Below are 144,179 nucleotides of genomic sequence, written 5' to 3'. Positions count from 1 at the left end.
TGAATTAATAAATATGCACTTTCTTAGTAATACGAATGAAATGTACTTTTGAGATATCCTTACAGGTTGATGCTCTGCTTTTAACTGGCATGATGCCTGTTCTGCTTTACTCTACTCTGTAGGAAGTCAATCAAGACAAATCAACTATCCTTAGCTTTTCATGAAGGGAATGTGCAGTGTGTTCTTGAAGTAAATCTTATTTCAGTGGATCATTCATAGTCTAAACAGTCCAATAGTTAGATCCACCTTAAGAGCACCTGGGGCATTTGTTGTTTCCCCTGACATTTATGATGTCTGAGTGCATTTCTAAGCATCTTTGTTAAAATGCTTTTTACATTTTTATCCAGCTCTCAAATCCCAGCTGCTATTTTAACAGCTTGATTTGCAAGATGGGTCATCACTGAACAATACTTTGGCGTGCTATTATCCACACAGAGTAGCCGAATCATTTGCCTTCAGCAGTCGGATGGGTTTGTTTATTGTAAGAAGTGTAATGAAAGTTTTTGGCAAAGTCTTATGAAAGCAAAAGGCAAGGTGTCACCACAATTTGTGGAAAACAAAGCATTTCTTAATTGTATTGTACTGTAGCATTATTTTTAAGTAAATCAAAACATGCTTGTCCTTAAAGTAATTCACACAGAGATGCTGAATAACAAATCTTGCCTTTTCTATTATTGTAACTACAAACAGTCTCCTGTGTATGTATATGTACAAGATTAGAGGATACATATGAATATGGGTATGTGTCTTCACTCTAAACTATGTAGGAAACAGCACAATTATTCTAATATGGTCTTTATATTAAGTTATGTAAGTTTATAAAGTATTTTGCCCACCATTTGAAATGTAGTCTGCTTGCAGAAAAAAATGAATTTATTGTACTAATAAGTTGCATGATGGCTCAGCAATTAAAGCAAAATATGCTGAGCTTGTCAGCTGGAAAGCTGACAGACCAGGTTCGAGAGTGAGCATCACACAACAAGTGAGCTCCCAGCTCCTATTCAGCGAGCAATTTGAAAGCATGCAAAAGTGAAGAGATTAATAGATACCACTTCAGAAGGAAAGTAACAGCATTCCATTTGACTTTGCCATACGGCCATGCTGGCCACATGACCATGGAAAGTGTCTTCAGACAACATTGGCTACCTTGGACAAGAAACAGAGAGGAGCATCATGCCTTAAAGTCAACATAACTGGACAGTAAAACCTTTACTTTACTAATACATTTTGGCATTTTCTGTTCAGAGAGTTAATGTTATAAAGAGTCTACTAATAAGAGGAATGGAAAGTTTTTAAGAAGATTAGATTTCTTAAAATGTGATGGACAGGATTGTATTACAAATAGTAATCTATGTATGCTTTGCTTTGTGTCTCAAATAATGAATCATCTTTGTAGGATCACATTTCCCATCTCCTATCTAAATTAATACTCCATCCTACTTGTTCTCTTCACTTTTCAGAAATCCATATATGTATTTTTATCCTATTTTTCTAACCAGAAAAGGTTACAAATCAATGAAAAAACAAAACAGTTCAGTCCTATATCCATGTTTACAAGTCAAAAAGACATTACATAGAAGGAATGGGGAGGGGAAGGCAAAACTCAGAAATTGGTTCTGAATGTTCTACTGTTCTTAGAAGAACTATGTGATGCTAACACAAAGATGTAGTAAGTGTGCTCCATTCCAGGGAATGGAGCCAAGTCCAAAGGAAGATGAAACTACAATCATTCTTTTTGCAAAAGGATGTGGAGAGGCACTGCTTTCTAGACTCTTCAGACTGATGTAATAGCAACTGCATGACTTTTGGAGAAGCAAAGCTGGATGGAGATGGTCGTTTACCTAATAAATAAGAATCCTCAATTCATTTCAATTGCTTCAGGCCACTGAATTGGACAATAGAATGGTGCACACTTAAAAAAGATGTTTTGGAAGAACTATTTCAGATTTTGGACAATCTTAAGCACAAGTATAATAAAAAGACCCTTTAAAAGACTAATTAAAGACAATGTGACTCTTAAAGCAGGGGTAACTTTTGGGGGGGTTGCTTTTAATTTTATTTTTATGCTTGTATATGCAATGCAATGTACCAAATTTATTTTTGAAGTAGATAAATCCCAATCTAATACTAAAGTGAAAGCCTTGCATTTTGTGATTATTTATATGTGGATACTTCTTGATTGATTAATTGATTGGACAGGGATTAAAAAAAAGATAGGAGAAAGGAATTGGTGACAATGAAACTAACAGGTCGGGTTTTCCGGTTTGTCGGCCGCGAGCGGTAGGGGATTCGCGAAGCTGCGCGATCCCTGCCGCTAGCCGTTTTGGGGCTCCGATCCGGACGGGTGCGGAGCAAGGCTGCCCTGCAGGGGTAGCTGAAGGTAAGGGGATCCGGAGGAAGGGTTTGGGGGTGTTGCAGACCCCCTCCCTGGCCAGCAGAACCCCCTTTTACCAGGACGGTGCAGCGGCGGTCCGTAATGGCTGCCACAAAGAAGTCGGCAGCCGGGCAAGTATGCGCAGGAGGAAGAGGAGAAAGTTATTAAAAGTGAAAGTTCTTCTTGGTCGACCCAGGGCTTTGAGATTTATCTAATTTAATTCCTGGAAAAGATGGTTTTTTGATGATTCTTTCCACAAGAGAAAAAAAGCGGCAATTTTGAGGTGCTGAAAGGAAAGTTTACTCTCCCTCCCGACGGAATTAAGCCGGAAGGGAGAGGACAAAGAAAATATATAAATCTGGATCTTGTTGGAGGAGATGCCTTGAAGATTTTGAGGACAGAAACATAATTTTAATAAGGCTTTAAAATATAGATCTGGACTTTTTTTTTTTTTTTGATACCACGCCTGGAAGAGGAAGGGGGAATTTTGGCTTGCTTGGATTTATTGAGGATTGTGGAATTTGGGATTGTTTTACCTTTCTCTTGGAATATTTGGTTGGTGTAAGAAGAAAGAGGAATAAAGAAAAGAAAAGATTTATTTATAATGGCTTTTCCTTTTGAGGAACTGAGGAATGAATATGAGCAAACAAAAGCAGCCTGCAAAGATGGTATGGAAAAAGCTTTTCTATTTCTAGAAATGGCGCTGGTTAATTACCAACAGACAATGAAACAGATGGAAACAGAAGAACAACAACAAGAAAAAGACGAAGACGCCATCTTTATTGAATCCCAAAACTTATCTAAGAAAGAAGGAAGGAAGAGAGCAAGGAAAATGAAGGACTTAAGATCTAAAAAACATTTGAGAAGGAGAAAAATATGATGCAAAGTAAATATAATGATAGCAAACAAGAGAAAAAGGAACACAACAGAGAAGGGATCCCAGCAAGGCAGAGGTTAGAAGAAGAAGGTGGGGTAGGAAGATTTGGTGGGGGAAGAAAGAAAGGGGAAAGGCGGAGAAAAGCCTCAAAGTTTTAAAATTGGATGGGAGAAGAGGATTTTTTTTAGGGACAAAGGATGAAATATAAACTTCTGTAAGAAAGATTCTGCTAGGTACATAAGATGGTATTGTAACATTTATATTTGAAATAGTAAATTAGAATGGTTTAAGATTTAATAAGAAATTAAAATGTTGAAGTCTTTAATAATGATTGATTTTTAAAATGTAATAAAATATTGAAGGAAAGGAGGATACAATGTATTTAAACATTTTTGGTGGATAGAATGTACCGAGCAGAACCAAATTGGGTATTTGTTATGTTGAATGTTAATTTTACTAACTTAGGGGAGGATAGAAAGGCATCATACTCTGATTAGTGATTTCAGGAGAAATTCTTTTTATTATAAGAAGAGATAGAGGGATAATGAATGGGCAAAAGATATAAATATAATGATTTAATTAAGATGGATTAAATAAGATAGAATTGTGAAGAGTGAAATGCGCTGCCCATACAAAGAGAGGTAACTGGGGCCAAGGTACTTTACTAAAAGATTTTTATATGTTTGTTTGTGTTTGTTTGTGTTTTATGAGAATATTGGGGAAATTTCTGTAGAAAGACAGGAAAAGAGTTAAATATGTAATGATTTGTTTGTTGTTGAAATTAATAAAACTTGTTTAAAAAAAAAAGAAAGAAACTAACAGGGGTATATGAACTTATTGTCATATGGTTGTAAATCTAACTGTTTGATTATTCAAAAACAATTTCTATAATTGGAAAGATGGGCATATTTTCATATAATCTACTATTAAAACTAATATAATTTTGGAACTGAAATCCTGGTTTGAATTAAAACTGCCTTTGTTGTTAAAAATTTAACATGATAGAGTCATTTACATAGGGAAAGCTAACTTTTTTTCTTTTTTGCATTTATCTCAGTGGTAGCATAAAAGAATTTTAATCACCAGATGGATTTTGTTGACATTTTGATCATGATGGTGAATAGATGACTATCAGGAATCCCTTTAGCTTCATGATGAAAGGACTGGATAATTGTCACTTGTTGCACATGGAACTGGAAAGCAACCTTTCATCTGAGCTCAATATTGCAACTTGACTTGTTAACCAGTATCAGTGCTGATGAGTGAAGGACTTGGGCACTAAAAAATTCTGTAGCAACTATGCTTTGATCAAAAGATATTTCTCTTCTGTCTACCTGACATTTGCTATAATTGGCTTTACCCATTTTTTTCACACTTCAGCTGTGCAGAATATGTAGCACATCAGTAGCTGGCTGTCTTCTTTTGATAACAGGCCCTTGTTAATAAATCACTCATCTTTTCTATAATAAGTTTTTCTGTTGCATTTTCTTCCTTACATTCTCTTTATTTATTTCGTATCCTGTTATATAATCTAAAAAGAAATCCTTTGGGATTTGTCCTTGTCCTTGTCCTACTAGATGCTTATGTTCTCCCCAACTTACAAGTCTTGGAGAGCTCAACATCATGTGTGAAGCCATCCATGTGTCACATCTTAGCCACTAGAAACCAAGACAGAGCAAGGTATACAAGTTAATAACTAAAATGGGGAGTGAAAGTCAGAAGTGAGCAAGAAGATACTGAGACCAAAGAGGTATGTTTTGTCTCAGAGAAGAAGTTTTTGGGGAGACATAATTCAACTTGTATGCTAGGGAAGATACATATTGCTTAATTTGTTATTTGTTTTACTCTGGATTTCATTATGCTCACTTTCCTATTCACCCTGATTTCAGATTTTAAAAATAAAGGAAATAAATAACTTCATGAATAATGGACAAATACAATTACCTCTGAAACTGAACCTATTCATGATAGTTGCTTTTGCAGTTCATACAGAAGTGGTCTCTATTGCCTCTAGTGATATAGTTTACAAGAAATGGTTTATTGACTTGGAGGTCCTCACAGACTCACAGCTACTCCTTGAGAGATAGGTGAAGACCTCTGGCTAGCCCTTTTTTAGTTGGTGTGTCAAATGGTGTGGTACCCTACCTGGAGCAAGGAGACCATTGCACAGTACATTCCACAGTTGCTCTAAATTGACTCTGACCAAGTCTCTCTATGTGATGCAATATATATAGATTGAAATGAAGAATTACATACTAGTCTTTATCTCTTGATTGCCAATGTATTATTAAATAATTGATCATAAATTAACTTTTAAGAAATTCCAACCTTATAAACAAGAAAGATGATTATATTGGTAATCTGAATCTAACATAGAAATTACATTGTTGTTATTATATGTATAATGAATACAATACATATAATATAATAATGAAACATTTCATGATACCTTTTTATCCATTTCACATCACTCTGCTGAATACCTAATGATCACAGTTGTGTCTTATGTTTAACAATATTTACCCATGTAGTATGACTATATTATTATCCTCATCTTTTCTGCTACATTCTCCAATTAGTATTAGTATTAGTTTCTATTATATTATATTAATTTGTTGTTTATATGTACTATTATGCACCAGAGACAAATTCCTGGTGTGCCCAATCACACTTAGCCAATAAATCTATTCTATTCTATTCTATTCTGTTCTGTTCTGTTCTACTCTACTCTATTCTACTCTACTCTACTCTACTATACTCTATTTTCATATTTAGTTTAATTTAATTTGGGAGAAAAAAAGTAAGATTCTATTAATTTACTCTGATTTGGGAAAATAATTTTTTTGCCTGAACTTTACTCAGAGCAAATATCATGGGACAAAACTGAATGGTAGCAAGAAATAATAAGTCAATTTCCTTGTAAATACATATATAGTTTCATACATCAAATGAGTTGTTTTTAGCAAATCCTTTAGGCATTTGCTGTCACCATCCTTAAGTGCTCTACTGGTCATGTAAGTGCCTTAGGTAATCTTGTGACTAATGGAAAGCAAATGAGCTGTAATGTCCACAATATGCCACAAGACCTTGACAGAAAATGGTAGCCAGTTATAGTAGAATTGTATATGTACATGACTTCATATATAAATCTATCTTTTCCTCAAAGAAAGCATTTAGGAAGTTGTCCCTAACCCTAATCCTAACCCTACCAGGTTTAAACAATCTTTAAAAATAAATTTGGAACATTTTGGCAAAGGCATTTATGTATAGAAGATTGGGGGTAATAGTAACAAGTGAGAAAAGTACACTCAAGAGCACTTTCATGTCATTGCCACACCTCCTTCTAAAGGCTTTTAAGATTTAAAGTTCAATCTACAAAAAAAGCAAATTGATGAAACAAATTAAATATATGAGGGCCAGGTGGATAAAGATGAAAGATCACCAAGAGAGTACAAACCAATAGGCAAAATACACTGCTCAAAAAAATAAAGGGAACACAAAAATAAGACATCCTAGATCTGAATGAATGAAATATTCTTATTAAATACTTTGTTCATTACATGGTTGAATGTGCTGACAACAAAATCACACAAAAATTATCAATGGAAATCAAATTTAGCAACCCATGGAGGTCTGGATTTGGAGTTACACTCAAAATTAAAGTGGAAAAAAACACTACAGGCTGATCCAACTTTGATGTAATGTCCTTAAAACAAGTCAAAATGAGGCTCAGTAGTGTGTGTGGTCTCCACATGCCTGTATGACCTCCCTACAACACCGGGCATACTCCTGATGAGGTGACGGATGGTCTCCTGAGAGATCTCCTCCTACACCTGGACTAAAGCATCCCCCAACTCCTGGACAGTCTGTGGTGCAACGTGGCGTTGGTGGATGGAGTGAGACATGATGTCCCAGATGTGCTCAATTGGATTCAGGTCTGGGGAATGGGAAGGCCAGTCCATAGCATCAATGCCTTCGTCTTGCAGGAACTGCTGACACACTCCAGCCACATGAGGTCTACCATTGTCTTGCATTAGGAGGAACCCAGGGCAAACCGCACCAGCATATAGTCTCACAAGGGGTCTGAGGATCTCATCTCGTTACCTAATGGCAGTCAGGCTACCTCTGGTGAGCACATGGAGGGCTGTGCGGCCCCCTAAAGAAATGCTACCCCACACCATTACTGACCCAGTGCCAAACCGGTCATGCTGGAGGATGCTGCAGGCAGCAGAATATTCTCCACAGCATCCCCAGACCCTGTAACATCTGTCACATGTGCTCAGTGTGAACCTGCTTTCATCTGTGAAGAGCACAGGGCGCCAGTGTTGAATTTGCCAATCTTGATGTTCTCTGGCAAATGCCAAACGTCCTGCACGTTGTTGGGCTGTAAGCACAACTCCCACCTGTGGATGTCAGGCCCTCATACCACCCTCATGGAGTCTGTTTCTGACCATTTGAGCAGCCACATGCACATTTGTGGCCCACTGGAGGTCATTTTGCAGGACTCTGGCAGTGCTCCTCCTGTCCCTCCTTGCACAAAGGTGGAGGTAGCAGTCTTGATGCTGGGTTGTTGCCCTCCTACGGCCTCCTCCATGTCTCCTGATGTACTGGCCTGTCCCCTGGTAGTGCCTCCATGCTCTGGACACTACGCTGACAGACACAGCAAACCTTCTTGCCACAGCTCACATTGATGTGCCATCCTGGATGAGCTGCACTACCTGAGCCACTTGTGTGGGTTGTAGACTCCGTCTCATGCTACAACTAGAGTGAAAGCACCGCCAGCATTCAAAAGTAACCAAACCACCAGCCAGAAAGCATACAAACTGAGAAGTGGTCTGTGGTCACCACCTGCAGAACCACTCCTTTATTGGGGATATCTTGCTAACTACCTATGCTTTCCACCTGTTGTCTATTCCATTTGCACAACAGCATGTGAAATTGATTGTCAATCAGTGTTGCTACCTAAGTGATTGACTTGGAGTTACATTGTGTTATTTAAGTGTTCCCTTTATTTTTTTGAGCAGTGTACTACATGCACATACACACACATATGATTCTGAAAGTGTGGATGGCTGAAATGGTCGATTAGGGGAAAATGTCTGCCGTACCCTTTGGTATAAGCATTTTTAACAATATTCCACCAGCCTGTTTGTTAAGAAAATAATTTGCCTCTGGAACCATGTGCAAACAGTATTATTCCTGTATTTTTTCAGTTAGGAACATTACTCATTAATTGGAGAAGCAAATAAACTCCCTGCTTAGGAGTTTCCAAGAGTAACACTCTATTCCCCAACTCCAGAATTCATGCTCTGAATTCTCATAAGAATGTTGTGAACATCAAAAGGCTTCATCAGCATAATCTCTCTTTTATTGTGCTGTTCCATGCCATTTATGTGAAGTCTTTGGTGCTCCCTGAGCTTGTTTGCTTGCAGACAGTTTATTACTCTACAGGCAGTCCTCGATTTACAACCACAATTCAGCCCAAAATTTCTATTGCTAAGTAAGACAGTTGTTAAGTTAATTTTGCTCCATTTTATGATCTTTCTTTCTTTTTTTTTTTTTTGTTAAGTGAATTATACAAGTTGTTTAGGTAGTAATAAGGTTGTTAAGTGAACCTAGCTTCTTAATTGACTTTGCTTGTCAGAAGGTCATAAAAATAATCATATAACCCCAGGACACTGCAACCATCATAAATATGAGTGAGTTGCCAAGCATTTGAATTTTGATGATGTGACCATGGAGATGCTTCAACACTCATAAGTGTGAACAATGGTCATAAGTCATTTTTTCAGTGCCGTTGTAATTTCAAACAGTCACTAAATGAATGGTTGTAAGTTAAGGTCTACCTGTATTAGGTAATAGCATCAGAGTGAGTGAGTGTTGGATTTGCTCCCAAATTATATACACTAACTTGTTCTACGTTCACTTTGCGTGAGGGTGTGATTTTCTCCATGGTAAATCCTTCATTAGGATATTATTCTCAATTGTTTGTTTTGTGTTTCTTCCTGCTTATTTGATTGCTGGAGAGGATATGTTATGGTATGTTTTGTTTCCTTTTCAGCATTTCTTGTCTCTTTTGAATAATGTAAATATAGTTTATTTCTATGTGTGTATTGATGACTGATTTGTCTGAATTTCCAACTTCCAGGAATTCTGTAGCATTTTGGAATTGGCTTGTTCTAGGATGCTCACAATTTTCCTGATGAAACTGTGGTTGAATATGTCAATGTGTTGTGAGATTCATTGTATCTTTTGACTGCTAGTTAGTTTTCATGGGTACACTCTGCTAGTTTCTGCCTGCCTGTCTGACAGTGACAGTTACAATCCCTAACTGGATATTTTAGATAACTCCTGTTGTTTCTCTTTTGGGACACTGGGTCTTTTGGAGTAAGTGGTTCAGTGGACTAAAGGTGAAGACACTTGCCCCCCACTTGGAAGGGTAAGAATTCAATCCTAGGCAGCAGCAGATGTTTCTCTATCATGGTGCAAAGAGAAAATATCTGCTGTGAATGCTGTGTAGGTGTCAGGAAGGACATCCGGCCAATAAATTCTCAGCTCCATTCTGTTTCTCCAACTCTACCCCAAATAAAGGAATTAAAGGATCATTAAAAAAAAACTGGATCTTTTGGATTAATTAAATGTTTTGGAGAGACTTTATTTGGTTTGTGATACCATTGATTGCAATAGTCTTGGATAGTTTTTGAGAAGCTCTTGTTGGATGGTAGTGTTATCTTTTTCTTAGCTTGTGTTGTTTATGCTATAGTAGATTGAGAGATTAGACACTTTTTGATAAAGTTGCTTGCATATTCTTTTAATTGAAATGGTTGGTTTAGGAAGATTGTTGCCTCCCCTCCTCCTTCCTCCCTCCCTCCCTCCTTTCTTTCTTTCTTTCTTTCTTTCTTTCTTTCTTTCTTTCTTTCTTTCTTTCTTTCTTTCTTTCTTTCTTTCTTTCTTTCTTTCTTTCTTTCTTTCTTTCTTTCTTTCTTTCTTTCTTTCTTTCTTTTCTTCTTTCTGTGTTCCAGGTTGTTGCAATGCATTTGTGTTCATCTAAATAATACTCTTATACAGCAACTCTTCTGTGAGGTTGGGTTATTACTTTGAGAGTTTGATAATTTCATAGTTATTAATTAATAATTTGATAATCAAACATCTGCATGCAAAGGGCCAAGTTCAGAGTGCACCAAGTTCAACCGTGAGTTACATATATTCATTTCTGTGTTATTCCATGTCTTTTGTACAAGCTTGATTAAATCTCACTGGTCAAATAAATGTAATGAGTGATCTAACTCTGCTCTATATGAACACATATAGAGCAGAGTTCTATATCTCTTAAAACTTGGTTTCAACCCACTGCTCCTTTTTTTCTTTTTTCTTTGAATGTGGACAGAATCACATAAGTGATTTTCTTCTTTTAACTGTTCTAAATCTCCTTGATCTTCCAACTCACACTTAAGAAAACCACAAACGTTCAATAACATTTAAAAGATATTTTCTGCCTTTTGAGTGAGCAAGCACAATCATGGGAATACTTAAACATCCAACCTATAATTCAGGCTGATTGACACATTAAATTATAGCCTCCAACTGCACCATTGCTCTTTAAGATGTATGATAGTCTCGGATGTACCATAATTAATGGATGATAGAAAAAGGGATTGTAATATTTAGTTTTGTTGCAACAGCAGAAGTACAGTTGGATATATTTATTGGACTTCAACAAAGAAGGATATAAATAAATACTGCCACTTGCCTTTTGAGTTTTTTCATACTTAACTATCTACGCAGCATACTTTTGGTATTAGGATTAGAAATTCTGATGTAATATTAATCAGATGAATAAAAATGATGCAATTGATAGGCATCATTTTTTTAAAAAAAGTGTAAAAATCAACTGTGATTCCAAATGCATTATTATAAATGAGGTGTCATTAATCCATCAAACTATGTTATACTTTTTTTAAAATAGAGTAATCATTTTACCAACAGTTTCTTTCAATGTAGAAATTTCAAACCACAAATATATCTTTATTTCATTGAAATACACTTCACTTTACATTTCTTTCTGTGATGCTTGAGATTCTTGGAATGTAATATATGACTTGAAGCCATTTATTTCTCAAAAATGTATATAAAGACTAGGATGTAAAGACAAATAACATGATCTGATTTTACCTCTGGCAGACTGATATAATATAGTGCTTATAATTAATTTTATCAGCAACTGTTGATGACAATTTAACACTTGTTATAAAAATAAAAACCAAATGGTGTAACTGGCAGATATTCTACATCATTGCTGATCTTACCACTTTCTCCAGTTATGTGGTCATCCATTTCTGGTTATGGGACTATTCTCCATGACACTCCCAGTGATCTATAGAAAACATTCATAGATTCATAAATAAAATATGTACAAATGCACACATTAATTTCCAGGTAGAAAGGAACAACCAAAATTTGGAGGGAAAGGGAAAGAAGATACTAACTGATACTGGTGCAATATCCCCAAGACTCCCCATATAAAATGATTGAAAACTCAAAATTGGACAAATGATACATGCTGCATCTTCTTTTCTTGCAGTATCATGGATTTAACATAACAAAATTATGCTGTGTATGTCATAAAGATGCTTAGAGCAACATACATGCATATTTTAAAATCTGCAATTTTTAAGGCACTTTATCCCACCTTTCAGACAATTATTTTACCTCATAATAGCTCATGGGCAGTTAAAAAAATTAAGACAAACCCTCCATAAAACTATGGTTCACAATGTTAGAAGGCATTCAAGGAATAAGGATTTTTTAAAAAGACAAAAAGGGGAGATTAGTTCTTTGAATCCAGTAAAAAAAGTCACTGTGAGCATGTGCCAGCATTAAAATACAATTCACGCTGGGCTGACTTTTGCTTTTGCTTTCCTTTTCCTTCACCAGCAAAATAAAAAACCCCTTGTAGCAGCTGGTCTTCTGCCTGATTTGTTAGTCCAGAATATGCACTTCTCTAATTTCAAACAGGAGGTGCTGCATTGTCTATCAGGCAGGATGTGACGACAAACCACATTATCTGCATTCAGTCATTCACTCCTATGTAGACAGTAGTTGGATTTTGTTCTTGACACAATATTCCTCTTTGAAAGAAGGTGTCAGATGGTGCTCCCTTCAAAATCCAAGAAAGAAATACTTAGACTCCATTAATTAGAGAGAAGATATCTTTTACTGGAAGTCAAGTGGTAGCAACAAAAGAATTCTGAATCTGAGAAAATGAGCTCGTAAATCACATATACAAAGTGATGGCAACGTTCCCACCCCCAATAGTTCAATTGGCTCATCCAATTAAAAGTTGTGTATAGCATCATGTGGGCATCTCCAGGTGGTGATGAGGCCTCTGTCCATTGACCTTGACATATTTTGATAAAGAGTTGCGGCTGTGCATAGCTTAGGATAGAAGCCTAAGCAAGAATCTCCCCCCCCCCAACTTATACAGTTCTGTTTTGTAACACCTCCAGCTTGCTTCCCATAACCATGTCCCCCCTCCTCCCCCCATTACTTATGACAGCTGAAAGATGCAAAACAAAGGAAGAAAATCTTGAAGGTTGACAGAAGGAAACACAATCTCTCAGGACTCCTGGTTTCCCAACTAATGGATAAGGCCACGTATGCCAACTCTAAGTTATATTTGTCAGCTTTGTATCTTTCTTTAATGTTTATTTGTATTGTCTTGCTTGATGTTAAAGGAATTATGAGGCTTGATTAAAAGGAACATTTCACACAGTTATCAGTCATTAACAGTACTTTTAAACTGTCTTGGTAATTTATTTATTTAGAATAATTCTATCACATGAAAATAACAAAACCAGAATGCTTTGTTCATTGTCAGACATTTGTGTTTCAGCTCTATATAACTTTTTAAATGGTTACAAATTTTACCTATATAAAGGAAAAAAGAGGTAAGTGATACTCTTTTTTAATGTCACTATGTTCCACAATGACACCATAGAAACAGTGGAAATGTGAGAACCTCTCAACATTGTAAACATTCTCAAAGTAACAGCTGAGTGTAACACCTACATTATAGAATTTCAGACTACTCTACTGTGAAAATTACCTGTGTCTTTAATACGCTTTAGGCTTTACCAACTTTTAAAAACTTTCTTCCTGGTTGATCCCTTTGGCTTTAACTACTGTAATTACTATTTTCCTGAAACTACTATTCAGGGGAAAAGTGCTATCTTAAGATAAAATAAATCAATTTTATGCTTGTGTCAAGTCCAGTACAAACCAAATAAGTGAACCATTACTATACATAAGTGTGACATTTGCTTATTATCACCTCTGCAAGACAATTTGTTTCTAAAGATAATATTTCCATTAAAAAACATGGCCCTCCCATACAGACAAAAATGATGCTAATTCCAAAGATTTTATAAAGCTTCTCTATATAGCCCCTTTACATAGACCTTTTTATATATAGGTCATCTACAGCAATGGTCACCAACTGATGGGCCACAGCCCACTGGTGGGCTATGAGAAAATTTTGGTGGGCCGCAGAGAAATCTCACCCCCAGAGCATCCCCCCAAAGCAATTAATCCAGGCTGCACAGAAACACAAGGCTGTGCCACCCACATGGCCCTCAGGAACCCTTCCTGGCCACTCCTTACCTGGTAAGCTTGCCTGCTAAATTACTATTTTTCCTTTTTCCGACCATCATCTGTTCTGCTGTGCTGGGAGATTTAAAATAGCTAAGAAGCAGAAAATGGTTGGGTTTCTTGCTTTCTAGCTAGTCTTTAGATCTTTGGCTCTGCTTTTAAACACAGCCGAATTCCCTTCGGACTGAAGATTTGTTTGCAAGAAAATTCAGTCCAGACTCACGGCAAGCAAATTTGAGAGAATGAGCTAGCTGATGGCAAATAGATAGATCACTGAATGATTCCGTGAGCAATTCAATCTGCCTGCTTTGCCTGATTTTGGGTAAAAGTTGTTCTTTTTTATAAAAAATAATAATATTTACATACATTGCATGTTGTGAGTTAATTTTGTGAGTTTACTTGCAAGCAAATTTTATGTGACAGACTGAGCTAGCCAATGGCAGATAGATGAATTTCTGAATGATTCTGTGAGCAACTCAATCTACCTGCCTGCTTTGCCTGATTTTGGGTAAAAGTTGCTCTTTTTTATAAAAAAAAAAATATTTACATACATTGCGTGTTGTGAGTTAATTTTGTGAGTTTGCTTGCAAGCAAATTTTATGTGACAGACTGAGCTAGCCAATGGCAGATAGATGAATTTCTGAATGATTCTGTGAGCAACTCAATCTGCCTGCCTGCTTTGCCTGATTTTGGGTAAAAGTTGCTCTTTTTTATTTAAAAAAATCAATATTTAGATAAATATTTATAATATTCACATGATCACCAAGCCACACCCACAAATTAGGCCATGCCCACAGAACCGGTTAGTGGTCCCTGGGATCTAAAATTATGAGAGGTCCAAAAGGTTGGCGACCCCTGATCTACAGTACATTTCAAAGACGACTTTAAAGTTTTCTGGAACTTCAATTTTTTACAAATCAGTGAACATTATACCAAAAAGTCCTCCAATTTCTCTGATATTTTCCTGAAAGTGTTTCTGCCTCATTGACAGAATACAGCTAAATTTTTAAAGAAAATATTTTTAAAAAGTTTATTTTTTATGAAGTTTCTGAATTTTGATGAATGTTTTTAACATATAGTAAAATTATTTAGAAAACCTGAACTTCTTAAAATTCTGTGATGCATTTCATAGCTCAAATGTATAGATAAATTGTAAATTAGAGGAAATGTGTGCATTTAAAATATGCAACAAACTGGTGTGTAGAAATGTTGCTTGAATGGAAGCATGAAATAGCAGGCCAGAACATGTTGTTAGTAAGATAAGAAAAGTAATGAAATAAATTGACAAAATTGTCATGATCTTATTTCATGACAGTATGAAGCCTTTCCTACTGAAATATTTTCCACTGAATTTCCCTCCATGTAAAAATGACTTGATAAAATCTTCCTATGCCTGTTTTAATAACTCAAATAAATAAGTGATTTCAGGTGAAGTGCAATCCGGTCCCAAACAGTATGAACTCTGATCTCATTTCCTATTTATTAATAGCATTACAATCTTAAGTAGATTTAACTTCAGCTTGTCCTTTCATCATCCCACTATGGAATTTGAGCATAGGGTCTTCTTCTTTACTTCTTCTTTTACTGCTTCAGGTGTTGAGGATATGTTTAAGGTTTAAGGATACATGTCATGTCCCTGTTGGAATCTGAATCTGCAGAGGAAGTTGAACTGGAACAAGAAATGCTAGACATGGAGAAGGCAGTGTTGGCCTTGGAGGAAACTGGGGAAGGGCAGAATCAGTCCAGGCAAGGTTTTTTTGAAGTGGTAAGGCCTGAAGGCAAGGGGGAACAGAGGCAGAAGGAACATGAAGGACAGGGCTCAGGCAAAGAGCTAGGACTACTCCTTCCTGATCCAAGGGCTTGGAGAGTGGAAAGGAAGCATGATCAGCGCAGACTGAGCAATCTACGCACAAGGAGAGTGCCCCGCCCATCTTCACAAGGCACACTGAGGGGAATGAGACTTAAGGAGATGCTGTGTGGAGGGGCATTTGTCGGGAACAAATGCTGAGTTTCTGAAGTGTGCATGCAGATGTTTGAACTGGCCAAGAGTCCTTGCATTCCTATGGGCGTTCTGAACTAATTACCTGGATCTTTTGTTACTTGAACTTCTTGAATTGCCTTTGATTTGCCAAATACCTTTGGATTTATTGCTGAGCAGCCTTGGTGCAGACAGCACTGGGCTGGACTAATCGGAGCAGAAGCTGCTTGAGGTTTGTGTAGGGCTTTGTTATCATTCTGCTTGAGACTTGCCAGAAATGTGGGAGCACTTGGGAAACTTTAGAGCAATTAAAGGGGCGGTTTGAACTGCCAGCTGTTTGTGTGATTTTTTGTACCATGCCCTGGGTCATCACAATACTAATCAATAGTTTCAATTTTAACAATAAAAACAATGCATCTTGGTGTTATATATTCCTTACTTTTGAATAAACTTCTGGGAATTTCATGTAAATGTTGCTTACATCATATTGGGAAAATACATGGAACACTTATTATTTTTAATGGACAGAAATTTTGCCTTTTAGAAATATGTTCCTACAAATGAATAGTAAAACAGTAAAATGAATAGTGCTTAATCAAAGGAAGAAATTACTTTGAAAAACTGTGCATAGGTTCATCAAGAGGTAAGTACAAGACACTGTGATCCCATTATCACACTAGCTTCCTACTGTAGCATGATATTACTGGAAATAGTCATCTACTTTACTTACTTATTAAAATGAGGGGAGGGTTTTTATTAATTGCCAAGCACTCAGATGTCAAAAAACCTCCCAAGAGCAGACACAGGTTTGTCAGTTATCATTAAATGCAATGGAAATATCCTCAGTGAAAATTTGTGCAGATGTGTGTGTACATATGCTGATGAATATAATGTGTGAAGCAGCATGATTATTACAAGAAAGTGACAGAAATAATATGGCTGACAAGATGGAAATGCCACTGGAACTAACTAATTTAAACTGCTTCCATCAGCCAAAATCTTATCAACTTTCCTCTGTTATTCTGTGTGAGACAGAATGAGATCACATCTGCATCTCAGACATCAGAGAGTCTACTGGGAAAGGGCAATTCTGGGTAAGTATTAATTTGATCTTCCATGGCTGTGTACAATTCATGAAATGAGTGAGGGAAAAAGAAAGAGGGAGAAGCTTTTAGGAGAAAGAAATCATGACAAAAGAGTTTGTCAATTGGCAAATGGTTGTTAATAGTGTTTTGTCTTAAGTGATTTTAACCGACAATTTAATGCTTTCTCTCCGCAGTTGTCACTGCACAAACCTTGAGCTGCAGAAGAAGCATCTAGAGAAGCACAAACACATCTTACAACAGTGTTGTCTTTCCTACCATCTTATTTATTTATTAAATGTATATCTCCCACTTGTTTAACATTTGCCACTTTTTTACATTCATATGAAGTTGTATTCTCTCCCTATGATATCACCCCAGGGGGAAATAAAACACACCTTGCTAAATCTACTTGAATTTCAAAGAAGGCTTAAGCACTAATAGCACTAGACAAAATGGGCAGGAAATAAATAAATACATACATACATACATACATACATACATACATACACCAAGAATGAAAAAAATGTGGAAAAATATCTGACAAAGACATAGGCAACATCTTTCAACAATCATATGCTATGTATTCCTTTTTATTCCCACTTGAGTTTTATGGTAAACAAATTGCTGTTGTTTTGCTTCTTTGTTTAAAAAAAAGGAGGTGAAAACCATGGAATAATTATGCAAGGATACTTGGTGCCAAAAGGCCAGGTGTAAGTGGCCTTTCTTTCTGCTGCCATCCCATGTCCTCACTTTTCAACTCAGTCTTAAAGGAAAATGCGGAACTCTTTCCACAAGACTTTTTTTTCAAATCAAGAAGTCGAGGCAGCTATGATGATTACTGATGATCAGAAAGATGAGAGAGAATAGTGTTACTAGCACCATCTGTCATCTTGCCACAATCACAATGCAGTGAACCACACAACTAAGAGAAATGTAATACTTTACAGATGCGATAGAATAACAAAAGGCTTTTCTTTTAAAAAAGGAAAAGTTTTGGAAAATTGGAGGTCATTTTTAAGACACAGCATGGAATAGTTCTTACTATGTTACAGAGCCCCTGATTATGACATTGAACATGCAAACAAGCTAAATACACTACTAACATGGGCAACATCCTGCCCACATGCTTTTATCTTTCTTGGTGACTTCAATCTACCTCATATTAACTGGACCCTTAATGAATGTACAACTGAACCCACACATGTAACCTTCTACAATGCAGTAACAAATCTGGGACCAAAACAACTAGTAACCAACAACACTAGACTTAACAACTGCCTCGATCTCATCTTCTGCAATAGTTTGAATTCAATTTACAGAATACAAATTAAAGAACCCTTTTCCAACAGTGACCACAACATGATTGACTTTTGTCTCAACATACGTCCACACAAAAATCATCACAACGACGGAATCCCCAATTATAACTTCAAAAAAGGCAACTATGATCTTATAAACAACGATCTCTCATCCCTTGATTGGCAATTTATATTCACTGGATGCAATACTGTAGAAGACCATTACAACATATTTTTACTTGAAGTCAAAAGGGTAATCAAACTATATGTACCATTAACATTCCCAAAACCAGTATTTGTAAACAGCAATGGATCATGCCCAGTATTTCCTAGTCGAACCACAGACAACTACAATGATCTAATACATATCGATTTTACAGAAGACAATGTTGAAAAAGCACTACGCAATCGAAAACCATCTCTATCTATTGGACCGGACGGAATATGTGCCTACTTCTTAAAAATGTTATCCACTGCCATAGTCGAACCTCTAAGCATAATCTTTGAAAAATCTTTCAGGATCAGCTCCTTGCCTAACCTATGGTCACAAGCCACGGTCATCCCCATCTTCAAAAAGGGAGACCCCAGCCTAGTTGAAAATTACAGACCAATCTCTTTATGCTGCATCACCTGTAAAGTCATGGAATCAATTATTAACCAATTCATCATCATCCACTTAGAAACAAACAACCTACTCTCTAATAAACAATTTGGTTTTAGGAAAAAACTATCATGTAATCTGCAACTCTTACACTGCAAAAACATATGGATTACACAACTCAATCAGGGCAAAGCAATAGATGCAATCTACATAGACTATTGTGAAGCCTTTGATTCAGTGGTACATGACAAACTACTCCTAAAACTAAAATCTTACGGTATCTCTGGACACCTACATAACTGGATAGAAGCATTCCTGTCAAACAGACAACAAATGGTCCAAATTGGGAGCGTCCTATCAAATTCTGTACCTGTCAACAATGATGTCCCCTAAGGCAGTGTTCTAGGACCAACTCTCTTCATACTCTACATAAATGACCTCTGTGATCACATTAAGATGAACTGCGTTCTCTTTGCTGACGATGTAAAGCTATTCAATACTACAGACAATACTGCTACCCTTTAAAAAGACCTCGCTATGTATCAGAATGGTCAAACAAATGGCAACTTCAAATCTCAACAAATAAATGCTCTATCTTACTTATTGGCAAAAAAAAAAAAAAAATCAGAAAATAAAATACAGGCTGAACAGTCAAGACCTTGTTGATGATCCAAACTCTGTCAAGGATCTTGGAGTACTCATCTCTAATGATCTAAGTGCTAGAGCCCACTGTAACTACATAGCCAAAAAGGCGTTAAGAGTTGTTAACCTAATCTTACGTAGCTTATTCTCTGGTAATATTACACTAATAACTAGAGCATACAAAACATTTCCTAGACCAATACTCGAATACTGTCAGTCTGGAACCCACATTACGTATCTGATATTAACACAGTTGAGAAAATCCAGAAATATTTCACAAGAAGATTTCTCCACTTCTCTACTCATTGCAGAATACCTAATGCCACCAGACTTGAAATTCTAGACCTAGAACTTTGAATTATGCCGTCTTCGGTCTGATCTAAGTATAGTATATAAAATCAAGCATTGCAATGTTCTACCTGTTGAATGAATACTTCAACTTCAACCATAACAACACAACAGCAAACAATAGATACAAACTCAAGGTTAATCGCACCAAACTTGATTGCAGGAAATACGACTTCAGCAACAGAGTGGTCAATGTCTAGAATACTCTACCTGACTCTGTGGTTTCTTCCCCAAACCCCAAAAATTTTAACCTTAGACTGTCTACTATTGACTTCACTATTGACTTTCCTAAGAGGTCTGTAGGGGGCATGTATAAGCGCACCAATGTGCCTACCGTCCCTGTCCTATTGTTTCTTTTATTTTTTTATTTTTCTTATATGTATCCGTGTATTCATAACTATGTTTTTACTTATACCTATTATCTTGTAAGAAATTGACAAAAATAAATAAATAAAATAAAAATAAATTGAAATAAATAATAAATAGAACTGCGGCTAGTATTTCCCTGAATAAAAATAAATGTTTACATAAAGCTACAGGGCAATTATAAATGTATCAGGTTGGCTGTTCAAGCTTGTCTTTTCTCACATCTCTATTTACTATTACAAAGACTCCCTACACCAATTTTAATAATTAGCATTCTGTGATGTTCATTTCTCTTCCTTCAATAGATTTGCAATCTGTTTAACTTAATCTATTGATAGTCATATTTTTTATTTCCTTTGGATTACAATGGATCTTGCTTTATAAACAGACCATAAATCATCATGAAAAAAAACCCTTAGAATTCTCAAGCTCATCCAGATTTCCCCCCTTCACCTTGGTGTATTCTTGGTTTTTCCTTTTCTATTCTTGCATTTGTTTTGTTAAGGAAGCAGTAGCGGGATTCAATTTTTTTTTTTTTTTACTACCGGTTCTGTGGGTGTGGCTTGGTGGGCATGGCAAGGGAAGGATCCTGTAAAATCTCAAGTCAGAGGTAGTATTTGCCGGTTCTCCAAACTACTCAAAATTTCTGCTACTGGTTTTCCAGAACTGGTCAGAACCTGCTGAATAACACCTCTGTAAGGGAGATGTAATTTTCACACAAGGGGTCGTATCCTTCACTTGTGATCATACAGGATGGAAATTTGGTGTTCAACCACAAAACAATCTAGGATATGTGCCAAGTTTTTCCCCCTCTTTTTTATACATAAATATGTACATGGTCTTCATGATATTCAATAAGACATGATATTTAATAAGACTAATCATCTGACACTAGAATTTCTTCTTCTTCCTTTCCTATTAGTACTGATATACTCAGTTACAATTATTATTTTAAAAAACCAAAAAAGGTATTGAAATAAATTGGCATTATGTTAATTAACCCCATCTGCTATTAGTGCAGTCAAAGCTGTGGCAATCTGTTCACTAGATATTAAACTACTGATCAACAAGCTTTCTGTAGCAGAAGCACTTCAAACAATGTGGTCTTTTCATACCAGCTGTCTAATATTATTTAATCTTCCATGTATTAAAGTTGATGTAACTGTTATTTTAATCATTTAGAAATAAAGACATAACTCTCATTCCCACAGATCAGATCTTCTCGAATCTTCCCTGCTATTACTATGGCTGTTATTACCAATAGTAATAATAGTATAGGATTTACTTTGTCATAACATTGTCTTCATTCATATTTTAATCTTAGTCTTTGCAGTTCTTTCTAACTCTTTATTTGTGTATCTTTCACATATGGCTTAACAGAATGTATGATATTTATGCTTCTGGGATTTCTCTCATGATCAACCACATGTTGTGATATCTATACACGGAAGTGTGAATAACATTGTGAAGTCAGAGACTGCTTTTGATTTGGGGGGTAAAATTCTTGAAACGTCCTTTCAATGAGTATAAATAAAAATTCAGCAATTTCATAATTATTTACAAATTGTTAGATGGATGCCACCTAGTATTGGTTTCCCCCCAGTTTGTGGCTTTGACTCATAATTTTATATCTCATCTACTTATTAGAATTTTCCTGAGAGACAACTCAGCTATGGATATCTTAGGTCCTCGGGAGTAAACAATTCATCTCATTTCTCTGTTATTTCTTTGACATAAACTGGTTCAGCAGGTTCCCTGCTATATTTTCTATGGTGACTTGAATTGATTTGAATTGATTGCTTATATAACTTGTCAGGATTATTGTTCTTTTTTATTGTTCTGACTTCCATTTTTAAAGCATTCTTGGCTTTAATGATAACATTTATGATCCTGCTAATTATCCATCCTTGGATTTTGTGTACTTTTTCTGAAGTCATGTACACATGCTGTTATTATAGTCACAAGTAATCTAAAATATCTAAAAATATCCTCTTAAGTCTGCCTTTCAACTTTCTTTGCATGAATCCCCTTATTTGATGAAATTTGCTCTTTGAAATGAAATGTAAATATTTTGGATTTTAATCACCAAGTGTACACTTATATAGATATTGAAGGCTGTAGTGTTATGAGCATCACTGTTTCTAAACAATGTAATAACTTTTAGGTCTTTAATCTGATTCTGGTCATAGCTTAGAATAAACTATATTGTGGTTGCTGCTTTTGCTGGCTGTGACTACCTGTTCCAAGAAATAATCATTTATGTATATAGAAATTGATATCTTGCTCATGCCCAGAATTTTCTAGTGTGAGAGTGATTGAAATCTGCTGTTACTGTCACAGTTCTTTTACTGATTCAACTTTAATTGTAGTGACCATCTATAGTTAGATGGTGAGCTTTGGTGTGCTGAGAAGAAGCCAGCAAAAGAAAGTTCAAATTAAAGCAAAAGTCTGAATTGTTATTTGGAAACCTGGGCATTTGTTGTAATTGTTTTCTGTTTAACTTAATTAGGTGAAATTTGTAGACCTAGCATCTATGATATTGCAAATTTTTAATTAAATACGTACATTTTGCTACATGCATTTTCATTTTGTTTTATTTGGAAATACCTTTGACAATTTTGAAAAAGATGGACTTTTGTGGAAATATTATGGGTTTTTTAAAAATTCCTGATTAGATAGACCCAGATTGCATCAAAGTACCCAAAACAAGTGGTTTGTTTATATTTCTTTATAATGGTTGGAGAGATATTTTATATTAAAATAAAATAAACATAAAAACTTAAAAGTGCTATATGATTACTTCCTGTATTCTGCCATATTACTATCTCTGTGCCAGGGGTTTTCAAACTTGACAGCTTTAAGACTTGTGGACTTTAACTTCCAAAATTCTTCCTCCAGTCATGTTAGCTCAGGAATTATGGGAGTTGAAGTCCACAAGTCTTAAACTTGCCAAGTTTGAAGATCCTTGCTCTATGCTATCAATATAGCAATGATGATAACTACAATATTCCATACTATTACTATTCAATATGTTATACGCTATTTGTCAACTCTGAAGTGAACCTGGTTGAAGCCATCTTTTCTGCCTCATGGTTGCCACAAGCTCTGAAAAGAGAAGGGAGGGGAGAGTAGACAGAGCATCTAATGGACCAGTTAATGGAATGGAACGTTGACACTATTACTGTTATCTATTACTCTATTATAATTACTAGGCTACCTGTGTACAATTGGGTCATCATTTCAGAGATATTTCCTTATCTAAACACAAAAACACAATGACTATTGGGTTGGGTAAAAAAGCAATAAGAGAGACAATGACTTCTGACTTCTTCCCAGCTTCCCCATTGACTTTCCTGAAAGGAAACTAGCAGGGAATGTTGGAAATGATCAGATGACCCAGACTAAGCATGGAAAAACTGAAGTGGCACAACTGTGCCCAATTATAATCCTGTACAAATAATGTGTCTCAGGTTTTGGATACATTCTTAAGTTAGCTCATTTGAGCTGCATTCATTCAAAAATTGCTGTCCTTGGATGCCCTATTTCACCTAGTTAAAGGTTACAAGCAGATAAACAAGAGAGCTTTAGCCCTTGCAGCTTGTTTACTTTGTGCTTTGTTTTGTTGGCTCTTCAAACTTCTTTTCCTTTCTATTGGACCGTTCTTTCTTTCTGAAGGAAAAAAAATGCCTTCTATTGTTTACATTATGGACTCAATTTGCTGGTAGCTATAACCCCAAATCTCACACCTCATCTAATGTCTGTGTCCTTGCTTTATTGACAACTTTCTGTGCTGATATTGGAGGAAAGGTTTAAATGGGAAGAAAAGAGGGCAGCACAGGCACAGGAAGGGTTCTTCCACAGGGAGGGTACACTTATGAAATATAAAGACAATTCATTCAAACAATTGTGATATGGTTTATAATATACTACTTATCACAAAATTCTAGAACCTGCTGTATCTAAACTGCCCCAGTATAAATAAATTAAGCAGTTGATAAACAATAAAGGGGAAGTAAGATCTGCTCTTCCTAGTGGTGGCCCTGTATACTGCCCACCTGTCACTGTGGTGCTGAACACAGACCACACCAACATCAGGCCCATTTTGGTTAGGTTTTTTGTTGCAACCAATGGATCTACATCCATCTCCATCAGAATCCATACATGACCCAGGTGCTGTTTTTGATCAAGCAAGATGGCATTTATCAATCTGAAAAGTGGATCCTCTTCCTGTAGGAATAATACTATGAAGAAGGAGAGGGAGAGGGAGAGAGAGAGGGAGGGAGGGGGAGTAAGAGGAAGAGGAAGAGGAAGAAGAAGAGGAGGAGGAGGAAGAGGAAGAAGAAGAGGAGGAGGAGGAGGAGGAGGAAGAAGAAGAAAAGAAGAAGAAGAAAGAAAGAAAGAAAGAAAGAAAGAAAGAAAGAAAGAAAGAAAGAAAGAAAGAAAGAAAGAAAGAAAAAAAGAAAGAAAGAAAGAAAGAAAGAAAGAAAGAAAGAAAGAAAGAAAGAAAGAAAGAAAGAAAGAAAGAAAGAAAGAAATAGCAATAGGACTGATACTTCATAGTACTTTACAACCTTCTCGAAGTAGTTCTCTAAGTAATTTAATTTAACTGACCTTGGAAGGGTGGAAGGCAGAATTAATCTTAAACCAGTCAATATCAAACTCCTGGAAGTTGGCAGAATTAGCCTGAAATGCTGTATTCTAACCACTGCATCACCATAACTCTTTGAATGTTTGTAGTTCAGGGTTGAAATGAGGAGTGCTCTCTCAGTTTGGTTGTTTTCTTGCAGATGTTTCATTACCCAGTCTAGGTATCAAAACCATTAGCAGAGTGCAGCACTAATGATATTACCTTGTTTGGGTAATTAAACATCTGCAAGAAAACAACCAAATTCAAGGAGCACCAAGGATTCGACAGTTGATCATAGTAGATGTGAAATATGATACTGAACAACTACTTCCATTGTAATGGCACCAAGGATATTATAGGCTGAAGAATAACAATAGTTTATAAACCCTGGGGTTCAAACATGTCCAGAAAAAACATTTTATAATAATTTTCTTTGTTTATTCTTGTTCCAAGTAAGTATTTGTTTTTGTAGTGTGAATTGTGGTCTGGAAAGACTGCTAAAGTATTGTGTTTTTCATGTATGTCAATCTATGTCTGTATTCTGGTTCTTGCCTTAAATGAAAGATGCTAGTACCAGGCAGCTTTTTTCTGTAAATTGACCCAAAAATATTATCCTGATTTCTTAAACATATCATATTTAAATTGAGAGCTGAAGGAGCTTCTTGGATGAGAAGCGAAACATCTTCAAAGAAAAACAAGAAACTCCAAGTGCCTCTTGAAAAAGCATCTTTCAGACAACCATGACCTGGATGACTGAGATCTCCACAGACATATCATATTGAAATATTTTGAGAAATTAAAGTTAAGGGACTTCTTAGTCTTGTTTTACTTTGTTACATAATATTCTCATTGGAAGAATTTTATCCCTCATTATTTGAATTTGGCATCTAAACTTTAGAGTGAAAAATGTAACCTGAGAATTGAAAATATGATAAATGCATTGTTAAAAATGTAGGCAGACAGGTAATTTCACACATTATATACTAAGGAAAGAATCATTGGGGACAAAATGTATATACTGAAAATACCCTTTTTTCCCCTTTTATGTAATCAACAAAGTTTTGCTGATTTGATGCCAGAGTTCTCCTTTCTTCTATCATTAACAATATCCAAAAATGACAGATGTGCCCAGGAATAGAAGTGCCCTGAAACATAAAAAAAAACAAATTAGCTATTTATTAAATGTTTCTCTTTCATGAAAAAAGGGCATAACTGAAATCCGATTGGAGTTCATAAGTAACAAAATATGAGGACAAGAACTTGCTATCCTGAGAGTGAGCTCTATGCATCGTATTTACTGAGGTACAAAAGATCCAATCTTTATAGCTAGTGTAAGAGGTGATAATAGAGATAGAAACATAATAAAATATACCAAAACAAATGGGCTCTTGCTTAAATTGGACCCATTCTGTAGAAGCCCAGGAATTTTATATGAAATGTTCAACTTACATAAAAAGGAACTACAAAAAAGGGACGTGTCTTTTCTTCACAAATTATAAGGGTCAGTTATCTGCTGTAAAGTATGGAGAAGTTTGTTTTATAGATGTATATCTTTCTGCTATATTTGAGGTGTAAATTCAATTCTATGGTGGCTGAGCACTGTGAGGTTTTTGGTGTGAGATTTTCTAAGGCTAACAATGACTGTGTGTCTAATATAGAGCTGACATTCTATGGGGTCTGCTGTTGTAAAGTTTCAAATAATTACAGTAACCATTTCAACAGAAAATAAAGGTAGCTTTTATTGGTTTACTTTAAAGATTCCCTTTCTTCCTGTTGAAGTTTAGAAAACCACAGGAACAAATCAAGGTAATCTTTAAAGAAGAAAAAGCAAAAGGATTTTAAAAAATCTCTCCCCCCGCCCTATCTCTCTGTGGGGGTATATACAGACTGAGATACCATCTTCTATCAGTGTAACCTGCCCTACACAAATCCATCAATTTATTGTTTCTAAAAAAGTTATCCTCAGGAAAAATAAAATAAAAAATAAAAATTATAACCCTATATTAGCCAATTTTTAGGTGAAATTTAAACCTGTATGTAGTTAACCAGTTTCTCTTGTGTGTTTTATATTACATGAATCTTTAAATAAGTATATTCATTTAGTTTTATATTTTATGTTTATTTTACTCATATGAACATAGAAATCATTTTATATGCAGTGCATATTGATATAAATTTATATCCTGGTATATGTCTGCTAGCTTCACATGAAATCCTCATGTATATTAACAATAATATAATATAATTAATATAACGGTATATTCATAATATATGGTAATAAAATATAATTATAAAATTTAATTTATTTAGAGACCCCCAGAGAAATCCATTTTTTTGTATTTATTATTTTAAAAAACAAGTACTAAAGGAGAAAAGGCAATGTTGTAATCTGATGCCATAAGCCAGACCATAGGGTGATATTTTCTATTCTTTGGAAATCAGGGCAGTGGTGTTTCTATTGTTTATTATACATTTTGTATGGACTGAATCTTGGGAGGACATCTCAAAGACTTAGATTTTTCAGATTTTTATGATCAAGTCTGGGTTGATATGTTGATCTATCCCTCAATGTAAAAATATTTTTTAACATGTAGAATAGGCATTTTTCATATAGCAACAAATAAATAAATCACAGTGAATCAATGTTGTTCCAGCCTGCTGTTATTAGCCATTTTAAGAACCAATCATCTGAAAGGTGAGATTAAAAAAACAACAACATAAAAATATGAAGTTTATATTATTAAATAAATTCCTTCTGGTATGGAGATAATTAGTAGCAGTTGTGTCCATGAAACTTATTTGGTAGCAGAAATCTTGGAAGCTCTTACTATATAGCTTGGAAAGCCCGGATGATCTTGCTAAGAGTCAAACAGAGAGAGTTTCTCACCTTTCAAAGACTGGTTATTTCAAGTTCAGATTGAGGGAAATTGGAGGTCCTTGAGCTGCTTAAAGTGTTTGCTTTCTTTTAAACCCATTAATATAATTTGGTTTGAATCTCTGCACTATCACCACTAATTTGAAATATTGAAAGTCTGGGAATGATTTTTGTGGTTTGAAATTTGCTCATATTCACTCAGGGCTCTCATGGACTTGTGCCCAGAAAACAGTGCTGGATCAGTTACAAGGGCAAAATCATCCCTTAAAGTGTCTGCTTATGGAGCTGGGGTTTTCTTAGTGTCATGCCAGAATATTGAAGGCAGAGATCATGTTTTCCCACACTGAGGACTGCACAGTCTTTGACTATCCTGCTGTTTCTTACCAGAAGTTCTTCCATTTTATTTTTAAGAACTGTGGCAGACAATTTTTAATGTTCAGTTTGGTTTTTATCTCTCTGTCTCTGTGTATATATGTTTAAAAAATATATGTTGTAAAAGGTTGACAGTATAGAAGCCAATGATGTGGTCTTTCTTTCTTTTAAAAGGTAGAAGGTTGTGGGAAATGATAAAGCCATAGCTTTTTCTGTTCTGGTCCCCAGCACACAGAGGTGGTATTCACCAGGTTCTGACCAGTTCTGGAGAACTGGTAGCAGAAATTTTGAATAGTTCAGAGAATCGGCAAATACCACCTCTGAATGGAGATTTTACAGTATCCATCCCCTGCCTAGCCCAGCAAGCCACGCCTACAGAACCGGTAGTAAAAAAAATTTAATCCCACCATTGCCAGCACACCTTCGTTTGCCATCCTCTCCAGAATGAACTGGAGAGTTACAAGGGCCATCGTGGCACAGTGGTTAGAATGCAGTATTGCAGACTAATTCTGCTAACTGCCAATTGCCAAAAGTTTGCCAGTTCAATTCCACCAGGCTCAAGGTTGACTCACCCTTCCATCATTCTGAGGTCAGTAAAATGAGGACCCAGATTGTTTGGTTCAATATGTTGACTCTGTAAACCACTTAGAAAACACTGTGAAGCAGTATATAAGTCTAAGTATTATTGCTATTGCTATTTTTGTTATCCTGGAATTCACTTCAATGGAACAATCAGCAAGGGAAACTATATTAAAACTTTTAAGAGATAATATATTTGTTTTAACTGCACATCTGATATAGCGCTTGTCCAGTTTTTGTTCTTGACTGCCTCTAATCTAATCTAATCATCATAAAGAAGTCAGGATGTTTATCTCTATCATATGTGTCAAATACAAAGATTATACCAGTCAACCTTACCAAAAAATTCCTCTTTGTTCAAAATTTTAAAATAGATTGGAGGAAAAGAAGGGAATATTTAAATGAAAACCAATTTGGCAACAAGTGAATAGAGACAAAAATCCAGAAAGCCCAAGGTTTAGGAACTGGGCTTTAAGAGATTGGCAGCTGTATAAATTTAATAAATAAAATAAATATATACTATGATGGCTCTGAAAAGGATAAAATATTTTCTAAAATATAGAATTACATAAATATAGAATTACATCTGGAAATTTATTACTTTCTTAATTTAATTAATATAAAATAAAGCAAATTTAACCTAACAGCCAATTTGGTCTAGTGGTTGAAGCACTAGGCTAGAAACTAAAAAACTGTGAGTTCAACTCCTGACTTAGCCATAAAAACCTATGGCTATTATGGGGACCTTGTATCAATCACTCTCTTGCAGTCAAACTCATCTCACAAGGTTGTTGTAGGAAAAATTGGAGGAGGAAGGTATGCTAGTTCATTGCCTGGAATTATTTATAAAAATAACAAAGGCTGAATACAAATAAAACAAACAAGCAGATAAAATTATATGAGAGTTAAGTCAAAAGCTCTATTTTTTTTCAGGAAACAAATGCAAGTTCAGTGAACAACCAACTAAGTAGACAAGTGCAGGTCAAATAGCCAGTTAAACCATGGAAAGCATTAGAAAAAGAAGTGCTGGAATAGTAGCTTCATATCAAAAGGCAATTAACTGTTTCATCAGCTAAAACATACAGTTATATACAATAAATATTTTCACACATTGCTTTGTTACTACTAAGCAGAGTAGGAGCCTAGAGACTAACCAAGCCATGTTGAGTTAAATATCTGTGAAATTCTGTCAAGTTCACCTTTTGCTAGTGAGCCTGATAGCTACATTCACCTAAACCCAATGAAAAACCAGGAGGATCAACCCAATTTTACATGAATAGAGTTTTCCCACCTAGGGTTGGTTTGGTTTTGCTTATATGGATATATATGTTTCTATGTGTACAAATCATTCTGATTTCTGATATATTTTTTAAAAAATAATAATAATTCAATTGTTCAATACAATTGTTAGTGATCATAATTTAGTCATGACAAGTCACAAATGAAATAATAAGGGAGATTTGCTCCAGAGATAAAACACTGCACTCTACAATTGCATTGCTATTCACATATGCATACCTACACACAAAAAAGATCACTGTAATGATGAGCGAAGTAGAACTGATAACGGCAACATTAAGTTTTAAGCAAATAAACAATTCCATTTGTTTTTCAATCTTCTTTGACAATCATGGCTATATTGACCTAACTTACTACTCTAAAATCCCATGTAATTACAGCTTTGTCTCTGTTGAGCTTGCTTTCAAATTAATTGCAATCCATGAGGTGGCAAATTAATTGTGTGAAATCATTAGCAATAAATTGTAAGGTGCACAAACTCTTTAAAGCAGTACTCCTTTCCTCTTTCCATAACTTTGCTGATCTTCAGGCATCCAGTCATTTAATAGAAGTACCTAATGTCTTAATTAGACACTAATTATGTTAGTACTTGACCAGACAAATTATACCTTTCAGCATAGATCATTTATACAGTTGTATAATTTTACACTGAGAGTCTTCTTAAGTCTGTAGGTCTGGAAAAAGGCTGTTGCTGTGCTGGCTTTCAGAGGTTGTCAATTTGACATATTATTTCATGCTTTTCTTTTAAAAAGAGAAGTTGATTGAATGTGAGAAAAGTAGAACTTTGACAAGCTGTCAGAAGGCCTTGCAATACAAACTTACCTGCCAGCTACTTTGTTTCAGGTTCCTTTCAAAGAAGCTTCACAACAGACACATTTTTGCGACTCATCTATAGAGCTCAAAACCAGGGATCACTCATTTTGACAAAGATTAAATTCAATAATGTATAATTGTTATAAATCCTGAGAAGGGGAAAAGGCTGATAGAGAAAAGAGCAAGGGTTTCCATTTTGTTTTTAAAACCTGTCCTATAATTATCTTTCCAAATGTGCTTTAATACAAAATAGGTTAAAGTTTTGCTAAGAAACTTTGAGTTTGTTTTAAATTACTATCATTGATGGCTACCTTCCAATTTATAGAACAAAAGTTTGAAATGCATGAAGCACTCATGAGTCAGCAAATTGATGGAATGGCTTTTTTCAGCAAGTTAAAATATTTAATTTTTAACAATCCATCAAGGATGGTGCTGCTGATGGCAGTGAAATGCTCTTGTAATTTATAATTAATGATTGTAACTATTATATTGATATATTACTTGTTACTTGCTGTTTATATGTACACTGTGAGCTTATACGCCAGAGAGAAATTCCTTTGTATGTCCAATCACACATGGCCAATAAATTATTCTATTCTATTCTATTCTATTCTATTCTATTCTATTCTATTCTATTCTATTCTATTCGACTCGACTCTACTCAACTTTGTTAAATTTATTTTCCACCTATAGCACCAAGGGGCTACAACCATAAAAAGGAAAAAAAGGAAAAAATGTAAACAAAACAGAAATAAAATAATATAAAATAAAATAAACAATGATAATACATTAATATGATAACAAAAGTATAGATGGCTGAAAGCAGATAGCAAGTGGGGAAGTTGTAGTCTGCCATTAATCCAGCAAAATATACTTGCCTTAAAAAGCTATTTAAAGTTACACTTTAAAAACAAAAAAGCTTTTTTCCTCCTTCAATTTCAAAATAGCTTGATTTTTTTTCACACATCATCAGCGACTCCATCTGCCCCCCAGGGACCATGTGCACTTGTATTCTTTTCAATCCTAAACAAATTATTTAGAGCACTTTAGCATATTCAGTGACTCAATAAATCAGAAAGAGAATTCATTGAGAAGAAATATTTCAAAGCAGTAGGTTTAAATTTCCCCTGAACTAGGTTTATGGCAGGAGATTATAAGAATTTGGCACTTTGGATTGTAAGCTCTTTTTATTATTTTCTTTTATTTTACCCTTTGGGCATTAATTCCCCTCCACAGGATTGTCCTGGAGAGGCAGTACTAAATGATGAATGTGTTCTTGAAAGATTTGTCAGAAAATGAGTTATTTTAGAAACACTTGGATCTCACCATTGTAGTCCCTTTTTCAACAGAAATTATAAGAAAAGAATCCATAAGGCATTTAAATCCCTTGAAGGGGATGATAGAGGCATGCATATATTTGGTCACTACAGCTGATCTAAAGTAGGTATGCATCATTTAGGTAGGCTTGAGATTGGCATTTGCATGACTGGAAAGCATTGTATTCCAAAAGTGGGCAAGGCCAGCATTTGAATATGGATGTTCATGATTCTTAAGGACTGAAATGGCTTATTGAATCTACAAAATTTGAGGCATACATAAACCATTCACTCTGCAGAATATCAGACACACATACATTATTCTACAAATTCACAAAATGTTAGTGCACCACAAAAGACAGCATATCTTTCACAGACTGCACTTTTTGCAGCCTTGACCTAGAGCAAGATTTAAAATAATTATGGGAGATCACACTTTGAAAGCAAAACATAGGCCACTTGGATAAAAAATACTGTGATTTAATAATAATTTCACTGTGGAGAACAATATTGATCTAAGGGAATAGCAATAAACCAATGTATGAATGTATAGTGCAATCCATTATGGTGGAATATTAAAGAAATAATAATATCGCAATGTATTTGAGGTCTTTATGGTGAGTTAGTTATATTGATCCTTCTGGCCTGGCTGTGATTTTCATTGGATAGTAAGAAATTATTTAACCTTTCAGGCAAATTTCTAAGCTCAGAAATATGGGAATTAATCCTGGGATTTTTGAATGCAAAGCACATGTATTCCCATTGAATAATAGACCTTTTCTTTACTATTAAATGGACATAAAAATAAAACATTTATGATGGAAGCAAAATATTGTAGCAACCTAAATCATTTTGCTATGTGATGTATGTCTCAGAACACCTGCATTTCTCTGCCCTAGTGCCTTCTCTGTGGAACAGCCTCCCACCTGAGTTTAAATGTTTATATGAAGGCTTTAACACCTGCTTCTTCCCTCAAGCTTTAAAGCCAGGATATTATTGAATTCAATTCTTTGTCTGTTTTGCTCTCAGCTGATCAAGATTGGAACTCCAGTAACATGTGATCACATCCAGATATACTTAATGTAGCAATTTTTATTTTTAATCTTACTTTTATGTCTTATTTATCAACAAATAATACAGTGCATTCTTGACTGCTGTTTGGAAATTTGAATTCAGGCTAGGAATTTAAGAATTATCCATGTAAGTTATGCACGTTAGATTGGTTTCTGTAAATCCATAGCTGATATAGCCAAAATATTTAGTTATTGTAAAATAAATTAATCTGTTTGTTATTTGGCCTAAGGTATCAATAATTAGAGATATAAGTTTATCATCTACTCATTTTGATAATTATAACCCATATCCTTTGTAATCTTTTTCATTATTTTTTCCTTAATTCCTCTGTCTCTGAATATTGTAAAAAAACTACAAAGTACATCCTTTCTGTTCAGAGAATTGTTAAAATTGATAGCAATCAGTTTGTATCCAAAAACCCTTTAAAATTTAGCATAAACATTTTCAACAATATCTTCTATTTCGCTACTCTGTCTTGATGTTATTTATAGTTCATCTGAGCAATTTGTTCCAGCTCTAATTATGTGATCCATGGTTTTACCTTTTTTCTTAAAAAAAAAAAAAACAACCAGAAAATTTGAATTTGCTGCTTTTTCATGAAAGTTGGATCCTTAATTTTATCACATATATTTATAATGCTTGTTCCTGAGCTACAAAATCAAATCTTTTGTTTTGTTCTTGATTATGTCTACTGATGTATATTGGCCATTCATGATATTGATATTTTAATTTCAGTTTCTTTTTTTGTATTGGGATTAAAGATTTTCCATTTTTCTCAATGTTTTTTCCCAACAATTCCATTTTAGAGTCTTTTTTTTGCTTTTTCTACTTTCAGAATGCTTTATTTGCAAACTTTTATGAACATTTTCATCTTGCATACCTTGATGTTATCATTTAATCTATGTTTCACCTGCAGTAAAAGATGCCATCCAATTTTTCATGCTAAGCATAGCAAATCAACATCACATTATGCATGCAGTACATGATGCATTGCCATCACTCTTTGCACATTCTGACCTAAATAGTCCAATTCAAGATGATGATGGCAGCTATGATAGCTAGAAAATTCTGGCAGAGCAAAAGCTGGAACTGTCTCAGTTTTATGCCATTTAACCTTGTCTTCTACATTTGCTGCAGGGCTTTCGTTCCATTCTAATGAGCATTATACATGCTTTGAAATTGTTTCTGTAAATGCAAAAAAGGGCTTTCACAGTTTTTAATTATGGCTTAAAATTTATTCCAAATGTATATTGTCTTGCTCTGAATTTAAGATTTTCTTAAAAACTCATTTCTAGTTTTGCTCTCAGTTACAAATTTCCAAATTTTAGTGGCAGCCTGGTTATTCCTCAAGGTTTTTGATAAATATGTTTGATAATAATTTAATTCAAAATAATAATAATTGGAATTCAATTTGATATTAAGAAAGCAAAATGAAGACCGTGAAATATAGCTTGACAATGAAGATTTGATAAAGGCACTATCATCAGAAGAAGGAGACAAGTATTCAGGAGTTTTGGAAGCCTCCAATTTATTACAGAACCAAGTCTAAGAATATTCTTCTACCAAATATATCAATGAGTTTGGAATATTTTGAAATCAAAGTTAAATGGTGGAAAAACAATTAAAGCAATTAATGCCTAGGTAGCAGAGGTGGTATTTAGCAGATTCTGGTCAGTTCTGGAGAACCGGTAGTGGACATTTTGAGTAGTTCAGAGAACTGGCAGATACCACCTCTGACTGGAGATTTTACAGTATCCTTCCAAGCCACACCCACAGAACCGGTAGTAAAAAAAATTGAATCCCACCAATGCTAGGTAGCCCCTGTTACTTAAGACATGATAGGAATAGTTGCCTGGATGCAGGTAGAACAAGATAACTTGGATCAGAAGACAAGAAAACTAATGACAATACTTCATACTTTATACCCAAAAAACATAACATTGATCAGTTTTATTTGCCAAGAGATGAAAGGAGTAGAGCACTCCTACAGATGAAACAAATTATGCAGGAAGAAAAGCATGGCCTGAATGACTACATTAAGACAAGCCAAGTAGCCTTGATAAAGGAAGTCAATCAACGAAGACTCTTAAAAACAAAATAAAAAAAGGTGAAGGCTGAATATAGAAAAGAAACATTTGATAACCATTATATTGATTGGAAGAATAAGCCAATCGATGGTCATACTAAAAGGATATACAAAGAAAAACTTATAAAAATAAACCTTACATGGATTTGTTTAGATCAGGAGTACTAAAGAAAAATAATAAACTGAATGTTTGTTTTAGTGACTGAAGAACAAGGTTTGCCATGAAGGTGAAAATTCAACATGTAACAAACATATTGCCTTTGTACTGAAGAGGATGAAACAATTCACAATTTAATCAGTGGTTGCAGCAAAATTTCACAAACTGACTACAAGCAGTATCATGACTGAGTTGCATTTTTTTGTTATTGGAAAGTTTCCTAAACATTTGGCTTTGCATATTGTAAAAACTACTGGTACCAAGTTAAGAAGGTTTTGGAAAATGAGTGTGTTAAGATTTTATGGGACTTTAACATACAAACAAACATCCATCTTGTTCATTGCATACTTGATATAACTGCTTTTGAAAAGAAAAGTCTGGTTCATTGATGTTGCTATACTGGGTGATGTGATGATTGAGGAAATGAAATTCATTGTTATTACCATTGGTGTCTACAGCCCTCAGAACAATACCTAAAGAACTCCTTCAGTATTTAGAAAGATTGAACATATCAGACTTGACCACCCTAATTTTCCATCAATATCATTCTTTTCAGAACTGCCTATATTCTTAGACTACCTTAATATTTCTTAATGCCTTGATTTAGAGTTGAATTAAGTTTCTGCCAGACTTAGACTATGAATGTAATTGCAGGTTACCCAGTAGTAATAGTAGTAGTAGTAGTAGTAGTAGCAGTAGTAGTAGTAGCAATAATAATAATAATAATAATAATAATAATAATAATAATAATAATAATAATAATAATAATAATAATAATAATAATAATAATAATAATAATAATAATATATTAAATGTATATACCCCAAAACTCCTAGGGACTATACACAGTTTAAAATTGTTAAAAACATTGCTTTAAAAGGAACAAAAACATAAAAACAAGAAGATAAAAGAACAATACTGGCAAAGAAAAAAAAACAGGGAAAAATGAAAGAAAGTCATCAGTCATCCTCTCAAAAGCCCAGAGTGAACAGTTAGGTTTTACTTGCTTAAAATACCAATCGAGTAGCAACTGTTCAAATCATAGGAGAAACCTCATTCCAGAAGGCATGGGACTGAGGGGGGTGAGAGGGGGTGGAGGGAGAGGGAGAGTGAATATAATGTGGATCAGGAATAAGGGTATTATTAATTAATTTAAATGTATATGCTCCAACTCTGGATGGTTTACAAACTGATAAAAAACATTTAAAAACAAGAAATACAAAATACAAAAAAATACAAAAAGAAAAGAAGATCAGAGAAGATAGGGGAAATAACCTAGATATTAAATTCATATCTATATCACTGATTCCCAAACTATGAACAAATCTCTTTAAAATCAGGAAGATTCTGCTGTCTATTCTTTCATTGCAGAAAGACAAAAGGTACAAAAACTACAGTGGTTACCCATTAAGCTACAGAATGTACAGTAAATGGCAATACTATTTATCACTAAGCAGCTGTCTTTTCTAATTAAGCATGCATTATTTAATGGCATGACATTTACTTTAACAAATACATAGTGTTGCACTCTGGCCTAGACTTTGTGTTAAAATGTCTTTAATAATCTGTGTGCAAAGTTGTTACTAATTGAAACATATAACTAAATACAGATAAATAAGCAATTAGTTTTCTAGTCCAATGACCTTCTTATAAATCTGCCTATAATTGGTGGCTAGTACTGCTGATTTTTAGTTTTAGAGTTGGGTTTTTATAAAAAAACAAATTCAAAATTGAATCATGTATTTAATACTCCCTTCAGGATGATTTGACTTCACATGCTTGATTGGTCTTCTGCTCTTTGCTTTTTTGTAGTAGTATCATGTGCTAACCTTTGACCTCTTCCGTCTTCCTTTGCTATATTCCAGAAGAAAATGAAACTTGCATAGCTGAAAAGACTAAGAAAAACAAAGAACTTTTGCCCTGTATCCACTATTTTATACTTGTCATAAACACTTATCTTAGGTATTTCATTCATTGATGGAATTTAAATTTGGATTTCTTAAGGGTGCCCAACTCCAAGAAGACTCTGGGTGGCATACACTAAATCCAATACAGCTGTAATCCACGTAACTACCCTGATCAACACAATACTTCCCACCATGAAATAGGGCCTCCACAAGTACCTTAAGCCCAGGCCTAAAGAGACTTCTGGAAATCAAGGAGATAGGAAGTAAGATGAGGAGGAGATGATGTTTCACAGGGCAAGAGCTGCAACAGGAAAGGTACAGCTCCACAGATTTATCAGATTACAACATTTAATAGATGCATTCACTCTGTCCAAATATAGCAAGGAGACTGATGCAGCTGGAAATATCTTGTCCCATCAGATAACTAGATCCTATGTCTTAAAAGGCAAAATAGGTAATAATAAATCCTTGATTTGTACCCAGAAGTAACTATGCAGCAGTGATGACATATGGGCTTTATTTATTTGAGTTTTGCAAACTTCCTACCCCACCCCACAATATTAAGATATTAAATTGTATATATCTGGTGATCAATTATGTATATTAAAAATTATCTGTCCAAACAAGTTTTCTTAAGATTTAGATTTATGGAATATATATATAATAGAAATCCAATTTTCCATTATAATAGAAACTGTCGTAATAATAATTTAATATAATAGGATTTATAATGGGGGAAACTCAACATTCCTTTATGGGGGTGGGAGACTCTGATAATAGGAAAATTGTCCCAAGTCCCACATATAAAAGGGGAAAACATTTGCCTTGTGATTGTATCACTTTTTTAATTAATTTGAAGAAGAGAGGTTGCTTAAATAAGCAAAATCTTCCCATGTTGTTTTTCTAAGTCTGGTTTTTTTTTTAAATATCAATGCTGGCTGATCCTGTGATTATGTAAAACACATATATCCATAAACATAAAAAAAATTGTAATGACAAATGAACGTCCATAAAAACCAAATTTTTAAATCTAAACAAATAAACAGAAATATCACAAGTTGTCAAAATGGTAGTGAACTTCGACTTCCTGCTGGCTTTCCCATTGATTTTACATGTTGGAATCTATGAGTGATTTTACATGTTGGAATCTATGAGTGTTGGAATCTATGAGTGTTGAAAATATTGATAATGTGATTGTAGGGATTCTGAAACAGTCACAATTTTGTGAATAAAAGAGATCTGAGCATTGTGGAAATGGATGGGCCCTATTATTTTTTATGTATTCTTTCAGTTAGTGGATTTTAAATACATTGATTCACCATTTGGGCCAACGTGAGACAGACAGATAAACAATAATGGCAATTTTTGTACTGATTTGGATAAAATAGACTTGAGAATAATAAAAGATTGCAACTAAAATAAAAATATAGTGAAATTGAAATGTTCCTGGCAAGGTCCTGATGAATTTTTTTTTTCAGATATTAAATTAAATTTGGTGATATTGTAAGAAAATACATCATTCTGATTGACTGAGAGATAACTAACATTAAAAAGGAATACTATTGTTTATAAACTTAATCAGGGGCTTTATCAGACTTTAAATGCTTTACCAGCAAACCTATTTCTATACAGGTTACTGGTAGCCACCGGGGTGGGGCAGGTCTGTATTCAGATTCAATATAGAAATGGCTATTTCTTCCCCTGTGTACAAAAGCTGATAGTATTTCTCCCCATGGCAGCAGTCAAATTGAGGTGACCTTTGAAATGAGAGCAATGCAACAGGATGCCAGAAAATTGTTGAGTTTTTAGTTGGAGCAGCAATAATTAGTTGTTGCCTGACCATCCTTGCAGCTTTTTATTTTTGAGCAGTTGTTTATATTGATTTTTTTCTCTGGAGGAAAAGATGATGGGTGGTCTCTGAATTCTTGATATGCAGTTATAGGAGCTGTTTCAACATTTATACAGTGTGTATCAAACCAGGACTTTGAACAGTAGATAGACCTTGATCTTTCAGTAGCTTCCTTGCAATTAAGGCTGGCTTCGAGCTTGTACTATTTTATTATAATGGGCCAAGATACTGTTAGAAACTTCAACAAGCTAACAGAGTAGAATGTAAATGAAGAAGTGGTTCTGAGTTAACTGCAGCATTAACTGTTCCAGTAGTTTTTGAGACCATATTGCACAATAATATTGAATTTCCAACATTGATTTTGAGAATTCTTCCCCCACCCTCAGAAAAAGAACATTCAAATGGAAGATGGTTGCTCAGAGAGAAATAAGCTATTTTAAATCTGACTGAGTTAGCCAACTGAAATACAATGCTACCTAGTCACATCCGGAAAATCTTAACATAGTCTAAAACTCACTAAAACTATATTCAGTTGAATAGTGATATACTGTAATACCATTGAGCAAATGTAAATTTTAAACAAATAATGTTTGCATTAAACACTCAACCAGCATAATTCCCTACACTGTTCTTAATATGTCAGGATGGTAGTGAAGTTACTTCTTTGTCACAAGGAGGGAAACAGTAGAACTTGATATCTAGTGAAATATCCCACCCCATTCTTGCATTGAAGTCTCCAATGACCACTAGACAGGTAGTCCTTGACATGACTATAATTGACCCCAGAATTATAAAGTTGCCAATCATTGCAGTCATAAGTTGAGACATCACATGACCAGATTTGACCCTTTTTATCTTAAAACATTATAACTATTGCATATTGCTCACATGATGAAAAGGTGATGCTGTGGCTTAGACAGCTGTACCCATGCAATTTTGTATACGTAGTTCTGGTGAATTAAATACTGGTAAGATTTATCTTATGCTATATAAAAAGTTGTTCAATTGTGCAGTACAATTTATATCATTAAACATTTCCAACAATGTCATTTATTCTTCTGTGTGATATAGTACATTCTTGATTCCCTTTTTATAAAGTTTTTTGGAAATAGGGCATTGATTCAAAGCATCTGAAAACACCAAGAAAATAAGCTATTTTTCTACAACTCATTGGGTGTTGCAGCATTTATAGAACCATCACATTTTAATGCTTTTGTAAAACGAATATTTTAAAACTTCTTTTCTGGAAGCAAGTCCCTCACATCCCACATAAAATCTGCCAAGATTAGAAACCTTACATTTATAGCTGACAAAAAGAAGCACTCACAGAAGCACTGGATGTTCCCCAGGGAACTACTTTTGTTTGCATTTTAATTCCAACTTATTAAATTTTCATTTCCTAGACCTATGCACAAACTGAAACCCAATTATCCTCAGTTATTTAAACTATTCCAAATTTTTGAGGTAGCTTATAAACAAACAGGGATACATTACATAAACTATTCATAAAGCATGTCCATTGATGAAACATATAAATACAATATGTAGTACAGGAAATTGCTTTGAAAAAAATAAATTATAAAAAGTAAGAACAAACATGCATATATTTGGAAAATGTTTCCAAAACACACATATATTTCATGTAAATCATAAAAAAAGAAAAAACAAACAATACTGAAATGGAAAAAAATGAAGTAGATTTGCTCTATGTCCCTGATCACACAGTGACAAGGACTTTAATTATAGCCAATGTAGATTCTTAGAGGATCTTGGAGTGAATTTTATATTGGTATTCTACCAGGGGTGGAATTCAAAATTTTTAACAACCGGTTCTGTGGGTGTGGCTTAGGTGGTGGGTGTGGTTTGGTGGTCATGTGACTGGGTGGACATGGCTTGGTGGTCATGTTATTGGCTGGGTGTGGCCAACTCAACATCACTCACATCGAGGCACGCATCTCCTCGCCTGGCCTCTCATGACTGTAGGGATGCTGCCACAGTCATAAGTGGAAAAATGGTCATAAGTCACTTTTTTCAGTGCCATTGTAACTTTGAATGGTCATTCCACACAAGCAAAGTACCAGCAAAGGAGGGAAAAAAACCTCCAGAGATGTTCCTGAGACAGGAAGTCTAGTCCTGCCAAGAATGTAATAAGGGTTAATGGAGAGGCAGTTTCTGTAAGCAACCAGAATGTTTCCTTCCTGCCTTCCTTACAGGATTAGGCCAGTAATTTCTTCTAACAACCAGTTCTCCGAACTGCTTAGAATGTTAACAACCGGTTCTAGCGAATTGGTGCAAACTGGTAGAATCCCATCCTGTTATTCTACATACTAAACCTTAAGTACAAGTAGGATAGATGTAATGTAATTATCTAATGCCTCATTTTATTGCAATTTTCCTTCATTTTTTCCCCTAAATGTGGCTTATGTATAGACCCTTTCATATAGGATGGCAGTAACTCTTCAGATGATTTTTTTCCAATACTCTGGTTTGTTCTCAAGATGAATTTGCAGAGTGTGGATCCATACAGACTTCTTTACCAGAAGATGTAAAATGATAAGAGATGAACATGTAGAATTAGGCCAAAACCTGCTGCCTGTCCCAAAAGTGAGGGTTTCTTCCTCTTCTTCCTCTTCCTCTTCCTCTTCTTCTTTTCCTTCTCCTTCTCCTTAAGTATTAATAATTTCCCCCTTCTTCTTTTTCCCATGCCTTTCTAAGGATTTAAAAAAGAACTTTCAAAGAGCGTAGTGATGGGAAGGGAAATTTTGAGAGAAGAGGCCTCTTTTAAGTTTCCTTATTCTTATTTTTAAGAAGCTATCATTCACAATATTTAAGTATTTCCCTCTTGAGTTTCTTTCAAAGAAAGGGTCGAGTGAGAAGAAAACAAAAACCTATTTGCATGGCATAAAATAGTTATCCCATTTTTTTAAAAAAAGCAGTGTTTTATTTCATTAGAAAGAAAACTAATTTCTAAAGAAACAAAGCATTTCTAATATGCTCTTAGAGTATTGTCACAGATTCTGAATGTTTTTTTTTTTAAGAAATGTGTTCCATCAAAACACTAATATGTGTTTAGGTTTGCCTCTGAATGTGTATGTTATTTTATCAAACACGTTTATGCTTGTATTATATTCATTTGCTTCTCAGTATGGTCTTGCCTCACAGGATGTTAAATAAAACCCTTTTCAGACAGCCAAAAGTAGAAGCAATTCTCATTCTTCTGTTTGATCCTTGCAGTAATAATTGGAAAATTTCTACTTATAAGTACATCTTTAACAATAAGTAATTAAAACTGTTATTGTTAGCTTTTTATTTTAATTGGAGGTTTTTTGGTGATAAAAATACTGTTTACACAATTTACATCAGTTCATATTTGAGGCATAACTGGACAGGTAAAATGGAACTGTTGTTTAAAGCAAATCAGAGCTCTATTATAATAAGATTATAAATAAAAAGTAGGTAAAATCAGTTTGATACATGTTAGTCACAAACAACTGTATGGTGGCAGTGAATGAGTTTCAAAAGCTAAAATTTTAAAAGGATAATATATTCATGATCTACCTACATAATATATGGAATTTGACAACTGTACAATGCAAATGGATTCTCTGTGCCCTTAATATAACTAAAAGATTGACATTACATCATTGGAAAAATAAACATATGGCCCCAGTTACTAAATGGATTACACTTGCTACTTATGAATGGTTTGTCCATAGATTTTGTGTGGATAAATGTGGTAGAACATACAATAACAGGTTTGGAAAAATTCTTGAAAGGCTTCTAGTCCACCTCCATGGTTGAGCAAGACACCCAATATGATTCCAGTCATCCAATCTCATCCTGAAAACCTCCAGTGATGGAGTACCTACAACTGCTGGAGGCAATCCATTCCACTTATTGTTCTGACAAGAAATTTCTCCTTAGTTCTAAGTTGGATATCTCTTTAATGAACATCCATACATTACTTCTTGTCCTGGTCTCAGGTGCTTTGGTGAATAGGTTGATCCCCTCTTTTCTGTGACATTCCCTCAAGTACTGGTAGATAGCTATCATGTCATGCATAATCCTTCTCTTCAATAGGCTAGACATACGGTACCTAGTTCATCACATGGTTTAGCCTCCAGATTCCTTATCATCTTTGTTGCTCTTCTCTGTACTGTTTCTAATGTCTCAATATCTTTTTTTTTTTTTTTTGTATTGTGACAATGAGAATTGAATGGAATATTCTAAGTGTGGTCTTACTAGTGCACTATAAAACGGTCCTTTCACTTCTCATGATCTTAATATTGTCCCTCTGTTGATGTATCCCAGGACTTCATTGGCTCTTTTGGCAACTGCAGCACACTGCTGGTTTATATTTAAGAGGTGATCCATGGGGCACCTAAATCCCGCTCAGAGTTACTACTGGTAGCCAGATACTACCTATTCTGTACCTGTATATCTGATTTTTCCTGTCTCAGTGTAGGACCTTACTTTTCTTACTATTGAACTCTGGCTTGTTGAATAGGGCCCAATGTTTAAATTTATCAAGTTCCTTCTGAGGCTATATTTTAAAGTGTTGGCATTTTCCCCACTTCAGTGTCATCTGCAAATGTAATGATTTCCCCTTCTATCACCACATTTACATCATTTATGAAGATGTTGGAGAGTATTGGACCTAAGATAAAGCCTGGAGGTACCCCACTGTATGCTTTATTCCATTTAGATCTCCTTCCATTAAAGACTACACATTGAGTATGGTTGGTCAGCCAGTTGAAAATTCACTGGTGGTGATGCTGTCTATCCTGCATTGTTCTATCTTACCAACAAATAAGCTGTTGTCTATATTTGTATACCTTACTGAAGTTTATAAGATATGTCCACAGTAATAAACCAAAAGATCCAATATCCTCAGAAGAAGAAAAAAACCAGGGGTCTATAAAAATACACTATAAAAACCACTAGATTGGATAAACAAGCCCAAGACTAGCAAATAAAACAAAAATTGCATAAGACATGGACAAACTTAACCATAGTTTCAACTAGGAAACTGTGAGTATCCTAGCCCAAGTCAATCCAAACATGTTAGAGAATTCCTGGAAACCTGGGACTCTGACAAATCAACCATCAACAGGCAAAAAGAGATAAACAACAACCACAGACTATTCAAAAGAGATAATAAAAAAGCTGAAAAGGAAATAAAAAGCCCAAAATATCTCCTTACAAGCAATCAACATTCAAATAAGCAGCAGTCAACACTAGACCAACATTCGATCAGTAAATAATAGCCAGATTAAGGACCAACCAATTTACATGATCAATCAAACAGTAAACAGCACTTTAATCAAGGAATTACCAAGAATACTGCCACCAACATTTACAGGACAAACCACCTGTAAGCAGAGAGGAAACCTACCCTAGCACTGATGATGCTACTTAATTGGGAAATGAAGCATCTGCAAGAAAACATCTAAGCTCAGACAGACTCCACTAAAGCTATATTTTTTCTAATGTAAATTAAAGCTCCATTTCTCTTTGTTCTTAAAATGAAATGTAGTTTGTTTAGTAATTACATTGTTAAAATTAGAGGAAAATGTGTCAATAGGACTGTGCAAATATTTGAAGAGTTACTTCAATATGACAAAAATTGGATTCAATCAGTCCTCTGAAACAAATGTGCAAAGCAAAGCAGGAATTTGATTTCAAATAGCAAATTGTAGATTCAAAGTACTTTTTTTCCAAGTGTTTCAGAGATTCAATATTTTTTCTTTTATTCTGCATTTGAGTAATGTGGTTTTAAGCAGAATTCTGTAGTTTTGACTACTTGTTGGATAAAACTTACTTGTAAATTATGTATGAATTTGACAGCTTTAAGTCATTCAATTATCAGTGAAGGGGTCCCAGGCTAATGCTTAAAGAACCTGGCCTAAATGCGAACAATAGCCATATCTCTTAGACTTATATATCACTTCATAGTGATTTACAGCACACTCTGAGCTGTCAGACCTCAGAAGGATGGAAGGCTGAGTCAACCTTGAGTCAGTCAGGATCAAACTCCTGACAGTGGGCAGAGTCAGCCTACAATACTGCATTCTAACCACTGTGCCACCAAAGCTCAAGATGTGAAAAGCTATGAACATTATTTTGTATGCCTTTCTTTCTCTGTGACTTTTTTTTCCTTTTTCACAACTAATGCTATTTGCCTTGGGGTTTCTGCTACCTTTGTAGCATTAAATATTGTTATTAAGCCACAATTTACACAACCTACCAATATTGAGGGACACATTCCACAATGGGTCAAGCTGATTAAGTAGCAATATGAAACCTCTGGCACTCGAAGATGGTAAAGATACATTAATCCATAAAGACCAAGTCAAAAAATCTATACACCTTGACTCTTGACTGAAGTGATAATGTAGTCCTTCCCAGAAGTGGCAAATTGTTAATTATTGAAATTTACTAGCACTCTAGAAAATCTTGGACTCAGAGGTGACAAAGCATAACATCACAGAAGTCAGGTTGAATTGTAAACCCTTCTACTCTCACAAATGTCTTGCAACTCTATTAATTATTAATTATGTAATTTGGTTTAAACACTGGTATTATATCACAATTCCTTCTTTAACTTTGGAATCAGTGTAGGACTACAGTATTTGGAATAAGCATGAGATCTGGCAAAAGACTGAATAAATAGGTAACTGTTATTTTGGAACAGGGTTTCATTCATCCTGATAATAGCAGCTGGGAGCTAACTCTTTCTGTTTGGATTGTGGGCCTTTCAGAGATCTATTTCTGGTTTCTTTTCAAAACTGGTATCTCATGGGATGTACTAGCAATTTCACCTAAACAAATAAATACAGTACATTAACAAACACAGGCCATGTTAGAAAGTAACACATAAGTTAGTAAAATGTGGTGACCTGATTATAATTGATTATCTGATTAGGATGTCTTATAGGGTTGAAGAACCAAGAGGTTGACAAACCAATTAGTATTACCGTTTACTTCATCTCATTACTGCCTATGTACTCACCCATGATGTTGATGTTTTGGATATTACCAAGGTGGCTTGGATAATACCCAATTTATTTTTATTGATAAAATTGGTGATTCATTCTTATTATTTTAATCTCCAACAATTAGATCTATGTCCAGGAACAAAATACTACACAAACCTTCATCTTCTAATCTCTTTATTTTAAACAAAAGAGTTCCACCATATCTTTTTGAATTTGGGAAATTTATGTGCAAAAAATCAATAATATTTATTCAAACCTGTCCCCAAGAATCTGAGTTAGCACTAAATTTGCTCTAGATAAGGATCAACAGAATTCAAGAAGGCTGGTCTTGGATCTTTTGAGCAATACAAGGACTCTGAGCCCAACCCCAGCTCCTCCTGTTCTTGTCTTACAGGTAGAGCCCTTTCTCACTATTTGTACAGATTACTACCATTTGTATAAATTGCATTATTGTTTTAAATCCCAAATAGAAACATTATGATCACATTAAAACATAGTTTTAAAAGGAACATAGTCATAAAACCATTCATTATTTTTATGAAGTTTGATGAGCTTCATCATAGAAATGCTAACCCGGCCAAAACTTTCACAAATTCAGTAAAAGAAATGCATATGTCTCTATCATTAGTTATTTATTCTTTCTCCTTCAGTTAACAGTAGACGTATAGAGTTCTTATTTTCCAAATTTCACTGAGGATACAGGCACTGAGTTGAACTGATCAATTTTTATAGTGATCTAAACATAATAAATTCACTGGGCACCAAACAAATCATCTCTCTCCACCACTCATCTATATCCACATATACTAAAAAAATAACTTAGAGTGAAATCTAATAAAAGATTTCTGGAGATGATAATTTGAGAAGGGTTTTGGAGAGGGTATGTAACAATTCAGTAAAAGTAGTGCTTTAAAAATGTATGAAAGCATAATCAAATACAGAAAGAAAAATATACTTTCTTGGCTTAAGCCCTACATGCTTACAATTGAATCAAGTCCCATTCACTCACAGTGGTTAATATGATCAGAAATAACAAAACCAGGCTGTGACATTTATTTAACAATCTTTGTTAACCTGATTCCCAAATATTTATTAAAGAAATCCCCTAACACACAGTAGAACAGGTTTTCCATGTTATATTTTGAGTTTGACATACTCCTCTGCTCTACATTTTTCTGGTATAAGAGGTAGTTTGAACCATGATTAGTTTCTTAAATATAATAGAAGAATTATCAGTGGTTGATAGAACAAACATACATTCTATATATAGAGAGAGCCAGTTTGGTTTAGTATTAAGGTACTGATGATGAGTTCACGTCCCATTGTAACCATGCAAGCCAGCTGGGTGACTTTGGGCCAGTTGCTCCATCTCAGCCCAATCTACCTTACAGAGTTATGAGGGAAATAGGCAGAAGTAGGTGTTGGATGCTTGAGGAATTGAGTTATTTATAAAAATAATAGGGTGTGTGTGTGTGTGTGTGTGTGTACAGTTTCCTAAACTCTGATTCACAATCATTATAAATAACCAGCTGTCAGACCATCAAATACCAGCTGTCTGTAAGGAATATAAATCCTTCCACTCCCCACTATCCTATCAGAGCTGAAGAAGCTTCTTTGATGAAAAGCAAAATATCTTCAAAGAAAAAACAAGAAAGTCCAGTTGTCTCCTGAAAAAGCACCTTTGGGACAACCATGACCTGGATGACTGAGAATCTCCACAGATTCACAGAAGTATTTCTTTGATAGACAAAAAAAAAAAAAAAATTAAAGGCAAAGGTAAAAATTTCTCCTGTCCAGTTGTGATTTACTCTAGGGGGCGGTGTTCATCTCCATTTCTTAATGGAGGGTCCCAGAGCTATTTGAAGATATTTGACCAGCATGACTATATGCTGAGGCACACAGAATGTTGTTACCTATTTATCTACTTGTGCTTGCATGCTTTTGAACTGCTAGGTGGGCAGGAGCTGGAGCAAGTAATGGGAGGTTACCCTTTTCATACAGTGCTCAGGTCTCAAACCTGGGCTGCCAGCTTTCCATCTGACAAGCTCATCATCTTTAACTATTGAGCAACCCCATGCAAAATTATGAAACTATTTTAAAAAATTATTTCGTCCAAGATACACATATTTTCTGATATATTCTACATATCACATAAATCCAAGAACAATCTGTAAGAAAATGTTTTTGCAGCCTAAATATGTAGTTCAACCATATTCTAAGTTAACAGGTCAATTTAACAAGCCATTAAAAATCATTGTCTGTTAGGGAGGTGAGACCTCTGCCATTTCCCAATCACTAAATTCATTGAATGACAAAAGCTCTGGTATTTCCAGATGTCAAAGACCCGATTTAAAGAAAATTGAAATAGTCTATATAAAAATAAAAACAAATAGTATTTGATACTTTGTTATAGTCAGTATAATGGAATCAGGCAGAGGAAAAGAGAGGGTATGCTTTCCTACTTGTCTTATTTCAGGGCTTTTTTTTTTCCAAAGAAGTACTGCAAGGAATGGAGAATAAGGCTATAGAAACACAGGAAGGAATGCTCAATATATTCATCCTTTGAGTCAGAAGACATATATAGAAGAAAAGATAAAGGGGTGACATTTAAAAGCAGTTTAATAATGAAGAATTTTAAAGAGCACACATTGCTAACCGGCTTTCTCAAATGCAGTGTTTAAATTGCACAAAATTGGTCTTTATTATCCTCTTTTCATCTTATTCTACAGCATTTGAAACAATACATTTTACATGCATTAATAGAGAGCTATTACATATGAGGAGGTAAAGATAAAGATTTTGTGGTCAGCTTGACTCTTGGTGATGCAGCCACGTAGTTTCATCGGCAACAGCATGGAAGCAGTTTGGCACTGTCTTCTTTTGAAACATTTTTTAAAATTGATTTTCTTAACTTCACAGTTCAGCCTAGAGGTCTCATGTCCAAATACCAGCCAAGCATGACCCTACTTAGTTTTTAACATCAGCCAAGGTTGAATAGATGTAGTGTGCAATCTGACCAATTAAGGCTCTTCCAAACACGAAAGAACTCTCTAGAGTCCATTTATATATTCTTAGAGCAGCAATGTAGATGTAGCGCATCAGTAAGTCACAAGTACATTACAGGAAGTGCTGGGCAGCTGCATAGCCAGGTCCCCATCTCCATGGCATCACCAGAAGTGGGCTGTCTCCATTTTTTCTGTCGAGTCCCAGCAACCTGTGACAATAAAAAAAAATTATTGAAGTAAACTCTAAGTGGTCTGGTTTTGTGACTTAGAAGTCCTAACTATTCAAAGAGGAAAATGTGTTTTATTTGGATTTCATTTCTGGAATTTGTGCTTGTGAAGAAAAAAATATATGAAACATTGACTTTGGTTTTGTTGATCATAAAAATTTTGTGTTATAGGAATTGTTAGTTATATATTAATGTGTAAAAGCAAAAAGTTGAGATTGTAGTGTGTTTGTCTTGTACTGTGATAAGAAGAATTGGAAGTCAATGCCGCTTTTCTTTCTTTTTCTCTTTGCCTTGTATCTCACACCTCCTTTCCCCCCTTCTTTCCCTTAATTATCTTCTCTTCTCTCTATTTTTTTCTTCTCTTCTTTGTGTTTTATATAATAAAATAAGAGCTTAATAAACATGAAAAGAAGTCCCACCTACGAGATGTGTAGCATGAGATACTTATGGTTGACAACAACTTGATGACATTATAATCAAACCAGAAACTAGATAGTCTTCAAAAATTTTATTGAAGTAAACTCTAACTGATCTGATGAGCTCATATAACCAGTCTATTCTCTTGTTAGTACTTAATGTGTCTGCTCTCAAGCTACAATTTTTAATGCAGTATGCAGGTATAAGGAATCTTTTAAAAAAGTTGTGCATGTTTATGATACAGCTTCCTCTTTCTTAGGCTGAAATTTGACCTCTGAGCTTGCTACTTTGCTCCTGGACATTTTGTTACCAAACTTGCTTAGAGAATGTCTGGGAGCCAAGCAGCAAACTTTGAGGACAAACCTTTTCCTAATCTACAACACAAGCTATGAATATTCTCTACAATTTCTTACCCTTTATATAAGGAAATTAGTTAAATTAATATGCATTCTGGAAACATAAATATTCTGTTCTTGTTTTTACTCAAGTGTCCTTTTTTCCTTCCTGGAAAAGTGTTTGATGTTCATTATTCCTTTTTAAAAAAATAAAATAAAATAAAAGTACACCTTTTAAGCCTACTTTGTTGTTTTGTTGTGATATTTTCCTACACTTAAGTCCACAATTGGTCCAAGCTGTTACAGCTTATCAGCAATCATGTTATTTCCCTACTTCTTTTGCTGTCTTCCATCACTTGCTTATTTCCTTTCCTATGTCTTCACTGATATCTGCTTTGCTATCTCTGATTATCTCACAAAGATTCCAAAGGAATATTTCAAGAGGCACTTGGACTTTTTGGATTTCTTTGAAGATGTTCTCATACAACAAGCTTCTTTAGCTCTTCTTGGATGAGAAGCAAAACTTCTTCAAAGAAAAACCAGAAAGTCCAGTTGTCTCTTGAAAAAAGCACCTTTGGGATAACCATGACCTGGATGACTGAGAATCTCCATAAACATATCTCACAAATGCTTTCTTCTGCCATGGCTACAGAAAATGTGGGAGAGTACAAAGGGGAGCTTTAAGGTGTTTGACTCTTCTGGGTATGTGTAACCCTAAAATCCTCCAGACATGTACACAGAGACTGTGTTCAGGCAATACAATTGACTTCTAGCCACATACAACCATAGATTAACATAGTCAAATTGTTGCCAAAGTTTGGAATCTTTCCAACCACTACAAATAAGGCTGAGAGGTAGTTCCATCTTGGCTGTTGTTTTTATTGTTGTTATGAATGATATGGTCTATTACAAAGGTGTGAGAATGGGCTGTGAGAAAATTTTGGTGGGCTGCAGAGAAATCTCACCCTCAGAGCACCCCACAAAGCAATTAATCCAGGCTGCGCAGAAACACAAGGCTGCATGGCCCGCAGGAACACTCCCCGCCCACTCACTCCTTGCCTGGTAAACTTGCCTGATAAAATTGCTATTTTTCCTTTTTCCGACCATCATCTGTTTTGCTGTGCCGGGAGATTTAGATTAGCTAGGAAGCAGAAAATGGTTGGATTTCTTGCTTTCTAGCTAGTCTATAGATCTTCAGCTCCTCCCTTAGGACTGAAGGTTTGCTTGCAAGTAAATTCAGTGCAGACTCACAGCAAACAAATTTGAGAGACTGAGCTAGCTGATGGCAGATAGATAGATCACTGAATGATTCTGTGAGCAACTCAAACTGCCTGCTTTGCCTGATTTTGGGTAAAAATTACTCTTTTTTATAAAAAAAATTCAATATTTACATACATGGTGTGTTGTAAGTTAATTTTGTGAGTTTGCTTGCTAGCAAATTTTATGAGTTTGCTTGCAAGAAAATTTATGTGACAGACTGAGCTAGCCAATGGCAGATAGATAGATCTCTGAATGAATCTGTGATTCTGTGAGCAACTCAATCTGCTTGCCTGCTTTGCCTGATTTTGGGTAAAAGTTGCTATTTTTTATTTAAAAAATCAATATTTATTTAAATATTTATAATATTTACATACAAGCCATGCTCAGACAGTCACATGACCACCAAGCCACACCCACAAATTAGGCCACACCCACAGAACTGGTTAGTGGTCCTTGGGATTTAAAATTATGAGTTTGGTGGTCCCTGAGGTACAAAAGGTTGGCGACCCCTGGTCTATTAGGTTCAGCACCATCATGGTTAGAATTGGAGGATACTTTAGCACTCTCTTTCTCTTCCAGAAACAAGAAGAGAAGACTTTGTTAACCTGCTTACCTTTCTCACTGTAACTTCTAGGCTAGTTGTCAAGGATATCATGTTCACACAATGCATTTTTCCTCTTTGACACAGTTAAATATATCATGCAACCAAGGTCATGGTCTTCAGATTGTTTTTTAAAGGTCAAAATATAGCAGTTTAGGATAGAAGCAAACATTCATCATATTATTTTAAAAGAGTGAATTAGAGGACAGATGTAAAAAAAGTGAGATATGCTTATACATTACTGTAAATATAAATAATGTTAAGAGCTTAATTGTAGTAACAATCAACTTCTTGGATGGATTAAGGCCAGCACGGGGTAAAAATAAAGAATGACGGATTAATTTTAAAAAATGTTTTGGGGAGTTATTTCATTTATTTCCTCTTGACCATATCTGTTAGATTTTTAATAAAATAGGTAAATCTTATAATGTCAAAATTAACATGATGGATTCTAATAGTATGAAAAAGTCAGTGTTTTTTTATCAGGTCACTAAGAAAGGATGGAAAAAAATTAAAGGAAAAAATTGGAATGTTGTAAGATTATAGGGTCAAACATGTTTAAGTAGGCATTAAGCCAATGAGTCAGTGGGATCATCAAATGTGCATGAAATAAAATATGCTATTTCACTATTCTAGACCAAATGTACATTATTGATTTACAGGAAATTATGTTTGTTTTTTTAAATTGGTGGGTGTCCACTGAAGATATTGCTCTATACATAGCAGTTTTTTAGATTTATTTCATCACCAATGCTACAAGCGGAAAACACTGCTATTATAATTGGAAAGGACTAATTATGCTTTGTTGCCAATCAATGGTATCTTAATCCTAAAATATCAGAATGACTTTAGCCTGTTTCTATACTATCAAACATTTAAGTGATTAAAATTGTTACATGAGCTAAAGTTAGAATAATTTGGTTAAAAAGAACATAAACACCTACATTTGTTGATTGGCAGTTCACATTTCTATTTTACAAGAATTTTTAAAATTTATTTTTAAGGTGCACCTGGACATTTCTCATCCAAATAATAAGATTTTTCCCATTTCTTCGGGATAAGCAGATTCTGGTAAATTTCACTCTATGAAAATGTTTATATGAAAGCTATTTCAGTTAGAATTGTGTCTTGAATATTTTGAGTATTATTAGTATTTTGCAGCAACTAGGTTCATTTGCACTGATTATATGAGTGTCTTTTTGATGGACACCTAACTGTTTATGCATCGCCTGATTTAAGGAATATCATGAATTTTATAAGTCCAACTCTTTCTCAGTATTGGGCATTTATTGTAGTTGTTCTGCTGCTTTCCACTTTTTTGGCTATATAGTGGATAACATCAGGATATATTTCTGTAGTATAACAACACAAGAGATCCATTTTAATGGTCTGCATCTCAGTGAAATCATTCTTCACAAATTGTATTAAATTATTATTATTACTATCAAATTGAACAATAAATGATAGATTGGGATGGACAACCTAACAACTAGACCCAATTTTAACAAGTTACTAAAAAATGAACAAGTCAGATCTCTGACAGAAATAATCTGCTATTTCTCAGAGAGACAGAAACATGGGATAGAATAAAGAGGAAGGAGGGAAGGAGAGATAGAGGGGGATGATGCAGCAGAGAGATGGTCGAGGAAAAGAAACCATCTCATCTACTTCGGTTCTAGCTTTGCTCACCACTAATTTTATTCCAATACTGTTCCTTCAAATAGGAGAAAAATAACTTCCTTTTTCTGATACATATTATGAGAATGCTCTTCTCAGCTTTAATATATTATTCATCAAAGACATGAAGTGGTCAATTAAATTTCATACTTAGCACACACATATTCTCATATGCATCTTGTGGAAGAGACTACTTTGAGAGGGAATTCGATTGGCATTCAAATTTCCATTGCTAAATGAAGCATTAACATCACGAACATCACATGACTGCAGCATTTAGCAATAGTATTTCCAGTAATTTTGATTGCATTTGTTAGATGAGGACTGCACTGTCATTAGTTGAGAACCTAATAATACAATTGAGCGAGTCCAGAAGTATTTCACGAGAAGAGTACTACACTCCTCTGCTCGCAACAGAATACCCTATATCACCAGACTTGAAATTTTTGGTTTGGATAATCTTGAACTATGCCGCCTACAGTTGGACTTAAGCATAGTACACAAAATTATCTGCTACAATGTCCTACCAGTCAATGACTACTTCAGCTTCAACCACAACAATACAAGAGCACACAACAGATACAAACTCAATGTTAACCGCTCCAAACTTGATTGCAGAAAGTACTACTTCAGCAACAGAGTGGTCAATTCCTGGAATGCACTACCTGATTCTGTAGTCACATCCTTAAACCCCCACTCCTTTAACCTCAAGCTATCCACTATTGACCTCATCCCATTCCTAAGAGGTCTGTAAGGGGCGTGCATAAGTGCACCATCGTGCCTCCCATCCCTGTCCTATTGTCCCCATTTAATCATACCTATTTTCTGTATTCTTACTCATGTTTATACTTATACCTATTATTTTGTAAGCGATTGACAAATCAAATAAATGAAAAAATAAACCTCATGTTTTTTTGCTCTCTCTTTACAAACTGCTAGCTCCTCTATGGCTGTGACCAGCAAATCTCTTCAGCATCCTACAATGCTCACTTTTGCTTTATCTTATCCCACCCATGTCTGTCCTTTTGATCACCCTGCACTCCCTCATTGTCTACCTCTGCTGCTCCTGACTTCCCCAGTTAACCTTCATCATGTTCTTCATCCCACGGATGACCAGTATCATAAATGCAGGCCAGTTGCTAACCACCCAAATGTTGAACATGTGATTGTGTGGAAACTGCAAAGGCCATATCTGCAAGGACTGGTTGTAAGCTCCATTTGTTCAGTGCGATCATAACTTTGAACAGTCACTGAATGGATGACTTTATATAGGGATTATCTGTACATATCTTCCATGGAATGTATAGAAGCTATAGGCTGGGTTGAGTACATCCTATGGTCATTGAGTATATTGTTTGATATTCTTCCCTACTCAGCACTTCTGCAACAAAGGAAAACTATTGCAAATAGGTATCATACTTTCTTTTCATGTTTATATTTTCTTTGGGATCAGTTCTCATGAAATTTAATGAATGGGATTTTTGAAATTTCAAAATGAAATTTTAGTGAAAATCCTATAGACTAGAATACAATTCTCTCTATTCTTTAATATACTTAATTAATTATCAAGTGGCCAAAATTTGTAAAATGTTTGTATTTTTGTACACTAATTTCTCCAGCAGCCCTACCTTCCTCCATTTGATATAAATTACATGAGAAGACAATAATATCTTGAAGGATATTTTCACCTGACAGCTTCCCCCCCGCCCTTAAAATTTAGAATTGGGCAATCAGAATGCCTAAAAATAATAAAAAATAAGAAAACCACACTATGGTCAACAAAACCCTCTTCCACAGAGAAATGAACTCAAAAATGTTGCCAAGAGAAACTAGAAATAACTTCTGAAATTGCAATAAAACATAAATAAGGAAGTCTCATTTGGAATAAAGGCAGAATTCAACACAGCATGACGAGAAGCAATTTAAGGAAGTTACAGATATATTAACATGGACCATATAAGCATTTAAAAAGAAAGAAGAGAAGCATGCTGTCATAGGATAATATTGTTCAGAAAGCAAGATCAGAATCATTATAGTTGCTCTCCTTTTGTGATTTCTTATTATAAAGAGGGTTGGTTTTGAATGGCTCTGTAGGGAAAGCTATAACTTGGCTAACAATATTTAAATTACTTCCTTAAGTCAACATTTGAGCTACCACTGCATGTGTAGCTCTAATTTGTGACAGCAACCCAGCATGTGTTCTTGGCAATATGTCAGATTCAAACCTGAATTTTCTACTTGGTGTCAGTTTGTGTCACACCTTTCACTGTTGGATTTTTTTTTTTTAAAAAAAAAAGAGTTCTTACAATTGGCAATATACCTGCTAATCCTTTCTGTTTACACAGAAACCTTTAAAAAATAGAAAGTTGTGTTTGAATGCCTGCCACATAAGTGGCCTATTTCTTTCATAGATGATTTAAAAAAGAAGAGGAGATAATTTTTGCCTTCAAATTTCTAAGATGTATCAATGATAGCAAATTTATTTTCACATTATATCTTTGTTAATATGCTGTCCAACTTGCAAATCATCAAATCCGAGTTCTTTTTTGGAAATTCAGTTACTGGTTTGTTTGGTTATTTTTTTAAAAAAAATCAAAACTTCATCCATAAAATCAAGCATGTGTGTGTGCGTGTGTTATATATGAGTTCCAGGTATATTTGTAAGAGAAGAAACAGACATCTTGTGATCTCCAGAACTAAAATTATATTTATTATACTTACTAAACTTTTGTCAGTCTCTGCTGACATCATCAGAGTATTAAGTTACCATTATAGAGATCTATGCCTTTATATATCATTAATCAATTTAGCCTTTGCACACGTAATAGGCCCTTCCAAATGCCTCCCATCTTTAATTAACTCTGTTGTTTTTGCTTCAGTCATGTTGGTCAAAGGAGGTTTATCTCTTGTTACTTCCTCCCTTGTCAGATGCAGCCTGGGTTGCTTATCTCTAAGAAGTGATGTTAACCTGCCAGCTATTGCAATTTGTTGATTTGCTCATGATCTTGTGGTCAGCCTGGCTCATTCTTCATTATTCCTGTCTATTATAGCTTGAGGCAGCTTTTCCTTTAGTTATGTCATGGGCAACAACTTCAGCCTCTTGAAAACTGAATGGGTATGTTTCCTTTGGGCTCATCACCTTCATTCTTAGAAAACTAAATGTTTTTATTCAGTTTTCTAAGAATGAGAGTGACGTGCCCAAAGGAACCACTACCTAAGGAGGAAACATCTTCAGTGGTTTACCGCATCAACTGTAGTGACTGTGCAAGCAATTACATAGGGGAAATGGCCAAGTGGCTGCAGACCAGAGTACACAAACACAAACTGGCTGTCCGATGAAAAGAACAGTGCTCTCATATCTGGGCACATATGCAGGAGCATAATCACACAGTCAGTTTTCAAGAGGCTGAAGTTGTTGCCCATGATATAACTAAAGGAGGATGCCTATTAAAAGGAGCCTAGTTTTCCAACAGCAATTCTATCAATAAGCATATCGAACTACCACCGGCCTACAAGCATTGAGACACCAGGAAAGACCATGCAGGAGGAGCAGTGACTACTTCTCGTTGGGGAGCTGGGACCAATGGCACACCCCCCACACTCCTGTGCGTGTGGATTCATCCTATGAAGGCACAGCCAGGCCTGTCCAAATACAGAGGATCTGCCTCAAGCTATAATAGACAGGAATAATGAAGAACGAGCCAGGCCAACCACGAGGTCAAGAGCAAAGCAACAAATTGCAATAGCTGGCAGGTTAACATCACTTCTTAGAGATAAGCAATCCAGGCTGCATCTGACAAGGGAGGAAATAACAAGAGATAAACCTCCTTCGACCAACATGACTGAAGCAAAAACAACAGTTTATTATAAGTGGGAGGTGGTTGTAAGGGCATATTACATGTTCAAGGGCTAAATTGATTAATGATATATAAAGGCATAGATCTCTGTAATGGTAGCTTAATACTCTGATGATGTCAGCAGAGACTGAGGAAAGCTTAGTAAGTATAATAAATATAATTTTAGTTCCAGAGATTGCAAGATGTCTGTTTCTTCTTTTACACACACACACACACACACACACACACACACACACACATATATATATATATATATATATATATATATATATATATATATATATATATATATATATATATATATATATATATACACGCACACACACACACACACACACACCCCTTCAAAACAGACAGAAAAATAGCAGCCATCCTAAGAAACCCCAAAGATAAAATTGACCTGGAAAACCAAGGCATATATGAAGTCCCCTGTCCATCATGCCCTGCCACATACATTGGACAGACCAATAGAAGAATAAGTACCCACCTGGAGGAACACAAAAATGCAGTAAAAAACCTGGAACACACTTCCTCACTAGTCCAACACATGAAAGCAACAGGTCATACCATCGACTTCAATGGCACCAAAACCCTAGCCACTATAGAAAACCCCAGCCACAGAATTATCAGAGAAGCCATAGAGATTGAAAAAAGACCTGAAAGCATGAATAGAAGAGATATTTCCACCAGACTGTCAATTATTTGGAAGCCTGCACTCACAAACAAACAAAATCTCCACACCACAATCCAGGCAAACACCTGGGCACAAACAGATCCCCTCTGATACCTCCAGCTCAAACACACCCCAACCAGGCACCCAGATGAAACCTAGCTTCCTAACAAATGATAGCTGTCCATTTACTCGGAGCCAAGCCGCACAAAAAAGCCTCCAATACAGGAACACAGTATTGCAAGCCAATCAAGACAAAAAAAGCCACAAAACAGACAGAAGATATTAGAAACACCAATCAAGCAGAACACAGCAAACTCCAAGACCAATAAACACAGACCAAGACTCCCAACCAAATAGGATGAAGAAAAAAACCATTCTGGCACAGCAGTAGGCTAGCCCCAAATTTAAAACTGAAATGGCTGTGAAAATCTGACTCACAGACGAACACAATACAGAAGCCTGATGATGGCAGATGAGATTCTGCCGAAACGTTGCTACAACTTTAAAAGCACAACTATAATGACGTGGGAAAATACCCAAACAAAGCTGAATACCATACATGTAAGTACCTGTGAAAACTTAAGAAAACAAACATATATATATATAGGTCTAGGTGTGTTCGGGTCTTTTCCCGTGTAAGATTAAGAGTATCTTGGCAATGTTTCGGCAAGGTCCCACTCACCATCCTCAGGCTGGTGCTTTCAGCTTCGTGCTAGTGCAAGCAGTATGTGATCGGAGCTGCCGTCTCACTATAAATACTGGTCGTGGATGCTGGTGTGCTGGGCTGGTTGGCTGCGCTGCTGCCTCTTGATTGGTTGATGGAGTTGATGTTGGTATAATGGGCTGTGTGATGGCCTTGTGAGTTTTGTTGTGGAGATATCCTGGATCTTCTGCTGTAATCTCCTGGGTCGTTTGTTTTGTAGTGATCTTTTTTCCATTAGCCTCTTGTGTTTTAACAGCTTGGGTAATGGGTTGTGTGATGGACTTGTGAGTTCTTTTGTTGTGGTATCCTGGGTCCTGCGTTGTAATCTCCTGGGTCGTTTGTGTTTTGATCTCTTTTCCATTAGCCTCCTGTGTAGAAATGACTTGGGTAAAGGGTTGTGTGATGACCTTGTGAGTTTGATTGCTGTGGTATCCTTGGTCTTGTGCTGTGATATCCTGGGTCATTTGCTGTGTTGCAACTTCTTGAGTTCTTGTGGTGTAATTTCCTGAGTTTTCTGATGTGATATCCTGAGTGGGTGGCTGTGATGTAGCATTCTGGGTTTTAGTCTGGCTTCGAGTTTGGGGTCTGGGTCTGTGTTCTTGGTGTGTGTCAGCTTGTTTGGTTTTGGGGTCGGGGGGTGCGACAGCTGTCGAGAGCAGACCACGGCTGCCTATCAGAAATGAACTCCACAAGAAAAGATTCCTACTAAACCAAACCAACAGAGACCTACTCACACTCCATCTCAAACTCAGCAACAAAATCCACCCAGCACTCTGGGACAAATCCAAACAACTGGCCTTCTGGAGGGCCGAAACAGAAACCTCCCACAAGACAGACACACATACCAGGAAACTCCACAGACTAGAGAAATGCCAGAAACCCAACCCTTCCCCACAACAACACATGAAACAAACAGTACACAACATATCAGACAGAACCCTCACCATAGCAGAAACCAATGTCCTTTCCAAAGGATTCAACTTCGCAGTCACCCCCAAATGCATCCCCACTGAAAACATTATATGCGGAGTTGAAGCTAGCCTAACCAAAATCAACCCAGATGCAGCCAACAAAATCAGACTTGAAGTCACCAATGTCCTCTGCTCCAGCAACCCACCCAGAAGCAACCTACACAGAGAAGAACAAAAAGCACTCACCAACCTGAGGAAAGACAGCAACATAGTCATTCTCCCAGCAGACAAAGGCAACACCACAGTCATAATGAACACATCAGACTACTACTCCAAACTATTCAACCTACTCCAAGACCCCGCTTACAAACCTCTGAATATTGACCCCACCAACTACCCAGAAAAAACCACCAAATCCAAAATAAAAGCATCTCCCATCAGCGAAGAGATCCAGCAGAGAATCATCCCCAGAGAAAAATCATCCAGATGCCCCAAACTCTTAGGCCTCCCAAAGATACACAAAGAAGGAATACCACTCAGACCCAAAGTCAGCTCCATAGGCTCACCTCTACAGAATCTTGCCAAATTTCTTGCCAAACAACTCCAGCCCTACACAGAATCCATCACCTCACATGTACAAAACTCCTTACACTTCATAGAAACAAGAAAGAAACAAAACCTACAACCCAGCGACCTACTCGTGAGCTTTGATGTCATATCCCTCTTCACCCAAGTACCCATTAAAGAAGCCTTGACAGCCACTCAAAACAAATACAATCCCCCCAAACACATGGGTTGTAAGCTTTGTTTCTTTATGATCTTGATGAACTGGAATGAGTTTCTTACGTGTGAGTTGATGGATTCTACATAGGGCTGTAGTTGTTTGGCGAGAAATTTGAATAGGTTTTGTAGAGGTGAGCCTATGGAGCTGACTATTGGTCTAAGTGGGGTTCCTTCTTTGTGTATCTTGCTACAGCCCTATGCAGCCCTACAACTACAGCCCTATGCAGAATCCATCAACTCACACATAAGAAACTCATTCCAGTTCATCGAGATCAACCTCATGTCCTCATGTACAACCCAGCAACCTACTAGTGAGCTTTGATGTCATATCCCTCTTCACCCAAGTGCCAATAAAAGAAGCCTTGACAGCCATCCAAAACAAATACAACCCCCCCAAGCACATCCTAGATCTGACCAACCACTGCCTATCCAATACATACCTCACCTACAATGGACAAAAATACAAACAAATAGAAGGAGCACCCATGGGATCACCCCTCTCACCTGTCATCACAAACCTCTACATGGAACACTTTGAAACACAAGCTCTAGAAAAATATGATCACAAACCCAAACTCTGGCTCAGATATGTAGATGACACCTTCATAATCTGGCCACACGGGAAAGAAAAACTGAACAACTTCCTCACACACCTCAACAGCCTACACCCCAAAATACAATTCACCATGGAAACAGAAGCTAACAATCAACTTTCCTTCCTAGATGTCTTAGTATACAAAAAATCCAATGGCTCCCTAGGACACACCATCTACCAGAAGAAAACACATCCAAACCATTATCTACACGCACTCTCACACCACCACCCAGCACAGATCAATTCCGTAGCTGAGACACTCATCTCCAGAACAAAATGCTTAGCCGACGAACAACACCTAAAAACCGAAGTACACACTCTCACTAACGTACTAACAGCCAATGGATTCCAAAGAAAGAAGATTACCCACCTAATCCAAAAAGAAACCCCAACGAAAATCCAAGACAGAGAACAAGAGAACGGCAAAGCCCTCCTCCCATATATAAAAGGCACTACAGACAAAATCAGCAAGATCCTCCAAAAACACAACATTAAAACAGCATTCTGCACAAACAGAAAAATATCCACCATCCTAAGAAACCCTAAAGACAAAATCGAGTTAGAAAACCAAGGAGTATACGAAATCCCTTGCACCGTCTGCCCCACCACATACATCGGACAAACTAACAGAAGAATAAGTGCACGCATTGAAGAACACAAGAACTCAATCAAAAAAGAAGAACCCGACCTCTTCCCTGGTCCAACACCTCAAAGCTACAGGACATGAGATTAACTTTAAAAATACCAGAACGATCGCCAAAACTGAACATTTCAACAACAGAATAATCAGAGAAGCCACAGAGATAGAAAAACACCCACACAGCATGAATAAACGAGATGATACCTCCCGCCTACCAGCCATTTGAAAACCCGCCCTCATGAACAAACCAGTACCTAACATGAAGAATGACACCAGACCCACACCCACGAGGGCCACACAAGATGCTACCACCACACTTCCACGTAGAAAGCAGACTCACACCCACACAGAAGATGAGACACGGCCACGGACCAGAAGCAGCTGCATCACTACCCACTTCAAACCCCTCCAACCCATACATGAAGCGAACTGACGCCCACCATGAAGATGCGGCACAACCACGAACACGAAGCCAAACAGCAGGATCACAGCTCACCAGCTCAAATCCCCCAGCAACTAAGACTAACCTGAGCACAACCAAGCCCCCACCTGAACAGAATACACCCCCAGCCAATCAGAACACAGCCATCCCCCCAACCAATCAGAACACAGCCAAACCGCCAACCAATCAGAACACACCCCCACCCAATCAGAACACAGCCAAGCCCCCACCCAATCAAGTCACACCCCCACTAGCAGTTAAAAGGATGAAGCAGCTGCAAGCTCACATTACTCTGAGAAGCACAGAGCCAAAGACACAAGCCTGGAGATGATGGATGAGACTTCATCGACACGTTGCCTAGATACTTCCAATTTTACGCAGGAGAAAACCCGAATAACCAAAGATCCACATATATGTATGTATGTATGTATGTATATATGTATGTATGTATTTTCTTAAGTTTTCGCAGGTACTTACATGTATGGTATTCAGCTTTGTTCGGGTATTTTCCCACGTCATTATAGTTGTGCATTTAAAGTTGTAGCAATGTTTCGACAGAATCTCATCTGCCATCATCAGGCTTCTGTATTGTGTTCGTCTGTGAGTCAGACTTCTACAGCTGTTTCAGTTTTAAATTTGGGGCTAGCCTTCTACTGCGCCACAATGTTTTTTTCTTAATCCTGATTGGTTGGGAGTCTTGGTCTGTGTTTATTGGTCTTGGAATTTGCTGTGTTCTGCTTGATTGGTGTTTCTAATATCTTTTGTCTGTTTTGTGGCTTTTTGTTGTCGATTGTCTGGCAACATTGTGTTCCTGTATTGGAGGCTTTTAGTGCGGCTTGGCTCCGAGTAAATGGATGGCTATCATTTATTAGAAAGCTAGGTTTCATCTGGGTGCCTGGCTGGGGTGTGTTTGAGCTGGAGGTATCAGGGGGGGGATCTGTTTGTGCCCAGGTGTTTGCCTGGCTTGTGGTGTGGATATTTTTTTGTTTGTGAGTGCAGGCTTCCAAATAATTGACAATCTGGTGGCAAAATGGCTCATGTGTTGGATGTCAGATTGACATCCTCTCTCAGCTATGAAATTGTGGTTGTGATTTTGGAACAATCTCTGCCTCCACCTTGGAAAGTGCCCATACATTCTTGGGAAAAAAGATGGATATATCAATAACTGCTACTTGATGGTTTACAATGAAACAAATTTAAAATGAAAAGACTAAACACAATTTAAAAAAAACACTAGCCAATTAAATCAAAGAAAAACCTGTTCCAAAAGTGTCCCAGCAAACTTTAACTGAATGTATTTGAAGCATCGAAGCTGCTAAAACTTATGTCACTTACACATGAGTTTGAAAAGATTGTAGACAACCCCTGCAAGGTTCTCATTAATTGTGGTAGTTTACATAGAATTATAGAATGAAATAAATAATTAAAATATCCATTTTGATGCAATGTACAAGGTAGAGTGGATTATGAGACATTTATCTGACAATGGGTGCATGCGTGTGTGTATGCATGTGTATAATATGCAAAATCTTGATATCACTTTATCATTGGTTAGACCTCACTTGGAATATTGCATCCAGTTTTGGTTACCACAATATAAAATTTTTTTTTTATAAAAAGAACCCTTCAGCTTCAACCAGAATAACACACAGGCAAACAATAGATACAAACTCAAAGTAAACTGCTCCAAATGTGATTGCAGAAAATATGACTTCAGCAACACAATGGTCAATGCCTGGAATCTGACTTTGTTGTTACATCCTCAAACCCAGGGTGGGATTCAAAATTTTTAACAACCAGTTCTGTGGGCGTGGCTTAGTTGGTGGGTGTGGCTTGGTGGTCATGTGACTGGGTGGACATGGCTTGGTGGTCATGTTATTGGCTGGGCATGGCCAACTCAACATCACTCACATCGAGGCATGCATTTCTTTGCCTGGCCTCTCCTACTGTGGGGATGCTGCAACAGTTGTAAGTGTGAAAAATGGTCAAAAGTCAATTTTTTCAGTGCTATTGTAACTTTGAATGGTCACTCCACACAAGCAAAATACCAGCAAAGGAGGGGAAAAATCTCCAGAGATGTTCCTGAGACAGGAGGTCTAGTCCTGCCAAGAATGTAATAAGGGTTAACGGAGAGGCAGTTTCTGTAAGCAACACCAGAATGTTTCCTTCCTGCCTTCCTTACAGGATTAGGCCAGTAATTTCTTCTAACAACTGATTCTCTGAACTGCTTAGAATGTTAACAACCTGTTCTAGCGAATAGGTGTGAACTGGTAGAATCCCACCCCTGCTCAAACCCCCAAAACTTTAACCTTAAACTGTCTATCATGGACCTCACTCCATTCCTAAGAGATCTATAAGGGGGCATGCATAAGTGCACCGTCCCTGTCCTACTGTTCCCATTTATTCATACTCAATCCTATTTGTGGCCAAACAAACTTGACTCCAACTTTGATTCAAATTTTATTATTCAGGTGAGAGGTTTAGCAGACAAGACCAACTTTGTGCTGCCTCACTTAGCTGCGCACTCTGAATCCTGATAAACTCCAAGTACCTTTTCTCTCACAGCTAAAACCTAAGATGAGCTGACACAGCTGGCTTAAGTTTCAAGAGAGCACATTTTCCTGCAATGCAGAGTGGACTATGGAAGACCAGCTGTTCTTAGTAATCATAGAGTTATGCATAATATGCATAAAGCATAAAGTTATATACATCATTTCCAGAATCAGAAACAGCATGTCTCTGGATGTCAATTCATGGAATATAATAGCTGATGAAAAAAAGAAAGCTGATGTTTTCATGTCATTTGTGAGTTTTTATAGGAATCTTAACTGTCCATTGTAAGAAAGAAGATCCTTTTGATCTCAGCTGGAAAGACTGTATTTATGTCCTTGTGTGGCATAATAGCTGTGAACCAATGCCAAATAGAGTTAGATTAATAAAGCTGAAATGAGAATGATTATGCTAATATGAAATTAATATGCTTTCTGACAGAGTGATTACCCAAACATAGCAGTAAAGGAATGGAGCATTGAAACAGCATGCAACTTGCAAGGAAATGAAGATATGCAGTTAAAAAGTCACTAATTAACCCAGCAAAGAAAAAATATAGCTCACAGTTTAAAATATAGTAAACAGCATGCTGAAATTTAACTGTACAATCAAAGGAAAGTAATAAGCATAGAAACCAATGCAATTATCAGACCTTTCAATTAACAAAATACCTCAGCGTCTCTTCAAACCTCAACTTCACCTTGTCAGTTGGGTAAGACTATGACTTTGATATGCATTTTTAAAAATTGTTTATTTATAAGACATCCAGACACATCATGAGCTGGATGGCCATACAAATGAAAACAAATGCATGTGCTATTTTTCTCTAATGAAGAATAACTTTTTAAGGCAAACTTTAACTTACAATGTTACAACAAGAAGTTTGATTAACACCATGGAAAAATTGTAATTATATAAATGGGGGAAGAGAGAAGGGAGTAATTTATCATGAATTGTTAATAATACATATTTCTGCATAGTGAAGAAATTAATCTGATTATTAAAAGGAATTATTTTCTGGGATGGGATACTGGTTATAGTGCAAAGTTAAATATGTCTTCCAAAACTTAAGTCTCATTAAGTTCAGTGAAGCTTTTTCTCAGGCAAGTAAGAACAGCATTGCAGTCAAATTAGCTGATTATAAATCAACATTCAACAGCTGGACAAGCCTGCAACTTTCCAGGTGTGCTTTCAGCAGGTGGCCACTTTCAATTCTTTGAATTAATATAGTAGCTGTAGAATTCTCCCCGAGATTACCATTTTGACAAACACTGTCAGCAAAGGTGACCCTCAGGCTACAAATACAAGTATGTCTTCAGTTAAGCCAGATTTTAAAATAACATTTGCCCTAGATATTTGGCAAATCAGCATCAGTACTCTTAAGAATATAAATACATAATTTTAACCCATAACATCAAATTAATAAATTATTGGCCTGTCAAGATAAACCTAAGGAAACTGCAAACAGCATAAATAACAGCATAATCTTTTTATAGGTAAGAATTGTTCCATTTTTGCAAGCTTGTTTTGTCAGGATTGAGGAACTTCATTTGTACCATTGATAGCTATGTTTACAACAATTCTTAAAGCTAAAGAAAAGTTATAATTCTATAAAGTGTTTGTCTATAAGAATGGGATTCCAATCAATATGGCATTGTATATAAATTATGCAATATTCAGCTAACAATATCCACATTTATTCATAGGCATGGGGGGAGGGGGAAGAGGAAAATGGGTACAAGTGAAGAAACACATGTCACAATTTTGTGATGAATAGTCTGTCCATATTTACTTGTGTACACATCACAATATCACAACAGAAGTGCAAAATGAGTTTGTGTTGTGATATAATGAGGCAAGTTTCATCACTTTGACTAAAAACAGACTATGATGTCCTGGTAAAAAAAAAGTTCACTTCTTTCAGTGGGCCTTCTTTTCAAAAGTACATTTGCTTAGAACAGAAGCCCTCAACTGATAATTGCTGATCAGAATATAGATTGGTTCAAACAATTGATGTGTTTATCTATGTTCATATCTGCATGTGTACACTTTGAGAACCACCTTTTGTGTGCTAAACATGGCACAGTCACATCAGTCTCTAAACTACATTACTAGTTGCTATTAAATATTTATATACCTACTGTTAAGAACAAATAATTTTCAGCCTATTTCAAGGGTACAAATTATTTATAAGCACACCATTATTAAGATTTCCCTGGTGCCATACTTGCATTAATAATTAAAATTAATATAATTATTACATAATGAAAGCATGATTTAGTTTCATTTGTTATCAGTAGTACAAACAGGAAGTCTATCACAGGCTGTAAATACACATCAGGTAGGATAGCCATGTCTAATAACTATCTGCTGTTTTTTTTAAAAATCAAGATAGTGGTGAACTACTTTGCCAACTTAATATCTCCACTATACAATTGTAATATCAGCGAAACTTTGTGGAGTCTTGGAACTGGGAGACTTTGTTCACTGGATATTGTCATGTAATGTAGAGTTCTGCAGGCAACTCTTCAGAAACACCAGGCATCTCATTACCAATATCAGTGCAGGCCTCAGCTAAACAATCCCCTTAGTAACTAATTTAAACCACTAAGTTATTACATGCACCCTAAAGGCAATGTTGTTTTTCTATGAACAGATTTGTTACCATCTGTAATAGAATGGGGGGGGAGGGGAAGTACTTGTAAAGCTTAAGCTGACTTACCTGTACCTTGATCATATGTCTGCAAAGCAATAACAACAGCAAAGCCTTGGGCTTTTCATAATGATTCAAGGAAGTGGCTGTAATTTCCTTGTTCATTGGCAAAATGACTTCCCTGTGCAAGAGAAGGCTCAAAGCAATGGGATTGCATCAGGCAAGAAACAGAGCACCCCCAAAACCTATTGAACATGCTCACCAGTCCAATGCTTGGGTATAAGATTTCGCTGATAATTTATGACAGTGAGGGGAAATGGGTTTATATAAAGGATGTGTATGCTTGAATGGCTCTATTTCATTGAACTAGCACAACACTGTAAATAACATTGAAGGGTCAAACTGCCCTTGACTAACACCAATATTTCTTGTGTGCAATCACGTTATGTTTTTGCTAACATAACACCTTTTTATGGAAGGAATGTGGGGTGGGGGTGGGGCTAATCTGCCAAACTGTCAGAGCAGATTTATTTGTTTAAATGTATATGGCTGCCCCCACTTACGAAAGCGACTCTGGCCAGTGAATAGAATTTTAAAATAAAACAACAGTATATAAATAACTAAAAAATATACCATACAATAAAAGGAAAAAAAGTGGTAGTCAAGAATAAAGACCTCCAAATAATGATCGCACCAAGAATCACTTCCTTTTTGGGCTAAAAGTAATCCCATAAGTTTTTTAGGAAGAAGGCTAGAGGTTAGTACTAGCCTAAATTCAGCTGAAGTGTTCCAGAAGACAAATAAAACATCTGAAAAGGCACGCTTCAGTTGAACACACAAGCTATCTTCTATTCTGTTCTAAAGAAAACAGACAATTCAGATTTTCTGGAGTCAAAGTTCTCATGCAAGGATGTTGCTAAATAGCAAGGAAGCTAAAACAGAAGTCCTATTTGATCCCTAGATCCCTATTTAACAAAGAGGAGCTCATACTGCGACCTGTAGAACAGCACCTCTAATACTACCTATTCCTTCTCATGCAACCAAGTTTCAATAATACACACCATGTTAGCTATCCATGGCATAGATAATGAGGCAAAGACTGCCCTGATATTTAACACAAGCAGCCTTAGATGACTAGGACTAAAGACTGAGTCCATGGGGCTTGAATGTGGCTAATAACCAAAATTGGAACCACATTCTTTGAGAGCACCCTGCCTCATATCTCTGGCCATATATCCCTCTAAATGTCACCATATTGACATTTCTGCTGTCCTCATCCCACACTGCAAAACATCTTCTTCCCTACCCACCTGCCAATGTACTCCTAGGCCAATGGGTCCTTATCCTATCATATCAATCACCCATCAGAAGGACTGCCTAAGCCAGGGACACTTTTGCCTTCAGTACTCAATACCCCAGCAGCCCCTATCACAACTCTCAATCCAAGGTACATATATTGTACGGTGCGGGATCATATCTGCTCTAATTAAACTGTTAGCACTAATTAAATGGTTAGCACTATGTCCAGTAATACAGATAACAAGCTTAAATTGAAATACAATATAACACAGCAAATAAAGATGATTTCATAATTTCTGTACTACATTTAAAATATTAATTAAAACCTGCATGTTTAAACAGGCTTTTGGATAAAACCCATCTATACTCCTTTTCTAATCAGTTGCCTATAGTGTTGTCCTACATTTTAGTATTTAAAGTGATTTTTAGAATTCTTTTTTGCAACCATTTTAAATTGTTTTTAACTCATTAGCTGTTTTTAATGAATTGTTCAAGCTGTGTAATGTTCTGCGATTTATTTTTTAAATGGGATAGAAGCTGAAAAAATACCTGCATGAATAAATGGATAAATGATGGATATTACCTTACTTTCTTAGTAATTCCTAGCTGTGAAATAGCAGAAGTGATGGACATAACTTGTTGAACATCTTAATTATATGAAAGCAAATCCAGCTTGATTCGTTGTATAACCTCTTACAATTGATTAATAAGCTTTTTAAAAATCTTTTTAGTTTGTTATCTTAACCAAGGTTTACAACATTAAAGCCTATTAACTCTTGTATGCTCATTATCCAAGCCACTAGATCATCTAATTTATTTAATACATGGCAGCTGGACTTAAAAGATCCAGCTTTAAAAGGTGGCATCTGAACCTGAAATATTGGCAGAGCTTCAGTCTTGATTTTATTTTTAAGCTATTCTCTATGGACACTCCTAAATAAAGTCCACCTTTTTTGTCTTTTAATTTAGCATTCCCTGTATGTCTGCTTTTACAATGTACTATTAAACTATTAACTACATATACTGTATATATCTATGTTATGTCTCACCTATATTCACAAGTGAGAATACAAAGTTCCACAGTTTTCAAACATTCAAACAAAACAGAAGCAGACCACAAAAGGGTTAATAATGTTATATTCCAGTCCTTGGCAGACTTCCCGGAATCTGTCTGGTAATTCAGAATGTCCATAAATTACAAAGGCTGCTCCCCACGTATCCTTTCAACACATCAAACACTATGCTTCCAAGCAAAGTTTGAGACTCATCACGCCTCCTTAAATCACCTGGATTGGCGTGTCAATCTCCCTAATCACTGTCTGACTTGACGCCTCCCCTCAGCTTGACGTTTCAGTCTCCTCCTAGTTCTGGCGTCAAACCACGATCTGTCAGCTTCCCCACTCGAAGCCTCTGATAATTCAGACTCCACATTCACAGCAGGCTCCAGCCTTTCATCATCAGAATCATAATAGTCAAAACTCACAGCAGGATCAATCCTTCCAGTCACAACACTATCCCTCACCGCAGGGCCCTTCCCCCGAGTCTGATGATCAGGATGTGGTTTTGAAGGGAATTGTGCATGATATATGCGAATAAGATCTGGGGCATGCACCTTGGATACATCCTGCCAAGAGTGAATCTCCGTTTCATTTTCCAGTCTTCCCACGAAGTACTGGAATCGTCCCTTCAGCCATCGCGAATCAATAACGCTGACCACCGTGTCATCAACAGCTACCTCCCTACGGGGCGTCGATGGGGAAGTCGTACCAGCGGGAGCACGCAGAGGACACTCCGAAGGTATTGAGACAGCAGGAGTGGCAATATCTTGGTCAGCGCAGACATGCCTCAGGTGGTCCACACATTGTAGGCTTGGAAAGGAAATGGCGTTCTGCGCCCAAGCCACCAACGGATCGTGCAAACGCAGCCAGGATACTCTGAGCACCAAAGGGAGATGGAGGTTCGAGGTGTCATAAAAACTTATCACCTCCTCATGATCCCCAATAAGCATATGCACTGGCTGAGTAGTGCAGCGAATAGGTCCCGACTTGAGTTCACGCCCATCTACGGTTTCCACCTTAATGGGTAGATTCACAGGAATCAAGGGAATTCCAAAATGTTTAACAAAAGCACAGTCCAGAAAGCTGGTTGTAGCCCCTGAATCTACTAGTGCAATGGCGGGAATTCCCTCCTTCTGGGACTGCAAAAAGATACGAGTGTCCAAAAGTAAATGCCGAGGAGGGGCAGGATTTACTTCGACAATTTGGGATGGGGGTTTAGAATGTGCCCGACCTAAGGTTTCCCCGAGGTCGGGCCTACCCCGTTTCCCGACGGACCAAGAAATGGTTTCAGGCACAGGTCTGCGAATCCCTCTCCGAGTGCAGGAATTTGCAAAATGTCCCGGACCCCCGCAATAAAGGCACAAGCCTTCCTGGAACCTTCTCGAACGTTCTCGTGTCGTTAAGCGAGGGCGGAGTGCGCCTAACTCCATCAGCTCCTCAGCCTTAACCGTGGGTTGTGCCCAAGAAAACGAAGATGGTTCCATAACGAGCCGTTTGTGTCCACGTTGCTGTAAACGAGCTTCAATACATAAGCACTGAACTATCAATGCATCCAAAGTTAAAGCCCGCTCTGCATGGACTAGCTCATCCTTGATGGCATCAGACAAGCCTTCTTGGAATGCAGCCATATGAGCCGGTTCATTCCAGTTAGAGTCCATACACAGCAAACGAAATTCTGCAACGTATTCCTGCAGGGAACGTTTCCCCTGATTAATGTCCCATAACCGTCTGTCCACAGTTTGTATCCTAATTGGGTTCTCAAACATCACTCTCATTTGTTGGAGAAAACCCTGAAAATTGTCCAACAATGGGCTATCTTGAACAAACAAGGGAGTAGCCCAATTGGCAGCCTGCCCAGTTAATAAACTGATCATAAATCCTACTTTAGCCCGGTCAGTTGGGAAGTCTTCAGGCCTTAGAGAGATAAACAATTTACATTGACTCATAAATGCCAGGAACCTGTCCATTTGCCCAGAAAATTTCTCCGGCATGGATACCGGGCTTTTCCTCACAGGAGGGGCAGGGGGAGCAGCAGCAGGGCTTTGTAAGCTGGAAACATAATTCAGCAATTGTGTTACCTGATTCTGAAGCGTCACATTGCTTTGCAGTAGCTGGTTTATTTGCTGTTGTTGCTGTTCTACCAAACGCTGCAGTTGATTTGAATCCATCTTGCTTTAAAGATGTTTTGTTTGTAGGCTTGGAAGCAAAAATGTTATGTCTCACCTATATTCACAAGTGAGAATACAAAGTTCCACAGTTTTCAAACATTCAAACAAAACAGAAGCAGACCACAAAAGGGTTAATAATGCTATATTCCAGTCCTTGGCAGACTTCCCGGAATCTGTCTGGTAATTCAGAATGTCCATAAATTACAAAGGCCGCTCCCCATGTATCCTTTCGACACATCAAACACTATGCTTCCAAGCAAAGTTTGAGACTCATCACGCCTCCTTAAATCACCTGGATTGGCGTGTCAATCTCCCTAATCACTGTCTGACTTGACGCCTCCCCTCAGCTTGACGTTTCAGTCTCCTCCTAGTTCTGGTGTCAAACCACGATCTGTCAGCTTCCCCACTCGAAGCCTCTGATAATTCAGACTCCACATTCACAGCAGGCTCCAGCCTTTCATCATCAGAATCATCATAGTCAAAACTCACAGCAGGATCGATCCTTCCAGTCACAACATATCTATATCATCTATAGAATAGAATAGAATAGAATAGAATAGAATAGAATAGAATAGAATAGAATAGAATAGAATAGAATTCTTTATTGGCCAAGTGTGATTGGACACACAAGGAATTTTTCTTGGTGCAAATACTCTCAGTATACATAAAAGAAAAGATACATTCATCAAGAGTCAAGAATCATAAGGTACAACACTTAATGATAGTCATAGGGTACAATAAGCAATCAAATCATACTAGGAAACAGTCAATATAAATAGTAAGGATACAACCGACAAAATTAGTCATACAGTCACAAGTGGGGGGGATGGGTGATAAGGAGTGATGAGAAGAGTAACAGTAATAGTAGTGCAGACTTTGTAATAGTTGAACAGTGTTGAGGAAATTATTCATTTAGCAGAGTGATGACTTTTGGGGAAAAAATGCTCTTGTGTCTAGTTGTTCTGGTGTGCAGTGCTCTATAGCATCATTTTGAGGGATGGAGTTTAAACAGTTTATGTCTGGAACATGAGGGATCTGTAAATATTTTCACAGCCCTTTTTTTGACTCGTGCAATATACAGGTCCTCAATTGAAGGCAGTTCGGTAGTAATTGTTTTTTCTGCAGTTCTGATTATCCTCTGAAGTCTGTGTCTGTCCTGTTGGGTTGCAGAACCAAAACAGACAGTTATGGAGATGCAGATGATAGACTCAATAATTCCTCTGTAGAACTGTATCAGCAGCTCCTTGGGCAGTTTGAGCTTTCTGAGTTGGTTCTTTTTGATGACGTTTTTGATGTTAGGTGTCCATTTTAGGTCATGTGATATAATAGAACCTAGAAATTTGAAGGTCTCTACTGTTGATACTGTGTTGTCTAGAATTGTAAGAGGTGGTAGTATGGGAGGGTTTCTTCTAAAGTCTATCACCATTTTTACAGTTTTAAGTGTGTTCAGTTCCAGATTGTTCTGGTTACACCATTAAGCAAGTTGTATAACCTCCTGTCTGTATGCAGATTCGTTGTTGTCTCGAATGAGACCAATCACTCTTGTGTCATCAGCAAACTTAAATATTTTAACAGAGAAAAAAAATGAGAAAAAAATTCAGCATCTGCAATGTTCTTTTATACAATTCATAATATCTTGTCATGAGCAGCTATTCTAGGATACTATTGTGGTGAGAATCACCTTTAATTTCCTAAACCATTTTCATCCATGTATTTTTCTATATTTCTATCTGTCTATTTATCTAGCTTTGTTATTTTCAATAAGGTGACAATAGTTGATGGCAGTTTGCATTAAAAAAAAACACTTGGAAAATCCAATACAATTAATTCAGTTTCCCAAAATATTTATTTAATTATTTATTTACACACACTCACGTGTATTTGTGTGTGTGTGTGTGTGTGTGTGTATGTATGTATGTATATTGGTGCTTGATGAAATCTGTCTTTGTTAAGAATTCAGTGATGATTCTTTAAGAGATACCCACTGAAGAATTATTGGACTTGGTTTGCAATATAAATCAAACTTTTCTAAGAATTGTCTACTTGGGGATGGCTATAGCAATTATTGTTTGTGTTTTATTTTTAAATCAGCAGAAGAATTTTACAAGCTGTGCTCATTAAAGTACAAATGGAGTTGATTCTAAAGGGTTTATTCCCCTTCAAGTTCCCTCAGCACTATGATATATGCAAATACTTGCTCCAGTGATAATATTTAAAGTATTGTCTTCTGTCTTATTTTTTTAGTTTGTTGCTATTATTTTTACACTTACTTGAGTGATCTTAGATGTGTTCTAGTTCATTCCACAGAAAAGAAACTTAATATAAACAGTAGACTTTCAAAATTAGCACTTGGCCTCCTAACAAGTTCTAATCTTATTTATTTATATTTATTTATTTATTTATTTTTATGTATGTATGTATGTATGTATGTATGTATGTATGTATGTATGTTGTGGCTCTGAGTCCTGAGCCTGCATTCTTAGAGGAAGAGGATTCGGAAGATGAGGAGGAGGAGGAATTGGGAATGCCTTCCTCCCCAGGACCTTCCTCTTCGGCAATGCCTTCTTCCCTGATTGTGCCTCAGGTGTCGGCAGATAACCAAGAGGGACAGCCTGAGGCTAATCAGGAGAAGGAGGAGGGCATATTGGAGCAGCCTTTGACAGAGAATCAAGCAGACGAATGCTGGCTTGATGCGAGGCAGCGTCGCAGGCAAAAGTGTGGGCTGCAGCGCAGGAGGCGTGGACGAATGAGAGAGTGAGCTGAATTAGTGACACGCCCCACAGGGAATAAAAGTGGGTGTGTTTGCTCTGGGAACTTCGTACGGGTCAATGTGTGACTTATCCAGAGGAGCTTCGGTGTATTCTGTGTTGTGACAGCTTGTGTGATTTATATTCCTGTTTTCTTGTTGGACTTGGCAGACAGCGTGTGTGAGACTGTCAAGAACATTATCGGCTCAAAGAATTAACTCTATAATTACTGGATTTGCTTGCCTGTTTGTATTCAGAATGGTTTTTTCTTCATCCTGATTGATTGGGAGTATTGGTTGGTGTTTATTGGTCTTGGAGTTTGCTGTGTTCTGCTTGATTGGTGTTTCTAATATCTTCTGTCTGTTTTGTGGCTTTTTTTGTCTTGATTGCCTGGCAGCATTGTGTTCCTGTATTGGAGGCTTTTAGTGCAGCTTGGCTCTGAGTAAATGGACGGCTATCATTTATTAGGTAGCTAGATTTCATCTGGGTGCCTGGTTGGGGTGTGTTTGAGCTGGAGGTATCAGGGGGGATCTGTTTGGCCCTGTTTGGTGTTTGCCTGGCTTGTGGTGTGGAGATTTTTTTGTTTGTGAGTGCAGGCTTCCAAATAATTGACAGTCTGATGGAATCATCTCTTCTATTCATGCTTTCAGGTCTTTTTTCAATCTCTATGGCTTCTCTGATAATTCTGTGGCTAGGGTTTTGGTGCCATTGAAGTTGATGCTATGACCTGTTGCTTTCATGTGTTGGACTAGTGACTAGCAGCCATCCTAAGAAACCCCAAAGATAAAATTGACCTGGAAAACCAAGTCATATATGAAGTCCCCTGTGCATCATGCCCTGCCACATACATTGGACAGACCAATAGAAGAATAAGTACCCGCCTGGATAAACAAAATGCAGTAAAAAAGCTGGAACACACTTCCTCACTAGTCCAATACATGAAAGCAACAGGTCATACCATCGACTTCAATGGCACCAAAACCCTAGCCACTATAGAAAACCCCAGCCACAGAATTATCACAGAATTATCTGCCAAAACGTTGCTACAACTTTAATAGCACAACTATAATGATGTGGGAAAATACCCGAACAAAGCTGAATACCATGCATATAAGTACCCACGAAAACTTAAGAATATATATATATATATATTTCTGAGGTTTTTGTGGGTATTTATATGTTGATCTTTGGTTATTCGGGTTTTCTCCTGCGTAAAATTGGAAGTATCTAGGCGACGTTTCAATGAAGTCTCATTTATCATCTTCAGGCTTGTGTCTTCGGCTTTGTGCTTCTCGGAGTAATGTGAGCTTGCAGCTGCTTCGTCCTTTTAACTGCTAGTGGGGGTGTGACTTGATTGGGTGGGGGCTTGGCTGTGTTCTGATTGGGTGGGTGTGTGTTCTCATTGTTTGGGGGTTTGGCTGTGTTCTGATTGGTTGGGGGGATGGCTGTGTTCTGATTGGCTGGGGGTGTGTTCTGTTCAGGTGGGGGCTTGGTTGTGCTCAGGTTAGTCTTAGTTGCTGGGGGATTTGAGCTGGTGAGCTGTGATCCTGCTGTTTGGCTTCGTGTTCGTGGTCGTGCCACATCTTCATGGTGGGCATCAATTTGCTTCATATATGGGTCGGAGGGGTTTGAAGCAGGTAGTGATGCAGCTGCATATATACAAACATACATACATACATACATACATACATACAGTAAGAAAGTAAAATAATTCTTTATCTTAGAGTTGTTCAATGTACCTTGCATATTAGCTAGCACACTGAGACAAGGTCTTCCTTAGGCTCACAATTGTGCTTTCTTTAATTGGAGGTCTTTCTTCGAGCCTTTTACTCTTTTAACCTATTTTCACCCATGCTGGATTAGTACACAAGTGAGAATAATTTTAATGGCTTATAAAGCAAGAGGGCACAAGGGATTCTTTTGGACACTGTGATCTACTATAATAAGAAGTGGAGTTGAAGGCAACATGTTTATCTTTTTAATTTGAAGATTATGTTGAAATTGAAACACATTCTCCAAGGTGAATAACAAGCACTCTGGTTGCAGTACTTAACCTTATAGCTGTGAGTTAACATTAATTACCTGGCATACTTATGTCTATCTGTTCTACATAGATTGTAAAACAATAGCCCTCAAACAATTGTACATAGACCTCTAGTGAAATGGTATGGTCTTTACTGATACTTTCATCAGGCTGACAATGAGGATACATTTAAAACAAGAAGTCCCAGTAGCATTCTGGCAATCATTAATTGACTAATTGAGCATGTCTACATCTCCATGCAGCATTCTCTAGTTCGGGAAGCTAAGGATGTTTGTTAGGTTTTTTTCTCTACCAGACATTTCTCTATGGAAATAAACCATACTTAAAGTTGTGATGTGATTAAACTGATGACAGAACTTTTCCAACAAAAGTAGTAGACACAAGTTAATATAAATGAATACCTAACTTTGACTGGGAAATATAGATTATATTTTCAAACTATATATATATATATATATATATATATATATATATATATATATATATGTATGTATGTATGTATGTATGTATGTATGTATGTATGTATGTATGTATGGCCTTCAGCTTTGTTCAGGTATTTTCCCACGTCATAGTAGTGGTGCTTTTAAAGTTGTAGCAACGTTTCAGCAGAATCTCATCTGCCATCATCAGGCTTTTGTAATGTGTTTGTCTGTGAGTTAGACTTTTACAGTGGTTTCAGATTTAAATTTGGGGCAGCCTATTGCTGTGCCAGAATGGTTTTTTCTTCATCCTGATTGGTTGAGAGTCTTGGTCTGTGTTTATTGGTCTTGGAGTTTGCTGTGTTCTGCTTCTAATATCTTCTGTCTGTTTTTTTGGCTCTTTTTGTATCTTGATTGTGATCTTGCTGTTTGGCTTCGAGTTCGTGGTCGTGCTGCATCTTCATGGTGGGGGTCCGTTCGCTTTATGTATGGCTTACGAACGGACCCCCACCATGAAGATGCAGCACGACCACGAACTCGAAGCCAAACAGCAAGATCACAGCTCACCAGCTCAAATACCCCAGTAACTAAGACCAACCTGAGCACAACCAAGCCCCCACCTGAACAGAACACACCTCCAGCCAATCAGAACATGGCCAACCCCTACCAATCAGAACACAGCCAAACCCCCAACCAATGAGAACACACCCCCACCCAATCAGAACACAGCCAAGCCCCCACCCAATCAAGTCACACCCCCACTAGCAGTTAAAAGGAAGAAGCAGCTGCAAGCTCACATCACTCTGAGAAGCACAGAGCTGAAGACAGAAGCCTGAAGATGATGAATGAGACTTCATCGAAACGTTGCCTAGATACTTCCAATCTTACGCGGGAGAAAACCCAAATAACCAAAGATCCACATACAAATACCCGCGAGAACCTCAGAAAACACACACACACACACACACACACACACACACACACACATGTATATGTATGTATATATATATATTGTACAAAATATATATATATTGTACAAAATAATATTTGAAATTGCTATCAGCAATCAGGCTTAGTAGTCACCTGAACTGGGGGAGGTGAAAGAAGGGTCAAGTGGAAACAAAAGCCACTTGATTGATTGATTGTTTGAGTGAGTGAATACCATGCATCTAGATTTATGTGCCACTCATCTTTGTCTGGAGACAACTACAACCAGCTATATATTTAGTTTACTCTTCTCTCATAAAGCTTGAAATGTTCATCTATTTGTAATATATCACTTAAGAACATAAAAACTTTTTTTTGCAATTTAGAGCAAATACAGTATTAGCCTTTTAGAAATAGTAAAGAATGGATTGCTACCTTTCCTATTGAAGACTTGCAAAGCAACAGTACATGAATAAAGGTTGTGGCTTTGAGTCACACATAGTAGAGTCCGAGACAAAAACTAAAAATGATTTCAGTTAAAACTAATTAAAATGAAATTATATTAATCAATTTGTAGTTTTACTTACATACTAAGACTGAACAATTATAGATTATTTCTCAATACTGGAGAGAATCTGGGTTGAGGTGGGCACAGCCAATGCTTTGTGAAACTTGTGATTGGGCAGGGGTGGTTCACACCTATTCGCTAGAACCAGTTGTTAACATTCTAAACAGTTCGGAGAACCTGTTGTTAGAAGAAATTACTGGCCTAATCCTGTAAGGAAGAAAGGAAGGAAACATTCTGATGTTGCTTACAGAAACTGCCTCTCTGTTGACCCTTATTACATTCTTGGCAGGACTAGACTTCCTGTCTCAGGAACGTCTCTGGAGTTTTTTTCCCCTCCTTTCCTGGTACTTTGCTTGTGTGGAGTGACCTTTCAAAGCTACAATGGCACTGAAAAAAGTGACTTATGACCCTTTTTCACGCTTACAACTGTTGCAGCATCCTCATAGTCATGAGAGGCCATGTGAGGAGATGTGTACCTCAATGTGACTGATATTGAGTTGGCCACACCCAGCCAATAACATGACCACCAAGCCATGTCCACCCAGTCACATGACCAACAAGCCATGCCCACCAACTAAGCCATGCCCACACAACCGGTTGTTAAAAAAATTGAATCCCACCCCTGTGGTTGGGTATCACAATTATTTCATTCCATGAGCAAAGCATACCGCATTAAGGGACAAATAAATAATAATTAAAGGAAACTTTTTTTAAACGGAAGAATAGTCACAGTAAAAGCTCACATACTCAGTTTATTTACAGTAGAATCCAGCCTTATAAAGGAAAAAGTCCATAGTCAGATGTATGTATAAATACTTTCATTGTTAAATAACACCCCCAGGATGCTGGGCATTATTTAATGTTATCCAAACAGCATTCTAGCTGAAAAGATCTCCTGTTCATGGGAAAACTATCAATCATAGAACAGTGAATGGCTGATAGACACGAATGTTTTTCTGCTATCTTTGATTGGTCACAAGTCCTTCTCTGGCACAGGGGTTCATAAAAGTCCAGATTTATTTTAAAACAAAGCAAAACAACAACAAAAACAAAAAACGAGCTATCCAGGGAGGATGACAGATTCCTTAACCTTTCAGTGACAGGCATTTAGGTTGATATTAGAGTTAGGAGTTGGTGTCACTATTTCTTTAAGTTTAAAATTAATATTTCATCTCAGTTTTATCATTGTAGAAAATGGTTGGGATTTTAATGAATATATTTTACCAGGTGAAAACTGCTTCCACCTGAATTACTTCATTTTAACGGAGCTTATTTCATCTCCATCCATATTGAAATGTGATTAGAATGGCGCATGAAATTATTATATTCAGAGATCCACAGTGACAGCAGTTTTAGAGTCAAACACAGACTAGAGTTATTTGAATCAGACACTGAACTGTGAATTAGAACATCCGATGGTTGATTGCATTAATATCAATATTTATACCTCTGTAAAATATGTTCTATGACACTGCAATTAATAGAGCTATTAATATTATGTCAACTTAGAATCTGTAATTATACTGTTATAAGGTAAAATTCATTGTTACAGTAATGATCTCTTCTAGCACTCAGCTGGAGACCTGACTTTTTTTTAATAGAAAACTATAAAACTAAAGATGTTATATTTTCTACATCAAACATCATATTTTAAACATTTTGAAGCTGAAATTTGTTTTCATTTGGAATAATATGATTGCACTTGGAGAGTGTACTTTTAATTAATCAGTTTCCCCACCTGGAAATCATGTGGAAAATGTTTCACCTTTATTTTTTATGTTATCCAGATAAATTAAAGATGTATTCAGCAACTATATAAGTGTCTTCATCACTTTAATTTGAAATTCTGGCTCTCCCACATCAAAGTCTAAAAAAACAATAATAAATTTTATATCCTAACAGGTCACCTGCAACTTAACTTACTCTGTGTTGAATGCTGCTATCAAGGAAGTGGCAAAAAGTCACCATATTATTATTATTAGGTGCAAAAAATGTTCTATTTTCATCTTTGCTAGTTTTCAGCATGTGTTCCACATGGTCTTTCTCTTAATTTACATATTCAGTATGCATTGGATTATGTTTCAGTTTCTAAGCTAGGATTGGATTTCAAAGAAAAATATACAAATGAATCATTTTTATCAACCAATGCTTTCTCTCACTAGGAAATATATAACAATGTTAATATCTAAGTAGTGACTGAGATGTAGATTGGGAATACACATAATATACAGTGCTAAAATAGAATAGCACATTTTGCATTGAGAGAAACTTAATATTTCCATGAACTCCTACATTCTTCCCTTTTCATAAAAACATGAAACATGACAACTTGAAATCATAGATCATAAAGTTGAATTATTTATTTATTTAGTTCCTCTATGTCTAATACTAAACAATAATGAAATTTACATGAAAGTAAAAGTCTCTGACAACTATGCTAGAAGTAGAAAGATGAGGGTGTTTTAAAGGTAAGAGGTCCTATACTCACTCTTATAATGCAAAACCATGTTTAACATTATCTCAAATGAAGCATTTATGTATAAAATGCATAATAATTTAAATTGATCCATACATATTTTTCAAAATTAATGTAACACACGTGTTCATTTTCCAGATAAAATCTTTAAGAAAGCTCTTTGGTATATCCTAAGAAAGCATGCTGTGTTTTAAAAAGAATATATACAATCCTCTGAATAAATCATCATCAACATCATCATCATCCTTGATTAGTACTTGAACTGTTAAGTTTTTACCAGTCCTGACTTCCAGTTTGAGCCTCTTCGCGGACAGACCGAAACCGCGATCGTGCGCGGTTTTGATCCATGCTCGCCGCTGGAGTGCCCGCCTGGTTTCGGGGCTGGTTTCGGGGCTAAGCTACCCTGTAGAGGTGGTGAAGAGCGGGGAGACTGCCAGCAGGGTTGAAGAGAGCCGCATCTCTCCTCCTCAGCTGGCCATTACTCCCTTTCCTGAAGGAGGTTGCAGCGGTGGTCAGAATTGGCCACCTCAAAGAAGAACTCAACTGGAAAAGAATGTGCAGGAGGAAGATAAGAAAGTTTTGGTTGACCGGGTTAAACTGCAAAAGCAACAACTAAGGTACCCTGGAATTTAAACTAAAAAAAAAGTAACATTGTTCCCAAAGAAGATTTTGAAGCAGCGAAGGAGAGAGAAAAGGGAAAGGATTTGTTTTTTTTTTCTTCTCTCCTTTTCCCTATACTGACAGCTAAGAGATCTAAATAAGAAATTGGAAAAAAAAATCCACTTTGACATCAATAGGCATTTAAGCTGAAAATAAAATGTCAAAGGGATAATAAAGATTTCTGGATACTTAAAACCTTTTAAAAGCAGGAAAGGAGAGAAAAAGAATAAAAGGGCAGGATCTGAAAAAAAAAAAAAAAGGATGAGACTGCCTGGAATTAAAAGGAATTTACAGTAAAACCTCAACAAGACTTCTAAAAGATACATTTTAATTGAAACTTGGCTACAAAATAATAGAACCCCAGGAAGAGAAAGTGGAAAAAAGAAGCATGAAGAAACAGCTTGGGAGTATTTGGATTATTTGGTGATCTCTGGATTTTTGATTATTGCATTTGAATGACTAAACTCAATCAGGTAGTTGTTTAAAAGTATTTTAAAATGACACTACTTTTAGATGAACTAAAAATGGAACTTAAAAAGTACAAAGAAGATGCACAAGAAGGGAGAGGTTATTTTGGCTTTGTATTTCAATTCTTAGAAATGGAGATCTCGAACTATGAGAAACAACAAGAAATACCTGCAGAACAAGAAGACTGGGACAAAGAAGAAGCCATCTTTAATGAACAAGTAATTTTATGTGGGGGGAAAAAAGGAAAGGGGGAGAAAGAGAATGAAAAGTTTAAGATTTGAAAAAACAACCAAGAAAAGGAATAATAACTTGAAAAATAAGTATAATATTAGAAAGCAACAGAACAGAGGAATACAGAAGAGAGAATTAGAACTAGAGAGACAAGGGGGTAAAAAGGGGAGGGAGAAGAAGAGAGGGAAGAAGGAAAGGAAAAGAAGTTATAAAGGACAGAAACAAAATATGGAGAAACAGGGAAAAGGTATAAGAATTGAAAGTATAAGCCTGTTTTGAGATAATGGGTGAAAACTTAATTGTAAAAGGGATTCTGCAAAGGTACATAAGATAGTATTGTTATATTAGAAATAGAAATAATTTTAGAAAATATGAAACAATGTATGATTAAAATGATAGATAAAATAGTTATTGAAATCTAGTGAAATGTTTAATAAATAAATGAAATAAAATGAATGAGAGAATTGAATTAGGAAAGGATGGGAACATTTTAATTATTTAATGTTTTATAAAATATAAGGGAAGAGAAATGGGGGGTGGAATTAATTACGGAAAGCTTATAAGTGTTCCCAAGGAAGTATGATATTTAATTGAAAAGTAATGTTAAAGATGTTAAGACTTTAATGAATATTAATGATAGAATTGAATTGGAATGGAATGAGTGTTTTAATTACATATTTACAAACCTCAGGGTATATACTGAAGCTTAAATAAGAGTTGAATGGATAAAATTAAAAGATATAAAGGTGTCATACTCCAATTAGTAACTACAGGAGAAAATTTGTTTAATGAGAAAAAAAAATATGAAATTGAAACAGGACAGACAAAAGTATAAATATAATGATTTGAATTGATATGAGATAATTAAAATAAAATTGAGAAAATTAAGAGAGGAGAAAAACTATGTAGAAAATGTAAAACAGTAATAAGATATGGAATAGAACATAAAAGTGAGCGTGAAATTGAGTTTGTGTCTGTATGAAGAAGTGTAACCCGGGATCATGCTAGTTTCAAAAAAAGATGTTTTACTTGTATTATGGGTTGTTGTTGTTTTTTTGTGAAAACCCAAATAAAATTTTCAAAAATGAAGTTTTTACCAGTCCCAGACTGTGAATCGAATTGAAGATTAACCATAGTAGCAATAGTAGGTAGCTTTACTCAGAACAGCTCCAATCCTGTGACAATATTTATAACATCATCTAACATCCAGATCTGCCTTTCCTAAGTCCTTGGAAAGGACTCAATAGGTGAGGGGGAAATGCCAAAGCCAGTCTGAACATCTGGCTAACCGTGTGATGAATCACAATAATAATAATAATAATAGTTCAACAAGATTGCATAGATTGACTACAAACAATGGCATGACAAAATAGAAAAAATAGCAATAGCCACTTAGACTTATTTACCACTTTACAGCCCTCTTTAAGCAGTTTACAGAGTCAGCATATTACCCCCAACAATTTTGGGTCCTCATTTTACCCACCTCAGAAGGATGGAAGGCTGAGTCAACCTTGAGCCTGGTGAAATTTGAACTGCCAAATTGGAAGCAGCTGGCAGTAGCAGAAGTAGCCTGCAGTACTGCACTCTAACCACTGTACCACCATGGCGCAATGGTGCAAGAAAGATTTGCAAGAAAGACTATTTGTCAGCAAGTAAGAACTGATGGATTCAAAGAGTAAATGAAGTAATACAAAATGAAGAGGTTAAAATGCTCTGGGATTTTACAATTCAAACAGACAAGCACTTACCACATACAACACCCTAGACCTAACAACTGTTGATAAGAAAGACAAAAAACGTTTGACTAGTAGATGTTGCAGATCCTGGACAGAGCAGAAAAGAAGAAAAGAACTGGAGAAAATCACAGAATACAAATACCCGTGAGTTGTCGCGTCGAGCGACCGGTCTGTTGTTTCGATCTTCTGGCTTGATTGCTGAATTCCCTTCAGGAAGCGATTTGACAGGACCCTCTCAAGGGTGGAACTTGGCGTAGCCCTCGCAAGGGTGAGTGCGAAGCACAAAGAAAAAAAGACACGAAACAAATGATTTCTTCAGGTGAGGCAGCACATCGCGCCTGGGGCAGATGGAATTGTCCCGGCTGCGCCTGAGACAGATGGGATTGTTCAGGCAGCCCCGATTGCTTTGCGCTGTCCCCTTTTATTGTACTGAATCAAAGAGGGGGGGTGAGAGGGATTGCAGGAAGACAAAGAAGTTACAAAGTTAATCTTTGAGACCAGGCTACGTGATACAAGTAACGAACTTTGTGACTGATAAACATGTTTTTACTGAATACACATCTTTTATCTGACACAGACCTCTGTGAAACATGTCTTTACTGAATACACATCCTTTATCTGACACAGACTTCTGTGAAGTTAATCTTATCAGCTCCTTTTTCCTGTCAGCTTAGTGAACTTTGCTCTGAGAGGTATACGTGTTAAGCAAGATTTGTTCTATGGAAAAATACCAAGACAGAATAGCTAAGGCAGAATAGCCACAATTCCTCCTTTTCTTTATTTTTTGTGCTCAAGATTCTAGGTAGAGTCCTTTCTCCTCTTGAGTAGTCCCACAAGGTGGCAACAAACCCTTCGGTTTGTTGGTGCCTTGCAGAACCAACTCATACGAGGAAAAGTCCTCATCCCCCAAATCATGACTTGGCAGAGTTAACAAAACTTCTTTGGGAGAAAAGGAGTTATTAGTGTCTATTTCTTCCTCTGACTCTTGGTCAGAGTACCATTCCAGCAAAGGTTTTTTGACAAGGTCTTTTGATTCAATGATAGATGTGAGAAAGCTAACTGATTTTTGAGTATTGTTAACTTCATTGTCAAGTGTATTCAAACGATCCCTCAGAAATGTAAGTAAACATCCTAATACACATGGACCAATAGTACATGCAAGAAGCAATAACACAAGAGGACCTATTAAAGCAGACAATAGTGTTGTTAACCAAGGAGAAAAATTATTCCCTTCATCTCCTTGACCATCCCACTGACGTCCTCCCCAAGTAAACCCAACCATCCATTGTTTTTTTGCAAGTGTCTTTCCTTGTGCAGTAAAAGTGATTCTGAGTGGATTTATTCTCTGTCCACAACAAGGCCATGAAGAGCAGGAATGCTGTGCTTGGGCACGGGTAATATGAATATAGTCATTTTTGGTAGGTGCTTCCCACCAGATATGACCTGTGGATACACAACTCCATTTTTTACAATATCTGTCAACTACCCCACCGCAGGCAGAACGAGAAGTACCAGTATTGTGAGCAGGGCAAAAATATAGTCTATAGTTGTCAGCAGGTGCTGGAGAACAGGAGCCTTGCTTGTCCCATGTATCAGCTTGCAATTTTTTGTCTGCAAATTTTTCGACTCCTGTTCCCATTTCAGCAAAATCCATGAAAAGCGGAGGAAACCATGGCCATCGAGTATAGTTAGTGGTGGTATTTAAAATTTTTCCTTGAAAGTCAAGGATAGTCCAGGTATAAGTTTGAGGTTGATGTTCATTTTTTGAAAATGGTTGTATGCTTCGAGGAGTGCGATGATAGCCAAATCGTGGAATGACATGAGATGCAGGCTGCTTAGAGATGGAGTTGTCAGCAATGAAGGCAGGATACCGAAGATGGCGAGCTCGAATGAGAGCTGTAGTCTTGCGATGGATGTCATCATGGATGAGGTGACGACTTCGCACGACAGGTGGTTTGTAGCGATCAGGAACCCAGGAAGATGAATGATGCAATATGCAGTTGGTGACATCACAGGGTGGAAAGCAGCAACGAAGATGCCATCGTAGTTTGTCTCCAGGAAAAGTTGTCTCAGAATTAGCTTGAGATGGCAATGTAAGTAAAACAGAAGATAGTGGAGAAGATGCCACTGAAGGAGTGGAAAGCAATATAACAGTGTGATTGAAATAGGTGTGATTGTGAAAAAATCCTAAGCAAGAATATGAACCTATAGTGAATGGAGTGACATGTATAGTTAAAAATATTAAACAAGGAAAAAAGTAATAGTGAACAGTTATGTCAGAAGTAGGAGAAAGAAAACTACCGTTGTGTTGGAAAACATAATTACATGCAGGAAGAAGATTATCTTTAAAGATAAAGGTAACAGTGTCAGCAAGGAAAGCAAAAATAGCATCAGGAGATGCCCTAAATTGAGAAAAGACAGGAAGTATTGATATCAGAAGAAAGATTAGAGTTAGAGTCAGGTTTGCCATGGTAAGGTCTGACACAGCGAGCAGGAACCCAAAGCACTCGATCAGGAAGTTGGACAGCAGCGTAACCTTTTCCCCAGGTGATGAGCTGTGCAGGACCTTTCCACGCAGGATCTGGAAGCTGTCTGAAATAAACAAGAGGACGGGAAGAGGGAACTACTGGCTTGGTGAAGTGGCGAGAAGCCGCCGTAGTAGTAGGAGAGCCAGTAAGATTGAGAAAGTTAAGAGTGTACAGACAAACATTTAAGATATTTTGCAATGTTGGGAGGTTCGGGGGGCCTGAGCCTTTTTTCCCCAGATGCCGATCAAGGGCTTGTTTCAAAGTTAGGTGCGATCTCTCCACAATCGCTTGACCTTGGCTGTTGAAGGGCAAGCCAAACTTATGTGTGATGGCCCACTTATGACAAAACTCAGCAAAGGGAGAACTGACATAAGCAGGACCATTATCTGTTTTGAGAATTTTTGGACATCCCAACGTTACGAATGACCGAATACAGTGATTAATAACATTTTTTGTAGCCTCTCCTCTTTGCAATGTTGCTATAATAAACCCTGAATAAGTATCTACTGATACATGAATGTATTTCCAGGGAGCAAAGGGAGGATAATGAGTGACATCCATTTGCCACGTATCACAGGCTTGAGTACCCCTAGGATTAACACCTTCAGGGATACCTTTGGCCTGCAGGCTACATGTTGGACATTGTTGAATTATTGCCGTGGCTTCTTGATATGTAATTCCAAATTGTCGCACCAGGGCTTTCCTGTTTTGATGAAAATAATCATGACTCTCCCCAGGTGAAGGCTGTTGGAGAAGGGGAGAGGAGGCCATAATTTTACAAGCCTCATCTGCCATATGATTGCCTTCTGCTAGGAATCCAGGCAATTGCTGATGACTTCTGATATGGGCTACAAATAAAGGTTTCCCTCGTTTTTTCAACAGTGTCTGAAGCTGCAAAAAAAGTGTCATGAGAGAGGGAGGGGTAACAGGAGAAATATATGCATCAAAAATATGAGCAACCATCTGAGTAACATACATGCTATCAGATATTACATTTAAAGATTGTTGTGAAAAAAAGGACAACGCCAATAAGAAAGCAGCTAATTCAGCTTGTTGTGCTGATGTTTGTGAAGTAGTTAAACATTTATGCCATTGAGCATCTTCATACCATGTACATGCTCCAATATTTTTTGAACCATCAGTAAAGACAGTTAAGCCTTCCTTCAATGGCTGTTGGACAAAAGGAGATTGTAAAACAAAAGGAACTGTCCTCAACACCTGCAATCGTGAATCAGAGGGAAGGTGGCACGACACTTGGCCACACCAATCTTCCAACGCGTCCTGCAGTGTTGTGGAAGTCTGAAAAAGAGGTTCCCATTGAGTGATCTTAAAAGGAATATACAATGTAAAAATATCCATTCCCATCAGGGCTTTGGTTCTCTTACGCCCTTTTTCTATAAGAGAAGCCATTTGCGCTGCTCTAGTAAAAATAGATGTTTTTGGAGTGTGTGGTAGGTGTAGCCATTCCAAGATATGAAGATTTTTTGTATTAGATATTTGAACAATTATTGCAGTCAGTAGTTGATGAGTAGAAAGGATAGCAAGAGAAGGTGGTGTGTCTGTGAGTGCACGGTTTACCCATTGGGTTGCTAGGGCTGTGTTTACTTGTTTTAAAGCTTCTAGATGCTGATCTGAAAGATAGACCTTATCTGCAGGATTTTTCAATCCTACTAGTGCTTGAAAGAGTGGTGATAGCATCTGTGTGGTTAGAGCAAGATATGGTCTAGCCCAGTTAATAACCCCCAAGCACTGCTGTAATTGAACCAGCGTGGTTGGCTGTGGAAGTGTGAGTGAAGGAATATGTGGAGATGCTGTAGAAGCTAAAACCTTGTGACCTAAATATTGCATTGGGTAGTGAGACTGGATTTTTTCAGGTGCTATATGTAACCTTGCTTTTGCTAATGTGGTCAAGAGGATCGGGAAAGTTTTTTGAACCGTCCCCTTTGGCCCTTCAGCAGCAATTAAGATATCATCCATGTAATGATATATAAGAAAATTAGGAAATTGAGATCTATAAGGACGCAGAGCCTCATTGACAAAATATTGACACATAGTTGGTGAATTCAGCATACCTTGTGGAAGAACTTTCCATTGATACCTAGATGTGGGTTTAGAATTGTTAAGCTCTGGCACTGTAAATGCAAAGATGATCCTATTCTTTTGTGCCAGAGGTATGGAAAAGAAACAGTCCTTTAAATCTATTATTATGAGATCAAATCCAGCTGGGATCAAATTAGGATTAGGCAGACCACACTGCAGTGGCCCCATGGGCTGAATAATCCTATTTAAGGCTCTGAGATCACTAAGGAGACGCCATTTGCCAGATTTCTTTTTAATTACAAAAACTGGGGTGTTGTAAGGACTGGTGGATGGTTCAATATGTCCTTCTATTAACTGTTGATGGACAAGAAGATGTAAAGCCTCCCATTTTTCTTTGGTGAGAGGCCATTGATCCACCCAAACAGGAATAGAGGTTTTAAGAGTAAGAGATAGAGGAGAAATAGACATTTGGATAGAAAAACTATGGTATCTGAATATAAGCCTGAAATTGAGAAAGTAAATCACATCCCCAGAGATTGCAATGTAGAGGAAGGATATAGGGTTTAAGATAAGCAGTTAAGGTAGAATGCTCAGTAGAAGCAGAGAGCCAATGAGAGCTGACCTTAGCAGCTTGAGCCCCACCTACGCCCTGCACTGAAGAAGCTTCTGTGAGAGACCAAGAAGAGGGCCATTCAGAGGAACGAATAACAGAAACATCTGCACCGGTGTCAATCAGACCTTCAAAAATTCGACCATTGAGTGTAACAGAAAGAGTTGGTTTTGAAGCTTGAACAGGCTGCTGTAATGCAAACAAAGAAAGAGGTTCAAAAAGAGGCAAAATTATAAGTGTTGCCACTACTGTCCCCTTTTTTTTAAGAAAAGCAACGATCTCCTATTGCAGCCAAAGCAAGATTATTAAGAGCAGAAGAATCATATAAGTAAGGAGCTGCAACCACACCCTCTATTGTAAGAGAAGAATTGGGAATAAGCAAGACAGGTGTGGAAGGAGGAAGAGGTTTGAGAAGCGTTGTAGTTAAAGGAAGAGTAAAAACAGCACCAGGATCATCATACACAAGATCCTCTAACAATACCACAGGAAATGTTGTGGCAGGTAATTCAGCCTTTGTGGCGGGGCTAGCTGAAAACCCCTCAATTAGTTTCCCGAAGGCTGAGAGGGAGAAGGATTAGAACGACATTGTGAAGCCCAATGATAGCCTTTCCTGCAGCGAGGACAGATAGTTTTTGGCTTAGATGAGGAAGATGGACCTCTGGTTTGGCCACGAAGAACAGCTCCACCTCCTGGCATACGACATTGATTTTTAAAATGTCCTGGCTTGCCACAGTTAAAACAATTGCCATTGCGTGTTACAGCAAAAGCATCAGGAGGAGAAGTAGAAGCAGAATTAGAATTTGGTAATGAAGCAGTGATTGCAGTAGCAAGCATATCCATTTTATGAGTAGTTGTTCCTACAATTCTACAGAGTTGTAAAAACTCAGCCAATGTCACTCCTGGCTTATTAGCGACTGGCTGTAGAATTTTTTGACAATCATGATTTGCATTGGAAAAAGCCAATTTTATAAGTAATTCTTGTTTAGCAACAGAATTATCTATCTGTCTATCTAGGGCTGTCTGAAGCCGACTAATGAATGAAGCATATGGCTCATCAGGACCTTGCATAATTTTTAAAAATGCTTGAGTGGACTGCGAATCTGAATCATCCACTCGCTTTAAAGCATTCATAGCACACATATGAATAATGGCAAAACTGTGACGGGGAGAATTTTGTTGTTGTGCTAGAGTGGAGGATTGACCTTTCCCCAGTAAATGATCTACAGTTACTCCAGCAGGCAAACCCCTACGAATTTCAGCCTCAACACCTTTTTCATATTCAGATTGCCACACAACATATTGCGCTGGAGTCATAAGCATAGAAAAAAGCATTTTCCAATCATACAATAACATAACTGTATTAGCTGTAACCAAAGAATCAAGTATTCCCCTAGTGAAAGGAGAATGTAATCCATAAGTTGTAACTGCATCTTTTATATTTTTCAAAACTTTAAACTCAATGTTACTATGAACATTGCCTCCTGCTGCTCCAGGGATGATAGTCATAGGATAAGCAGAAGGATTTTCTGTTTCTAAAGACAGAGGTGATGACAGAAGATTAGTTATAATTCCTCCCACAGGTTTCATAGGGGAAGAGTCAGGAAGAGAAGAAGGAGAGGAAGGAGGAGGGGAAGAAATGTCAGGATAAGGAGGTGGTAAAGAAGAAATTGTATCAAGATGAGCCGCAAGAGGCTTAGAAGTTTTTGAATGAGAAGAAGGGGAATCAGAGGAAACAGGAGAAAAAGATGTTTCAGGAAGACTAAAAGGAGGATAAACAATTGTTATAGCAGCCATTATCGCTCTCCAAGAGATAAGTATATCCATGGGAGCTCTGGGAATTTCATGTAAATATTTTCCTAATTTTTCCCAGAGAGAATGGCTAAGAGTTCCAGCAGATGGATAGGCTGGACAGTGCGCCTCAATGTAAATTATAAATTTATTTAAAGATTTTTTCGAAATAGGGTACACAGTGGTACCATTGATTTTCTGAAAGGAATTAGCCTTCTTCACTAAATTATAAAAGATCGTCCCTTTGCCCTGACGAAACTTTGAAGTGAGGAGCCCATTACTTACGTCGTACGAAACCTATGCCAGGTGCGAAGAAATGGGAGTGAAGGCGATGCACCTCTAGACAGAAGTCACACCGTGGAACCAGAAAATCGAAGAGATCCCGGACGAATCAAGGGATCCCGGACGAGCCCCCAGCTGTCGCGTCGAGCGACCGGTCTGTTGTTTCGATCTTCTGGCTTGATTGCTGAATTCCCTTCAGGAAGCGATTTGACAGGACCCTCTCAAGGGTGGAACTTGGCGTAGCCCTCGCAAGGGTGAGTGCGAAGCACAAAGAAAAAAAGACACGAAACAAATGATTTCTTCAGGTGAGGCAGCACATCGCGCCTGGGGCAGATGGAATTGTCCCAGCTGCGCCTGAGACAGATGGGATTGTTCAGGCAGCCCCGATTGCTTTGCGCTGTCCCCTTTTATTGTACTGAATCAAAGAGGGGGGGGTGAGAGGGATTGCAGGAAGACAAAGAAGTTACAAAGTTAATCTTTGAGACCAGGCTACGTGATACAAGTAACGAACTTTGTGACTGATAAACATGTTTTTACTGAATACACATCTTTTATCTGACACAGACCTCTGTGAAACATGTCTTTACTGAATACACATCCTTTATCTGACACAGACTTCTGTGAAGTTAATCTTATCAGCTCCTTTTTCCTGTCAGCTTAGTGAACTTTGCTCTGAGAGGTATACGTGTTAAGCAAGATTTGTTCTATGGAAAAATACCAAGACAGAATAGCTAAGGCAGAATAGCCACAGTGAGTAGAAGTAGAATGGTTGTGACAAAAAACAACAACCAATACTAATAGGTGTCCTGGGTACAATCCCAAAACTTTTGGAGCATCACTTGAATACTATTGGCACTGACAAAATCACCACCAGTCAAAAAAAAAAATGCTGTTCAAACAGCTTACATCCTGCTACAATACCCTTAATACTACCACACAACAACATCTGCCTATCCCAGGGCTTTGGGAAGGACTTGATAGTTGGATTAAAAAAACCCAAAATCCAGTGTAAACATCTGGTTGATTATGCAACCCATCATAACAATACATGTTATAATAGATCTTTTATCATTTCTTTTTCTGGCCCTGGAAATAGGTAAGTTATGATTGGCTATGTATGGTTATTTCAAATTTCTTCTAAGTTTAATTTAACATTGAATTGTAGAGTTTTTGCGAGCTTTGTAGTTATATTACATTAGTTGCATTAATATCTACGTTGAGATAGTATCATTTATACAAAAACGCTTATATCACCATACCAACAACCACTGCTTATAATAAAAGGATGTAAAGATACTGTTGCTGATGTATAGGCAGCATGACCTAAGGGCCTTTCTTCACTTTCTTTTTTGCCATATTAATGGAAGTTAAATGTTTCCTCACAGCATATGGAAAGGGCAATTAACTTTTAGATAACAAAAATCTGTTCCTGGTCATTCCTGTTCCCATTGCTGAATGGTATTATACAGTAGGTTATGTTCCTGCTTTCTTTCTGGATGAGAGGAGAAACAAGGGGAAAACTAAATTATAGTAGGTGGAAATGTACACTAAGTGTTATATTTCTTGTTCATCTTCCCCAGAATGAAGAATTGAAGTGTGAATGAAGTGTGAATAAAGAGTACATGTGAGTCAAAATATTGTAGTAACTCTCAAGTGACTCAGTTTTCCCGGATTTGGCTGTTGGCATTCAGCAGCCAATGAAAAACAGAGCAGATGGGCTTCAGATATATCCATGTTTGTTTATTTCTGGATGCCATTTAAAAGGGTCCTGTAACATTGTATCTGTTCAGCTTCTGACATTTCTATTTTCAGATGGTGAAAATATCATTGAACAAACAGGCTGCATATTATTTAAACCTCATAAACATTTCCCTGGAGGAGGGAGAGGGCAACTGCTATCTACATGAAGATAAACAAAATATAGAAATAATCACTGAAAGATGTAATCTGGATCCTTTCTTTCCTACCAGTTTTTTCTCCCATTTTCATTTTCAGTGAGAAATTATCTCCTTTTCCAGAAGAAAAATAATTTGATTTTAAATCTATTTTTAGTTTCAGTTATATGGTACATGAATTCAAATAAGGCAAAGCTTTCATCTAGAGCCACTTTTTTCAATTTAGAAAATCAATTTATACTTTCTGATGCTTATATAATTTGACAAAATTCTGTTTATTTAAATTAAGCCATATGACTCCAATTAATGCTTCCTGACATCCTACTGGTGCTGTGCTTACATAATGTTCCATAAAATAGTGGAATGTCATTATGGAATATAATTCCCACTTATTACTGATCAAGTAAATTATCACTTACTGATAGATGTGGTGGCTCTATAACAAACATAGTTTATATGTTATGGGGTCAGCAATGCAATTTTTTCAATGGAAGAAAAACAAATACCCTCACTACATAGCAAATATATTTTAATATCCAATCTTCTACAATGCAATTATCTTAATTTTCAAGAAGAGCTTCTTAATTCCACTTCAACATTGCATATAACATTCCTTTCATATACATGCCTTAAGAACATGTGGATTGATGAAAATGGAATCATTTCAAAGTTTTTTTCTTAAATATTTACCTATCACAAGATTCCATTTCAGGTTAATTAAAATGATTCAATTATGGAAATGAGAAGATTGCAACAGAAAGCAAATTTTAAAAAGGGAGATTAAAAAAAAGAAACATCACAAAATTATGAAGCAGTGATGAATTTTGAGATTGAACATCCGTGGTCTATCTGGTTTTCTTTTGTTCTGAAATGTTGCCAGCTGTGGCTGGCATCTTTAGAGGCAGAGTAAGTTGCTTTATATTGCAATTTTGGCAGCTCACAGGTAACTGAACAGAGACTGATTGGGCTCTTGCATTTGAGCCAGCTGTTCTCTGATTGGCTTATGAGCCAAGAGTTCAAGAAAGTTGGTTCTTGACTGGTTCATCATTCAATTGGTCCACTTTGATGAAATTTCAAAAGTACTTGGTTTCTAACTGGTTTTTTGAGTTGCACTGCTGATTGGTTCCTTGTATGAATAGATTTCTGAATGATTTATTTGAAGAATTGTAAACAAGTTCCTATTGGACTGTTTTTGAACTTAGTTACTGCTATGTGTTCTTTCTTTCACTCTTGTCAAAGTTTGTTCTACCATGAATCAACTGTGAATGGAGTGAAATCTCAATCTATCCTAGCAAAATTTTACATCCTTATCACAAATGCCACATAAATGTTAACTTTCACAAGTGGAATGCCTGAGTTCAACAATTGCTATACTTTTCAATGTCATAGATAATCAACAATACATTTATTTTACTTTGAACATGGTGGGAGCTGAATTTGTGATAGGCTCTATGACATGAGGTACTAGCCATAGAATTTAATCATCAATTCAAACTGGATGATTTATCCTTCTTTTACATTCTTTTTCCCCCTGTTCAGCTAGCATTGGTTTACTCTTCCATTTGTTAACAGAGAAGAAAGAGAAAATACAGGGCATATTTTGCTGTTCTTGTTTGCTTTTTCTTTTTCCCCCTGTTCAGCTAGCATTGGTTTACTCTTCCATTTGTTAACAGAGAAGAAAGAGAAAATACAGGGCATATTTTGCTGTTCTTGTTTGCTTTTTTTATGATCCTATCTTATCTCCAACCCATATATTACTTCAATTCTTCTATTTGTTCAAACCAATTTGTAGTTTCTGAATTGTTTCAATCCCTCACATCATTCCCTTTTGTTTCATCCATGTCCACCCACCCATTCATCCATAAAACCTTTCCTCTGATATCAGTTGTTTGTAATTCTCTATCTTGAATATGTCAATTTTAAGTAAATGGAGTGAGCTTGTACTTGAGGTGACATTAACTGCACTGCCTGGCATAATGCTTAAGGGTCTCAGAGTGGGACTTTTACTCTGTGCCAGTCTGCTCTCCTTGGGTTGCTTCATGAAAAGTTCTCTTAAAAGGATGACCTTTTATTCACTAATATAGAATACTACATGTAAGGTATGGTTGTGGGCATTTGATTTGTGCTGCACTCACACTAACAATTTCATGTCCCTGAGTTATTCCCTTAAGAAGATATGCTTGTCAAGGATAAAGATAGCAGTTTAATCTTACAGACAAGGAAGTGAGTGATCAGAGAGTGAAAAGATGGAGTCATATTCAAAACATTGGTTCTGAAATCCCTGGAAATTATGGTTTATTTCAATTTTGATTTTCAGATTAAAAGGGGTGCATTATTGGCTGTGTTTAGGTTTTTCAGGATTTGATATTGTACCAATAATTGCTATGCATTTATTTTTATAAAAGCTACAGTGTTTTATTAACAGGGAACAGATAGAGTGATATCACTTCCAATCCAGGGATATATACAATTGGGGGCAGGGGTGGGTAGCTGAGATAAAAATCTGACTGTAAAACAATGGAAGTGTTAATTTGAATGAAAAGTGGAACTCCTGGGGAAATCCTGATGCAACCATGTGGTTAAATTCAGATTGTGTGTGTTTCTTTGCAAGTATCCAAGACTCATTAGCTTAAGACAAGGGGATTCATATTCTATTTAGCAAGATTTCACATTGAGCCAATTTCCATTTAGTCTACTCCTAAACGTGGAAGCCACAGGGAAATGAAATGACTTCATTTACTGGAAATTACAGTTTCTTTTGTGTAAAACTTTAATCATCTTATATATGACAACCTTATGCTTAATGCTTTTGGAACACTCTTCATAACACATTATTTAGTGAATGCATAGATACTTCCCACTGAGCTCTTTGCTGCTTTCAATGCTTTTACTAATCTAGTTTGAATATATGCAGTAGTTAATCTTAATTATGATGCCGAAGTCTATACCATGTTAATTATTCATTTTACATGTTCCTTCCACTTTATTGTAACTCCTAATTTACTTTAACTAAATGTGGCTTTTAATTATAACATTGAGAATTTGGTGAAATTTGTCTGGCAAGCAAGCATGAGTTGTGGGGTGACTGGAAGAAGGAGAAGAGGAAGTATGCCAAATTGGCAAGTAAAGGGGAGTTAAATAACAGAGAAATCTAACACACCCATAGCCATCCAACTGCAGCAATAGACTCATCAGAGACATTTGAGACATTTGCTGAACTGGAATGAATGAAGCAATGGAATACTCCCTTTCGCTCTCTTTGTGTATGCATGTGTGTGTGCATGTGAATATATATGTAAATATATATGTAAATATATATGTAAATATATTTTCAGCAGAGCTGCAATCTCAAAGGGTCACATATCCAGTAATGCAGAAAAGATCAGAAAGATCAGAAAGTTTTACCAGCATATTGACCTCTTATCTGTAACATCGTGCTGAGAAAATTGTGTTTTGTTTTCTTATTAAATGTTTGTACCACAAACTACCCTAGACCAGTGTTTTTCAATCTTGATAACTTAAGATGTGTGGACTTCAACTCCCAGAACTCCCTAGCCACCTAAGCTGGCTTAGGACTTCTGGGAATTGAAGACAACACATCCGAAAATCACTCAGGTTAAGAAAGATATTGCCTGTATCCCAGAAAATAAAACATTGAATATGAAACTTGCTGTAAGTGTATTAGAATGATACATGAGTTAGAAAAAATGTTTTAATTGGCTTTATGTCCTACCTATCCTTATGTCAGGAAAAGCTGTTTGTCCACTGGATGTAGTATTATCTACTCTGACTGGCATTAATCTCAAAGACTTTATCTGCTATGTGATTTTAATTTAGCCTTACCAATCTGTTATTCTCCAGATGTGTTGGATTTGAACTCTTATAATTTTCAATGAATTAGGTAGTAAAACTTTATTTAAAAATATTTTTACCGTACATTTTAGCCCTGTTCCAAAAGTAAGTTGTCAACTGGCCAACAAAATTCTATAAAGTGGCTTCAAGAGTGAGAAGGAGAAAGTTAAAATCAAAGCTTGATGACTTGTTCTTATTTTATGGAAATTTTATCAAAAGTAATTCCTAGCCTCTGCAAATGTACAAATTAGGACTGTGCAAGCTTAGCTTTGTTGATGCACAATGAATACATTATTCACCTTATCAAAATACTTTTCACTGCTTTTGAGATTTCCTTTAGTACATCCCGTAGCTGCAAAAGATGCCATGTAAATTTCATTCATTTTTTTTAGAAGTAGGAAATACCATGAATCAATTTAAATTGCATGCTCATCAACATGGGCATTTCAATTACATTTCACACATTACTTATTCAGAATATAACTCTCAAGCCAAATAATGAAGAAACAACAAACTTATTAAAAATTAGCTTTATGGAAATTTTTAAGATTATTGAGGAAAATATTTTTATTTATTTACATATATTGTATTGCACCCGGATTGTATTGAATGTGATAAGAAACAAATATTTTTGCCTTCATATTCTCTAGAGAAAAAAAAACCATAGTTAATCTATTGGTATAGGTTGAGTTTATTAGAGGTTTCCTACAGAAAAAGCTGTGTGATTGAAGTCAGTTATGAAATCACTGGGGAAAGAATTAACGTCATTCCAATCACAAAGACATATTGCTCAAAATGAGTGCCACATAAACTATTATGACAGTCTTGGTGTCTTGTTTCGTTGCAATATCAACAATTGAACCTTGGAGCAAATATGTGTAAACATATCCTAGACAGTTGCTAGATTTTCTTTTATTAGTTACAAGGAATAAATTATAGCTTACAGAGCAATAAAAACATAATATTGGTGTTTTCTTTTGTTTCTTATGGTTTTTCTATGAGTTCTGCAGAAGTGTTCCTGCAAAGGAAACAAGAGGGGAAAGCTTAGTCTATAAATTGTTTACTCATATACACTCCCAAGAGAGGGAATGTTAGGAATGTAAAATAATTCCAGCAATGGTTCTATTTTGAATGAATTTGACTTTTATTCAGTGGTGGGATAAATGTTGAAAGAAAAGTCCTGTTAACATTCATCTTTCACTTAAAAAGTCTGGAGAGAGGCTGAGGAAGTTCAAAGGAACTGAATTTCTCTTCAATCTTTTTTCTTTCTTTCAAAAGCTATAAAATACCTTACAATAGTGTGGGTTCTTGACTGAGAGACTTCTCATTCTCCAGGACTTTGTGTGGTCTCATGAGGTTTCTTAGAAGGATTACAAATGAAGAAGCCTTGTGAAATAAGCCTCAAATGACTACAGATGGCAGGAGTAGAACTTTCCTAATGTTAGAGGAATCCTATTTGCATTTGAAGGATCGTTTTTCATATAAAGGATATTCTTTTTTGGGGTAGGATGCATTGGCAGTCCAGGAAGCCCTGAAGAAAAGACTTTTTTTTTTTTCCTCTAGAGACCTCTGTGTGAGCAGAAGCATGGAAATTACCAAGGTTAAGAAAAATGGTTTCATGTATTTTAGAAACTGAAGCTACCTTCCAATCTGGCAATGTTTACGTTGGTATTCTTAAATAATAATGTTATTCTCAAATAAATATTTGACATGTCCAATAAAATGTTACATTTTTATAACATTTATATAGAAAAACAAGTTGAGAAATTTGTTTTAATAAAACAGAAGAGTTTGCAGGCTCCATATGCACTTAATTTTGTAATGTATAAAAACTGACACATGGTTGTTGCTTTGCAGTTCCCTGACACATACATTTAAGTATTAGACAACAATACCTTACATAGTTTTCTTACACCATTGTGAGATCTGCTGCTATTGCAGTCGACTCATAAATACACCAAGCTAAATCTTTAAAAATGGCACCTAATCTTTAAAAATGGCACAAAACAATTGCTACCAACCTGACTTCCATTGAGGACCTGTATACAGCACAAGTCAAAAAGAGGGCTGTGAAAATATTTACAGACTTTTCACATCCTGGACATAAATTGTTTCAATTTCTACCCTGCTATAGGGCACTGCACACCAGACCAACTAGACAAAAGAACAGTTTTTCCCAAATGCCATCATTCTGCTAAACAAATTAGCATTCTGCTAATTTCCACAACACTATCAAATTACTTAGTAAGACTGTGTTACTATTATTCTTCTCATCGTTCCTATTACATATCTTTTCCCACTTATGACCATTACCATGTTGCTTGTATCTTTACAATTTATGTTGTTTTGTTTTCCTAGTATGTTTTGATTGTGTATTAGTAACCTATGACTATCACTAAGTGTTGTATCTTATGATTCTTGATGAATGTATTTTATTTTATTTTCTTATGTACACAGAGCATGTGCATCAAAGACAAATTCTTTGTGTGTCCAATCACACTTGGCCAATAAAGAATTCTATTCTATTACTTATATTATTTTTTGTAGCTAGCTGTTATATTCTTAAGGATTCTAGAATCTTGTTTCCCAATTCTAATCATCCTTTGCTAATGGGAGTGAGCCAGTTTGGTGCAGTGATGAAGGCATGAGGCTAGAAACTGGAATACCATACCTGCCTTATGCCCAAAGCCAATTTTGGGCCTATCATACTCTTTCAGCCAAGGAAGCAGACAACGGCAAACCACTTTTGAAACATTGCCAAGAAAGCTGCAGGAATTTATCCAAGCAGTTACCAGAAAACAGTACTGACTAGATGGCACATATGTGTTCATTTTGAAATGGTAGGAGAGAAGATGCATAAAAGTGCTTGATAGAAATTGGCTTGATGAGTAAAAGTTAGGAGCTGTGAATAAGTGAGGTATCAAATGTTTCTTCTGTAGATTAAATTTGTAAAATGAGTTTAGATAATTCTTATTTAGTGATCATAATTGGACTTGAAACTCAGCTATTAAACAAAGTGATTGCTAACTAAAACTTCTGCTTTTCCTTGCTTTACAACCCTGCAAAGTTTATAAATGTGAGGATTGGTCCCAGGGTAACTGTTTTCATAGTTGCTAAATGAATATCTAGAGAGACTTTGGTTTTTAAAGCTGGCTTCCAAGCGAGGCTGTTTAGAACTCTCTGCAAGCAGCCCTATAGATAGCACAGCAATGGAAATGCCAGCCAGGACTTGATTATGGCTGATAGAAAATTTATCTGGCAAAATTAAAAAAGGGGGGTGGTGATTATCCATTTGTGATCTGGAACAACTTTTCCTTTAAAAAAAAACATAAGGAATTTAGTTTCTTGTGGTCCATTGTGAATCAAATTGATTGAGAGTTGAGGATTTACAATGTGCCCGTAATTGCTGTGTACCCTTTTAATGGTACATGACTGGCAAAAGCTGTACATTTTAATCACTTAATCACAAGATTTCAATGCCTCACAACCAACAAGAGATATTCTGAACAGCAGTGAAGATTAAAGAATCTTAGTGAATGTTGTCTTTTTAAAATTAAGAAGGAAAAGAAATACCTTAAAGAATTTAAGTTTAAAGGCAAAAAGATTTTGATACTAGAAATTTCAAATGGAAAAAGAGGACAGTGACTTAAAAAAAAATTTTTTTTTACAAAGTGCCTTTGAAAATAGTTACCTTAATTAGGTTGTTGAGATTGTCCATGCGACTCTACTCCTCATGAGTGGAGACTGCCATTTGGTAGTCAGTTTATGTGTGCAGTAGCTGGGAAGTTCAACTAGCTCATACTCACAAAGGAGCCCTTTACAGGTACCAAGTTTAACCTTGCCCTCATTTTTATCACATTTTTGGATTATTGCTTTTCTTTGAATATTCAAAAGATTAAGACCCTTTGGACTGGCAAGGCTTTACTGTTTCATTGGCGCGTTCCCTCTTCCTTAGAGAATGACAGTGTAAATTTGGTTTTGAAAATATACAATTTCTTGGATTATGTAGCAAAAGGCATTTAGCATATGGATTTTAGAAAGATAACAATGGATTAAGGAACCAGGCAGATTTGGGATTATAATTTAAATAATTAAGAAATTGTCTCGTGAGAAAATAGCAATTGCCTTTCTATTTTTATGATAGGGGAGACCTTGAAGATTGGATGCTAGAGGGAGCTACAGGATAAAGAAAATGGAACAAAAATTTCTAAAGAAATATTTAAATTTTAAGCAACTTTTTTTGCAAAATGGATGACCTTATTGATAAAATGGACTGCTGTGATGAAATTATATAATAAGAACAAGTTGCATTGGATGCTTTTAAATCATTCTGATGGAGTAACACAAATGGAACACAACTAATGGATGAATTATTCCCTAAAGGAGACGTACAGATATTGAACAGGAGATTAATTTAGATTTTTTTTTTACTAATGATACAAAACCTCTGTTACAGTTTTGAAACCTCTATGAGAAGCAGCAAGCAAAATAATACACTTTACCTATTGAACTTGCAAAATATTTTTTAACTTTCAAACACTTTTGTTTTGAAATACAGAAAAAGAAAAGCCAGTTCCAGGGGTGGGATACAACAGGGTTAACTACCGGTTTGGGATTTACAAGCTTCCCTGCACAACATCATTATGCTGTGTGTAGAGAAGCAGCCTTTGAAAAAGCACTTTTTTCCTGCTTTTTAAACTGCAGCTGTGCCTTGCATGGCAGCTGAAGTTGAAACAGCAGGAAATAAAGGTCAGGTAAGAGCCCAGACAGGCGGGTGGGAAAAAACATCAGCAGACATAGAACTGGTTCTATGTCTGCTGCTCTTCAGAGCTACCAGTTCTACAGAGGTGGACAGAACCGGTAGAAACCCACCCCTGGGTTAAGGAATATTTTTTAAGAATTCAGGAAAAGAATACAAGGTTGGCTTACCTGACTAGGGCTAAGAAAAGAAATTAATTACATGTGGCTGCCCTTATTGGACTTTGGCTAACAAAGAATGATTGACGTATTATTTGGATTTTTTAAAATTAAGAGATGAGCCAAGGGGAGAATAGAAATTACATTGTCTTTAGAGACAGGTATTAAAATTGTTTTTAACTTGTTAAGAAGAACCTTTTTCTTTTTCTTTTCCTCTTTTTTCCCGTTCTTTTGTTTTTTCACATTTTTTTTCTTTTGCATTTTTCTGTTCTCTCTCTCTCTCCCTCCCTCCTTCCCTCCCTCCCTCCAGTTTGGATTGGATTTTACTCTTTTCCTTTATAATCCTTAATAAAATTAATTTTAAAAATACAGTGTTTTTTTGGGGGGGGGGAGTGGAATGATGGCAATACTATTTTGGTATTTGAATATATTATTTGGTAAAAATAATAGTATGAGGTACACCTGAGCTAGCTTCTACTCACTGGAATGGTTGGTGGCAACACATCATCTTAGCACACAGACTGTCAGACTGGAATGCTGAGTTAAATTCTTGCAATTCTTCAAGTGAAACACACTTGCCTGATAAAAGTTACGTTGTAACAGAAGAATATTCATTATCCTATAAAGAAAGTTTGCAGCCCTGCTGAAGGGCATTGACATCTCACTAAAATAGTGTTTAAGCAAGAGCAGAACTGAAAAACTGACTGAGTTTCCCCCAGTAGATGTTATTAAAAAACAACAACACACACAGCAAGAGTGAGGTGACATTTCTAGCACTGTTTACTGTTGGAATGTATTGCATATGGACCATATGATTATAATACTTAATAGGTCAGGAAAAAAAGTTTTATTTTGGTGTGTTACTTAGTTTCTTAAATATTAGCCTAGTTCAGATTCTGCTTGAAATTAGTTTTGAAATGAAGATTTTGCTTAGACAAATTTCTGCCATTCAAGAAGGGTTAGGTCAAGTATTTTGGCAGGGAAAAAGTGTTTGTGTGTGTTTGCATGTGTATAAACTATTGAGAAGTGACTGCTTTTTTCCAAGGGCTTCAAAGTGGCACTATAAAAAGTGTAAATTTTCTGTAATCCTAATTTAAAAATATGGTATAAGGGCAGCCCAAAGGCAATATAGTACATGGACTTGAAAAAGAAAATCAGAGAGAGAGAGAGAGAGAGAGAGGGAGGGAGGGAGGGAGGGAGGAAGAGGGGGAGAGAAGGAGGGAGAGAGAAGTGAGGATAGTTGCTAAATAATAAGTGGGCATCACTTGCTACAGAGTAAAATATTAATAGTTGTCTATTATGCAACAAAGATTCTTGGTTAGGTAAGTATGCAAAGTATATGGTATAAAAACTCATTTTGAGATGTGTGGAAAATGTCTATTTGTATAAGTATCTCATCTACATGGTGTCCATGTATTCAACTCAGCAGTGCTTCTGATTGATACAGCCAGAAGTGTTGTAGAAAGCTTCTATAAGCAAAATACATGAGATAATTTTGTACATTGGTACACCGTATATGTCACCAATGTGGAATACCAGTCACTCTGATACTAGAATTTTTATGTTTCATACTATTATGTGTTCTTCCCATGCATCTTTATTGCTGCTATCCTTGTATTTTATGCTCTACACAAAATAAATGATCACTGTATATAAGAAGGGTTGTCTCTATGTTAGAGACATTTTGTACTTAATCTTTCTATAGTCAGATTTACTAATGCAATTATGCTTCTGTTGAGTGTTGCCAAAATGAATTATTCTTAAACTGTTGATTGGATGCATGTTTGTGTTATAGATTTTATTATTGTATATAGCTCTCTGCATATTTTTATCACAGCTGAATAATAAGCATGACTGAATAAATATACAGTTTATTTCCTTTCAAGAAATGATTGTAAATATCTGACTCTGATCAGGTAGAAAAGGCTTATAGATAGAGCTTATGGTAAGACACTGCTTGCAGGTGATCATGTTAATTGGGTATGGAGTAGTATCTAATACTCCATTTTATATAAATGGATGGATAGATAGGTAGATAGATAGATAGATAGATAGATAGATAGATAGATAGATAGTTCTGTGGACATGGCTAGGTGAGCATGACTAGGTGGGAGTGACCATGTGACTGGGTGGGCATGGCTTCTTCTTATTCTTTTTTTTGCAACACCCCTCCCCCTGTGCTCCATTTTGTTTGCCTCCTGAGCCACAGGGAACTCTCCCGGGAGGCTGTTTTTGCTCCCAGGAGTGTTCCCTGAGGCCCAGGAAGCAAACAAAAAACAAAAAACAGCACGAGGGGCACGCAGCACCTGCCCCCTCAGGGGCCCTTTTTGCCTCCTGGGCCTCAGGAAAAGCTCCTGGGTGAAGCAGTAAGAGCGAGGGGGATCCCAGCACAGCTGATTGTTGGAACAGCTGATCATCAGGAGAAAAAAAAAGAAATACCGTAAGGAGTGACTGGATGGAGCAGGCAGGGGAGAATGCAGTCAATGATGTCACACATGTGTGATAAGGACTGAGTGGGCAGGGAGGGGAGGGGTGGGCAGAGAGGGGAAGGGCCAGCCAGGGGCACGATTTGCCAGTTTTCCAAACTGTGCAGAATTGTAACAACCGGTTCTACCAAACCAGTCCGAACCTGTAGAATCCCACCCCTAGATAGGTAGGTAGGTAGGTAGATAGGAACTACATCAGCTATTTCCAATCCTCTGATAGTTCCCCTGTGCTCTAGAATCCAGATATAGTTCCGTGGTTTTGAGATCATATCTGCCAGTTCCTTTAGAACCTTGGAGTGTAATCCATCTGGTGGCAGTAATTTAAACTTATTTAGGGTGGACAGATGCTCACTTACTACCCTGTTTCTCCAACAATACGGCCTCCCCCAATAGGAAGTCCCAGCATGTTTTATAGGCATGAAATGAAATTAAGCCCCTCCCCCCAAATTAAGGCCTATATTAAAACATGCGAAATGGGGGAAATGGTGGGGGGGCTTGCCATTAGGAAGTACTTTTTTTGCACATCCGGATATGGTGCTGCCTGCGTTGACCCCGATACGAAGTGCCCCACCAACGCCGAGGTCAACATCCAAGCTGTCGCCACCCACCTGCCCGCCCAAAGATGCAAGGGGGGGAATTAAGTCACCCCCGAAAAGACGACCTAGCCATTTTTTTCGGGGCTCAAAAAAAAAAAAATAAGACCCGGCCTTATTATATGAGAAACACGGTATTTTCTTGTCTATTTTAACTTGTGTTTTTCATCTTTTTTTTATAGTACTGTTTTTGATAGGTTAGACTGTTTTTCCCTTTGTGAAAAAACAGATGCAAAAAATGAGTTAAATAGTTCTGCTTTTTCTCTGTTGCTAGTCACCTTTCTTGCCACTTTCTCTTACTAGTAGACCAATCGATTCCTTGATTTTTTTTCTTGTTTTTACTTGTTGAAAAAAACCCTGTTTTTTGTTATTTTTTACTTTTGTCTCAAGTCTTAGTTCATTTTGAGCCTTAGCTTTCCTCACTTCATCTTTGCAGGCTCGGGCTACTTGCTGATATTCTGCCTTAGTTATGTGCTCTTCTTTGTACTTTTTATACTTGTCTTTTTTGTCTTTCAATTTATTAGGGAGTTCTTTGTGCAGCCCTGCTGGTTTCTTTTGAGAGCTGTTATTTTTCTTCTTCATTGGTATTGTGCTAGATTGGGCTTCTATAATTTCAGTTTTCAAAATTTCCCAAGCTCCTTGAGTTGTTTTTCCCCTTGAGGATTCTCATTCATGGAACCCTTCCCAAGCTCTCTCTAAGTTTATTGAAATTAGCTCTCTTAAAGTCCAAGACTTTAGTTTGACTTTGTTCTGTTGCTTGTGCTTGCATAATGTTGAATTCCAATATTGCATGATTATTCCCTCCCAAGGTTCCCTTCCAACATGATTATTTGCTTTATTTCTTTTACTTTTCTTGCCGTTTATAGTGCCACTTTAATATCTTGAATATCTTTAAGATTTTTAACACAGCATGTTGAAACTACTCCCAAAATTGCATTATTCTCAAATTGCCTGAAAAATGCATATAGGCAGTTCAGACCATTTACAACTTCCAACAGCTATTCTGATCAGTCATCTTCAGTAATATCAATTCTTAGGTGATATTAAGTGTAATTAATATCGCCAGCCAGTATTTCATTTAATAAAAAAAGAAAACAAATTTTTTTAAAGGTTTTTCAAATATAATGGGTGCTAAATATTGTATTTTAAGTAATTTCCACTGCATGAAATGTTCTTTCACTGATTAATGCACATATAATACTTGCAACACAATATACTTTCATAGAAATTGGATATTAATAGAGCTTTCAGAATATCATAATCTTGACTGTTTGATTTTGGGAGAGTTTCTACTATTCACACAATCATTTGGCATCTTGGCTTGAACATTAGCAATAGTGTGAAAGATGAAATGACAATTTAGTTTAATTTCTGATATGAGAGAGAGGGTATTTTTTAAAACAACAGCATAGTTTTTTAAAAAATTGCCATGTTATCCAAGCAATATAATAGTTTATGTTGGCCAGACTCAGTAGAAAGGAAATTTAAAACCAAGGATTTTATTTTCTCATGATTTGCTGTGATTGAAAATAAATACCAGCCAAAGTTTGAATATCATAACTATCTAAACATAATCTGCAGAGAAGTATTTCACTGTTGCATTGATAAAATCCACACAATAATTTTTGTAGCTATACCATAAGTGCCCATAATAGTGTAATACCAAAGCATGAGTTTGTTATATTCCAAGTACTCTTTAAAAATTATCATTGATTCCTATTACCAGGGGTAGGATTCTACAGGTTTGCACCTATTCGCTAGAACCAGTTGTTAACATTATAAGCAGTTCGGAGAACCGGTTGTTAGAAAAACTGGCTGTTGGATTTTAAAAGAGTTGATTTCAATAAACTCAGAGAGAACTTGGGAAAGATTCCATGGATGAAAATCCTAAAGGAGAAAACAACTCAAGAATCTTGGGAAACTCTAAAAAGTATGATCATAGAAGCCCAGACCAGCACAATACCACTGAGAAAGAAAAACAAGAAATCCAAGAAGAAACCAGCATGGCTACACAAAGATCTCTTTGGCAAAATGAAAGAAAAAAAGGACAAGTACAAAAAATGGAAAGGACATACAACTAAGGCAAAATATCAGCAGATAGCCAGAATCTGCAAAGACGAAGTCAGGATAGCAAAGGCTCAGAACGAACAAAGACTTGCAACAAAAGTCAAAGATAATAAAAAAAAAGTTTCTTCCAACATGTTAAGTTTGGAGAATAAGGAGACCAGACATCTGACCAGTGACTTCAACTCTTTAATAATAACAGGAATCAGAATGGAACAGAACAATGCTATGGGCAGCAGTAACCCTTTTATAGGGTTAGCTGCTGCCTTATTAACCAATGAAAATGTGCAACAGGTTCCAACTACTGACCAATAAGGACAGTCCCAAAAGTGGCCAATCAGGGACTGGTTCTGGCCCAATCCCAAGTTGTTGTATAAGGACCAATCAAGTGTGCAGGTTTTCAACCCCTAATTTGCATTTAGGTTATTCACTTTTATTGATTCACAACACAACATATACATAACAAGAAAAAAATCAAGGAAACAGTTGGTCCACTAAAGAGAGAAGATGGCAAGGAAGTAACAGGCAACAGAGAGAAAGCAGAACTGCTTAACTCATTCTTTGCCTCTGTCTTCACACAAAAAGAAACTATAGCTCAACCCACCAAAAACATAACTGTAAAAGACAGACCAGAAATAAAAGTTAAAATAAGCAAAAAAAATAGTAAGAGAACACCTGTCTGATCTTGATGAAAACAGGGCCTGATGGATTACACCCCAGAGTTTTAAAGGAGCTGGCAGAGGTCATCTCAGTACCACTGCATCGTATCTTTCAAAAATCCTGGGGCACCGGGGAACTACCAGTGGACTGGAAAAGAGCTGATGTGGTTCCCATCTTCAAAAAAGGAAAAAAAAAACAGACCCAGGAAACTATAGACCAATCAGCCTAACATCAATACCCAGGAAGATACTGGAAAAGATAATAAAAAAACAGATCTGCCAACATCTAGAAACAAGTAAAGTAATAACTAGCAGTCAGCACGGGTTTGTTAAAAACAGATCATGCCAAACCAATCTTATTTCATTCTTCAACACAGTGACTAAATTAGTAGACCAGCAAAATACTGTGGACATAATATATTTAGATTTCAGCAAGGCTTTTGATAAAGTAGACCACAACCTACTTCTTAGTAAGCTGGAAAAAAGTGGAATAGATAGCACCACCATTAGATGGATTCACAACTGGCTGGCAAACCATACTCAACGAGTAGTCCTTAATGGGTCTAAATCTGCATGGAGGGAAGTAAGCAGCGGAGTGACACAAGGTTCCGTCTTAGGCCCAGTACTCTTCAATATCTTCATTAACGACTTAGATGAGGGAATAGAAGGGGAACTTACCAAATTTGCAGATGATACTAAGCTGGCAGGAATAGCTAACACCCAAGAAGATAGCCTCAAGATTCAGATGGATCTTGATAGACTAGAACTCTGGGCCATATCTAATAAAATGAAATTCAATATAGAGAAAAGTAAAGTCCTACATTTAGGCAAGAAAAACCAAAAGTACACATATAGTCTGGCTGAAACCAGGCTCAATAGCAGTAACTGTGAGAGGGATCTTGGAGTCTTAGTGGACAACCAGCTAAATATGAGCCAGCAGTGTGCATCAGCCGCCAAAAAAGCTAATGCAATTCTAAATTGTATTAACAGAGGGATACAGTCAAGATCAAGGGAAGTACTAATATCACTCTATAAAGTCTTAGTAAGACCACACCTAGAGTACTGCGTCCAGTTTTGGTCACCACATTATAAAAAAGATGTTGAGACTCTAGAAAAAGGACAGAGAAGAGCAACCAGGGTGGGTAGGGGACTGGAGGCTAAAACATACAACGAGCGGTTGCAGGAACTGGGCTTGGCAGGTCTAGTAAAGAGAAGGATCAGTGGAGACATGATAGCGGTCTTCCAATATTTGAGGGGCTGCCACAGGGAGGAAGGGCTCAAAGTATTTTCTAAAGCTCCTGTAGGCCAGACAAAGAATAATGGATGAAAACTGAACAAGGAGAGATTTAACCTGGAAACAAGGAGAAACTTTCTGACAGTGAGAACAATCAACCAATGGAACAGCTTGCCCTCAGAAGTTGTGGGAGCACCATCAGTTGAGACCTTCAAGAAGAGATTGGACTGCCATTTGTCAGAAATGGTGGAGGGTCTCCCACTTGGGCAGGGGGTTGGACTAGATGACCTACAAGATCCCTTCCAACTCTGATTATCTGTATCTTAAAAATTACTGGCCTAATCCTGTAAGGAAGGCAGGAAGGAAACATTCTGGAGTTACTTACAGAAACTGCCTCTCCATTAACTCTTATTACATTCTTGACAGGACTAGACTTCCTGTCTCTGGAACTTCTCTGGAGTTTTTTTTCCTCCTTTGCTGGTACTTTGCTTGTGTGGAGTGACCATTCAAAGTTACAATGGCACTGAAAAAAGTGACTTATGACCATTTTTTCACACTTACGACTGTTGCAGCATCCCCACAGTCATCAGAGGCCAGGCGAGGAGATGCGTGCCTCGATATGAGTGATGTTGAGTTGGCCACGCCCAGCCAGTCACATGAACAGCAAGCCATGCCCACCAAATAAGCCACACCCATAGAACCGGTTATTAAAAAATTTGAATCCCACCCCTGCCTATTACCTATTGAGAACATGGATATATAAGCTTTTGTCTCCATGGAATGTATTTGAGAATATATCATTGGGGTCAAACGCTGAAACATATACTGTAAAATTGATGGCTGTTCTGTTATGAAATATATATTATCTACTATTTCTTATGTATGTAAGCCAAGTAAAGAACATCTGTTCTTTTTGATGAAATTTGCTCCTATTGCTTCCATGAAAAGAGAAGACAATAAAAATGTATTCTCTTTACCATTTGACTTGTCTTACATATGTATATACAAAAATAGCAGATGAAATATATGTATATCTATATGTATATCTATATGTATATCTATATGTATAATGTTTCATCTGCTAAATCAGCCTGTGTAAGCTGACAATATTTATAGGACCTGAACAGAAGCCAAACATTTCTTTTTTCTTTTTATCTTATTTTGGGGAGTGTGTGTTTGTGTGTGTGTGTGTGTGTGTGTGTGTGTGTGTGTGTGTGTGAGAGAGAGAGAGAGAGAGAGAGAGAGAGAGAGAGAGAGAGGTCAGGGGGAGAGGGAGAGCGCAAATAGTTCTTATGAATAAAATAATTCAAAAATAAATTATAGGCTAGCTTTTCTACCTGTTTTTTCTCCCTGCCAGTTTAACATTATTCTTTGTAAACAATTTGAAGGGATCTTATTTGAATCAGCTTGTACTCAGCTGAACTTTTTTTTTTAACAATAAGTTTTGCTTTAATAAGCTGGTGCCCAGAGTTTGTGCCATGCTGCTTCAAAGAGATAGCAAAGCTATGAGTAAGATCAAAGCAAAATGGTCATGGGATCTTAACTATTTGACAGAAGAAGAAACAGAGAATTATAACAGCAGAGTTTCTATTTTTCCTGAAGAATGATTCACTTTGATTTCCTATAATAGTTTACTTCACTTCTTTAGCCAAAAAAATAAAATAAAATAAAATCCTTTTTCTTATGTATCAGAGTTTCTAAAAAAATATTTGAAGAAGGATTTTTCTTTAATTGCCTTAACAGAATGTTCACACATGCTGGGGAACTACAGAACACTGATTCCCAGATAGAGCAGAAAGATTGATGGAGGGATGTCTGCCAATTACATCCGAACAAGTTCTTTTTTCAATAACTTGAGGTAAAAAAGTTATATGGATCATTTTTCATTGTGGAAATCTACAAATTGAGGATACCTCTCCAATAATGCCATGTCACCAAGCTCATCTGTAAAAAGCTCATTCAACCTAACTTCAAAAGTTAAATATTCTTCTGTAATATTTAGAGGACACATAAATAGGATTTACATCTAAACTACACCAGGTTTTTGAAAATGTACTATATAGATTTGGTAAGTCTATACCCTCCCCCAGTGGTGGGATTCAATTTTTTTTTACTACTGGTAAAACTACTACTACTATGAGCGTGGCTTGGTGGGAATGGCAGGGGGAAGGATACTGTAAAATCTCTAGTCAGAGGTGGTATTTGCCAGTTTTTCAAACTACTCAAAATTTCCACTACTGGTTCTCCAGAACTGGTCAGAACCTGCTGAATACCACATCTGCCCTACCCCCATTTCTCTCTAACTGAATTATAAGCAGAGATGGAAAAGAATCCTCTCTCTTTAGCTGAACTAGCCCACCTGTACAAGGATATGACATTACAGAAGCCTTACTAAAATTAAATTTAGGAACTATCACAGTTGTATGCAATGTGTAAAAACACAAAAAATACTGGAGTAAATAGACAAGCACCAAGAATTCCACAAAATAAACATAGTTAGAAACTAATGGTTCATGCATTTAGAAGTTATTTGTGTTATCTAAGAGCCAGTTTGGTGTAGTGGTGAAGACATCAGGCTAGAAACCAGTAAATCGTGATTTCTAGTCCTACCTTAGGCACAAAGATAGCTGGATGACGTTGAACTTCTTTCTCTGCTTCTCTCCCCTTTCCTCCCCCTTTCCCTTTGAGCCGTACAAGGCAGGCAATTGCAAACCACTTCTGAAATGTTGCCAAAAAAATCTGCAGGTTATTTGCAAGAGTCTATATTGACTCTGATGCATGTACACATGCATGTGCACACACGCACACATGCACACATGAGAGAGAGAGAGAGAGAGAATAAAGTGTTATCTATCATTAAGGCTACTATAAAGTTATAAAGTTCCACAAGACCAAGTAGAATTTTCTGTATATCTCTACTACAATCTAGTGGTCCTCAATATCTGAAGACTTTTGAATTTTATGGTAGGCTTCCTAGCCCTATAGTAGTCCCACATTAAGGGGAAGAAAGCATTATCTAAAATAAGTCTCAAGTTTCTTTATGACTCCTCTGATGAGATCTACACAGTGTGATTGAACTTCTAGCATAGCTCTTTTCCTCCAGAAAGTACACAAATTCCATGATAATACTCACTGGAGAGTATTATTTTCCAGAAAGCCAACTTTCCTTTCAGCAAAATAACACTCAGTAGAATGGAAATACTACTCAGCAGACCAGAGACCCTGGTAAGTTGGACACTGTCTTATTTTTGCCATGTGTTATTCTCTGCTTCCTTGCTGATGTTCTTTAAGTATCAAAATGTTTTCTTATGAAAGGCAGGATACCAAATTATCTACAAATAGATTATATTTAAAGAAAGACATTTCATTTCATAGAGAAGGACTTTTTCTCTCTCCAGAAATACCACTTTCTGTTTCAGGCTTTGCTTTTTGTGCATTGGAAATTGATTAGCTTTTTATAGGACCATGAATTCAGCAGAATTACATTTCAGTAGTTTAGAATTTGCATCCCCTAATTGTATTTTAGCAAATTAATTCCCTTTAATTTGCTATTCAGCCTAAGAGTAGAACCTTCACCATCTAGTGTTCTTGATCAGAGTTTAGAGAAACAACTGTCACTTTAAGATGCATATTCTGCATACCTAAAGGTGAAAGAATAATGAGCCCTCGGTCCTCAATTTTTTTTAAAAAAAACTTAAATTGAGGAAACCTCTCTTTGGGCTTTTGTATTTATTCACTTTTGCCCTTTTTAATGAAAAATATAATTCCATTAATAAAGTATCTCCTTTCCAAGATGATCTTTCATTCTTCCTATATTTTTCACCCTTTTTCCCCAAAAAATATTATAATAGGAGAAATAAATTTCAGGGAACCATTTTATTGGAGATATTTACTGGGCAGGCATACGGAAGCCATTAAGAATAATTTTCTGAATTGAGAATGGAGTTGGACCTGTAGTTAGATTAGATAGGGTTTAACAGATAATCAGAGTTGGAAGGGACCTTGTAGGTCATCTCGTCCAACCCCCCACCCAAGCGGGAGACCCTACACCATTTCTGACAAATGGCAGTCCAATCTCTTCTTGAAAGTCTCAAGTGATGGTGCTCCCACAACTTCCGAGGGCAAGCTGGTCTGTTGGTTGATTGTTCTCACTGTCAGAAAGATAGGTAGAAAAATAAATGGTTATCCATAAAGTTAACAGGTCAAAGATGTATTTTTATCCATACCAATCTTATTAAGTCACGAACAAATTATTTGGTTCTATTTTGCAACTGGTATAGAAACATTGTTTATAAAAATGACAGTGTCTGAATTCACATCACTCTAAGACAGTGGTCACCAACCGGTGGGCTGTGACCCATTGGTGGGCCATGAGAAAATTTTGGTGGGCCACAAAGAAATCTCACCCCCAGAGCACCCCCCCAAAGCAATTAATCCAGGCTGTGCAGAAACACAAGGCTGCTCAGCCCACATGGCCCGCGGGACCCCTCCCTGCCCACTCACTCCTTACCCGGCAAACTTGTCTGCTAAGTTGCTATTTTTCCTTTTTACCGACCATCATTTGTTCTGCTGTGCCGGGAGATTTAGATTAGCTAGGAAGCAGGAAATGGTTGGATTTCTTGCTTTCTAGCTAAGCACAGCCGAACCTTCCTTAGGACTGAAGGTTTGCTTGCAAGCAAATTCAGTGCAGACTCACGGCAAGCAAATTTGAGAGACTGAGCTAGCCGATGGCAGATAGATAGATCACTGAATGATTCTGTGAGCAACTCAACCTGCCTGCTTTGCCTGATTTTGGATAAAAGTTGCTTTTTTAATAAAAAAAATTCAATATTTACATACATGGTGTGTTGTGAGTTAATTTTATGAGTTTGCTTGCAAGCAAATTTTATGTGACAGACTGAGCTAGCCAATGGCAGATAGATAGATTTCTGAATGAATCTGTGATTCTGTGAGCAACTCAATCTGCCTACTTGCTTCGCCTGATTTTGGGTAAAAGTTGCTCTTTTTTATAAAAAAAACAATATTTATATAAATATTTATAATATTTACATACAAGCCATGCCCAGCCAGTCACATGACCACCAAGCCATACCCACAACTTAGGCCATGACCACAGAACCGTGGTCCCTGGGATGAAAAATTATGAGATTGGTGGTCACTGAGGTCCAAAAGCAATGGCAATCCCTGCTCTATGATACAACACAATTTATGCTGTTTATGTTTTGTAAAGAGAGGTCAGTAATTAAACCATGGATTTATTTTAGTTTAAAAAACAATGTTGATTGTTTCTTGAATGCATCCAGCTTAGTTCTACAAAGGTTTTGTAATTTCATTAAGACCCGTAAGTAACTCACACATTTGCAAGAAAAAGACAACCAAACAAATCATGTTATAGTATTATGTGTGAACACAACACCTTTGCAGAGCTCAGTTTAGCCAGAGAATAAAGTAGAAATGATATATGTGATGTTGTGAAGTATTTTATAATAGACTGAAGTTTGCCTATTAGAGTTAAGTTTAGGATGGACCTGATTAAGTAACATGTTTCAGGAGGCACCATTAGGTGGTAGTAGATGTAAAACAGGAACTTTTATATAAATGCTGTATTGCTTTCTGCTTGTTTGGATTTCATGTTTTGAAATCCAAGGAAAATCCAACAAGAAATGAAAATGGTATTAACTGTGCAAAGTCCTGCCCTGTTGTATATGTATATATTTGCAAAATATAGATATATCAAAGCGGTAGTGTTTTGAATGTGGGGCAAGAGCTGCCATTAAACTTCCCTGCAGATTTTACTGCCATTATTGGACTGCAGAATTGCAGATTATCACTAAATAGCAGCAAAGTGTTGTTGTTTTTATACTTTTGCTGGCATCTAGTGATAACTTTGCAATGTACCTATTTGTACAAAAGCTAACTACTGGAACTGAGGGCATGAACAGGACTTAGGACATAAACAATATGTAGTAAGCATATCTATCTATCTATCTATCTATCTATCTATCTATCTATCTATCTATCTATCTATCTATCTATCATCTGTGTATCTATTTCTCTCCCTCCCTCCCTCTCTTTCAATTTCACACACACACACACACACACTACCCTGATGCAAACAACATTTAAGATTGATTGTTTGGAATTAACCATGTTCTGTTTAGCTACAGTTTAGTTAGTTCTGTTCTTGTTTAACTACAGTTAAATAAACTTAGTGTGGTACAATGTATGAGTCAACCAGGGCAATGATTTTCAAAATTCCGATCATTGATAACACTCTGTGTTTTACAATATTATAAATTATAATTTAATAACTCATTATTACACTAATAAAAAATAATAAGAGAGAAGATATAACTTCATTACTAATAAATGAACATAAAGAATAAATTGAACTTTCTTTTTGGAAAACAATTCTTTCAGCCACCATATAATATACAGTATAAGTTATGCAGGGGCTACAGAGCAGATTCAGCTATATTGCAATACATGGAGAACAAATACCTTGAGCTTCCCAGACTGATTGGGAAGGTAGTTCATTTTGTCTCTCTCTTATTGTAAAAAGATATCATATTTTTCTAACATATTTTGCTCAGCACATTCTTCACACATCCTCTCTCCCTAGGAAAGAGACTCCTGGGTACCACTGAACAACTGCCAGTTGTTGAATTGTTTAAGGACAACTTCAGCAGGAGCCTTGAGCCTCACCAAGTGCCATTCATTCAGCTGTATAAGGGATCCAAGTCATGTGGAGATAACAGGATCAGAACTATACCCCCTGCCATATTTCACAGCAGTATTCTTAGATCAATACCAAATAAACTCTATTCACTTCATCATTTTCATTTGTTTTCTTTTGGTTTATGAATGTTTCAGCACTTCAGTCAAATAAAAAGATAAATTACTATTCCAGACCAAATCATTTCAAAAGGGAGCAACAGCTGAAATCATACCAGAGTTCCATTTTCATTTTTAATTGTATAGGTAGATCTTAGAAATGCCATGGGACCATGAAGTCCATTTCTATAAGGAACAATCATTACAAATTAATTATGTAAAGACATAGGTCAAGCATTTTGCAGGGGGCTTCAAGAAAATCAGAGCCTCAAAGGACATCAAACAGAGCAAATTCTTCATTTAGTATTTGGGTTTCATGCTAGGAAAGCAAATAATCATGTCAATTTTCTTCCCCTTCCCTCTGCTTTGAAACTTTTGGAAGGCAAGATGCTGGCACAATCCTATATAGCATTCAGATAATTCATTAATCACGAGAAATGAGAGGGGGTTGAAATAAAGCTTTTGAAGGAAGTTATTCCAGGTAGCTAAGTATCTACATTTGGAGGCTGAGGAAATGAGCCTCAAATGGAAATGAGAGCAGAACTATATGTGTTCAGATATGTTTAAAAGCTTATTTTCAACCTCAAAGTTTGATACAGTACTTCTTATCCTGACAGATAAATATCAATTCTCTTGGAAACATCAAATAAAAGACAAATTACCAAAATTGGCATTTTCAAGTGAGATGCTCGTGTCTTTGATATAGGATCAGGCAATGGAGTTTCTCCAACAAAGGATTCTCAATAGAGAATAACAAAAAGAATCTAAAAGCTCGAAGCTCAAGGGGGTCGCAGCAAATTTTTATATTAAATCAACACAATATTTGAACAATCTTGCAAACAATAAATTTTGGAGAGCCTTCACATTTCTACAGTTTAATATCTCTCTATCAGCTATATTGGAATACCATAAAACCCCCTACGAGAAAAAGCTTTTTCCTTGAAAATAGGGGAGTAGTTAATCAGAGGACCAGATTTTGTTGCATAGTAACTTTAAGAAAACAGCCATAATGAGTTATTATCATTAGCCCATTTCCAGATCAGACAGAAGAATCACCGGAAAGTTTTCATTTGTATCCTGTAGAATTTATAGACTAAAAGAATGGTTAAGAAAGATTAACTTTACGGAAATATCCAGGAATAGTTATGTAGGAAAAAGGGGCTGAAATATAATTTAGGTTCAGAGCAATAAGATAACATTCAGAAACGTAGATCATAGAGTTGAAAGGGAACTTGAACGTCTTCTAGTCAAACCCTCTGCTAGAAAAGGAGACACTATACAATTTCAGATCAACAGATGCCTCCCTAATTCAGTGGAGTCTAAGAAGGGCATGGAAATACAGCACAAACAGACTTATAAGATACAATTATATCTAATGTCAATAAAAGTAATTGTGGCCTTCCTTTGGAATTGGTTTGTGTCGAGCCTTACCATGCTTGCCAAGAACTGTATTGACCTCCACAGTGTTGAGAAGGTTCTCTTTACTGTGGTGTCTCTGATGTCTCTTTGTCACTGGTGGATGACGTTGTCTGAAAGTGACTGCTGAGGAGTGATGATTCACCAGGAGACGCTGCGGACCTGTGGAGCAGAAGAAGAGTGCAACTAGCAAACATTTGTTTAATTAAAAGACATTAATGTACCTAATTAAAGGTGGATGCTGATGTGGACGGGTTGGGGTTTGTGTGGGCAGAAGGCGGTTATTATGGAATTATTTAGGTAGTGTTGGAAAGTGGATATTCTCAGCGCTACCTTCATGAAGGCTTACTCGGAGTTGCCTCATTCTTTGTTGTGGATCTTGCTGGAGAGTGCTTCCAATAAACAAACTGAGTTTGGGTGACTTTGTTTCCTGTGTTCATATCTACCAGACCTGGCCAGGACATTGAAACAAATGACTCCATTTTACATTTATATATTGTGGTTGTGATGGCAGAAGGCACGGCAATGGAGGCTTTCTCTGCTTTGGAGAAAGAGGAAGTGTTGGAAAAGGTGGACGAACAGAGGCCTAAGGATGAGAAGGAAGAACAGGAATTACCACAGCCAGTGGTACGCCCAAAGGTCTGAGACAGCCATCAGGCCCCTGTAAAAGTAGTACAGGGATTGGGGTCTCTGAGTAGTCCAGAGGTGGAAGAGTCTATGTCTGGTGGGAGTCACTGGCAACATTGACGTGAATGACTCTGGTGGAAGATGAAAGTGAGTGGAGTTATTCCACCCAAGCCAGGAGCAGCACCTTGGACATATTGAGGGAGAGGTTTGGAGAGGCTAGCATTATAGACAAGCAAGCCTCAGGAAGGGAGGCTTTACAATATCAAAAAAGTAGGTACCGAGGTGATGGTACAAGGTCAGGGCAGACAGCCAGTGGCAATCCAGGGATATTGGGAACACATCTCCATCGATCACAGGATTCATCATTGGTGGAATTTGTTGCTCCAGGAGAGGGGAGAAATAGACCACCACCAACTGTTGGAGGTTCTAGGCCTAGACCTGGAATTGGTTTGGGATTATCTGGGCCAATGGGGCAGTGGTCTTCCCAGGCCCATTGGGTTCCACCCCCTGTACAAGTAACTTTTGATGGGAACCCTGATAGAGTTCCACTATTTATGAGTCAGGTAATCAGTTATTTAGACTTGTACGCTGGGTTCTATCCTTCTCAGTGGGAATGGTTGTAGCAATTACTCAAGTCCTGGAAGGAGAGGCTGCTAAGTGGGTGGCTGACTTGTATAACGAAAAAGCCAGAGAGTTGGCAGATGTTGGACTCTTTCTTGAGGCGCTTAGGTCGCAATTTGAGCATTGGTCTAGAGTCCAGTGAGCTGAAGCAGAAATTACCAAATTGAAACAAAGGAGGACAAGCTATGAAGGATTATGTGGTGGAGTTCAGAAGGTTGCCTGGTAAGTTGAGGGTGCAGCCGGAATGACTGCTGGTGTACCAGTTTTGAACCGGTTTGAACAAAGAACTCCGACAAGCATGTTTATACCAAGAGTTACCACCTAGGTTAGTAGAATGGTACCAAATAACTGTGGAGTTGGAAACTGGATTGAGAGAGTTTAAACCAGGGGGGAGGGGGGGGTGTTTGGAAATTCCCAACTGGGGGTATTAGACCATAACTGTCTCACCTAGGCCCTGGTCAGGCCAATCCTGATGTGGCACCTTCAACTTCAGGAGTGAGACAAATGAGGCCAGGGTTGCAATGCTTTCAATGTCATTTGTGGGGTCATCGAGTGGCAGAATGTACGGCCCCACTGCCACAACCAGCAGCAGACAGACCAGTTTCTGGAACACGAGGAAGTAGAAGAGGAAGACCGATTGAAATGGGATGAATACCAGAGGGGTCCAGAGGAGCAAAGCAACTAACACCATGGACGAGCTGATTGGAGTCCACATCTCAGCTAGACTCCAGTGTGAGTTGAGCAGTTCCAGTAACAGAGGCGGATAGAGGGAACAACAGTGCTGAAGATCCAATGGTAAGCAACCCTATATGCAGTGGTGGAATTCAAATAATTTAACAATCGATTCTCTGCCCTAATGATTTCTTCCAACAATCAGTTCACCAAACTGCTCAGAAAGTTAACAACCGGTTCTCCCAAACTGGTGTGAACTGGCTGAATCCCATTACTGCCTATACGTCTGTTTATAGTTCCTGTGCTTATCAGAAATCTACAAATGGCTCAAGGGTATCCTGTTGGGGCTCAGGGTGAGACTCAGGGTGCACTCGGTAGCTTATAAGCCAAAATGTGGTAGAAAAAGTGGGGTTGCAGATGGTACCTTTGAGACAGCCTATACGGGTAAAGCAGGTGGATGGTTCGACTCTTGGAGGGGTGCCAGCAACCCATGTTACAGAACTGGTAAGACTTGATATGGTTGATCATTGGGAACTGATCAGATTTGTAGTTGTAGCAAAAAAATGACTGAATCTATAATATTAGGTTTATCATGGTTGGATAAATGGGGTCCAACAATATGGAGGGCAGGGGGTTGCCAATGAACATGTTTGGCTGTGGGACCTGAACTGCCTCCCCATGAAATGTCTGAGACAATTTTGGTGGCCTGGAATGAAAACTGATATTGAAAATTATGTGAAATGTTGTTCCATTTGTGCTACTGCAAACCAGGAAAACCCATTGGGTTGTTACAGTCAGTGGCTAATCCTAGTCAACCATGGCAAGAAATAGCAATGGATTTTAAAGTTGAATTGCCGGAAAGTAATGGGCATATGGTGATGTGGACAGTCCTCGATTTATTTTCAAAGCAGGCCCATTTTATTCCATGTTTTGGACTACCGTCTGCCAAACGTTTAGCTAGATTATTTATTAACCATGTATATCGACTCCATGGGGTACCTCATCAGATTATATCTGACAGGGGGTTCAGTTCACCACACAGTTCTGGAGGGATTTTATTTGTCTAATAGGGTCTATACAAGACAACTACAATGATCTAATACATATCGATTTTACAGAAGACAATGTTGAAAAAGCACTACGCAATCTAAAACCATCTTTATCTATTGGACCGGATGGAATATGTGCCTACTTCTTTAAAAAGCTATCCACTGCCATAGCCGAACCTCTAAGCATAATCTTTGAAAAATCTTTCAGGACCAGCTCCTTGCCAAAACTATGGTCACAAGCCATGGTCATCCCCATCTTCAAAAAGGGAGACCCCAGCCTAGCTGAAAATTATAGACCAATCTCCTTATGCTGCATCACCTGTAAAGTCATGGAATCAATTATTAACCAATCCATTATCCTCCACTTAGAGACAAACAACCTACTCTCTAATAAACAATTTGGTTTTAGGAAAAAACTATCATGTAATCTGCAACTCTTACACTGAAAAAATGTATGGACTACACAACTCAATCAGGGCAAACCAATAGATGCAATCTACATAGACTTCTGTAAAGCCTTTGATTCAGTGGTACATGACAAACTACTCCTAAAACTAAAATCTTACGGTATCTCTGGACACCTGCATAACTGGATAGAAGCATTCCTGTCAAACAGACAACAAAACATCAAAATTGAGAGTGTCCTATCAAATTCTATACCTGTCAACAGTGGTGTCCCCCAAGGCAGTGTTCTAGGACCAACTCTTTTCATACTGTCCATAAATGACCTTTGTGATCATATTAAGAGCAACTGCATTCTCTTCGCTGATGATGTAAAGGTATTCAACACCACAGACAATACTGCTACCTTTCAAAAAGACCTTGACTATGTATCAGAATGGTCAAACAAATGGCAATTTCAAATCTCAACAAATAAAAGCTCTGTCTTACATATTGGCAAAAAAAAATCAGAAAATAAAATACAGGCTGAATAGTCAAGACCTTGTTGATGATCCAAACTCTGTCAAGGATCTTGGAGTACTCATCTCTAATGATCTAAGTGCTAGAGCCCACTGTAACTACATAGACAAAAAAGGCGTTAAGAGTTGTTAACCCAATCTTTCATAGCTTTTTCTCTGGTAATATTACACTAATAACTAGAGCATACAAAACATTTGCTAGACCAATACTCAAATACAGCTCATCAGTCTGGAACCCACATTATGTATCTGATATTAACACAGTTGAGAAAGTCAGAAATATTTCACAAGAAGAGTTCTCCAGTCCTCTATTTGTTGCAGAATACCTTATGCCACCAGACTTGAAATTCTAAACCTAGAAAACATAGAACTACGCTGTCTTCAGTCCGATCTAAGTATAGTATATAAAATCATACATTGCAATGTCCTACCTGTCAATGAATACTTCAGCTTCAACCATAACAATACAAGAGCCAACAATAGATAAAAACTCAAGGTAAACTGCAGCAAACTTGATTGCAGGAAATACGACTTCAGCAACAGAGTGGTCAATATCTGGAATACTCTAACTGACTCTGTGGTTTCTTCCCCAAACCCCAAAAACTTTAACCTTAGACTGTCTACTATTGACCTCACCCCTTTCCTAAGAGGTCTGTAGGGGGCGTGCATAAGTGCACCAATGTGCCTACCGTCCCTGTCCTATTGTTTCTTTTAATTTTTTTATTTTTCTTATATGTATCCATGTATTCATAACTATGTTTTTACTTATACCTATTATCTTGTAAGCAATTGACAAACCAAATAAATAAATAAATAAATAAATAAATAAATAAATAAATAAATAAACAAACAAGCAAACAAACAAACAAACAAACAAACAAACAAATAAATAAATAAGGTTTAAGCATGGTGTACCACCCAAGTACTAATGGAGCAGCAGAAAGAGCGAACACAGCTGAGGAACTTTATCTGAGATGTTATGTCTCTTATCAGCAGACAAATTGGGCAAGTGTCCTCCCATTTGCAGAGGTGGCATATAACAATGCAGTGCACCAGAGTACAGTGTTTAGTCTGTTTAAGGTTGTGTATGGAAGAGATCTAGTACTAATACCAGAATGGCCTTAGATGCCGAAGGTACAAGGTACATTGAAGGAGTGGGTGGAGAGTATTCAAAGCACCTGGGTAGTAGTAAAGCAGGCATTAGAAAATGCTGCCAATGTGCACAAGGCAAGGGAAATAAACATAGGGTAGAAGGAAAGCCATTCAATATAGGAGATTATGTGTATCTTTCTACTAAATATCTAAAAAGTACAGTGCTGTGTAAGAAGTTGGGTCCTAAATATGTTGGACCATTTCCTATAAGAATAGTAAATCCTGTAACAGTTGAACTTAAATTGCCTCCTTTATTAGGAACAATTCACCCTGTGTTTCATAGTAGCCTTCTAAAGCCAATAGACCAGAAGTATTTTCCACAGGGACAGATCCCACCTGGACCCATTAAAGACAATCATTATGAGATTGATAAAATTCTAGATTCATGGCAAAAGCGAGGCTTTGTACAATATCTAGTAAAATGGAAAGGGTACCCTCTAAGCGAGGCATCATGGGTGAAGGAGACAGATTTACAAGCTCCATATTTACTTAGGAAATTTCACACCTGATATCCCACAAAAGAGGGAGGACCATTGTGCCAAAGTAATGGATAAAAGATATGCTCATTTATTTGATTGTATTCATTTTAGATGAATCCTTGGTAGCGTTGTCTGCATGTCGAGCCTCACCATGCTCACCAAGAACTGTATTGACCTCCACATTGCTGAGAGGTTACTCTTTATCGCAGTCTCTCTGATATCTCTCTGTAGCTGGTGGATGACGTTGTCTGGAAGCAACTGCTGAGGAATGGTGTCTCTGATATCTCTCTGTTGCTGGAAGTGACTGCTGAGGAGTGATGATGTCACTGGGAGACACTGCGGACCTGCAGAAGCAGAGGAAGAGTTCAACTAGCAAACATTTGTTTAATTAAAAGACATTATTGTACGTAATTAAAGGCGGATGCTGATGTGAGCAGGTTGGGGTTTGTGTGGGTGGAAGGTGGTTATTTTGGGATTATTCAGGTAGTGCTGGGAAGCAGATATTCTCAGTGCTACCCTCACGAGGGCTTACTCGGTGTTTATGAGTTGCCCCTTTCTTTGTTGTGGATCTTGTTGGAGATTGCTTCCAATAAACAAACTGAGTTTGAGTGACTTCATTTCCTATGTTCATATCTACCAGACCTGGCCAAGACATTGAAAGTTTGGTTAATCCAAGGGTCTTCAAACTTGGCAAGTTTAAGACTTGTGAACTTCAACTCCCAGAATTCTTGAGCTAACATGACTGGAGAAGGAGTTCTGGCAGTTGAAGTCCACAAGTCTTAAAGCTGTCAAGTTTGAAGACCCCTGAGTTAATTTTGGGGGGTAACACCTAAGCAGAAAAAAACATATATTTTATGTAATGTGTATTACATACTCATTTCATACAGATGGGTAAATCAGTACATTTGATATTAAGTAATTGGTTTGTTTTAAGCACTATTTAATAAGACTGGTTCAGACATAATGTTTCAGAAATTCCAACAAGAGATCCACAGGTCATAGCAAATCCAAACCTGAGCCAAGTATGCAATGGCTTAAGGCAAACAAATATGCTGATTCCAACTTTTTCAAAACAAAATATATGTTTACCAATAGCAACAAACTATCTTCTATAACATCCCTTGTAACATCCCACTCAGGTCAATTCTACTTCCTATAGCCTTTATTTTTGGTTCTTCTGATTCAGGTCTCAACTGTTTTCCAGCACAAACTTCTGAGATGAATCCCAGAAGGTCAGGTTGGCCAGGCCAAATTTGCCTGAAGACAAAACTGGAAGTTATAACTAACAGGTCAAAGTGTCAGAGCTATTGTCATGCTAGAGAGATTGATACATTTTCAACACAGAGATGAAACAGTGGGAAACAAAAACTAGGAAAGTGACTTGGAGTAGTGAATTAGCAGCAGAGAAAAGAATGAAAGAACTCTTTGCCCTGACTTTTCAGTTTATGCAAAGTTTTAAAAAGTTTATTATCTGCATGTTTGAAGTTGTATATATTCAATCCAATTAAAAGAAAACACTTCGTTAATTATATAGAAAAAGATAATGTAATATCTGGCAGGCAAAACATATCCTAGTGGACATCAGTGTAAAAATAAAATATATAAAATAATATAGTCAATGATTGTAACAACATTTCACATTATAAAACATTTTCAGCATGTATTTAAGAAAGCTAGTACTGGTAATCCTTTGATTATGACTAGTTGACTAGTTGATTATGACTCCATGATGTTCACTTAATGACTGCTGTATTCACATAATGACCACTGCAAAAAAGGTACTAGAATTGGACACCATCATGTGATTACCTGCTTAATGACCATCATGATTTACAATCATAATAATTTTTAGGGTTCCAGTTAACACACCCAATGGAATCAAAACTCCAAGGCAGACATCTTAATCAAAGTGTAGATTTATTAGGCATGTCATATTGGCACATCTGGGACAATATTGGCACAACCCGACTCTGGAGGACCCGAGGTTTTCCCCACCCAAATCAAACCCAAAAGGTCTTCCCCTTAAGTCCCACATCCATCACATGGTCCAAACAGGTTGCAGTCATTATCTTGCCTGGCTTTGGTCCACACCTCTCCAACACCTGGTAGAGCGTCCTTGGCTCCCAAGGGAAAGAATATTGTTTTGGCTACACATCCCCAGCTATCTCTATCTTCCCCCTTTAGTTCTCATAGCTCCAACCAGACTGCCTGTAACAGTCCTGATGATGCTCCTAAAATGGCTTCAGCATAAAAAATGGCTTCAGAGCTAATTATGGTCATAAATCAAAGACTATCTGTACAATAGATTGCTTAAGGTGTTAAGAATGGCAGTAGGAATACCCTGGATGTGGTTTACCTATAGCTACCCAATGTTTGGGATACCAACTCTTTTATCAGCCCAGCCTGTCTCACAGGAGAAATAGGCGAGGAGGACAAAGTATATATGCTGCCTTGAGCTCCTGTATAAAATGTGGCCTGCAATCCTAATAAATAATTAAGCAAACGGTCATAAATAAAACCAAAGGTAGTGTTTTTCAGAAAAAATGATAACTCTTATTACTACCTCTTACTGCCTCCTTTACCAGCACTAAAGCTAGATGTTTTATGAATTTAAATTATATTACAGAAGCATTTGATCTATGGAGTAATAGTATTTTCAAAGAACAGGTATATTTTCTAGTTTGTTTTCACCTTACAAACTCACTCTTTAAAATGTGAAGATGTTTATCCACCAATAGTGATAAGCATTTTTGTCCAGCAGAATTTCAACTCAGAGATGGATTTTGTTCCTTCAAAGAAAGCTTTACTGAAGAAGAAGCGGGGGAAAAGTAGATTGAGAACTTTATTGAATCCCTATGAAGCACTTAAGCAAACATTTACCCTTGATTTGACTGGTTCCTTTGAGGGATAAAGTAGCTTCTATGATAGTGCAATTGTTCAAAGCAGTCATGGCCCAACATTATTCTGCCTGAAGCAGAGTCCTGATACTCTTTCATGATAAATCTACCCTTTAAAAAAACCTGGATCCATTGTTCAGACCTATATCTGTTTTTTATAGTAGTACTTTGTGAAAGTAGGACATTTCAATATACTATAAGCTACGGTCAACCTGGTTCAAAGTAATTATAGTGTCAGAGTTAAAAGCAAGCTAATAAAGCAATATAACATCCCAGTTTTTAATAACTTTAACAGCAACAGGAAAACACAATAAAAACTACTTCTGATTCATAATAAATCAACACATGCTAATACTAACCCTAGAAATATTTTCATAGATCTTCCTGTGTGTCTCTGTGCATATGCGCATAGACATGATAGATAGATGATAGATATATAGATATACAAATAAAAGGTTGTGATGTGTTTATTCAGAAAGGTTTCCAACAAATTAACAAATTAACTGAACCAACAAATCAAACTATTTTCTTTCCAAAGAACCATATCAATGTGTTACCTTTTCTCTATCTCTGTTATGCCTACAATGTTAGCATTTTGCTACACTTCTCCCCACGTCCTTGGGACATAGCACTTGCTTGACATATGAATTTTTCAAGTCATTCTTATTCACAGAATTTTCTTACTTAAAACATTGTTTCATACACCCACACTCATATTTAGGCCCTGCAAACATGGTGTGTGTGTGTGTGTGTGTGTGTGTGTATGTGCTTTCTTGGTGGATGATCAGTATACAAATGTTATTGATTTACAAAGTACAGAATATAATACAGTTAGAATCACAAATAGAGAGATTAATATACTAGCTGCATTTCAATATCATAAACGTATTTGTGTTTTGTTCTAGATTATTAGTTTGGCCGCAGTGGACAGTTTTTCCTTCTGAGTCAGAGAAGTTTTGAGTTAAGGGAATTTTAAGAGTTTCTTAGTTTGGTTTGTTTTTGTAACCTTGCTCAATCCTGTCTTAGCTAGTTTTCTTTTGGTGTCACCTGAGTAGTAGTCAGAGAGAGAGAAAATAGATGCTGAATGTCAGATCTGGAAGATTTATAGATTTAATAATTTTATATTAATGTATCACAAATAAGGAAAATATTAAATACCATAACTTTGAGTTTGTTTTAGAAAAAAAATGCTGGCAACACTTAAAAATCAAACATAAAAAAGATGACATTTGGAAAGATTAAAAATTCAGGTAGATTTTCATATAATAATCAAATCATTTATCCAGGGTTCAAAAACAGTAATAAAAGTACAAAATTTAAAATACCAAAAGGGGCAAAAATACTTCAAAATTGAAACAATTTGTGATGAGAAGAGAATATCAACAGGCTTTTGCAAGCCATAGCTATCGCTAGAGTTAGCAATCTTTATAGATATATAAAGTGGTACAGATATAATTTAGACAATCACTATAAACTTTATAGAGATTTGTCCAAATTAGGTTTTTGCAGAAGGAAGATTTTAATTTCTTGATCAAAGAGACAACTAAAATGTATAATAATTAGATTTATAAGTGCTAGACACCATGGTTAATAGAATGGGTAGCACAACATTGTTTTGGACCAAACACACATGTGGTTGCTTTTATGGGATTATAGGGATTGTTTATTATCTCCATAAAATGAACCAATTTGAGTCAAGATTAAAAAACAACAACCTTCCTCTGTATGAAATTTGTAGGTTATCATTGCTAGGAATCATCCATGGAGAAACTGAAACTGAATCATAATAGCAAAGGATGGTTTTAGCTATGTCATTTGGTTGATCTAAATCCCAAATCTTCTCAGTTAAGCTCGTGAAACAGTTTTCTAGACTAAGTGATGATATTGGTGGAGTGAAAGCCTATCAATTTGCTTGCTCAGAGATGAGCAAAATGTATCCAATAGGATGAGACAAATCCAAGATTTCAGTACAGTATATAAAATGAATTCCAGGGAAAAGTTCCCCATGGACCGTTATCAGTGGATAAACTGTTCCTAGTGTCTCAAAGTAGTTGTCTGATAAAAGATGTCTCCTTTGATTAAGCGATTTTGATGATCTAAATATTTATTTTTCAAAACTTTAAGACACGTCTATTTTCCTAATTGTTCAGAATCAAGAATGGAGACTATATAGTGAAAATCAATATCAACATTTGTGTGTGTGTGTCAGTTGGAGTTAGATGGAGAAATCTTAGGCAAATCTATTGCAAACATATGACTGTTGTTTCTATTGCCTAAGCAGCATAATTCCTCAAACTATATATTTAAAGTAAAGGAAATAAATTTTATAAAAGTGCTAATGAGGACCACAAGCTCCTTAAAAAGCTTAACTTCTAACCTCACATTTTTAAATGCTCTTCTGCCCATAGTTTTCACTTTCAGTATAAGGAAGAATGCCAGATTCAGGAGCACACTGAAATTCCAAACAGCATCAAATTATTCTACTGTTGTTATTGCTGCTGCTGTTGTTGTTAGTATTATTAGTATTATTAATAATGTTTTCAGTTACATGCAACATTGGACAGTTCAGAATACTGTAGAATCTGCCTCTTTCAGATTGACCAAAAAAGAATAAATAGCCTTAGCTTATTTATGTCAACATATATGGTCCCAGTATGATGACACAAATAGTGAACAAGAGTTAAGAAGTATTTAAGCTATCAAATTTAAAATTAAAATTAATTTACTGTGAGCTAATTTTTAACTGCAACATGTTACTTCTATAGATTGTATGCTAATTAGTTTGCATCCAGCATTACATTATATTTTCAATTGTTCTGTATCTTATAGTTAATATATACCAAAGTAAACATGAATGATATATGTCATTTGCTCTGTCTAAAAATCTTTATTAATCAGACACTTTAATCTGAGTTATTAATTTCTTTCCAAGCCATGACATCAATCAATCAGTCAGCAGCTGGTACTGTCTTGCACTGAAAATTATCTTCTTTTTTTCTATTTTGAAATGTCGATTTTCTTAGCCAGCAAGGGGGAAAATAATAATATAAAACTTGCTTATTATGACACAATACATTAGAGGACTGGTTGTCGGATTTTGGGATGGACATCAAAAGTTACATGGATGAAATCAAGTGAGTTTTGTTACAATACCTTTCATAACTCTATCCGCAATAACATGAAAAATAAGCAACACACATCATTTCGCTATGCAGAACCTAATGTGACATTGTGAATCTTTCCTTTTTTTGCATCTGTGTATGTATGCCTGTGTGAGTATTCCATTTCAGCATTAATAGATGTCATATATCAAGATTATGAATGGAAAGAAATATAAAATTGAACTGTCAAGATCCTGTTGAATAAGACATGCATATAGTGGCAAATCCTGACACACATATGAATGAATAGGAAGCTAAGGATGTGACCCTTAGGAATCAATGTAGAAAATAAAATTTCTTCAGGGTACACATCTTTACTGCCACTTGTGACAAGGGAAGCCCTTGATCTGAAAGCAGTTTTAACTAGTCCACATAGAATTCTAATTCTTATTCAACTAAAAGTATCTTGTCTTACCAGAGTATTTGTCAGTTATTTGCAGAAGGATTGGACCAGGGAGCAAAAATGCTGGAAAATAGAACTACTGTTACTACTGTTCTTACTACTGTTCTTTTCTCTATCATTGCATTTGGTTTTGAGAAAAAAATAGAATACAAGCATAACCAGACTCCAAAGCAATTTCCTAATTATTTGAAGTATTTTAAAGCTTAACATAAAAGCCAGGCTGATGCAAGAAGCTCACATATCAACCATTAATTTTTTTAAAATTTCCCTCACACAGATACATACCTACACACACACACACACACACACACACACAAACTGTGATGCAGAATAAATCCGTCTTGAGAGCCTTGGTTGTTTATGATATGGACATGCATCTATATAAAAACAAAACTTCTATGATATACACATGTAGGACATCTACTACATAAAGTTTGAGAAAGCCCCACTGAGAAACTCTGAGACAGTCTCATTTAAACAATCATCTGAGGTCCTCCTTTGAGCAAAATGGCCTTTATGTGATATTGTCCCATATCATTTGCTGAAAATTACCCTGTATTGATTGATTGAAAATGAGAATGTGACTTCAAGAAAGAAAACGACAGGTGACACATTGAATTGAAAATTGCCATATAATGATATGCCTGTTTCTAATTCATAAAGTTAGCAGTGATGAAAGCTATTTTCTACCCACAGCCCACAAAATGGATACCATGATGGATTTTTGCTATTCTTTAATGACTTCGATGTTTTCAATATTTTATTTTTAAACCTATTATGTATGTTTTTATGCTAACTTGTTTCAATCGTGTTACCCTGGATATTTTTTTCTTACCATGATTTTTTTTAGCATGCCACATTGAGTCAATTTGTTGAAATTGGTGGTATAATAAACAAACATAAATCAATAAATTCATATTCAATATTTTAACCAAACAATAAGTGTGTATTCCTTACTCTGGAAATTACAATATTATTTAACATACTCTGATTTCTAGGGAGTTCAATTTGTCCCTTATTGTCATGATGCAACCACTAACTGTGCATAGCTTCCAATGTTTGCATCAAAGCAGGGTAAGCATTGATAATGGATTAGCATCAATCCTGGCTATTTGCTATGTCTTTTAAAAACAAGTCTTTTATGTTCATATTTTACATTCTTATGTCTAAAAACTATGAAGAGAAGCACTTAGTATAAGAATTGTTTGCAAGGGAAGATTTCATCCTAGTAAGTGAGGTTCCAGAACCATATTTTACAGTGTAATAACTCTCTGAAGTATCTTGAGGTAACATTGGACAGATCATTAACCAACCAACCCCATTTGGAAAAAAAACAGCTGCAAAAAAAAAAAAAAAAAAAAGCCGCAACAATTTATTGAATAGAAAGGCTGGAGTATCTTGGGGTACAGATCTTAACACCCTACACATAACAGCCTGGTTTATTTCACAAGTGAATATTGGGTCAGCATGCAACTTAGCAGTTTCCACACCCAAATGGTCGATGTCCAACTCCATCAGACAATGTGTGTCATCTCTGCCACATTGCATCCCACCCCTGTGCACTGGTTACCAGTACTCAGCAACATCATACACCCGACATTAGAAGATAGCAAGCTCTTGTTTGGCTATGGTCAAGGATGCTTAACAAGAAAGCTCTCCCTGTTCACCAGGCTAATGCACAGTCCATCACAAAATTGACATCCCATAGGTCAGCATGGAAAGCAGTTTTCACTTAACATCTACCTAATTTAACCCCAAGAATGTCTAGAGAGAGGAATGGTCCAAGTTTCCTTTTTGCAATCTGACCATTAGTGATCCCTCTACTAAACCACCTGGTTTTTATTTGCTTCACTCTATCTGGACTGAACTGAATAGAATTAGATGTGATGCTGGAAGAGGTTCCTCTGCCTTATATCAATTGGGCTGAAAAAGTTCCCCTTGTTATAATTGTGGTACTAATATGAAAACTACTAAATATATTGTGCAAGATGTATGTTCTCTGGTTCCTTAGAAGATCTACATGAAGCAACACCAGTAGAGATCACCTGGCTAGCTGAACTGGATATCCAGTTATGAGACCACTTCCCTATTCTCATAGAAGTTTTGTGTATATTACATGTATATGTTTAGTTCTCTTTGTCATATTCTCATCATATGAAAAATAATAATTTTAAAAAATCATAATCATACTACATTGTTCAACCAGCAGCATTTTTTTCATTAAAGGGAACTGCTAATTTAAGGTTAATAAATAAACAGAATACAGAATTCTTATACATTTATAATCTTCAATCTTCATCATAGGTATCTCAAAGAATGAAACTATCTTTGCTGGATATATATGTTACACTAAACTTCACATTATTGGCCACAATGCAGAATACTCATAGCTAGTTGGTCTTACATTCTACTTTACTGTATTCTGCTCCATAATAAGTGTAATTACTTATGGCTGGAATGCTTTGAAAATTTGGGAAGTGGTTTTTAATTTCTGGTCCAAGGAACACCTAAGCATTCTCAGTTCATTAATTATCAACGCAGACATATGCACAAACTGAAGTACTTAATGATTCAGCTTTTTTCCTACTAACTAGAGTTGATCATGGTAGTTACTGGAGTGATATTGCTGATCTGCAACCCCATTAGGAACTCTCTTATTGGTCAAGTTAGCAAAAGTCATTACTTGACTTGAAAATAATGATTTGCAACCATAGTAACTTCCTGTAATGTTTGAGCAGAGCTATAGATCAAGGACAAACAGACTCACTAAATGAATGGGAAGACATTGTTTATCAAGTAGGAACAGTTTGCTAAGTATTATTCAAGCATCATTTCTACCTTTTAAGATATAAGATTTATTTTTATAAGCATTTGTGTGTATTTGAGCATTCTGAAACATCCACAGAGTTTTTACAAAAGAAAGTACTTTTTTCCATTCTTGATGCATAATATACAGTATGAATCAATTCAAATTGCACTTGGAAGCAGACTAAGAGATGTAGCAACAATACTTGTTTGGCTCTATTTTTCTATGGTCATCCAATTTCCAGATTTCTCTAAAAAAAATGATGCTCATTTATTTGTTTTTTATTTTATTTTAAATCTTCCTGCACACTAAAAGATCAAGTTGACTGTTTAAAAATACAGATGAAAAGCAAAATTAAATTAAATTATGACACATTACAACCGATACAGCATTTGACCCAGTATTTAAAACACATCTCTAATATGAGATAGATAGATAGATGATAGATAGATAGATAGATAGATAGATAGATAGATAGATAGATAGATAGATAGATAGATAATTCAATAGGATGGATGGGTCAGTGGGTGGGTGGGTGGGTAGATGGATGGATGAGTAGATGGAGTATATATAAGAGTGTGGATAAAAATGGCATCAATTGTTGGCAACATGAAAGCACAATTGAAATTACAATGGTGTTTCTTAAAAAAATTCCAGCAACAGGGGGTAGCATGAAGGAAATCAGCATTTTGCATTTTCCCCAAAATAAAGAGATAAAGAGAATGGTCTCTTGTGGATATTTACAAGGATCTTGTAAATACTCTGTCCCTAATCTGTTTGTTGTTTTATGCACCATAACCATTTTGATTTTTGTCTATAAATGAATCAATAGTCTCTGTCAATAAAACTTTCAGTAACAGTCTGAACTAGCTGAACTTTATTAACATTTTCAAAAACAGCAGCACATTGAACTTGTTATAATAGTCAATATGAAATTTAAAACACATACTCACATCTCACCCTGATAAAAAATAACAGAAATCAATGTATTTAGAAAATTAAATATGGAAATACCATCTAGCATGGTTTTGAAATTAGGAAAACTAAATTCAGAGTTTTATCCAGTAGGGCATCCAAGGAAACCTGAATTTGGAAGTTCATGTTAATTGATCAGGATGAAGTGCAATACCCATTTTGTAATTTGGTCTGTAAACTACATGTAAATCACTCCAAACTATCTATTGAATTATCTTTTTGTTTATTTGTTTGTTTTTGGTCAAGATAAAGAACAACTCCTCCTCCCCACTATTAGATATCAAAGGAACTATTGTTGCAATTCCATTAAGACCATTAATTCAGAAAACAAGGCTCTATTTTTCTACTGATAGTAAGATTATTTTCAAGCTTTCCCAAAACTGCACTAAGTGTATTATTAGTGAAATGTGACTCAACCTGAACAAGTAAAAGACTTTCACCCAATAGACGCAATATTTATATGTAGCTATAGAAATAGAATAATAAAGCGGTGCTGTGAGTTTGATGTTAGGTAGTGTCAGATATTTCTTTCTTTTGTCTGCTGTGAACTCTGTGTGGGCATCAGGAAGGACACCCAGTCAGTAAATGCTCAGCTCCAACCAGTCACCCTGACCCTGTCCCAAAGCAAGGGATTGCAGGGTTGTTAAAAGAAAGAGGAAAAAATAGAGATAGAATAATAATAATAATAAATCAATTGAAAAACATTAATTGATTAATTAATTAAATGTGTATATTATCTCACCCCACTGATTCTGGATATTCATAAAAAGGAAAGAAAAAGAAAAAAAACAATAATACAATATACTAAGAAAAACAAAAAATCAACAAAATACAAAACCCAATACAAAACATAAGCTTTATGTAGAAGGGGCTTCAGACGCTCTAGCCAAAAGGCTGGGTAATGAGCTGTGTTTTCAAGCCCCCATGAAGCACTAGCAGTGTGGGAGCCATCTGGCTTTCAAGCGGAACCTTGTTCCATAGGACTGGTATTGTGACAGACAAGGTGTCTTCCAGGATTCCTCAGCAAACACTCAATTCAAAAGTACTCGGAGATCTCCGATTCCTCCCATCCTTGACCAGCACGCCAGAAAATAACTCATTCCTAAGTGGGCACTAAGTTCAGGAGCACTCTATTCAAAAGCGCTCAATGATCTGTGACTCAACCATCCTTGCTAGAAGATAAGGTGGTCGGGCTCGCCAGTACCGGGAAGCTCAACGATCATCCTTGCAGGGTGAGACGGTGAGATTCATCCCATCTTTGCAGGGCGGTGAGCACCGGGAGCTGTGAGTCAGTCTTCAGACATTTGCAGCCAGAGTGTGAAACAGATTGCTTCCCCTCTGCCGCCCCTCCTTTCCTCTTCCCTCTTCACCAAATTGCAAATCCAGACTTTCTCTTTAAAAGGACAATAACTTTGGACTTTCAATAAGTAGGGAAGTATTGTTAAAACCAAACTCCTGTGAAGATTGGAAGAAATTTTATTTCCTGTGATATAAGCAGAAGTATATTGAAGCCAGGAGTGAATGCTCAATACAAATCTGAGTCTACATAGTAAAAATATAAACTGTTCAAATTGCCAGTGCAAGACTATCTTTCTTTCTCTTTCTCTTAAAAGCAACAAACTTTGAAAGTGTATTTAAATTAACTAGGAGGGGGCCAGAAATCCCATTCATCAAGGGAAAACAAAACAAAAAGTTTCCAGTTGCCTCCCAGTGAGGGGCCAGAGATTCCCCCTTCAACTGCATCTTTACTATCTCAAAAACTCAATCTACAAAACAAGAAAGAGAGTGTAAACCCTTGCTCATTGATTGTTTTCAAACAGCCCAGGAGAAGAGCCCTCCTGCCAGTTTATAAAGGGTTATAAACTTATTATCAAATATCAACAACAGCTAAGCTAAACAAAGCAAAGCATTAACCATTTACTTACCAACTCTCAATACTACTTCATACTACTTATTTTCATTATCTCAAAAAAATCAATTTCTTTAAAATAATTATTTTTTATCAAATGATCAATTGATTTATTGTTTTTTGCTTAGTATGATTGAATGTTTAGTGCATATAGTGTAATTACTGAATATTTGATTAGTAAAATCAGTGATTTAGTGAATTTAATTGACCAGTGTAGTAACTACTGTAATAAATTAGGCTGTTTGTTGCTTACCAAAATTTGATTAGACTGATTTGAATAACCAATTGATTGATTGATTAATTTTTAGTAATAAGGAACTTTACTTTTGATTTGTTCTCTAACATATCAATTAACATTTATTAATTACCAACATTCATTAAGTAACTGTCTACCTATCACATTAACTAGCTATTGTAATTGATTACTGTACTATTGCCATTGACCATGCCAGCCAAAAACTCCAAACCAAAACAAAAGAAAAATATCTCTACCAATGACCTCCCAGACTCCTGCACATGTTTCAAATGTCTTGAAACCATCGATGAAAGCGAAATTTACATCAAATGCTGCCTCTGCGATAATCTAGCCCACGCTACCCGCTTAAACGCAAACAAAACCTAGTTGATATGGTTAAAAATTCAGATACATTCTTTTTTCTATGTCCAGCATGTCCTCCTAAGCTAAACAAACTGAGTACCCTACCTGACAGAGTTGAAAGCATAGAATCACTCATTCACTCAATAGAAGAACACTTAGCAACACATTTTGAAACAACTATACAAGCAACCTAATTTCTCTTGGAAAAAAAATACAGCACAGATAAGTGAGTACCTATCTGCTCAAAATCAAATCCCACAACAACCACAACCACTACCTCAACTACAATCACAACTACAACCAAAAATAACCACCAAACCATAGCCACAAACAATTACTATCCCTTCAAATAATTCCACAAATAATATCTCCTTACTCGTCAGAGACACCATGGAACGTGAACAGAAATGTCCAAATTCCATCTTATTTGGTCTCGAAGACACCAACGAATCAGATGACATCACCAAACTTCGTGATATCATAAGCAACTCTAATACAACAAACATCTCTCCTGAAGATATCATTGAAATAACCAGACATGGCCATGGGTACAAATACAAAGACAGCTCTGTGGCCCCAATATTTTGTAGAGTTGTATGCAAAAATGACTCCAGCAAATGCATATTCATTCATACAATAAATGCCATTGCAAAAACCAATCCCAAACACAAAAAGCTTCACTCAAGACCAGACTTATCCATACTGCAAAGAATCCGCTCCCATGAACTCCGCGCAGAACACAAAAAAATCTAGACAATGGAGAAAAGGACCTATACATTGACTACAAAGCTTATTGCATCAAAAGAAAGTCACACAACCCACAACTCCATATCCAACCCCACCCCATGCAATCCAACATCACTCAAAACTAGGCATGCATGCCCCTAAATACCTCTATTCCAACCACAACTGGCCTTAAATGCAAGCTACTCAATGCAAGAAGCCTTGTACATAAAATGCCTTAATTTCTCCTCTTACTAAATACGGCTAAATTCAACATTATATTTGTCTGTGAAACATGTCTCAATGCATCTCTCCCTGACTGCATTACCACAGTAAGAGACTATCATGTTTACCGATCAGATCATGAAATCCGTAGAGGAGGTGGTATTGCTATCTTCTATAAAAAGTCCCTACATCTAAAAAACATCCAAATTACCCAGGAGCTTGCTATTCCTGAGACCATCGTCTGTGAATTGTCCTTAAATATCACATTTTGGTTCTTACTATGTTACAGAGCCCCTGATTATGACATTGAATATGCAAACAAGCTAAATACACTACTAACATGGGCAGCATCCTGCCCACATGCTTTTATCTTTCTTGGTGACTTCAATCTACCTCATATTAACTGGACCCTTAACAAATGTACAACTGAATCCACACATGTAACCTTTTAAAATGCAGTAATAAATCAGGGACTAGAACAACTAGTTACCAATAACACTAGACTTAACAACTGCCTCTATCTCATCTTCTCCAATAGTTTGAATTCAATTTACAGAATGCAAATTAAAGAACCCTTTTCCAACAGTGACCACAACATGATAGATTTTTGTCTCAACATACATCCACACAAAAATAATCACAATGATGTAATCCCCAATTTTAACTTAAAAAAAGACAACTATGATCTTATAAACAATGATCTCTCATGATTGGCAATTTCTATTCTCTGGATGCAATACTGTAGAATAGGGGTCCCCAACCACCGGTCCGTGGACCGGTACCGGTCCGTGGAAGAAGTCCTACCAGGCCGCTGGCTTGCTGGGCGCCGCCATCTTTTTGATGAAAAGTGCTTCCGGTGAGCTTTCTACCGGAAAAGCTCACGGAAGCACTTTTCATCAAAAGATGGCGGCGCCCAGCTAATGCCGTGTACCGGGCCGCGCCATAAAAAAAGGTTGGGGATACCAGGCCGCGGCGTAAAAAAAGGTTGGGGATCACTGCTGTAGAAGACCATTACAACATATTTTTACATGAAGTCAAAAAAGTCATCAAACTATATGTACCATTAACAACTCCCAAAACCAGAAAAAACAAATTATCCAAAACAATAAGGAAGCTTCAATCAAATCACTTTGGTGGAAAAACAAATCAGCTCACGTTGCCAACTTCAAAAGCTGATACAAAAATTTATGCCATCAGATAAAAACTGAATGCACCAATTATCACATTAAACAAGAAGAAAACCTTCTATGCACCAATTCCACCCGCGCTTTCTACAATTTTATAAACAACAAACTACAAGACTCAAAGTCCATCCCACCCCTGAAAGGACCGAATGGTAAAGACTGCAATGACAACACTATTAAAGCCAACCTCTTTAACTCATTCTTTGGCTCAGTATTTGTAAACAGCAATGGATCATGCCCAGTATTTCCTAGCCGTACCACAGATAACAACAATGATCTAATCCATAACAATTTTACAGAAGACAATGTTGAAAAAAGCACTGTGCAATCTAAAACCATCTCTATCTATTGGACCGGATGGAATATGTGCCTACTTCTTAAAAAGCTACCCACTGCCATAGCCAAACCTCTAAGCATAATCTTTGAAAAATCTTTCAGGACCAGCTCCTTGCCAACACTATGGTCACAAGCCACGGTCATCCCCATCTTCAAAAAGGGAAACCCCAGCCTACTTGAAAATTACAGACCAATCTCTTTATGCTGTGTCACATGTAATGTCATGGAATCAATTATTAACCAATCCACCATCCTCCACTTAGAAACAGACAACCTACTCTCTAATAAACAATTTGGTTTTAGGAAAAAACTATCATGTAATCTGCAACTCTTACACTGCAAAAACATATGGACTACACAACTTTATCAGGGCAAAGCAATAGACTCAATCTACATAGACTTCTGTAAACCCTTTGATTCAGTGGTACACGACAAACTACTCCTAAAACTAAAATCTTACGGTATCTCTGGACACTTGCATAACTGGATAGAAGCATTCCTGTCAAACAGTCAACAAATAGTCAAAATTGGGAGTGTCCTATCAAATTCCATACCTGTCAACAGTGGTGTCCCCCAAGGCAGTGTTCTAGGAACAACTCTCTTCATGTTCTTTATAAATGACCTCTGTGATCATATTAAGAGCAACTGCGTTCTCTTCGCTGATGATGTAAACCTATTCAACACCACCGACAATACTGCTATCATTCAAAAATACCTCGACTATGTATCAGAATGGTCAAACAAATGGCAACTTCAAATCTGAACAAATAAATGCTCTGTCCTACATATTGGCAAAAAAAATCAGAAAATAAAATACAAGCTGAATAGTCAAGACCTTGTTAATGATCCAAAATCTGTCAAGGATCTTGGAGTACTCATCTCTAATGATCTAAGTGCCAGAGCCCACTGTAACTACATAGCCAAAAAAGCATTAAGAGTTATTAACCTAATCCTGCATAGCTTTTTCTCTGGTAATATCACATTACTAACTAGAGCATACAAAACATTTGCTAGACTAATACTTGAATACAGCTCATCAGTCTGAAACTGGCATTATGTATCTGATATTAATACAGTTGAGAAAGTCCAAAAATATTTCACGAGAAGAGTTCTCCACTCCTCTCCTTGTTGCACAATTCCTTATGCCACCAGATTCGAAATTCTAGACCTAGAAAACCTAGAACTATGCTGCCTTCGGTCCGATCTAAGTATAGTATATAAAATCATACATTGCAATGTCCTACCTGTCAATGAATACTTCAGTTTCAACCATAACAACACTAGAGCAAACAATAGATACAAACTCAAGGTTAATCTCACCAAACTTGATTGCAGGAAATACGACTTCAGCAACAGAGTGGTCAATGTCTGGAATACTCTACCTGACTGGTTTTTTCTCCAAACCCCAAAAACTTTAACCTTAGACTGTCTACTATTGACCTCACCCCTTTCCTAAGAGGTCTGTATGGGGCGTGCATATGCACAACAATGCCCCTGTCCTATTGTTTCTTTTATTTCTTTTATTTTTCTTATATTTATCCATGTATTCATAACTATGTTTTTACTTATACCTATTATCTTGTAAACAATTGACAAATAAAATATAAATAAATAAATAAATAGTTAGGATTGTTTAATCCAAGTAACCCAGAATGTGCCAGGCTAAATTATATGAACAGATACTCTGGGGGATAATCTCTCAGGAAAAAATCTCCATGTCATATAATAAAATTACTTCCCAACTTCACACAATAAGGCAATACTAATTTTGAAAGAAAACAAGCCCAGCAACCAAACATATTTCAAACTATGTCTTGTGGTACAAATCTATACATTCAAAATTAAAACAAATGTTTCTCACCTAGGAACTGCCAGAGTTAATACATTCATCTACTAATTAATTAAAAATGTCTTTCATCCCCCTCTTTATGCCATTATGCTTTCACAGAGATAAAGGGAAGGAAATTTATTCCAAAGAACAGAAATAAGATCCTATGTGGAGAAATAAAGAATGAACAAGATTAGTTAGAGAAATAGGACAAAAATATAATGGAGGTGTGAAATCACTTACAGTGATGACTTGTAAACACATGGACCATTAGTTTAAGCTCATATAGGAAGCCAGTGAAGAGAACAATGGTATGATGAATCATAAGATCTTGTTGATGATCCAAGCTCTGTAAAAGACCTTGGAATACTCATCTCTAATGATCTAAGTGCTAGAGCCCACTGTAACTACATAGCCAAAAAGGCATTAAGAGTTGTTAACCTACGTAGCTTTTTCTCTGGTAATATCACACTACTAACTAGTGCATACAAAACATTTGCTAGACCAATACTCGAATACAGCTCATCAGTCTGGAACCCACATTATGTATCTGATATTAGCACAGTTGAGAAAGTCCAGAAATATTTCACAAGAAGAGTTCTCCACTCCTCTACTCGTTGTAGAATACCTTATGCCACCAGACTTGAAATTCTAGAACTAGAAAACCTTGAATTATGCTCTCTTCGGTCTGATTTATGTATGGTATATAAAATCATACATTGCAATGTCCTACCTGTCAATGAATACTTCAGCTTCAACCATAACAACACAAGAACACACAATAGATACAAACTCAAGGTTAACCGCACCAAACTTGATTGCAGGAAATACGACTTCAGCAACAGAGTGGTCAATGTCTGGAATACTCTACCCGACTCTGTAGTTTCTTCCCCAAACCCCAAAAACTTTAACCTTAGACTGTCTACTATTGACCTCACCCCTTTTCTAAGAGGTCTGTAGGGAGCATGCATAAGCGCACCAATGTGCCTACCGTCCCTGTCCTATTGTTTCTTTTAATTTTATTTTTCTTATATGTACCCATTTCATGTATTCATAACTATGTATACACTTATACTTATTATCTTGTAAACAATTGACAAATCAAATAAATAAATAAATAAATAAGAATAAATGGAAGGTCCAGAAAATCTGGAATTATATTATTCGAAACTAAATTCAGAAAATGGAGTGACAAATCATGGATACAGATGGGGATTCAGGATTGATCTCTGAAGGATGTCATTTACATCTATGTTAACCCTGTCATGAGAGCAAACCATAGATCCCAATATCACTGTTTACCAAGTGACTTCCAAAAACACTGTTGAGGTAATTCCCCGTTAGGAGAATGAGCTCATACAGGGAGTCGTAGTGAGAGTAATGTTGAATAATACACACACAGCACACAGATACACTGTACAGTAAATGTAGGTTTTTACTTCCAATAAACGTTTAAGCAAAGTTCAATCACAGTCCAAGTCATTCACGGTTAAATCAGTCAGTTTTCAGTCCAGGGATAATCCAATAACAAAGTCCAGTATCAAAAACAGTTCAGGAACAGACTTACATCAAATCCAAGGATAACAGTCAATTAGGAGGAACGGCAATACTCTCCAACAGAAGGAAACAGAGACACACTCTCTTCTGAGACTAAAACTAAATAACCCAGGTTTCTGGCTCCGTCTTATGGCTGTTTGAGGAACCACACCCAAATTTAGCATTCTCTTAAAGGCATAGTATTAAAATGTCTATCCTAGTTTATATATTTCCAACCCAAATAACTGTTAGGTGACTTACATTCCTAACAAACACTAATAGCAATTTCAGAAAGTGCTATTTCAGTTAAATGCCTGCATAATATAGATAGAGGAGAACATTATATCACAAATAAAGAATCCATTATGGGAAGGCAGTTCTCACAAGGAAGGGAGCAAAAAGAAGAAAGAAAACTGACAATCTCAACTCCATTTCCCTGCCATCAGAAATGATGAAGCTTCTTGGATGAGAAGCAAAATGTTTTCATGTTCTTTCTCAAAAAAAGAGTTCATTTGCCTTTTGAAGAAAAACAACAACTTTGAGACAACTCAGTCCTGGATGACTGAGAATTTTTACAGAAGAAAGGAAACAGACACAAAGTCTGGTAATCTGAGCACAAGAGTAATTACAAGGAGAATTTCTTCAACAGAGGATGAAGAAAGGTATAATTGTTTATATTATATTATTTATATTTATATTAGCATCCAGTGAGATGAACAACATTATTTGAAAAAAAAAGATGTAAAAAACTAGCATAAAAGAGGGAGGGAAAGATATCAGCAAATAGTATAAAAACAGCCTTGCGCTCTTTTGAACTTCATTCTCAAAAAGAGAAATGAATTGAAACACAGATGCAGTAGAGGGGAACACCTATTTCCTCCCTATTGCAAAAGAAGTAATGAACAATATTTCAGAAGTCAAATAATACTTTATTGTATAATTACTAAGAACCATCAGGAAACAAGTTTCAAACTCAATTTCATTAAGGGCCACATCAGCATTGTGGCTGTCTTGGGGTGGTGGTGGTTGGATGTTTGGGATGCAATGGGTGGGTGTAACCAGGTTGGGTGTGGCCATCTCAACATCGCTCGTGTCCGGTGTGGGGCCTGTGGGGGATTGGGCAGGACTGGGAGGGATAGAGGGATATCTGGCAGAAGGGGGAGGACCCAGTGATGGGACCTGATCCACCGGAGAAACAAAAACAGATTGAGGGGTTGCCACGAGGCAACCCAGCCAGTTGTCATCATCACCATGGTTTGACCCTGCATGCTGTTCCCCACCATCAAACCTTGATCTTCCACAAGACTGCTACCTGCCACTCCTGCCCGCCCACTTGTGAAGGCCCAGCATATGGGAAAGGCAGGCATCCCCCATCCCCAAGAGGCAGATGGGAGACAGCAGCCTGTGCAGGCTGCGCAGATGGGTCCAATCCTTGTGACCACCAGGCTGATGCTTGAGGCAGCACATGGAGGCACCAGATTATGCCTGCCAGATGCCCAGGCAGCCATGCGGCCTCCCAGATATGCAGCTTCCTTGCTCCATCCCAGCTGCAGCAGCCATGGGAAAAGACAGATTGTGGGGTTGCACTGAGGCAGCCCAGCCAGTCAACGCCACATTGCAGTCCCTGCATGCTCAGCTCTCTCCCTCAAACCTAGTCCTCCAGCAAGCCAGCCACCCCTCTCACCCCCAACGGCCTTGGCAATGGTAAGGGCGGGGAGCAGGCTTGCTGGAGGATGAGGTTTAGATTATTAACTCTCTTGGAGCACAGCCTTGAAAAGATCACCACCCTTGCAATCATGTTACACCTAAATATTACCAGATACCAGTCTGGGCATCATTTAAAATTACCTCCATGTAATTAGGTAAAATAACACAAAAATGTAGTTAAAAAGATAGGTACATTATATGACATATGCTAACAGCTGCAAGGATTTCGTATGCACAATTTTGGAAGGAGAAAAGGATACCATCAGAGGGCATGTTTATAAAGAAAATAATAGATTATATAGAGATGGACAGGCTAACGTTGAAATTAAAAGACAAAGATTCAATATATTATAGAGCCTGGTATGCCTGGTATGAGTTGTTTAGAAATAAAAGGAAAATAGAATGGCAATTACGAAAAGAATGAGAAAGTATGTAAATATGTATATATGTTATAGAAAAGATTGAAGTAGATGAAATATATTGACTTGTAAGATGTAGTGGTAATGGAATAAGTAATCATATATTGAAAAATGTAAGGAAATGTAAAAGGTGTCTTGATGTTGATAACAATGCATATAGTATTATTTTATGTTTTTAATCTTTGGAATATTAATAAAATATTTTTTTAAAAAAATTACCTTCATGTATTTCACCATTATAAACAAACAATATTTTCCTCAATGACTTGAGTTAATTGTCTCTTCAGAGAGATCTATGTCTACAGTCTTCTTCAACCCATGCTAAGATAATATCAGTATAACTGTTGAAGTTTACTATATTCACAACATAGAGTTAAGCACTACCATAATTAATATTCTCACCTTTAAAACACCTTCAGAGGTGCAAAAAGTCATGCCAAAGCACAGCAAATCCAC

At 36.7% G+C, this 144,179-nt stretch overlaps 1 long non-coding RNA gene across 2 annotated transcripts; it reads left to right on the top strand.

Annotated features, from left to right (window-relative positions):
- The first annotated feature begins 65,505 nt into the window (after positions 1 to 65,505).
- LOC148132136 (uncharacterized) lies at positions 65,506 to 116,012 on the top strand. 2 transcript variants are annotated; one of them, XR_015747306.1, is made up of 4 exons: positions 65,506 to 65,556; positions 110,990 to 111,314; positions 112,400 to 112,471; positions 115,869 to 116,012. It is a non-coding gene; the product is annotated as an uncharacterized LOC148132136 (long non-coding RNA). The 2 variants fall into 2 exon arrangements; XR_015747307.1 differs by lacking the exon at positions 115,869 to 116,012 and having other exon boundaries at positions 112,350 to 112,429.
- Positions 116,013 to 144,179: the final 28,167 nt, after the last annotated feature.

The sequence above is a fragment of the Notechis scutatus genome, chromosome 2 (genome assembly GCF_049901735.1).
Source record: "Notechis scutatus isolate UNSWTSFEM ecotype Mainland chromosome 2, rNotScu1.2, whole genome shotgun sequence".
NCBI classification, from domain to species: Eukaryota; Metazoa; Chordata; class Lepidosauria; order Squamata; family Elapidae; genus Notechis; species Notechis scutatus.
This window is presented reverse-complemented; position numbering and strand designations above follow the sequence as displayed.